Below are 144179 nucleotides of genomic sequence, written 5' to 3' on the forward strand. Positions count from 1 at the left end.
AATGTAAAAGGTTCGAAGACCTTACATATTTTCTGTGTCATTTTTTCAACCCTAAGGCCTAATTGGTCGTGCCGTGCCTTTCGTCTGTGGAATGTGCGGAGGGATATCGCTGTGGTTCTCTGGGACAGCGTCAGTCGGCTGCATGTGTGTTTTTCGCGAGTGCAACAGTGTAACTGTTTTTTCTTTTCTTCCCTCGCTGAAACTGCCTCTCACTGCTTCATAGTTACCAAGTGGCATAAATTCCGGTGACAACTAATCTGCTGTCGTATGGTTACTGTATTCAACCCCACCGAGGCACTTAAAAGACCCAGTGCTGTTCTTTTGTTTAAAACCTCGTTTTTCCCCCTTCTCCGGTGCTCATCTGTAGCTTCTCCTGCGGTTTTTGGGAGCGCGCACTGGCGAGTGGGAACTTGTCCGGGAGCGCACGCGGGAATGTTTCAGCGCTTACTCAGCACTGCTCGAGCCCTTGCATTCATCGGAGGAGTGAAAGACAATTTATTATTGAAGCGGAAGGTGTTTAAGGGCCGGTCTCCAGAGGCGTGTGTCGTGTTTTTACACAAGGCTTTCTCTGAACGCTGCAAAATGCACGAGGCCATTTAAGTCCGCGTTTAAATAAATGAAACAAACGTTCCATTAGAACGACCATTTAAAATTCTATTTTAAACACCACAGGGGCACATTTGTATATATAAAAGCACCACTGGAAGCCACAATAATTCCCAGTTACACGTTGTAACACGTTTGTTTTATTTTGTCTGTTATCCTGAGATCAAGCTGTGATTAGTACAGTTGAGAATAAACTTAAAGCGTAGTTTACTCAACAGGTGAATCAGGTCAGTCTGTGTTGTATTTAATGTGACTATAGCATCATCTACTGGTAGAAATAAGTCGCCGGTCTCCAATGCAGAGTCTCTATTTTGAACCTTTTGCTTGCCGTAGTTGTGAGAATCCAGAAGAAAAAATGGATTAAATCAGAGTGTTTGCATACATTAGATTCTAATAACAATGGTTAATATTGATGCCAGTTTTTTGAGTTCTTATATGCTCCATTGTCATGCTCCAGTTTTGTCTACAGAAATGGTTTAGCACGTGGTGGATCAGAATATGGACCATTAACAGATTTACCTGACTGGTCATATGCGGGTGACATTTAATTTCTATTCTTCATATACATAAAAGCCAAAGGCAACAATGGGGTGTTACACAGACATATTTTGCTTCTCAATTCTTTTGTATGCATCAGTTCTATAGTATTTGTAAAAGCATACTGTCAACAATGAATCTGTGAATGCAAATATTAGCGCTGACAAGGATTTCATTTTTTATGTGATTTTCAGATGGAAGGTCTGCTCCTCCACTGAAAGGACAGATCCGCAGACAAATGCAAAGAGAGCAGGTTGCTATAAGACTCTTACGGTTTGGGATTTTTTTTTTCCTGTTTATATTTAAATTGAGAAAAACTTGAATTGTTTCAAATGTTAATATTTGTGTCCACATTTAGAGAAGAGCAGTGTATCTCAGTACAGAGGTGGATGAAGGGATGAAGAGATGGCAAGAGAAGGAAGAGGAGAAACAGAAAGAAGAGCATGTGACATCTTTATTGCTAAAACCTAAAGGATATTTATTATTAAAGAACAAAAAATGATACGTGTGGACAAAAAAAGAAAACAAAATCTTGTGCATGATTTCTGTTTTTATTGCTTGAACAAGAGGAGTGGCTAGCCGCACACTGATCCACTCAAGACTGGAAGTCTACAAAAAAATATTTTATTTTTCAAATTGCATCGTGCAAAAAGGTGCAAAGTGCATGTGGGTTAAAAACAGAATGGACACCAGCAAACGTTTCAGCGCATTGCTAGCTTCAGTGCTGTTTTTATTGCTTAACATACAGACATTCAAACTTCTGACAGACTATACAGCTATATATATATACACATTTAAAGTGCAATTGCTGGGGTTATATCGATTATGTAAATGTATTCTTGTTTGATTTTAGCTGAAAGTTCTTGTGGTTGGTTGTGAAATTTATAAAAGATGTCAGTTTTAATACATGTTGTGGAAATACATAAGAATTTCCAGCAACCATTACTTCAGTCTTCAGTGTCACATGACTGTTGTGAAATCATTCTGACATGCTAATTTGGTGCTTAAGAATCATTACTTATGTTGAAAACAGTTGTGTGCCTGATACTGTTTTGTGAAAATCTGATATATTTTTCATGATTCTTCGGTGAATAGCAAGTTCAAAAGAACAGCATATACATTTTTTGTAACATTATACATTTACTGTCACTATTGTTCAATTTAATTTAATTTTTGAATTAAATTATTAATTTCTTTCAACTAACTAAAAAATAATAATAATATTAAAAAAAATCTTACTGACCTCAAAACTGTGAAGGGTAGTTTCCTTAATTTTTTATGTATTTACTTCAGGGAAAAAAAGATTTGACATTGTAATAAAACCAAATCTGCTTCTATTACATAAATTAAAAAGGGCAAAGGGGAAATAATTGATCATTACCTCTTACAATTATAAACAAATTCTTAAGACTATGTCATAAAATATGCGATGTAGACTTAGTCTATGAGTCCACTAGGCTACAGTGTGTCTCCATCTGTGCTGATGATCTTCTGGCAGCTGTTTGTTTCTGACCTTGTCTCTGCCACCGTGGGATAAAAAGTTCCTGCACACTGACAATGTTCTCCTTTTTCAGCTTCCACATGGTTATATTTTGCTTGTCTTTTTTTTTTTTTTTGTGACCATCCTGTCATTAAATGGATTCCAAGGTACAGACTCTTGCCATACCATCTCCTGCCTAAGAAATAAATTGCTAGTGATTCTATTTCATATTAGCCGCAAAATGCCATTTCTCTTTTCTTTTCTTTTCTTTTCTTTTCTTTTCTTTTTAACCAGAGAACCACTGAATATTGAAATTCATTCAGTATAGCCTTTAAATATAGGGATTTTTAATGTTAATCATTGTGTAAACAGAAGCCTTTAGAAATTTATTTCTGTATTCCTTTTTTATTTTTTAGTCCTGGGGTTCAGTCTGAGAGGAGATCACACATGATTGTTTGTCACTGTATGACTTGATTTCTCTCCGCGTTTGCATTTGTGGTGTGTGTGTGTGTGTGTTTGTAGGCACATCACTGATTTGTTGACTTCTCCCTCTTTTTGTGACAGGCATCAGTGTATCTTGCTGCCAGTAAGAAACAATCTTGTTTTTCACCTAACAAATATTGAAGTTCACTGTACTCAGATATTCTGCAGTTGTGTAGTCTCTATTTACGGCCAAATAACATCCAAGTTTACCTAGTTTTTCTGTTGTTTGAATCCAGTAAGTTAGATGATTTTCTTTTTGTGCTTTTATAATTTGGTTGGGCCAAATTTAGTGGATGGATATTTCAGATTCCTGATGCTGGCTGTTGTTAGTCATGTTAGTTTGTTTCTGCAGCTTCAGGACCATCTGAATTAGGGGACTTTTTTCAGGGTTCACTTCATTGTTTTTAAGCCCAGTGGGCTGGATACAGCAATAAACTTCCTGCTTCAAATGTATCTATCTAGTGAGATAGAAAGATTTGGACGAAATTACAATTTTATTTTAAATGACACAAAATTAAAAATATTCTTCTCACAAGTGATACTTACCTTGATTTCTCTTTATTTTCTTCACACCTAATGTCTAGTTTTATTTATATTTTTACTTTTATGCCCCAATATTCTTAAATATATATATATTATTGTCTTTTATAAGGGGAAAATAGTTAACAATTATTCAATTATTTTAATTGTCATAGTTTTTAAAATAAATTAAATCAATAATTCCATTATGATTTTCCACATTTTAAATTGAAAGTCTGGGTCTGGGAAAATAGTAAAACAATCAAATGTATATGTAAAAGGCATGGTAAAGAACCTGAAAAATCAGTTGTTCTTGAAGAACCTGAAAAAGCAGTTGTAAAGCAGCACAAATAAATGATGAAAGTATGTTACAAAAAAAAAAACATTTCTAAAGTAGTTTTAATGTGTCCTTCATGTAACAAAAAAAAGCAACAAAAAAAAAAAAAAAAGATTTTCCATTTTATTAAATTAAAGTGCTCAGAGCAGAAGAAATTGCAAATGTACTGTCTTTTTATTTAAAGAATCTTTATGAAATGACCTAAAATATTTAATAAACAAACATGAAAGAGGTTGGAGTTTATACCAAACCATTCTGCATAATTCTGTGGCTGCTGACTCAGGCCTATTTATTAAGACCTACTAATCTAATAGTGTTATATATAGGCCTACAGTACATAGGAAAATTGGTAACCTAAAAATGGTAAATATAAATTAATTTAAATTGAACTTATTTTAAATCAAATGTAGTGTTTAATTATTCATTGCTTTCCCAGTATACACAATTTCGAACTCGCAATGGGCTTCTGTAACCCATCTGCTTTCCTCTTTGCTCTCCTCTCCTCCTCTCTTGACTTCTGTTCACCTCTCAGTCAGCAGTGTGTGGTAAAAAAGTGAGTAATGCAGGTTATAACAAACATACACAGTCTAAATTGCAAGCAACTCTCCAGGCCACGTCCTGTTCACCAGCTCAGGGTGTATGTGGGCTTTTGTGTACTTTCCCTAGCCACCCCACGAGACAAGAACCAAGCTCACGAAACATGACTGCCAGAGCGCTCTCACACCACCATGACCAGAGCCAGACATCCTGTCCTGTCCTTAGTTCATCTGTCCATCCCATAAACAGATCAATTTCTGAAATGACAGTTTCAGTATGAAAAAAAAATTAAGAAGGATTTTTTTTCAGGCAGAGAAATTGCAGGCATTTTTGTCAAGTGGAAACAGAAAGAAAGAAAGAAAGAAAGAAAGAAAGAAAAAAGGAAAGAAAGACATTTAAGAGTAAACATTAGTAATTTGACAATCCCTTCATGTCTTCATTATCATGCTGAACTGCCATTTTTTCATCTAAGACATGCTCGCCACTGTACCTAATCAAAAAAGTCATGCAAAGAGCAACATAGAAGTGAACGGTGATTCAAAGATGGGGAAAAAGAAAAAGAGACTGGAAAGGAATGGGACAGGAAAAACGGCTCAGATATGTTTGTGGTGGGCTGTTCATTTAAAAGAGAACAGTTTTGTTGTGTGGAGAAATGAGGAGGGGGAAAGGATGGGAGTAATACGATCATTGTGACTCTGTCAGCTGGAACAGTTTTAGGACACTTCGAAGAGAAGAGGATGCTCCTTCTTCAATACAAAGCACAGTTAAATGTCTCTCTAGACATTTGCTCTCTCATATATATAATACATTTACATATATATTATTATTAATATACACATATGTTAGGAATTAAAAAGGAAAAAAAGGAAATGTTCAGGAATGAAACACCATGTGAGTGTGTGTGTAAAAAAAATATTTGCATTGGGTGCCCTGCAACAAAATCAAAGAATCTAACTGGCAGTATTGTGTCTCAAATGTAAGTTACTAAATATATTGCGTAAAAGCCCCTTGCTATTCCAGTAACTTCTCAGAAAAGGCCCAGGCCACCATTGCTTGAACTTTGGCAGATCCATGGTGTAAGAAGGTCTAAGAAAATAGTTTCACAGACATATGTTCTTTGGGACACTGCATAATTTTTTCTTATTTACATATTTGTCCATTGAGCTATGGTATATAAGTAATATCTTTATCATGAATGTTGATTGTTATTATGTTGATATTAAAATTGTAACTTTATCACAAAATAAATAAAAACTGAACTTTCTCAAAATAGCTTTGATGTAGAAAGTTAAGCAGTAAAGCAGTAAAAGACAAAAGGAAAACTCATGTGAGAAATAATTTCTTTATGGTCCAGGAAAGAGAGAATAATGTTAAAAAAGGAACTTTATTTCATTTTCATTTTACAAGTACAAAAAGTATGAAACAGGCAAAAATGTCATTCCTTTACATTTACACTATATCATTAGCATTATAAATATCCTTCTCATTATCATTGTTAAAACAACTTCAGAAATGTCTAATACTGATGTATGAAGTAAGAAAACCCATAGCACCATTACTGTTCATAAATAATTCTATATTTGTTCCTGCATAGAAAACTGATTTTTTCTGCCCTTAAACCTGACATTAAACGATCGGAAGCTAATTTGAAATAAGTCACATTCTGCCTGTGTCCAGCAGGACTTGAAATGACTGTTTTAAATAGACAAAATTACACATAGAGAACAATAATTACAATAACCATAGTTATAATTACAGTGCCAATCATTAATGACATAATTAAACATAGTAAAATGTACCAAACACATTACAATAACAATGGTCTTTTGAGTCGAAACAGTCAGCTCTGCTCTATAGGTGCAGTTAAAACTGGCCTACTACAGAAGCTGCTCTGCTTCTCTCTCCCTGAACTTTGACCTGTAACCTTTGACTTTTCACGTACAGCAGGTCTCTATAGTCGAGCCATACTTTGTGCAAATATCTTCAGTTATCTTCAATCATAAGTTAAATTATGATAGTCCTTCCATACTATTAATGCAATGGCGAAGGCATGTAATGGGGTGCAGGAGGTTTTCATTGGATCAGAAATGTAAAAAGCAAAATCTGAATTGATTAAATACATCAAAGTGGGATCAATTAGAATATAGAACATGTCAATCAAACAGCCGCCTGGATGGAGTCAAGTTCGGTTCTGGGGAGGGAGATTATAAGAGAGGATAAAGGAGGGATTATAAACTGAAAAGAAGACTGAAGGAACAAAAGTGCATTTCAGTGATAAACCGCAAACATTTAAGAGATGAGGGGGGCTTTCGTCCGTCTCTCTTATATCCTACTCCATTTTGGATTTTTTTATTAATGCCAAGGAAGTACATGTTAATAGAAAAAAAAAACACAATACACATCCTTCACTTTTTCATCTCTCCCTGCTTGCAGACCTGTAAACCAATCTTTACTGTCTGACATTCATATTCACTCCATCCATTCCAATACTTGTATCCCTCTTTCTTGTCTCTTCCCGTGTCTTTCTTGTTCATCTCTAAACCTTATCAAGCAGAGAGCGTTGACAGTAGAGGAGGCGTTGAGGAGTGCCATAGCGCCGGAAGAACAGCAGAGCCCCCAAAGTGACAAACACACAGGCCAAAAGAAAGAGAGGGACGACAATGGCTACGATTTTTCCCATGTCTCCGCCCTCTGATTCAATGATGATCACTTCCTCATCTGTGCCAGTCCTTCTCTTGGGCTCCTCTTCTTCACAGCCCATCCAGTCAGTCAGGACTGATTTGGGGTAGCCTGGCTCCACCTTCAGCTGCTGATTGTTAAACTTCCAGTACTTATTGGCTTTGTAGAAGTAAGTGTGGGCTGAAAAAAGTGTGGAAAGAATTGATTCAGAATAAGTGTTTCTACATTTCTAAATCAAACAGATAATTTGGGCCCTGATTGGTAAATACAGTACTCCAGCCGTATATTTACAGCTCAAAAGTTTGAGGTTAGAATGATTTTTATTATTTTTTTTTTTAAAGAAATTAACACTTTTATTTAGCAAGGATGCATTTAAAATGCTCAAAAGCAAGATTACAGACATTTAAAATGTTATAAAAAAATTAATATTTCAAATAAATGCTGTTCTTGTCAAGTTTATGGAATTATATTTGCTTAAAAAAAATTACGTAACTTTATAAAACTGAATGTAACTTTTTCAGAAACTAAAAATATTACGCCATTACAAAAGAAGAAAAGCACAATGAAATTGAAAAAAACTAATTCGCACAAATTTAACAGGCTCTTCGAATATGCTTCATTCTTTGTTAATGTTTTTCAAAGATTCGTTTTCGCTAATCGTGGATTCTGAATGCATTGCCACAGATTTCGCATACGGTTCGCAGTTTTTCGTTTGGTGTTTTGACACAAACCTCTTGTGGGGGCGGGCTTAACAGTTATCTACTCTGATTGGATAGTGAGCTTTTGATGGACAGGTGCTCTCTGACTGGGAAGTACAGACGTCACTCAGTGGCACGCATATTGGAAAGCTCTCGCGGTGGTTTGTATGCAATATGTCGTGCTTTGTATAACTACATATATAAATAATATTTGACCTTCTCAGTCTGTAAAGATGAGCTCTCAGGAGACACGGAGCGGCATCATATTCCTCCTCCACTTGTCCTTCAAGGCAGCTTGATGTAAGCTTGTGTTACTGAAGTAACCAATAACATTGATGCAAGTTTTATTCATGTTACAGTGGGCAACAGTTCATTGCGGGGTTATTATTGTCATTCAGTAACACAAGCTTACTTCAAGCTGCCTTGTAGGACAAGAGCCCATCTTTCTTTACAGACTGAGACGATCGAAGGTCAAATATTATTTACATATTAAGTAATACAGAACACGACTTATTGCATACAAATCCCCTCAAAGTATTCTTATCTGGTATAATGCCAACATTTTGTATAGAAATAAGTCTAAACAATTGGTTTAGTAATGGGTTGTTATTAGTGAGTCAGTTATTTAATAATGATGGGACTTTGTTTACATTACAGACTTTATCTCAAGATACAAAATACCTATTACATTAAAAGAATTCAAGGTGCTTACTAGGGCCATTCCTGCAGGTGTACATATGTTGTTCAAAAGCAGTGTACAAACATCCACACTTTCTGTCTGTCCTCCTAGACCTGAACCTTTGTCAGCTCTGTTTCTCGGGTTTAAAGCCTAACAACTATAAAATTAGATCCTTGCTTTTACAAGAGAATATTTCTACACCTTAAGTTATTTTCTACTGGAACAATATCTTTAATAATGTAAGTTGGACTAAAGTTTGGTCATTACCTTAAAAATTCTTCCTTACAAATAAGATTAAGGAAATATCATATAAATTAATTCACAGTTTATCCAACCAAAGAATTCCTACAGAACATTTAAAATTGATACTGATTTAAAATGCTCTTTTTGTGGAAGATTCCACTGAAACAATTTCTCATTTGTTTTGGTCATGTCAATATACCCAGCGTTTTTGGGATAATGTGGAGGTTTTTATTGCTGATAATATCTTAAAAAATTTTTCATTATCTTATAAACGTGATTTTGGGTTATTATATCAAGGCTCACTCTTTAAAGGATGTTGGTTTTATTACAAAATTTATTTTATTTTTATGTAAATTTCACATTCATAAATGCAAGTTTACAAAAGGCAAACCTCTTTTTATGGTGCTCGAAAAAGAGATTAAAATGTATGTAGATGTGTTATCAAATTCTAAAAATAGTAAAGCAATTAAAACAATTAATATATGCTCCTCCTTTAACATTTTTACATAATAATAAAACAATAATAATAATAATAAATAATGGTGCTGACCTGCAAAGTATATTTTTCTGCATTAAAACTGATTAGTAATATCCTATGGAAACTGAATTGTATGTATAACACACATTTGTCTGTAAAAATATGCTTATGTACCCTCTCTTGTTTTTTTTTTTTTACTGTTCCTTTTTTTGTTGAGGCATGTGAAATGTGTTGTTATATAGTGAGATATGGCACTGTACATGCTACTTGTTGACAATAAAGCATTAAAAAAAAACAAAGAAAAAAATAACTATTGCATACAAACCACCGTGAAAGCTTTCCAATATGCGCGCCACTGAGTTACGTCTATACTTCCCAGTCAGAGAGCACCTGTCCATCCAAAGCTCACTATCCAATCAGAGTAGATCACTGTTAAGGACGCCCCCGTGAGAATGTTGTGTCAAAACACCAAACAAAAAACTGCGAAGCCTACGCAAAATCTGTGGCAATGCATTCAGAATCCACGATTAGCGAAAACGAATCTTTGAAAAACATTAACAAAGAATGAAGCATATTCGAAGATCCTGTTAAATTTGTGCGACCGAGTTTATTTTTTTTTCATTTTCATTGTGTTTTTCTTCTTTTGACATATTTTTGATAGTTTCTGAAAAAGTTACGTTCAGTTTTATAGTTACGTTCATTTTTTTTGGAGCAAATATAATTCCATACAAGTTTATATTCATCAAAGAATTCTGAAAAAATCTATCAGTTTCCTCAAAAATATTAAGCAGCACAAGTGTTTTCAACATGATTCCTGAGTGCCACATCAACATATTAGAATGATTTCTGAGGAATCACGTTAATCAGTCAAAATTTGTGACACTGAAGACTGGAGTAATGATTGCTGAAAAATCAGTTTCAGTATTAAAAATGACTATTCACTGATGTTTTTTTGGTGTTAAACAGGACAGTGAACCCAAAGGAAAAAACAAAAAACATGTGCTCCTGTACCTCTATCTTCACTCATGAAGGTCCCTTTGATATAATCTGGTACTCCTTGCCATAAACTGATTGGTTTGGGGTAATCTGGATCCACAGATCTGCTTTTCTCATTGAACCGGTAATATCTGAGAAAACAAAAAATACCATGAATGACAAATGATGACAATAACCGAAAGGGAGAAGTTAACAAGAAAAAAAAAGAGAAGAAGAAGCATTTTTCACCATATGACACAAAACCACTGGATTAACCAGACGCTAATAAGACATGATGAGTAACAGTGGAAACATACTTGGTTCCTCTGAAGATGTAGGTGTTGCCGGTGGCTGTGTAGAAAACAGCGGCGTCCAGCTTGTCTCTTGGTAGGCCTGTGCCAAGCTCCTTAAATGTTTTTGGATAACCTTCCTCCATGTTGGTGTCTTTGAAAACCCAGTACTTATCCCCTAGAGAGACGACAGACAAACAAGCATTATTACACAATTCACATATTAAAACCAGAGATGCAATGTGAGGTCTAAACTATAGTAGATTGGACGCACCTTTGAAAAAAACAAACTTTCCATCAGATCGTTCGTAAGCTGCGTTGATAGAGTGAGGCAGCCCCCTCCAGAAGTCTTCAATGGGCGTGGGATAGCCCTGCAGAAGTTTACCATCACGTATTCTCCAGAGCCACTTTCCCTGTGGAGTAGAGAGGGTTTAAATATTAAAAACACACTAAATATATGCATACACACACAACTGCTTTGCATGCAGTTGTACCTTGAAGACTAACATCTCTCCCCTGAAAAAAGTGATGGTGTCGAAGTGTCCCTCACATATGTCAGGGCCAAACGAAGGCCGGTCTGGTCTGCGAGTCGGGGGCCGGGGTGCTGGGGGTTGGGGCACCTCACTGGAGCCAGTACCTGTCAGAAAACACACAGGTGAGCATCAGGGTTATTAGAGTTAACTAAAACTAAAATCACAAAGAAATAATTACTGATAGATCTTTAAAAACAGATATCAACACATATTTTTATTTTATGCATTTGTAATATCACTGTTTAAATGTCTTCACAAAAAACTTTACTGTAAATGCTTCAGATCTGTAATTTCTTTCTTAATAATATGTTTTCAATCATTTTTTCAATTTGAATTTATCTTATCTTATATATAATTTTTTTATGATAGCTAGTCTTTTGAATTAATTTATACACATTTTTCCAAAATGACTTGGCTTATAAAATGAACATAATAATAAATGAATGAAACTAAATGCATTAATGTAATTGCAAACTGATTACCATATATTTGCTGGATCCCCTGTCTGTCATCTTCAGGCAGCACAAAGTTGTCAGTGTCCATCCACTGGTAAAACGGAGCCATGATAGCAGAGGGATCGTTTGAGTGCTCCAAACCAAGAGCATGACCTAATTCATGTACTGTCACCAAGAAGACATCATTACCTGAAATAGAGGCAGATGATGACACACTAATAATATAAATATCACAGAAATTGCATTCTGAATTTATACGTCACATCTGTAGTTTCCTCAGTGGCACATTTCCACATTCTCTTATTCTCTGCTCACCTCCCTGGTCAACGTTGCCTGTTGTCCAAGGCTCTGCTGCATCAAAATGGGTGTCACCTCCGATACCGGGACCAGGGAAATATGCGTGGGCCAGGAAACCTCCCTCGCCATCAAATGGGGAGCTGTCTGCGTGATAGCCTTCCGCGAAGAAAAGCATGATATCTGCAAACTTATCCACTTTGCCACTGATTCGACTGTATGAGATTTCTCTGAACTTGAGTGGCGTCACGGCTTCCCAGACCTTAAAGGCCTTCCTGATGGCCTCATGTGTGGCATGTTCGCCCACTTTAGGAGTGTAGTTCTGGATACTGACAAAAGAACACATTTGTGCGGATTTGCTAGATGTGAATCTTTTAGGAAGGAAATTAAGAAACTGTTTTTTTTAAATATGTTGTTGCTTGGTAACTTGTTCCATTCCATCTGTACTTCTCTTCTAAAGAAGTTCATCATTATTTACGTGTTCTGAGTCTTTAAATTTGGATTGGAATGCAATGTGTAAATTGTGGCAATCCAGCTAAAATGTATCCGGATAAAAAGTGTTAATGACAGATGTATAGAGGGCCCCAGTTTATATACACAAATGATTGTTAATGTTAGTTTGTCAATTAGAGTTCCATACCTGAAAGTGATTTCTCTTTTGTCCCATTTTAGGCCCTGGATGGCATAGCGCTTCTTTCGTAGGTTGCTCTTCATTTCAGAGCCAAACTGATCTGGAACTCCGCATCTTGGCCGCTTCATGGCTCTGACAACATCATGTTTATGCAAGACATGAAGTCATTCAATAGCATGTGTCTGAGTCACATAAGAAAACTGTTGCAAATCAGATGTTTCTGTGTTAGTCCACCCCAAAAATGAAACTTCTGTCAATTTTTATTTACATCTAAACAGTGATAAACACACATACATACACATTTGGTAAACCTGGAAACTTAGTGAGGAACAGTGAGGTCAGTTCTAGTGTGTGACGCACACACAGGCTTCTGCATTTTACCAAATGGGATGTATGTGGTTTTTATTGGAACAAAATCCTAAATTAAATCTGTTCATCATAACAAGCTATCATATAGACCTTAGATTAAACCTTTTGATTCATATAGATTCATTTTACGATGCCTTTATAACCTTTTTGGATCTTTTAAGTTTTGTTTACCTGGATTTTCAATTGAGGGTCAGAAACCCCTCAGGTTTCATAAAAAATATCTTAATTCAGAAAATTATTAAGGTAGTTAGTGCACATAACCTTAAAATGATTACAATTAACAAATCAGAGGTGTACGAGACTGGGCTAGACTTACGAGAGAGTAGCTGGATCCATAGTCCCGGTGACAGTGAGGCCATAAAACTTCTGCATGGCAGATATAGCAGTGGTCATGGATTCAGGAGAGCGGATTGCTTGAGCGTGAACATCCCCAGTAGGAAGATACCCGTACTGCTGGAGCCATGCCTAAGAGAGAATGAATGTCACATTAGCACACATGCATATTGACATGCAGCTGTCCTACAACACCTCTTCATCATATTAATAAACCATACTCAACAAAGAAATGGTATAGTGAACAGACACACAAAAAAGGTTCTCTGGAAAGCATCACTTGTGTTAAAGCATGAAATAGCATGTTTTTGAAGTGTACTCACTATTCCAGATGTCTCAGTGCAGCACCTCATCCACATGACATGCTGTCTGAATTTATAAAATTTAATTATACATAAACCTGCCAAAGTCCACAAACATCAGTGACGAACCACAGTGCAAACACAAAGATGTGTGTTAGTGTTAGTGTGTGTGTGTGCGCGTGCGTGTGCGCTTATGACCTGGTTAAACTTTTGTTGGTAAAAAAGTGTGTGGAAGCTTGAGCATCTTAAAGGCTTTAACTGTGGCATGTGTGTTGTAACTGTAAGTAACTGTGTGTTTGAGAATTTCACTAAATCTGAGAAAGCCTTTCTTGGTTTAAAGTAAATTATTTGTGACCTGCATAGTTTTTGATATACTGTATGTATAATATTCACAATTCACAAATGTATATAGGAATGCTTTTTTATTTTAAAAAATGCTAAATGTTTTTTAAGGGCCAGATTAGGACTATCCACAATGGGCAAAGACAGAACAGACTCACTTTGAATTGAAACAGTTCCTCTGTTCTCACACTTTCTGACTTACAGAAAAAAAAAAACGAAAAACATGAAAGGATAGAAAAAGGAACACTAACAAAGAATGAAACAAATACAACATAAATATATATCATAATGTACAATTATACAAATGTCAATGGTAATGTAACTGTGTAGCTTCAAAAAACTTAACCTTCAAGTGTTTCATGTGTTGTTGTTTTCTAAGCTCTGCTTATAAATTTTGAACTCAAAGAAACATATTTGGTTTGTAGTTTTTCTTTAATAGAATGTTCACTGTTAAGAAACAATTTGATTAAATCTTTAAAAAAATTAAATCAGTTACTGAAAAACCCACAAGCTAGTAATATTCTGAATACTGGAGAGACATATCCCACTCGCGTCTATGGTGGTTATGGCCCTGATTGTAACTGTATAGGTAGTTGTAACCTAATGGGATTATTTGGGCTGTTAACACAAAGGTTACATGTTTAGAAGTTTTGTGGCCATTTTCAATTTCAATTAAAGGTATGAAACAAAAGTCCTTTGAATATTTATTTTCTCAACAGTCATACAGTCATCCAAGTTGACGAAGAGGAAACACCCACACTCAACATTTATACCTTCATCTAATGAGGATGCTATGATCTCATCTAATCATAATGCATATTCAACTTCTATGTCTATTTAAGGTGTCCAACTATGTCCTCCAGATGCGTTGCGAAGAAGCCATGATGCCTAAGAAGCTAAAATAACACTTCCTGTCTCACACTTGTCATACACATTAAAATAGATTTCTTCTTAACTCTCAGATCATCGGAAACGAGACAGTCTAAAGAACAAGCTTTAGTAGAGTGAAGCAAATAATACTAATAATATTAATATTCCACAAGTCTAGGCAGTAAATGTCTAATTTTAAGGATCAGACAGCCAGTATCTCCATTACAACCACAAAGAGTGTCAGCAAAAATTACAAGCAGTTTTTCAGTAACCTTACAGTGACCTCAGACTGCCTTGCTTTATTTCTTTCTTTCTTCTGAACAGATTTAAGATTTAAGTTTTGTCAACAATTGCTTTTTACAGTGTACAAGGCTCAATTATATGCTTTCTCCTATAATAAACACCCTATAATCTTCAAAATGGGCAAAACACAATGAACCTGTATGTTAACATACAAGTACTGTAGTGATTAAGAAACATTCAGAGAACAACTTCCCTAAATCAGTGAGTGTTATCACACTGATTCATTCATGTTGTAGATTTTCTAATGGGGTTTGTCAACACAGGCCATATCGGTCGAGGAAGTAAAGATCTGGTTAACACTATAGTGTAGTGTTAAACTGGTCAACCCTTTCCTCCATTTTTCTTTCTCCCCGTCCATCATTTAATTATTTTTTTCTGAGTACTTTCTGTGTGTGGTGACTCCGCTGTGGTGACGCACCCCATTTTTGTAAAAACATTCTAACTGTGAGGCCATGCGTCAGCTATTACCATGCAGACTGGTAGCCTTTATTGAGTTTACGGAGTCTCAGGCAGTCTGGGAAAGCTTTATGTAATAATCAAGCCAGACACTGCCATCATATACCATCTTCACCAGTAATCATTCACTCACACATGATAATGACTGGCAGGTTCAGAATGATGTGAGTTTAAGTGTAATCACAAGCTATGACGTCACCGCCACACATGCCAGCAAGGCTAACACATGCTACATGAAAAATATAAAGCAGCTCTCCTTTAAAACTAATGGAGTAAGTATGATTGGGTGCTTCCTGAGAAGGCTGTTTCTGAAAAACTATTTCAGCATTTTATGGTGTCGCAACATGGAAAACATGTTGGTTGGATGAGTGCAGTTTTAAATAAAATATTGATGTGAAACTTTCCGCTTAGGGGGAAAAGCTGCATTTATGATTTTAACAGCTTATCAGCTGCTCCAAAGGTATTAGAGAGGGAAAGAAAAGAGCATATAAAGAACTATAACTAAAGAGAAAAAGAAGTTGAAGGGACAAAACAAAACCTATGTGAGATTCTAGAGATTAAAAGAAAAATAGGAATCTAAAAACAAAGGGTACAAGAAAAGGTAGAAGAATGGGTCTGAATGCATGACAGAAAGACTGAGTCAGTTGTTCCTCCTTGTCAGAGCCAATGGAAAAAAACTGAAAATTTTGGACATTAGTTACCACGTCTCACTCTGCATCTTCAGATCACTGACCCCTTTTAAATTAGCAAATAAACTAATATTAATACAGAATATTTCTCACCTCTCGTGACTCTCAATTGCTATTGAACTGCTGAAGTTAATTCCAGCACTGTATTGCATGACATTATTCATTATCCATATTTAATTCACATTCTCTTTATATACTAAACATAAAACATTAAAAAAAGAGATTTTGGTGTTTAAGATTTTTTTAACTTATAAAAAACTGCATAAAACATGAAATATTTCATCTAAGCTTCAACCAATGTAGCCCTGAAAGGTTTCAGCAGATGCTTTGCTTCTGTAATACTACTTAAACAAATACATCATCTCTTGTCTATGGTTGGAGAGGGGGGCAATATCCAGATGTTTTTTATAAGGATTTATTTTTTATTAGTACAGTATTCAAAACAACTGCACCTGTAACAACAGCAAAAGTGCAGGGCTGTTGTCTGAGGAATTGTTAAAACCTGACAAATCCTGAAAAAGATATAATAAACCTAATGTAATGCATTTAGTTTATTAGTTCAGAATTCCTGGAAAAATGATTGGGAAAAGATGTTTGTACAACTTAAAAAAAAAAAAAAAAAAACCTTCTGTATATTTTTAAAGCATATTAATAAATATTATAATAAAGACAAACTGAACGCCTGAAGAGTAACAGCAGTTTCACATGGCATCTGTGATTTAACCTTTTGTGTGACATTAGTCTTTGATCATGCATGATCATTGATCATGTTTTGTTTTAACCTGATATTTAGGGGTCTGAAAAAACAGCTCTTCACAACTTCTCATCTGTATTTAACAGTGAATTATGAGGTACATGAATACACTTCATAAAGGAAATCCTTACATGCGGAAACATCTAAGTGCATCATCTGTGTCCAACAATGCAGGATTGACAGACAGACAGTAGAAACACACACACACACACACAATACCATAAGAACAGGTGATGCTCTGTTACCTCTGGTGTGACTTCTTTGTCACTGGTCCCGCTTTGCACCAGGAATACACTTGCGAGGGCGAGCGGCAGCAGACGCGGTAATGACTGGAGTTTCATTTCTCGAAGCGCGAGACTTCTCAACACGGGACACAAAACGCTCTAGACTCGTTCTTAGATTTTTCCCAGCAGATTGTCCTGAATCAGACCACTCAAACAAGTCCTTTCCTTAAAACTATAACTGTTAATAGCTACAAAAATAATAAAATCTTTCTTATGCCTAATCTATTAAGTATGTATACTCATTATTAATTAAACGTTTTCTCAAAGTAAACTTGACGCCAAAAAGAGAAAACTATCTTCATATGTGAAATATATTTATCTTAGGTTTGCGCTATATTCTCATCTTGCGTTTTCTTTCGTCTCTCTCTCTCTCGTCAGGCGGCTTCAGTGTCAGATTGGAGACGTGTTGCCTGCTCTATAGCATCTCAGTGGGAGGAGTTAAATATTAACTTAAAATGCTTTCATAAACACACATAGATCATAATTTCGATCTTACTGGCAAACCTTATCTTAAATAAAATAATAAAATTTTACAAACCTGATTCCCAAAAAGTTGGGACACTACAAATTGTGAATAAAAACAGAATGCAGTGATGTGGAAGTTTAAAATTTCAATATTTTATTCAGAATACAACATGGATGACATATCAAATGTTTAAACTGAGGAAAATGTATAATTTTAAGGGAAAAATAAGTTTGATTTTAAAATTTCATGGCATCAACACATCTCAAAAAAGTTGGGACAAGGCCATGTTTACCACTGTGTGGCATCCCCTCTTCTTTTTATAACAGCCTGCAAACGACTGGGGACTGAGGAGACAAGTTGCTCAAGTTTACGAATAGGAATGTTGTCCCATTCTTGTCTAATACAGGCTTCTAGTCGCTCAACTGTCTTTGGTCTTCTTTGTCAGCTTCCTCTTTATGATGTGCCAAATGTTTTCTATGGGTGAAAGATCTGGACTGCAAGCTGGCCATTTCAGTACCCGGATCCGTCTTCTACACATGATGTTGTAATTGATGCAGTATGTGGTCTTGCATTGTCATGTTGGAAAATGCAAGGTCTTCCCTGAAAGAGACAACGTCTGGATGGGAGCATAAGTTGTTCTAGAAGTTGGATATATCTTTCAGCATTGATGGTCCCTTTCCAGATGTGTAAGCTGCCCATGTCACACACACTCATGCAACCCCATACCATCAGAGATGCAGGCTTCTGAACTGAGTGCTGATAACAACTTGGGTTGTCCTTGTCCTCTTTAGTCCGGATGACATGGCATCCCAGTTTTCCAAAAAGAACTTCAAATTTTAATTGGTCTCTCCACAGAACAGTTTTCCACTTTGCCAAAATCCATTTTAAATGAGCCTTGGCCCAGAGAGTTTAAACTATAGAGTTTTAGTCAGCAACGGTTAATGGCACGGTGGATTGTGTTCTCTGACAATGTTTTCTGGAAGTATTCCTGAGCCCATGTTGTAATTTCCATTACAGTAGCATTCCTGTATGTGATGCAGTGCCGTCTAAGGGTCCGAAGATCACGGGCATCCAGTATGGTTTTCCGGCCTTGACCCTTATGCACAGATTGTTCCAGATTCTCTGAATCTTTGGATGATATTATGAACTGTAGATGATGATAACTTCAAACTCTTTGCAATTTTTCTCTCAGAAACTCCTTTCTGATATTGCTCCACTATTTTTCGCCGCAGCATTGGGGGAATTGGTGATCCGCTGGCCAACTTGACTTCTGAGAGACACTGCCACTTTGAGAGGCTCTTTTTATACCCAATCATGTTGACAATTGACCTAATAAGTTGCAAATTGGTCCTCCAGCTGTTCCTTACGTACATTTAACTTTTCCGGCCTCTTATTGCTGTCTTCCACTTTTTTGGAATGTGTAGCTCTCATGAAATCCAAAAGGAGCCAATATTTGACATGACATTTCAAAATGTCTCAACATTTGATATGTTATCTATATTCTATTGTGAATAAAATATAAGTTTATAAGATTTGTGAATTATTCCATTCCCTTTTTATTCACAATTTATACAGTGTCCCAACTTTTTTGGAGCTGTTTTCTTTCTTACTGTATAGCGGCCCTTCAGCTTCATAGAAAAGAAACAGAGAGTTTTCGACGGGTGCCTTCGATTTATTTTAAGATGCAATAAACTTCATTGCTGAAGTGATCCTTGTCTCAATTATTTGTTGCAAATGTTCTCCATGCATCACAACACTGTGTTTACACATTATCTTCATAGAACCATGACAATTGTATCACAGCATGGTGGCACCATAAAACTACAAAGAAAACAAAAAAACAATACATAAATATCAAAGCAAAATAAACTCAAACAAAAACAAGCAAACAAACATTCAATACACATTTAACATTGTTCAAATTAAACAACAAATGATACCAAAGAAATACATAGAAAACAAACTAACATACCTCGCTATGCTTGCCAAAGGGATACTAAAGCTTAAAGCTTAAAGCATTTTCTCAAGCTTGCTAGCTCAAGAACAAACGTGAAAATACTCTTGCTTTGTTTCCTCTCCCTTATATGCAATAAATGTATTTCGCCATCTATTGGTGACGCCAAGCAAAACAAATTAAAGGGGAAGGCCATTACACTCCCACCAATCATGTTATGATAAACAAAAACAAAACAAACCCATACATGGCTTTCTCGGCGACGTCATCACTGCTTGCACACGCAACCAAGAGGCAAAAGACCCGCGCTCTTCGTACCAGAGTAAATGGTTTAGGTGGTGGTGTTGTCGCTAGTCAAAATGCCAAGGAGTTGTTGCGTTGTCAATTGTACCAACCGAGCCAGTGCTGGGTGTCAGATGTTCAACGTGCCTAGGGGGAAGCATGTTTTTTTTTTACAGTTGGTCATTTTACATAATGTTATATTAATAATATATTAATATGAAACACAAACAAACAGATCCAACTCTGAAATTGCAATTTATTATTGAGTCAACAAGAAATTACAAACAATGCAAAATCTACGTTAATTACAATGTCCTTTTACTGAACTCGGCATAACAGATAGCGGTTTTCTGCCTCCTGGATGCGCATGCATTTGGTATTGTTTGTATACAAGAAACCCGTGTATACAAATATCATACATGATTTCAACCTTTATGACCCTTTTCCAACATAACACACTCAACAACAAAAAAAACATCTTAACCTTGTGTTTAACCCAATTGTCTAATGCACGAGTCCCCATCAATGAATCATTCGCTTTCAAGTAGAACCACTAATTTTTGAATTGGTCGCTCAATGATTGAAGGTTTAGGGTGATGCCCTAACTTAGTCTTTAGTTTTCGTTCTCCTGTTTGAACTTTAAAAACAAACTCACACTGATTTTCCGCAAGAAATGCCTCCAGTGTCTTTGCGTCACATTCTTTAAGAGCTTCTCGAAGTTCATTTCTAACTCCCACAAAATTTGTACCAATCACAATAAAGTTGACATACAGCTCCACGGAGGCTTAGGAAACATCTTAGAGCATTAATGAACATGTCTGTTGACAAATCTTCCAACATCTCGATATGGACAGCTCAAGAAGAAAGGCAAGTAAACAGAAGACCATATCTTTTATACTCCTTTATGATAAACGGGCCAAAACAGTCCATACCAGTGTAACAGAAAGGGGCAGAGACTTCAATCTGTTCTTTAGGAAGCTCAGCCATTTGCTGCTCCTCTACTGGCCGTTGTGACGAGTGGGGCGGAGCCGAGGGACGTGGGAACAGGAGCGAGGCCGGTGGAGTGATTGGAGATGAGCTGCTGAAGATCCCTCGCTGCTGTGGTGAATCCACGGTGCCATCGAGCTGGCGAGGAGGTGTGCCGCCATGGACGCTCGAGGCGGTGGGCTGGAGTGAGTTGCCGGGGACGGGCGAGCTCGCTGCCGGCCGCCCGTGATGTGGAGGGGCGGCTGCAGTCTGTGAGGGAGCGGAGGAGTCGGCGCCGTTCGCCAGGGGGCTGGAGCCTGCTGCCCCTGTGAAGGTATCCGGAGGGGCAGGGAACAGGGGACTCCTGCGAGTACCCCCCGGACTGCGAGGGTCGATGGGGGTATGTGACGAGTGGGGCGGGGCCGAGGGACGTGGGAACAGGAGCGAGGCCAGTGGAGTGATTGGAGATGAGCGACACCTGCGACACTCGCCGGTCTCGAGTCCCACGGAGGAGATGGAGGGATATAAAACCGGAGCGACGACAGTGACGGACGAGAGAGGACCAGGCCTGGACTTTATGTTGTGTTTTGATTTTTATTTGTGCGCGTCAGTCATCCGTGAGGGGCTGATGCGCTGTTTTGTCTTTATTTTGATCATTAAAGTTTCTGTTGATTGTCCGCCGGTTCCCGCCTCCTTCTTCCCGATGATTACGAAGGTTTTATCGTGACAGCCGTCTTAGCTTCCTACATTGTACACATTTGTAAATCAATTTAGATACTGATCTACTGCCACCGATAACCCAAAACCCATTTGCTCTGAGTTCCATGAGTGTTTGATACCTCCCTTGATGACAAATTTTGGCATGGTAATGTGTCAAAATGAGTTTGGTGATGTGGCTGTCTTTCGGCAAGATCACTGGATGCTTGAACTCTTCACTAAGAGATGACTGTTTCAATCTTCCTCCAACTCAAAAAACACCACTTTTCAAAATAGGATCGAGATGAAAAAGTACACTTGATTTCTGAAGAACCTTCCCTCCTTGAATTGCTTCTTATCTCTTGGGAAAAAGCCTGTTGTTGAAAGAGCTTGATAACAACCTCAGATGCCTTTTCTTGTTCTTCCACAGTCACAATGTCGTTAAGATATTTCTGATTTGAGGCCAGCCTTTTTATTCTAGCAATCACATTAATGAGAGTTCTCCAGGAAGAAAGGTGATTAAATTGTTCAAGAAAGTCAGAACTAACACCACCCTTCATCACTAATGCTTGAACTAGTCTGACTTCAGTATCTCCCACGAGTAGATTATCTGAGGAATTAGGAGGTGGACACACTTCTTGTTCCCATAAAAATTTGGGTGCTGACATCCAATTTGTTGAAGATATGTCTGAGACAAGAAGACCTCTCGAAACATGATCAGCAGGATTTTCAGATGTATTGACATAATACCACTGATGTGTACTTGTGTTTTCCCGGATTAGCTGCACACAATTTGCAACAAACACATGAAACCTTCTGGCTTCATTGTTGACATATGCTAAAATAACCTGCAAATCAGTCCAAAAGAACTATTGATCAATCTTCAGTGCCAGTTCAGCCTTTAACATAACACTCATTCTGGCTGAAACTACAGCTGCAGACAATTCCAGTCTCGGAATGCTTTTGATCTTTGTGGGTGCAACTCGAGCTTTGGCCATTACGAGACTACAGTGTACTTCATCTTTGTGTAGCAGTACTGTTTACTGTCTGTTGGGGTTACTCCATATGAAGGGGGAGTGCCCTTTAATTACGTTCTCTGTGTATATAGGGGTGTCGCTATGTGCATGCGTTCTCTCTCTCTCTGCGTCATCAGAGTGAGACACCGTGTTTCCGGCGGGACTCGTGAATGCTGTAGGGTTGGACGGAGGAACTCCGTGTGATGTCGCCATTTTAATGAGTGCTTAATACCAAGCTGGTTGGGTGCCGTGTGAATCTCACTACCAGGTGCGGGCCAACGTGCGCAAGACGTTACAGTGGGTTTCCTCTGGGTTCATCTAAAACGCCGGGTGGATGTTTCCCTTCTGCGGTTTGCATTGTGTTTGCTACTTTTTCTGACTCCCGTCAGACTCTTCACCGTGATAATCACACTGATTATTACGTGAGGCGGGGCTGTTCCGAGTGTGTCTCGCTCATTGAACTGGCGAGCGCGCTTCATTGACTGGTTTCAGCTCGTGTGTGACGCGCTGCTGCTTAACCCCGCGTCTCGTCCTTTGTTTACGTTCAGCGCGCGCTCCATCAGCTGGGCCGTGGACTGCCTGTGGGCCGTTGGCACGGTACATTATTGACGGTGTGTGAGTAAATAAATTGAGCCATAAACCTCCAGTGGCGCCCAAGTACTAGAACCGCCACTTAACTGTCACCAGCTCCTTTACATTTTGTTGTCTTTAGTTTGTGTTTTTTTGTGAGTTCACTGTTTGTGGGCTATATATCCTTTCCCTTTGATTTGTGTTTGCTGAATGTGTTATTCATATATTCATTTGGTGTGACATATTCACTGTAACCACGCTTATTTATGAGTATGTTTCTTGTGTGGATAATCTGAGGGCAGGTGCTCATTATACCAGTGTTTGCTGTTTTGCCCATTTCTGTCCGCCCAATATTGTAGGGTGGCCGGACGCGACACCTTAATCTGATGCGCCAAACTGATTGTGGTGAACTCTTTTAAAATTGTGCCTTAAACGGCCAGCTGCTTTGTTTAATGTTTTAAATATTGTGTGTGTGTTTCGTGTTATTTTCCTTTTTTTTTCTCTCTTCAGAAATGGGGCAGCCAGTGGCAGAGAAATAAGCGTCTCTTCCTGATTGTGGTGGTGGGTTCTTTGGCCTGAATGCTGTGGTCACCGTGAGGGGTGCAGTGAGTGTGCAGTGAGTGTGCAGTGAGTGGGCACGTATGATCGCTATATCCGTTCTGCTAAAGCGAGCCAGTGCCCCATTCTGAAGTGAGCGTCCGTATCATTTTGTGTTTAGATTATGTTTATTGGTGTTGTATTGAATAAAATTTAATATGGTTTTATGGAGAAAATAAAGCTTTGTATTATTTTTCTACACATCCATGTCTGATATCTGACTCTGATCAACGAACCTCTGAGCCTTAGTTAACCAAAGGGCATTTTTCCCGGAAAGAGGCCCCCGGGTGGCGTAGTCGGTGACTTTTTTAGTATACCTCTAGTCAAAGCTGCCACATTTGGCGTAGTCGGCAGGGTTGATTCAGTTGTTCAGATTCAGACTTGGAAGTGTGTTTTTGTTTGTTTTTGTTATTTTACAGAACGTTGGTGACAGTGCAGTGAGGTTTTGATTGGGTGAGTATCCTTTTCAGCACACATGGAAAACGAATTGCAAGAGATGAGGGATTTAGTAGCCCAATTAAGGGCAGATAATGAGAGACTGCAGCAGGAGAGGGCGACTGCTGAGCAGCCCGATCCTGGTGCAGCTTCTACTAGCACGGCGCGGCCTTCTACACCTCGGTCAGCTGATGCGGGTGCTGGCATGGTTGAACGATTTGTGTTCATTCCGAGAGACAGACGCTGTGCAAATTTTAATGGCAGGTCTGGTATTTGTATTGACGAGTGGGTTGAGGAAGCCAGAGCGTGCATGCGCATTCGTAACATGACATCCGTCGAGCAGGCCTTTTTCCTGTACGATCATCTTGAAGGGGAAGCCCGAGACGAAATTAAATATCGGTCAAGTACTGATAGAGGCGATCCAGAGAAAATTATTTCTGCGTTGCGTGAAGTATACGGTTGTGCAGAGTCATACATCACACTGCAAGAAACATTCTTTTCACGGCGGCAGCATGAGGGAGAAACGTTGTTAGAGTTCTCCCTGGCTTTGTTGAGTCTTTTTGAGAAAGTGAAAAGCCAGTCGCCAAACGCTATTTCTAACGCCGATATTGTTGTGAGAGATCAATTTGTCGAGTGTGTGTCTGATAATGCACTTCGTCGAGAACTGAAACAATTGATTAGACGGCAGCCCACTGTAACGTTGTTAGAGGTTCGGGGGGAAGCAATCCGTTGGGAAAGGGAGGGAATGCCAGGTGGTGCCAGGGGTCGAACTCAGTCGGTCCCCTTACTAGGTGGGTTTCAGTTTGAGGTTCAAGGAGGTCCGGTTCGGGGAGGTCCTAATCCGGTTCGGGGAGGTTATTCGTCCGAACTAGGTGAGCTGCGAGATATGCTGCGTCAGCAGCAACAGCAGATAAATCTCCTCACCCAAACTATGACCCGTAACCAAAATTCCTTTTCGCGTGGTCGTGCGTCAAATTCAACCCAATTGATCTGTAGAAGGTGTCAACAACCAGGTCATTTTGCACGAGAGTGCGACAGGGAACGTTTTCCCCCTCGCCCCCCGTTGCGCCCGCTGGTTGCTCCTTTGTCCAGTCAACCAGGGCCATTGCCCGGCCCTAACTCTTCGGAAAACTAGTTCCTACCGGGCTTCAGAGCCATAGTTCGGTAGGTAGCGCACGTGGCTCTAATGTTTTTAATGGCAACGAGTCGACATCCCACTTAGTTTCCTCTTGTCCATACCTTATTGTTAATATGGGGGGTGTTCAGGTATCCTGTTTGATAGATACTGGTTCCATGGTGTCAACCATCACGGAGACTTGTTTCCGGTTGAGGTTTGAGCCATGGGGCCAGGATCGCTTGCGGTCGTGTCACTGGCTGCAGCTCCGTGCAGCTAACGGGCTTGAAATTCCATATATCGGGTACCTCGAATTAGACATCGAATTGTGTGGTAGTGCAGTCCCTGATTGTGGTGTGCTGGTGGTTCGGGATCCCCCCGGTGGTGGCACTGACACTCCGGGCATTTTGGGAATGAATGTGCTCGGTCGCTGCTACCGGGAGCTTTTCGGCCGGCATGGATCCACTTTATTTGAGTTACCGTTTGTGGCTCAGGATTCAAAAATTACGCGGGCCTTTCAGGATTGTCAACAAGTTACTCGAGCTTCCGATCGCAGTAGTAACGCTAAGGTGAGAGGGCGTAGTGTGTGTCGCATTCCAGGCGGCACTTTGAAGTTTGTGACTGCAACATGTTCACCCTCCCTTGCGGGCAAAGCCGTGCTGTTCGAGCCTTTAGAGACCGGTTTGCCTGCGGGATTGTTGGCCTCACCCTCTCTAGTGCAGGTAAATGGTGGCACTGTCTTGGTCCCCATTGTTAATGTCGGCACCATCGATGTAGTGCTTTATCCTACTACCGTTATAGGAAAGTTAGGGGAGGTACATTTGGTGGGTCTACCCAGTGGTCTGACAGAGGTCTCATCGGTGACGGCTCGGGTGGCTTCTTGCGACGCCTCCGTAATATTAGAATCATTAGATTCGGTTGATTTGGGGGGGTTATCGGTCGAGGAACAGGAGCAGGTTAGGGTTCTCCTTCATGAGTACCAAAATGTGTTCTCAATACATGAAGGGGACTTGGGTTGTACTAATCTTCTCTCCCACGAAATCCCCTTGACTGATGATGTTCCGGTCCGACAGCGTTATAGACGTATCCCGCCTTCAGAATACGAGGTGGTAAAGACCCACATTAGCCAGTTGCTCAATTCCCAGGTAATTCGGGAGAGTTGCAGCCCATATGCCTCTCCAGTTGTTTTGGTGAGGAAGAAGGACGGTAGCCTGCGCATGTGCGTAGACTACCGTCAGCTCAATTCCAAAACGCGTAAGGATGCGTTTCCGTTGCCTCGTATTGAGGAAACCCTGGATTCATTGGCAGGGGCCCACTGGTTTTCCACTTTAGATCTGGCCAGTGGGTATAACCAGGTCCCTGTCTCTGAATCCGATCGTCCAAAGACCGCCTTTTGCACGCCCTTTGGGCTATTCGAATGGAATCGGATGGCCTTTGGGTTGTGCAACGCACCCAGCACGTTCCAACGCTTAATGGAGCGGCTCTTTGGCGACCAGCGGCATCAATCTGTCATGTTATACCTTGACGATATCATCGTGTTTTCTTCGTCTGTGCAACAACATCTGCAAAGACTAAGGATGGTGCTGGATCGCTTAAGAGCCGAAGGCCTTAAAGTAAAGCTTGAGAAATGCGCGTTTTTCCGTGAGAAGGTAAGATATTTGGGGCATGTAATTTCGGCCCAGGGAGTGGCGACAGACCCAAGTAAGGTTGAGGCCGTAGCTCAGTGGCCTTGTCCTAGCACAGTTTCAGAGTTGCGAACTTTCCTGGGTTTTGTCGGCTACTATAGGCGTTTTGTAGAGGGGTTCGCTAAATTAGCGGCCCCATTACACAAAATCGTGGCCGAATTAACTCGAGGTAAGTCAGGTAAGCATAGTCAGGACTTGGCAGTCGCGTGGTCTTCACAGTGCGAGGAGGCATTTCAGACCTTGAAACGCAAACTTACGACAGCACCAGTCTTGGCGTATGCGGATTTTACGCAGCCATTCATACTGGAAGTTGACGCCAGCTATGCAGGGCTCGGAGCGGTGTTGTCGCAGGAGGTCAATGGGAGGGTTAGACCAGTTGCCTATGCTAGCCGTGGCCTTCGGCCGGCTGAGCGAAACACCGCCACATATAGCTCCATGAGGCTTGAGTTTCTGGCCCTTAAGTGGGCCATGGCCGAAAAATACAGAGAATACCTGTTAGGGCATAAGTGCGTTGTTCGTACCGATAATAACCCGTTGAGTCATTTGGCTACAGCTAAGCTGGGTGCTACGGAGCAGAGGTGGGCAGCTGAATTGGCCGCATTTGACTTTGAAATTCAGTACCGGGCCGGCAGAACAAACCAGAATGCTGATGCACTGTCCCGGCTGCCTTCGGCGGGTCAGATGATTGGCAGTGGTGATTCATTGGGGTCGGTTGTGCCGGAGCTGTTGAGGCGAGCCGTGAGTTTGGAACCAGTGCAGGCTACCACGCTGAGTGCAATTCAGGTTTTGCCGAGTCGTTCAGCACTTGACCTTATGGCCTTACAGGAGACAGACCCTGTTATAGGGGAAGCCTTAAGGTTCTGGAAGCAAGGGCAATGCCCAGGGCCACAAGAGCGGAGATCTTTCCCTAAGCCTTTGACCTTGCTCCTTCGCCAATGGGATCGGTTAGTACAGCATGAGGGCCTATTGTATCGTAAGGCTTTTCGCCCTGATGGAGGGGAAGTGGTGCTTCAGTTAGTAGTTCCCGAGACTTTGCAGTCAGAGGTTCTAATGTCATTACACCAGCATCATGGACATCAGGGCGTTGAGCGCACCCTTGAACTGGCACGGCAGCGGTGCTACTGGCCGGGTATGTCCACTGATGTAGCCCGCTGGATTCAGCGGTGCGAACGGTGTCAGCAAGCCAAAGATGTGGCACCAGTCGCCCGAAGCTACATGGGTCACTTATTGGCCTCCCGCCCAAATGAAATAGTTGCCATTGATTTTACAATGTTGGAGCCATCTCAAGCCGGGCAGGAGAATGTATTAATAATGACCGATGTTTTCAGCAAATTTACCGTGGCGATTCCTACTTGGGATCAGCAGGCCACGACTGTGGCCCGGGTCCTGGTGGAGGAGTGGTTTTTTAAGTTTGGGGTCCCTGGCCGGATTCATTCCGACCAGGGCCGCAATTTTGAGTCCCACTTGATCCAGCAGTTGTGCAGCCTCTACAACGTGGGTCGGTCTCGCACTAGTCCCTACCATCCAGCCGGTAACGGCCAGTGTGAGAGGTTTAATCGGACCCTGCACAATCTGCTGCGAACCTTGCCTACCGGGAGGAAAAGGGACTGGGCATCATGCCTGGCGCAAGTGTTGTTTTGTTATAATACCACTCCCCACCAGGCCACTGGTGAATCCCCTCATTTTTTAATGTTTGGGCAAGAACCAAGGCTGCCTATTGATTTCTTGCTCGGCCAGATACAAGAACCTGTGGCAGGCCGAGTACACAAGTGGATGGAGGAGCACCAGGCACGGCTAAATGTTGCCATGGAGGGGGCTCGAGAACGGCTGCAGGTTGTGGCAGGCCGCCGTAAGGCAGGACATGATCAACGGGTGAAGGAACTACTATTGAGCGAGGGCCAGTTGGTCTACCTGCGGGATTATGGGGTCAGGGGTCGCCACAAGATCCATGATCTGTGGAGTTCCACTGTGTACCAGGTAGTCAGAGCCCCTCAGGCTGGCGGTTCGGTGTATACAGTGGCCCCGGTAAGCGATCTGAGTCTGGTTCGAAATGTCCATCGTTCCGCATTGAAACCTCAAGTCCAGAGCGAGACCCCATTGGTCGATCTTCCCGAGAGCCCAGTTGAGTCATCGGTGTCCTTGGAGGCCCAAGTAGAACTGGAAGATGGAGATATGGCCTATGTTGCATCTAGGGCACCTTCGATGGTTTGTGAAAGGACCACCGTAAGTATGCTTCCAGCAGAAGAACTTGACACCGCTTCTCATCCGACTGATTTAGAGGTAGTGCCTATAGCGGAGGCCAGCATAGGTCCAGTGCCTGTGCTAAGGCCCTTTTCCACAGGACCATCTGATCTTTCTGTGATGGCTCCACGCCGTACAAGACGAGTAGGGGCGGGGCAACATTCCAATGTCCATCACTTACCGCGAACGGTAGGGCCCGGAGGGGTGGGAATTCCGGACCCTCCGGTGTGTGGTGTTAATACCGTCGCTGTCTTGTTTAGGCCTTGGAATTAGGATCTTGTGGGGTAATATCCTTTAGATGTTTCACCGTCGGGACGACGATGACAAAGGGGGGGATAGACTGTAGCAGTACTGTTTACTGTCTGTTGGGGTTACTCCATATGAAGGGGGAGTGCCCTTTAATTACGTTCTCTGTGTATATAGGGGTGTCGCTATGTGCATGCGTTCTCTCTCTCTCTGCGTCATCAGAGTGAGACACCGTGTTTCCGGCGGGACTCGTGAATGCTGTAGGGTTGGACGGAGGAACTCCGTGTGATGTCGCCATTTTAATGAGTGCTTAATACCAAGCTGGTTGGGTGCCGTGTGAATCTCACTACCAGGTGCGGGCCAACGTGCGCAAGACGTTACAGTGGGTTTCCTCTGGGTTCATCTAAAACGCCGGGTGGATGTTTCCCTTCTGCGGTTTGCATTGTGTTTGCTACTTTTTCTGACTCCCGTCAGACTCTTCACCGTGATAATCACACTGATTATTACGTGAGGCGGGGCTGTTCCGAGTGTGTCTCGCTCATTGAACTGGCGAGCGCGCTTCATTGACTGGTTTCAGCTCGTGTGTGACGCGCTGCTGCTTAACCCCGCGTCTCGTCCTTTGTTTACGTTCAGCGCGCGCTCCATCAGCTGGGCCGTGGACTGCCTGTGGGCCGTTGGCACGGTACATTATTGACGGTGTGTGAGTAAATAAATTGAGCCATAAACCTCCAGTGGCGCCCAAGTACTAGAACCGCCACTTAACTGTCACCAGCTCCTTTACATTTTGTTGTCTTTAGTTTGTGTTTTTTTGTGAGTTCACTGTTTGTGGGCTATATATCCTTTCCCTTTGATTTGTGTTTGCTGAATGTGTTATTCATATATTCATTTGGTGTGACATATTCACTGTAACCACGCTTATTTATGAGTATGTTTCTTGTGTGGATAATCTGAGGGCAGGTGCTCATTATACCAGTGTTTGCTGTTTTGCCCATTTCTGTCCGCCCAATATTGTAGGGTGGCCGGACGCGACACCTTAATCTGATGCGCCAAACTGATTGTGGTGAACTCTTTTAAAATTGTGCCTTAAACGGCCAGCTGCTTTGTTTAATGTTTTAAATATTGTGTGTGTGTTTCGTGTTATTTTCCTTTTTTTTTCTCTCTTCAGAAATGGGGCAGCCAGTGGCAGAGAAATAAGCGTCTCTTCCTGATTGTGGTGGTGGGTTCTTTGGCCTGAATGCTGTGGTCACCGTGAGGGGTGCAGTGAGTGTGCAGTGAGTGTGCAGTGAGTGGGCACGTATGATCGCTATATCCGTTCTGCTAAAGCGAGCCAGTGCCCCATTCTGAAGTGAGCGTCCGTATCATTTTGTGTTTAGATTATGTTTATTGGTGTTGTATTGAATAAAATTTAATATGGTTTTATGGAGAAAATAAAGCTTTGTATTATTTTTCTACACATCCATGTCTGATATCTGACTCTGATCAACGAACCTCTGAGCCTTAGTTAACCAAAGGGCATTTTTCCCGGAAAGAGGCCCCCGGGTGGCGTAGTCGGTGACTTTTTTAGTATACCTCTAGTCAAAGCTGCCACATTTGGCGTAGTCGGCAGGGTTGATTCAGTTGTTCAGATTCAGACTTGGAAGTGTGTTTTTGTTTGTTTTTGTTATTTTACAGAACGTTGGTGACAGTGCAGTGAGGTTTTGATTGGGTGAGTATCCTTTTCAGCACACATGGAAAACGAATTGCAAGAGATGAGGGATTTAGTAGCCCAATTAAGGGCAGATAATGAGAGACTGCAGCAGGAGAGGGCGACTGCTGAGCAGCCCGATCCTGGTGCAGCTTCTACTAGCACGGCGCGGCCTTCTACACCTCGGTCAGCTGATGCGGGTGCTGGCATGGTTGAACGATTTGTGTTCATTCCGAGAGACAGACGCTGTGCAAATTTTAATGGCAGGTCTGGTATTTGTATTGACGAGTGGGTTGAGGAAGCCAGAGCGTGCATGCGCATTCGTAACATGACATCCGTCGAGCAGGCCTTTTTCCTGTACGATCATCTTGAAGGGGAAGCCCGAGACGAAATTAAATATCGGTCAAGTACTGATAGAGGCGATCCAGAGAAAATTATTTCTGCGTTGCGTGAAGTATACGGTTGTGCAGAGTCATACATCACACTGCAAGAAACATTCTTTTCACGGCGGCAGCATGAGGGAGAAACGTTGTTAGAGTTCTCCCTGGCTTTGTTGAGTCTTTTTGAGAAAGTGAAAAGCCAGTCGCCAAACGCTATTTCTAACGCCGATATTGTTGTGAGAGATCAATTTGTCGAGTGTGTGTCTGATAATGCACTTCGTCGAGAACTGAAACAATTGATTAGACGGCAGCCCACTGTAACGTTGTTAGAGGTTCGGGGGGAAGCAATCCGTTGGGAAAGGGAGGGAATGCCAGGTGGTGCCAGGGGTCGAACTCAGTCGGTCCCCTTACTAGGTGGGTTTCAGTTTGAGGTTCAAGGAGGTCCGGTTCGGGGAGGTCCTAATCCGGTTCGGGGAGGTTATTCGTCCGAACTAGGTGAGCTGCGAGATATGCTGCGTCAGCAGCAACAGCAGATAAATCTCCTCACCCAAACTATGACCCGTAACCAAAATTCCTTTTCGCGTGGTCGTGCGTCAAATTCAACCCAATTGATCTGTAGAAGGTGTCAACAACCAGGTCATTTTGCACGAGAGTGCGACAGGGAACGTTTTCCCCCTCGCCCCCCGTTGCGCCCGCTGGTTGCTCCTTTGTCCAGTCAACCAGGGCCATTGCCCGGCCCTAACTCTTCGGAAAACTAGTTCCTACCGGGCTTCAGAGCCATAGTTCGGTAGGTAGCGCACGTGGCTCTAATGTTTTTAATGGCAACGAGTCGACATCCCACTTAGTTTCCTCTTGTCCATACCTTATTGTTAATATGGGGGGTGTTCAGGTATCCTGTTTGATAGATACTGGTTCCATGGTGTCAACCATCACGGAGACTTGTTTCCGGTTGAGGTTTGAGCCATGGGGCCAGGATCGCTTGCGGTCGTGTCACTGGCTGCAGCTCCGTGCAGCTAACGGGCTTGAAATTCCATATATCGGGTACCTCGAATTAGACATCGAATTGTGTGGTAGTGCAGTCCCTGATTGTGGTGTGCTGGTGGTTCGGGATCCCCCCGGTGGTGGCACTGACACTCCGGGCATTTTGGGAATGAATGTGCTCGGTCGCTGCTACCGGGAGCTTTTCGGCCGGCATGGATCCACTTTATTTGAGTTACCGTTTGTGGCTCAGGATTCAAAAATTACGCGGGCCTTTCAGGATTGTCAACAAGTTACTCGAGCTTCCGATCGCAGTAGTAACGCTAAGGTGAGAGGGCGTAGTGTGTGTCGCATTCCAGGCGGCACTTTGAAGTTTGTGACTGCAACATGTTCACCCTCCCTTGCGGGCAAAGCCGTGCTGTTCGAGCCTTTAGAGACCGGTTTGCCTGCGGGATTGTTGGCCTCACCCTCTCTAGTGCAGGTAAATGGTGGCACTGTCTTGGTCCCCATTGTTAATGTCGGCACCATCGATGTAGTGCTTTATCCTACTACCGTTATAGGAAAGTTAGGGGAGGTACATTTGGTGGGTCTACCCAGTGGTCTGACAGAGGTCTCATCGGTGACGGCTCGGGTGGCTTCTTGCGACGCCTCCGTAATATTAGAATCATTTGATTCGGTTGATTTGGGGGGGTTATCGGTCGAGGAACAGGAGCAGGTTAGGGTTCTCCTTCATGAGTACCAAAATGTGTTCTCAATACATGAAGGGGACTTGGGTTGTACTAATCTTCTCTCCCACGAAATCCCCTTGACTGATGATGTTCCGGTCCGACAGCGTTATAGACGTATCCCGCCTTCAGAATACGAGGTGGTAAAGACCCACATTAGCCAGTTGCTCAATTCCCAGGTAATTCGGGAGAGTTGCAGCCCATATGCCTCTCCAGTTGTTTTGGTGAGGAAGAAGGACGGTAGCCTGCGCATGTGCGTAGACTACCGTCAGCTCAATTCCAAAACGCGTAAGGATGCGTTTCCGTTGCCTCGTATTGAGGAAACCCTGGATTCATTGGCAGGGGCCCACTGGTTTTCCACTTTAGATCTGGCCAGTGGGTATAACCAGGTCCCTGTCTCTGAATCCGATCGTCCAAAGACCGCCTTTTGCACGCCCTTTGGGCTATTCGAATGGAATCGGATGCCCTTTGGGTTGTGCAACGCACCCAGCACGTTCCAACGCTTAATGGAGCGGCTCTTTGGCGACCAGCGGCATCAATCTGTCATGTTATACCTTGACGATATCATCGTGTTTTCTTCGTCTGTGCAACAACATCTGCAAAGACTAAGGATGGTGCTGGATCGCTTAAGAGCCGAAGGCCTTAAAGTAAAGCTTGAGAAATGCGCGTTTTTCCGTGAGAAGGTAAGATATTTGGGGCATGTAATTTCGGCCCAGGGAGTGGCGACAGACCCAAGTAAGGTTGAGGCCGTAGCTCAGTGGCCTTGTCCTAGCACAGTTTCAGAGTTGCGAACTTTCCTGGGTTTTGTCGGCTACTATAGGCGTTTTGTAGAGGGGTTCGCTAAATTAGCGGCCCCATTACACAAAATCGTGGCCGAATTAACTCGAGGTAAGTCAGGTAAGCATAGTCAGGACTTGGCAGTCGCGTGGTCTTCACAGTGCGAGGAGGCATTTCAGACCTTGAAACGCAAACTTACGACAGCACCAGTCTTGGCGTATGCGGATTTTACGCAGCCATTCATACTGGAAGTTGACGCCAGCTATGCAGGGCTCGGAGCGGTGTTGTCGCAGGAGGTCAATGGGAGGGTTAGACCAGTTGCCTATGCTAGCCGTGGCCTTCGGCCGGCTGAGCGAAACACCGCCACATATAGCTCCATGAGGCTTGAGTTTCTGGCCCTTAAGTGGGCCATGGCCGAAAAATACAGAGAATACCTGTTAGGGCATAAGTGCGTTGTTCGTACCGATAATAACCCGTTGAGTCATTTGGCTACAGCTAAGCTGGGTGCTACGGAGCAGAGGTGGGCAGCTGAATTGGCCGCATTTGACTTTGAAATTCAGTACCGGGCCGGCAGAACAAACCAGAATGCTGATGCACTGTCCCGGCTGCCTTCGGCGGGTCAGATGATTGGCAGTGGTGATTCATTGGGGTCGGTTGTGCCGGAGCTGTTGAGGCGAGCCGTGAGTTTGGAACCAGTGCAGGCTACCACGCTGAGTGCAATTCAGGTTTTGCCGAGTCGTTCAGCACTTGACCTTATGGCCTTACAGGAGACAGACCCTGTTATAGGGGAAGCCTTAAGGTTCTGGAAGCAAGGGCAATGCCCAGGGCCACAAGAGCGGAGATCTTTCCCTAAGCCTTTGACCTTGCTCCTTCGCCAATGGGATCGGTTAGTACAGCATGAGGGCCTATTGTATCGTAAGGCTTTTCGCCCTGATGGAGGGGAAGTGGTGCTTCAGTTAGTAGTTCCCGAGACTTTGCAGTCAGAGGTTCTAATGTCATTACACCAGCATCATGGACATCAGGGCGTTGAGCGCACCCTTGAACTGGCACGGCAGCGGTGCTACTGGCCGGGTATGTCCACTGATGTAGCCCGCTGGATTCAGCGGTGCGAACGGTGTCAGCAAGCCAAAGATGTGGCACCAGTCGCCCGAAGCTACATGGGTCACTTATTGGCCTCCCGCCCAAATGAAATAGTTGCCATTGATTTTACAATGTTGGAGCCATCTCAAGCCGGGCAGGAGAATGTATTAATAATGACCGATGTTTTTAGCAAATTTACCGTGGCGATTCCTACTTGGGATCAGCAGGCCACGACTGTGGCCCGGGTCCTGGTGGAGGAGTGGTTTTTTAAGTTTGGGGTCCCTGGCCGGATTCATTCCGACCAGGGCCGCAATTTTGAGTCCCACTTGATCCAGCAGTTGTGCAGCCTCTACAACGTGGGTCGGTCTCGCACTAGTCCCTACCATCCAGCCGGTAACGGCCAGTGTGAGAGGTTTAATCGGACCCTGCACAATCTGCTGCGAACCTTGCCTACCGGGAGGAAAAGGGACTGGGCATCATGCCTGGCGCAAGTGTTGTTTTGTTATAATACCACTCCCCACCAGGCCACTGGTGAATCCCCTCATTTTTTAATGTTTGGGCAAGAACCAAGGCTGCCTATTGATTTCTTGCTCGGCCAGATACAAGAACCTGTGGCAGGCCGAGTACACAAGTGGATGGAGGAGCACCAGGCACGGCTAAATGTTGCCATGGAGGGGGCTCGAGAACGGCTGCAGGTTGTGGCAGGCCGCCGTAAGGCAGGACATGATCAACGGGTGAAGGAACTACTATTGAGCGAGGGCCAGTTGGTCTACCTGCGGGATTATGGGGTCAGGGGTCGCCACAAGATCCATGATCTGTGGAGTTCCACTGTGTACCAGGTAGTCAGAGCCCCTCAGGCTGGCGGTTCGGTGTATACAGTGGCCCCGGTAAGCGATCTGAGTCTGGTTCGAAATGTCCATCGTTCCGCATTGAAACCTCGAGTCCAGAGCGAGACCCCATTGGTCGATCTTCCCGAGAGCCCAGTTGAGTCATCGGTGTCCTTGGAGGCCCAAGTAGAACTGGAAGATGGAGATATGGCCTATGTTGCATCTAGGGCACCTTCGATGGTTTGTGAAAGGACCACCGTAAGTATGCTTCCAGCAGAAGAACTTGACACCGCTTCTCATCCGACTGATTTAGAGGTAGTGCCTATAGCGGAGGCCAGCATAGGTCCAGTGCCTGTGCTAAGGCCCTTTTCCACAGGACCATCTGATCTTTCTGTGATGGCTCCACGCCGTACAAGACGAGTAGGGGCGGGGCAACATTCCAATGTCCATCACTTACCGCGAACGGTAGGGCCCGGAGGGGTGGGAATTCCGGACCCTCCGGTGTGTGGTGTTAATACCGTCGCTGTCTTGTTTAGGCCTTGGAATTAGGATCTTGTGGGGTAATATCCTTTAGATGTTTCACCGTCGGGACGACGATGACAAAGGGGGGGATAGACTGTAGCAGTACTGTTTACTGTCTGTTGGGGTTACTCCATATGAAGGGGGAGTGCCCTTTAATTACGTTCTCTGTGTATATAGGGGTGTCGCTATGTGCATGCGTTCTCTCTCTCTCTGCGTCATCAGAGTGAGACACCGTGTTTCCGGCGGGACTCGTGAATGCTGTAGGGTTGGACGGAGGAACTCCGTGTGATGTCGCCATTTTAATGAGTGCTTAATACCAAGCTGGTTGGGTGCCGTGTGAATCTCACTACCAGGTGCGGGCCAACGTGCGCAAGACGTTACAGTGGGTTTCCTCTGGGTTCATCTAAAACGCCGGGTGGATGTTTCCCTTCTGCGGTTTGCATTGTGTTTGCTACTTTTTCTGACTCCCGTCAGACTCTTCACCGTGATAATCACACTGATTATTACGTGAGGCGGGGCTGTTCCGAGTGTGTCTCGCTCATTGAACTGGCGAGCGCGCTTCATTGACTGGTTTCAGCTCGTGTGTGACGCGCTGCTGCTTAACCCCGCGTCTCGTCCTTTGTTTACGTTCAGCGCGCGCTCCATCAGCTGGGCCGTGGACTGCCTGTGGGCCGTTGGCACGGTACATTATTGACGGTGTGTGAGTAAATAAATTGAGCCATAAACCTCCAGTGGCGCCCAAGTACTAGAACCGCCACTTAACTGTCACCAGCTCCTTTACATTTTGTTGTCTTTAGTTTGTGTTTTTTTGTGAGTTCACTGTTTGTGGGCTATATATCCTTTCCCTTTGATTTGTGTTTGCTGAATGTGTTATTCATATATTCATTTGGTGTGACATATTCACTGTAACCACGCTTATTTATGAGTATGTTTCTTGTGTGGATAATCTGAGGGCAGGTGCTCATTATACCAGTGTTTGCTGTTTTGCCCATTTCTGTCCGCCCAATATTGTAGGGTGGCCGGACGCGACACCTTAATCTGATGCGCCAAACTGATTGTGGTGAACTCTTTTAAAATTGTGCCTTAAACGGCCAGCTGCTTTGTTTAATGTTTTAAATATTGTGTGTGTGTTTCGTGTTATTTTCCTTTTTTTTTCTCTCTTCAGAAATGGGGCAGCCAGTGGCAGAGAAATAAGCATCTCTTCCTGATTGTGGTGGTGGGTTCTTTGGCCTGAATGCTGTGGTCACCGTGAGGGGTGCAGTGAGTGTGCAGTGAGTGTGCAGTGAGTGGGCACGTATGATCGCTATATCCGTTCTGCTAAAGCGAGCCAGTGCCCCATTCTGAAGTGAGCGTCCGTATCATTTTGTGTTTAGATTATGTTTATTGGTGTTGTATTGAATAAAATTTAATATGGTTTTATGGAGAAAATAAAGCTTTGTATTATTTTTCTACACATCCATGTCTGATATCTGACTCTGATCAACGAACCTCTGAGCCTTAGTTAACCAAAGGGCATTTTTCCCGGAAAGAGGCCCCCGGGTGGCGTAGTCGGTGACTTTTTTAGTATACCTCTAGTCAAAGCTGCCACATTTGTCATTCTTGAACCTAAGATAGGAACATGCCCCATACCCCAGGTTACTTGCATCAGAGAAATGGTGCAGTTCTGTCCAGACAATTTTACTAAAGGATGGCGGATGATAGCATCTTTGAATGCTGAAATCTTTCAAGTCCTGAAAACTACTTTTCCACTCCTCCCACCGTAGGAATAAGTCATCAGGAAGAGATATTCTTATATATCAATATTTCTACGGCACAACTCCTGTAAAATGCACTTTCCTTTCAACAGGAAAGGAGCAACTAACCCAATAGGGTCAAACAAGGAAGCAACAATTGACAAAATACCCCGACGTGTTCCAGGCTGGTCTTTCAGTTTGATGTCAAAACTGAAAGTGTCATCTTTCGTAGACCACTGAATGCCAAGAGCGTATCCAGTTATTTCAGGAGTCAGGTTAAGAGGTTTAGTAGTTATTGCCCACTCTGTGGAATTCACACTCTGAAGAACTTCATTCTCATTTGAATTAAATTTATGGAGGCGTAACACTCCATGCTTACACAGAGTTTGAGTTTTGACAATCAATTCCTTCGCTTCCTCTATCAATGGAACAGAAGTCAAGCCGTCATCAACATAAAAGTTTTTCTTCACGAATGACGAAGCTGTGGGATACTCAGACTTATACTGCTCTGCAAGGTATTTAAGGCCAAAGTTGGCACATCCAGGAGATGAAGCGGCGCCGAAAAGGTGTACAGTCATTCTATATTCTTTGGGTTCTCTTTCCAAATCTCTGTTTTCCCACCATAAGAATCTCAAGTAGTTTCTATTATCGGGAGGAACATGAAATTGATGGAACATCTTTTCGATATCACATTTCACGGCAACAGCTTCCTTCCTGAACAGGCAAAGTACTCCCACCAGAGAATTTATCAAATCTGGACCAGTGAGAAGAGTGTCATTAAGAGAAATTCCACAAAATTTTGCAGAGCAATCAAATACCACCCTCAACTTCTCTGGCTTGTGAGGGTGGTAAACGCCATGATGGGGTATATACCACACTGTTCCTTCATCAGATGTAACAGGAGCTATCTCTGCATCTCCCTTGCTGAACATTTCTTCCATGAAGGCCTTATAATGATCACGATACTGTTGATTTGACTTCAGCTTCTTCTTTAAGTGCTGCAAACGTACCATAGCAAGCTTCTTGTTATTAGGTAGTGAAGGAGGACTGATGCTCTTGAAAGGAAGGGGCAGTTGAAAATGTCCATCTTCTTTATGTTTGATGTTGTCACTAAGAAGACGTATAAAGCGGATGTTTTCCTGTTACACATATTTATCCTCATAACCCTTCTCATTGAAATCTGACTCTAATACCTTTAAAACATCATTAGCTGATGGAACTGACAATTCTTTCACTGAAACTCGATGAATGAAACTTGACTTCCTTGTCTGTCCAGGTGGGGATTACAAAGGCCAATGATACTCCAACCCAGCTCTGTTTTCCAGCTCTTTAAAAGTAATTTAAAAACATATACCAATTTCATCATCATCATCATCATCATCATCATCATCGTGCTATTATATTATATTGTTATATAGGCCTATTCAACTGACAGTTCCACTGATTTGACCTCTTCTGTTGCTGCTGGCCCTGACCTACTCTTACTTTTATTTATTTATTTATTTAGCTATTTTTCCTGCTAGTGGATGCAGAAATAAGTTATTTATTATAATGATTATTATTGCGAATAATATTTTTTGAATATTACAATATGTTCGTATAACGTGTGAGTAGCTGCGTTGAAAATTTTTTATATGTTAGTGTTTTTAAAAAACAATACCAATGTTGAGAATAGCGGTATACTAACAACAACCTATGGCAGTGCTGAAAATAAAAGCGCTAAACGTTGACATCTACACGCAGAATGCGGCCGGCGCCGTCGACGCGCATGACGTCACACACTGAGACGTAGATGGGTGGCGCAAAGTCTCGCACACGAAACAGAACTTGCGGAAGTGTCGGTCTGAGTACGAATGTCAACAAGAGAGGAGAAAAGGTATAGTCAAAATAAAGTCATATTTACGCGTAAAAGGAAACAATCTATTTTCGAATAGTTTGTACTATAGCACCATGTCCTAATAGTGCCCTATTATGAAGTAAAGTGAGTAGCAGGAAGCCAGTTAGCGTTAGTTAAATTCAGGCGAGTGTGAAAGGCTGGGTAGAAGTCGTTAACGAAACTTTCGGATCAATGTGTCAGTTTAGACGCTGGTCGCACGGCCTATTACTGTGTTACCGTCGAAACGTCAGGAAATGTTCTTAAATATATTTCTTGACTGCATGTATGAAATGTAACTGATTAGTAATACAGTTTCATATCTAAACATTACAGCGCTACTCTGCCTGACACCAAGTTGCGTCACTGTCGAGAAAAGAGCGAGACAGGAAGTCATCCTGCTTTCTGAGGACGTTTTACGCGTTTTTATTTGTCAATCACCGACTATTTTTTATATCGAATTCAATAGTTTCACATTTGTCGAGGTAACGCCGATAAGTTTCAAATTGTTAAAATTTTTGGAAACCAAAGGCAAGCCGCGCTATGAGCTGCAGTTAGTGTTTTCATTGTCTAAACGGTGGTAGTTTATCAGGTGTTTATTTCTGTCTTCACAGCTAAACACTTCCAACAAGACACATTGCTGACGATGGCGCCTGTAACTGTGGCGAGCTGATGGATCTACCGACCATATTTCTTTCCATAAATTGTATTTTAATTTGTGTTTTATGAGACAACGACAGTCATTGGCTTGTTATAATGTCTGCCTCCCTCAGCCTTTGCGTTTTAGCTGTTTTGTTTTTATCAGGTAAGATCTCATGATTTGTCCTTGAGTGTGTATCAAGCAAATATGGAACAACATTTGTATATATTGTAAATAGTATATATTTTATTATTTTTATATCTTATTATATATATCTGAGACAGACTTTTCATGTAGTTCAAAATATGGACCTTACCTTAACCAAAGGTTTCCTGTGGTGACTTTAGGGTCAAGCTAGGTAGACAAAAGGTTGACTGTATTTACATTGTGATAACTGTCAATAAACAACATTTAGCGATCCTTATCTTTTCTTTTTAATTCAAATTTTTTGTTTTTGCTCCGACAGTTCCTTGCACTTTGGAGCTGGTCTACAGTGCCGGTAAGTAAGAGCTTGACATCTCTATGTTTATGTTTAAGGGGACCCTTGACCCCAAACTGCTCCCCGGGTGCCGCAGCAAAAAATGTCTCACCACTGCTCCGGGTGTGTGTTCACTACTCACTGCTGTGTGTGTGCACTTGGATGGGTTAAATGCCGAGCACAAATTCTGAGAATGGGACGCCATACTTGGCCACACGTCACTCCACTTTCACTTATATTTCAGTCTGAATACTCATTTTAATTCACACCCTATGACCCAGTTAAAAATACAACATTCCTGACCAGAATAGTCATCGAGAGGAGCGCAGCCCAAAACTAGAGCCTTAGAAATTAAACGTCACCTTCTTGCAGTGTGTTTTATTGGTATGTCTACATGCAAAGTCCAATATATGGTTTTTTTTTTTTTTTATCTCTTGACTGTCATTCTTACGTTGTTGTACACGCATTAATGGTTTGGTCACAATTACTGTTGGAACGCAAATACTGGAGGAGAAATATTTTCCCTTGCAAATATTGCATAAAGTTTTTCATGCAAATTTGTTATGTTGACCAACAGAATGCTGCTTGACTATACAATTGACGGTAGACAATAGGCGTTTCTCAATGTCAAGGATCCTTCCTTGGCAGGACGCGTCCTTCCAAGTCACGTCCTTCAGAGGCTAGGCGAGACTCCTCTTAAGCATTCGGAGAACACGTAAATGGAACAGGCTAGCAAGTGCACGTAATTGCGTCATTACGTCAGTGAAAAGGTCCGTTTGAATAACGCTGTGAATGGTATCGTTAAATTACTTTGGACAACTTAACTAGTTATTTATAAAAGAAATGCCGATGACGCAACCAATTGTTAAATGACAGGTCCGGTTCAGTTAACCATTTGTATTTATATAATTTACAATATCAATATGGTAGTAATTTGTACTGGCATTTAAACGTTAAACTTAACTTATATTTACTACAGTTATAACAAATGTTTGGTAACGTAAATAAAAATCGTTAACGCTCCGACTCCGCTAACGTTCGACATTTTTGAATTTTTGAACAAGATAGCAAAGCTGCACGCATAGGATTGTGGGTGATTTGAGAGCGCGAAGGATACACATATGCATCCTTTCCTGTGTATGGGATATTCTTCGAACGAAGGACTCAGTCCTTGGTTGAAATTCCGAGGATCCTCGACATTGGAACAGTCCTTCGACGGATGTCGATGACATAGCATCCTCGAAATACTGGCTTCCGAGGATCCTTCCTTGACATTGAGAAACACCTAGGGTTCCTTTTTTTTTCCCCAACGTGACTTGTCTTTACTTCCTGCTTGACAGCTTAGGATTTCTTTCCAATACTGTCTTTGGATGTTTTAGTATATTTAAATGCTCAGTATTTTGTTATACGTTTTAAAATGCCTTTATGTCTACTTTTCATGTTCTCAAAGGACTCCAGTAAATCAAATATTTTGTTTATTGTAATCATTTCACATAGAAATTTAGGTTCTGAACACAATTTTTAAAGATACCTTTGCTTTAACTGTCTGTTTCAGGTCATTGTGATCATTCAACCAAAATACTACAGTCCAGACAAGGAGAGATTCGTAACTCTGCCCACCATGGCTGGCCTTCCCGTCCATTTAACTGCAGTTGGTTGATTACCTCAAAAGTTGGGGAGCGTGTCATTATCAGGTACCAGCAGAATTTAATCAGCCATTTTTTGTGATCTTGAAACACCCGAAATCAAAGCACTAACACTTTTTTTTTCTTGTTAAGCGTTACATTTACTTATGTACAGTAATAACAATAAATTACTCAGAATTGCAAGCAACTAACAACCCTAAACCAAACTTTTATCCTAACCTTGACACAATAGTGACACAATAGTAAGTGCATGTTGTTTATATTTAAATGTATAATTACACTGTAACAAGGACACCTTAAAAGAACAAAATTTTTGTATTTTGGGATACTGTACAGATATGAATGTAAAAAGGGAAAGTCAGCCCAATGATGAGTGTATCTCAGTTTGAAAATAGGTTAACAGATGGCTTTTGCTGTTAACAAGGTGAGAGATTGCTTTGTTGCTTACACAGTAAATTTCATTTTCTGTGTGTCCATCTCTTTTGAAGTTTTTCCCAGTTCAATATGAAATGTGGGCAGGAATGGGTGTCCGTGGTTCCTCTCACTGGCTCTCCATCCAAATTCTGCGGTTCCCAGCTTCCAGCACCATTTGAGATGTCAGGGGGAAACGTTACAGTGACACACCACTTCTTCCCTCATTTCTACCCAGTAACAGGGTTCCATCTTTCATATATTAAAGGTAGAGTGCAACACGTTGATGAAAATTGTTAATTTTTCCTGCCCTCTTACTGACTTTATCCAGAAAAACTGTGAAAGCTTCTTTTTTTGAAGAATTAACTTTTTGGTATGTTTTTAACAGGATTCTTTAATCTTTTCACCCATCTCTCCAGACTCGGGTCCCTGTTTTCCAGGCGAGTTTGAATGTTACAGTGAGCGCTGTCTCCCGGCATCATGGCGCTGTAACGGAAGGGTTGAATGCCTTGGCGTGGGTGATGAGCTTGGCTCTGACGAGGACGGATGTGATGACATTAGCTCTAAATCACCCATAGATGTATGTGGGGGATACTTGGATGCGTTTTATGGTTCATTTACTCCCCCTGTACAAACTGGACAACCGGTGGAGTGTGTGTGGACGGTTGACCCCCAGGATTCGCGACCACTCAAATTAGAGCTTCAGCAACTGGAGCTGGGTCCTCGAGACAAGATCATAATCAAAGACCAGTCCCACGGGACAGGCAACATCATTAAAACAGTGAGTTTTACTCTGTGTGCCAGATGATGTAGCATGATCAGTGCAGAGTAATCTATTCCAGTCTTGTTGTTTATTTAAATGTTCACACCACTTCAGCTTTTGATAATATGGATACTATATCATACACTCTTGTTGGCTATTACAGATCAACTTTGTGTCCAATAACAAAGCAGTGGAGGTGGAGTCCCACACCGGCTTGCTTTCCCTGATTTACCATATGGAGCCTTCATTGGAAGGGCGGGGCTTTAATGCGACCTATCGCATTAAGGATTACTGCTTTCCATGGGAGGAGCTTTGTGGAGGATCAATGGGTGGCTGTTACAGCACAAAGCAGCGTTGTGACGGACACTGGGACTGTCCTGAAACGGGCTTGGATGAAGAAGGATGCTGGGGCTGTCAGGCTGGGCACTTCCTCTGTGGGAAGGGAGGAATTCAAACAGGACAACCAATCTGCTTCTCGATTCATGAGCGTTGCAACTACCAGCTGAATTGTGCTGATGGGACTGATGAAAGAGAATGTACCATCTGTCAACCTGGGACATTTCACTGTGACAGTGACAGGTTTGTTTATGTGCATAAACAAGTGTACACTTCTGTAAAAAAAAAAAAAAAAAAAAAAGTTTTTGATGTTTTTTTAATAAGAATGCATTTATTTGATAAAATATACAGAAAAACAGTAATAGTGTACATTTTTATTACAATTTTAAAAAATCACTTTTCTAGTATTTTAATATATTAGTTATAGTATATATTAGTTATAGTATTTTAAAATGTAATTTTCAGCATTATTCCTCCATTCCATTTTTTCAAATACATTTTTTTGAAAACCATGATTAATTTTAAGTAGAAAGTACAAAAAAAAAAGTAAAAATTATTTTGTCACTAATTAAATGTCTTTTACTGTCAATTTTGTCTTTGCTAAATAAAAGTTGTATTATTTTTTTACTGACCCAAAGCTTTTTTATTGGTAGTTTATATTTTTTCAAATGATATGACGGCTTCTGTGTTTAAAATCTGCCATTGTTTAATAATTGAAACAGGTGTGTGTTTGAGAGCTGGCGCTGTGATGGACAGGTGGACTGTAAGGATGGCACAGATGAGCTTAACTGCACTGTGACCCTGCCCCGAAAAGTTATAACCGCAGCTACAGTTGGAAGCCTAGTTTGTGGACTTCTTCTAGTCATTGCAATGGGCTGCACCTGCAAGCTGTACTCCCTACGCACTCGAGAGTACAGGTAAAACAATCTAAACCAGATAATAACTATATAACATTTGAAGAATTTTCTAAATATATTTATTCTACAACAATGTCAATGATTATGTTTGTTTTTGAGTACGATAAGAATGTAATTATGTGGTGTATTATGGTATAATAGTAGCTTTTATTGACAGTATTTCTGTGTACTGTTCTCTTGTTTTCTCAGCATGTTCGCACCAATCACTCGTCAAGAGGCTGAACTGATCCAGCAGCAGGCCCCGCCTTCTTATGGTCAGCTGATTGCTCAGGGAATCATTCCACCAGTGGAAGACTTCCCTACTGAAAACCCCAACGAGGTAGGAGCTCTCGTAACTGATTTATTACAGCAACATGAGGTTCATCACATTTTAATGCAATAATTTATTATAAATGATACATGATAATAGAATTTTAATACAATCCTTTAATGGTATTTATTTTTAAAGAACACTTTTAAGCAAGGTTGCATTAAATTGATCAAACCTGAGAGTAAATACATTTATAATGTTACAAATGATATATTTCAGTTAAATACTGAACTTTTGATCTTTCTTTCCATCAAAAAGTCCTGGAAAAAAATTTATCATGGTTTCCACAAATATTTTAAGCAGCGCGACTGATTTCAACATCAATGACAAAAAAAAAAAAGTTACTTTAGCACCAGATCAGCTTATTATAATGATTTCTAAAGGATCATGTGACACTGCAGACTGGAGTAATGGCTGTTGGAAATAAAGCTTTGCCAACACATTACGGTCACATTACAATTTAAATATTTTTTAAAATCAAACAGTAATTTTAAATTGTAATACTATTTTACAGTATACTGTATTTTTGATCAAATAAATGCGGCCTGAGTGAACAGTAATGTTTATAGTCTGTTTTATTTTTTGTGGATTTTTGTGTTTGATTTTGTTTTTGTTTACAACAGTTCTCTTTTTCTCTTTTTCCCAGTCTGCCTCACTCTCCCTGAGAGGAATACTGCAGCTCCTCAGTCAAGACAATGCTTCCTCTCTACGGCGAAGACGCAGGCCACGGTTTGTCCGGAGAGCTATGCGGCGTCTGCGAAGATGGGGCTTAATTCCTCGGTCTGCCCCCAGGCCGACACAGACCACCACCTCTTCCTCCCAGCAGACAGAAGCGGCTAATTCTAGCGCTGAGCCCAGTCAGTCAAGTCCTGGAGTCTCCTCAGTGGCTACAGAGGCAGCCAGTCAGTCCTTGCCTCAAAAACTGGCTTTATCCCTACAGACAGAAACACAGCAGCAAGCGGAGGCTCCTCTTTTTTCTCCCCCAGCTCCTGTTCCTGTCCAGTTAATCGAAGTCACAGAAACACAACAGACCCCACCCGTCGCTGTCCCCCCAAGTAGCCCTTCCCTGGCATCTCTCTTCCAGAGTCTTGGGCGGAGCATTTCCCGTTTCCGACCCTCCCCCTCCCCATCCCTTACTTCTCTTCCTCTCTCAGCATCCCCCTCTTTTTCCTCTTCCTCCTCTGATGATGAAGTGTTGCTGATTCCTCTCTCTGATGACACAACCTCTGAAGATGATGTGCCCATGCTAACATGAGGGACTCGTTCTCTATTCCTTTTTTGGTTCTGTCTCTACACCTTGCTCTTGCTGTCCTGCCTTCCTCTTTTCAGCACGTGAGCGTCACCATGTTTGCTTCTTGTGCTGGCTTGGTGCCTTAACTTGTATTAGAGCATCTGTTTCTTGACTTAAGAGAAGAAGTATTGAATTAATGTGCTTCAAATATTTGACAAGCGACTGTGTGTGTATGGATGTGTGGGTTGTGCACTTATCTAAAGTGTTCATTGAAGAACATTTGCACAATGAATCTCCCCCAGCTGGCTTACGAAATGTCCCTCTGTGTGATCCTGTGCCACGATGTTGGTTAAAAAGATTGATTTTAGTTAGAATAGCTTTATTTTTTAATCTGCAGACATGGTTGTGTGATGTGCATACATGTGAGTTTACATCATTATGCTACAGGCCACATATTTTATTGTGTTTGTTCCTCAGAAGTGCCTTTGACTGAGCTTCCTGTACATCACTAGACAGTATGTGATTGCATATATTGATTGCGTATATTGGGCCAAACACACTTGCACAAAGGTTTACATATAAATGTAGAACTCACCCTCGCTATGTATATGGTAGTGCATGGCAACTGTGGCAATAACTTAAGTCTTGTGTGTTGTGGGTGAGTGATTGTTTGTGTGTGTATGTATGAGAGAGAGTTAACTAGCTAAAGGTGGCAAGCCACTCAGATGAGACAATCCTTCCTGGAGGCTTCACTTGCACCTCCATATGCACCACCAACCTGAATGGCATCACTATATCACAAACTTGAATATGTTTTACAAAATGAAAAAAAAAATCTGATTCTAATACTTTTCTGGCTCAGTTGACAATAAACAGGCAACCAGTTGTAATGCCATAGCTATAGTCACTTGGTTTCAGCTGCTGGTATGATCTGTCATTTCACTCCTTTTACCCTGTCAATGTTGTTTTTAATCTATGTTTTCTTCAGTGCAGAAGTGTTGAACTCTTATCTGCTGAATGGTGATTGCATTAGAAAGACATGGGTGGGAATTATCTTAATAGAAGGATGCATTTCACTGTATATATTTGCTAAACCAGCTGGTAAATCCACAAAGATTAAAATGATTTGCACTTTTATTCTTCCTTGATTTAATGTGTCCGTTTGAATGTTATTGTTAATTTCTCGTGAGTTCATGAAAATGAAAAGTGATTTTTTTTTTTTTAATACAAATCTTCTGATTTTCAGAAAAGTGTTATAGGTGGAGAATGACTTAATTCTATGAGGTGGAACAATGAAAGGGGATTGTCTTATTTGCACATCAAAACCAGTGTTGTTAGTCATTGGCTCCATTTCATTGCGTGAATCGGAGGTAAAAAAAAAAATGATATAAATACTGTTCAGTTTCTTGCACAGACAGATGGTTTTGTGTCTTTACAAATCACTGTATTGTCACGAGTCACAGGGTCGAATTTGGTTATCAGTGTTCATCTTCAGTTCTCTCTTCACAGCAGTTCAGTCAGTGTACTGTTTGAGTAAATGAATTACTCCGGGATATTGGTTTGTTTGAATTCAGAAGGAGTGTCAGCCACATTAAAAAAGTGAACAGCTTAAGTCATTTGTGGATTAATGCGTATTGGAGATGCGAACCGTTTAAAACGATTCAGTTCGATTTGGTGAACTGAATGATTCGTTCGCGAACCGGATATCCAGACTGCTTTGTTTTGAACTCTCTCACACAACAGACACAGAAGAGAAGACAATGCTGAATAAAGTCGTCGTTTTTTTGCTATTTTTGGACCAAAATGTATTTTCGATGCTTCAAAAAATGTCACATGGGACTACTTTGAAGATGTTTGTATTGCCTTTCTGGACATGGACAGTAGACCGTACACACAGCTTCAATGGAGGGACTGAGAGCTCTCGGACTAAATCTAAAATATCTTAAACTGTGTTCCAAAGATGAACGGAGGTCTTACGGGTTTGGAACAACTTGAGGGTAAGTTATTAATGACATAATTTAGCAAACTGGGCGAACTAACCCTTTAAGCAGATAAACATCACATTTTCATTTTTGGGTGAACTATCCCTTTAATATTATAATTGATAATTATTATTTCATACAATAATTGACACTTTTGACTAAAATTGGTTTAAAGGCATAAATGTGAATCATTTTTATACATTTTTTTAACTGTTTTTGTGAAGACATCTGAACTGTAAATTATGCTTTTTACAGTCATTTTACAGTTTAATATGGTACCATAGACATTGCTCTACCCCGCTCATATAGTATACATTTTATTTGTGCAGGTCTTAAAAAAAGGTTTAAAAAGTTATATATAGATATATAAATGACACCTTTCAATTTTATATTTTAATTTAATATTTGTCAAGTCACTGAGTGCATCAAATTATTATTAATGCAGGTTGTCTTTCCCTTTTGATCATGACAATTTTTGTCCTTGTTTTACACAGGCAGGTAATAAAGTCGAGCTTCCTTTCTGGAAAAATTGGTCTTCACAAGGGGAAGAATAGGGAGTTCATTTAAGATCAGTGCAGGTTGTCTCACAATATCTAACATTTCTACACCTTTGTCTCTTCAGTCTATATTGGCTTATGCTAGTCACTGTCAGACAAATTCATAGGAGCGTTCTCTGGCTGGAAATGTGATCATCTGTTTAGAGACAAGCAGCATGGAAAGATACACACATAAGTATTTTGTGTAGGTGACAGTTGCGTGAACTGTTGTAAAAAGAAAAACAGAAACCTTGAGATGCATTTGCTCTTTGTTACTTTGTTTTGGTAACACGGTGATCTATGAGCTGTTCCATGAGTTGGGTTTCAGTAAGGAGCTCTTCAGCTGATGAAAGGATTGTTCTTTCTCCTCTCAGGGTAGGTAAAACTGCTTTAGTTTTCCTAAATGTTCTTTATGTAATTGAATAAATATCTATTAGTGTTATGATGTTTATTATAGCCCTGTTATGTTGTGCATTTGCAGGTAAGTTTTGTCATTGTGTGTTATAAAGCTGGCATTGACTGCTGGTCTCATGGTCAGGTGACCAGCTAGGATGAGATGGGTCTGGTTAGACTGTATTCTCCTACTGTGATCAAAGAAATGCAGAAAGACTTTAGCTCTACCCACATTGACCTTGGTGCTCCATTAGAGAACAAGATACCCACTGAATGCATACAAAACACTGTGCCAGTGACAGTAACCTCGTGAAAAAAAAAACAGTTTAAATTGTAATATAATAGTTTACAATATTACAGGTATTTTTTTGTTAAAATGCAGCCCTTGTAAATGTAAAAATCTTCTTTCAGAAGCATAAAATTTTTTTACAGACTCGAAACCTTTGAATGGCAGTTTAAATCATGGCATTAACATGGTACTAGGTACAAACCAGATTCCCAAAAAGTTGGGACACTGTACAAATTGTGAATAAAAACAGAATGCAATGATGTGGAAGTTTCAAATTTCAATATTTTATTCAGAATACAGCATAAATGTCATCTCAAATGTTTAAACTGAGAAAATGTATAATTTTAAGGGAACAATAAGTTAATTTTAAATTTCATGGCATCAACACATCTCAAAAAATTGGGACAAGGCCATGTTTACCACTGTGTGGCATCCCCTCTTCTTTTTATAACAGTCTGCAAACGACTGGGGACTGAGGAGACAAGTTGCTCAAGTTTAGGAATAGGAATGTTGTCGCTTTCTTGTCTAATACAGGCTTCTAGTCGCTCAACTGTCTTAGATTATCTTTGTCGCATCTTCCTCTTTATGATGTGCAAAATGTTTTCTATGGGTGAAAGATCTGGACTGCAAGCTGGCCATTTCAGTACCCGGATCCGTCTTCTACACATGATGTTGTAATTGATGCAGTATGTGGTCTTGCATTGTCATGTTGGAAAATGCAAGGTCTTCCCTAAAAGAGACAACGTCTGGATGGGAGCATAAGTTGTTCTAGAAGTTGGATATATCTTTCAGCATTGATTGTGCCTTTCCAGATGTGTAAGCTGCCTATGCCACACACACTCATGCAACCCCATACCATCAGAGATGCAGGCTTCTGAACTGAGTGCTGATAACAACTTTGATTGTCATCAGGACTAAAGAGGACAAGGACATGGTGACCCAGTTTTACAAAAAGAACTTCAAAATTTAATTAGTCTGACCACAGAACAGTTTTCCACTTTGCCAAATCCATTTAAAACGAGCCTTGGCCCAGAGAAAACGCCTGCACTTCCGGATCATGTTTAGATATGGCTTTTTTGAACTATAGAGTTTTGGCCGGCAATGGTGATTGGCACGGTGGATTGTGTTCTCTGACAATGTTTTCTGGAAGTATTCCTGAGCCCATGTTGTGATTTCCATTACAGTAGCATTCCTGTATGTGATGCAGTGCCGTCTAAGGGCCTGAAGTTCACGGGCATCCAGTATGGTTTTCCAGCCTTGACCCTTATGCACAGATTGTTCCAGATTCTCTGAATCTTTGGATTATATTATGCACTGTAGATGATGATAACTTCAAAATCGTTGCAATTTTTCTGTGAGAAACTCCTTTCTGATATTGCTCCACTGTTTTTCGCCGCAACATTGGGGGAATTGGTGATCCTCTGCCCATCTTGACTTCTGAGAGACACTGCCACTCTGACAGGCAATGTTAACAATTGACCTAATAAGTTGCAAATTGGTCCTCCAGCTGTTCCTTATGTACATTTAACTTTTCCAGCCTCTTATTGCTACCTATCCCCACTTTTTTGGAATGTGTAGCTCTCATGAAATCCAAAATGAGCCAATATTTGGCATGACATTTCAAAATGTCTCACTTTCAACATTTGATATGTTATCTATATTCTATTGTGAATAAAATATGTTTATGAGATTTGTGAATTATTCCATTGCTTTTTTACTCACAATTTGTATATTGAGTCCCAACTTCTTTGGAATCGAGTTTGTATTTAAGTGAAAACGTTACTACGATAACATGTAAATACCCAAACTTTGTTGGCAAAAGCTTTTTTCACTAATTCTGCTCACTATTGCATTGATTTTGTACATTTAATCCATATTATATATCACTGTTTGCAATGTCTATCACTCTGTGTAAATATAACATCTAAATTTCTTAATGTAAATAGCCGCTGCCTAATGTAAAACACAGATGATATACTCAAAGACATCCCCTGCCCGTCTTCCTTCCTCTCAGGATGCTGGTTCAGTGACACAGAGGCTCGTGTGCTTCACGGTTCCATCATGGCAGCTTTACTGTTACTGATTCAGATCAATCCCTTCACACTTGCTCCCTCCAGGACACGGGCTGCTATTCAGTGAACCTCAGTCGAGCTCAGAGCCTGGTGTGGGAAGAAGGAAAGATGTCCATTGATGAGTCCATTCTGCTGGTTGATATGCAATAAAATTAAATATTATGTTCTTGTTGAGTCTGGAGTCAAACCTCGGACTTCCATGTTCTCTGATTTTCCATTCCTGGTGTGTTTCTGTGTGTTTTAGGGGAAGGCTATCAGTTTGTAGTCTGTTTCTAACAGATTTCTTACGTAATCAAACAAATGCTGCTCTTTTGAAAAATCACAGGGAGCTATATTTTGCAGGTTTGAAAAGTAGGCTTTTGTGAAATTTGTACAAATATTTTAGAAAATAGAGTAGAGTAAATGTGACATAAACGGTCCACTTTTTTCTTCCCAGTGGATTGGGTTGTCATACCTTCATTCCTTAAGAGGGAGTGTCTCATTGATTTTCATTTTCATTTTTAATCCTTTGTAATGCTTTGACTCTGCTGTGCTCAGTTTTGAGTTCTATTTCTTTTTCACAAGTCTCTCACTTTGTTGGCATAATAACAAAACTTCCCTCATGATTTTCAAGTGTAATGTCACTTTTCTTCACCAGAGTGATCGCTGGAAAGAGGAGAAGGAGAGGAGTGGAATGAATGGAGTGGAGAGATATATGGCTTCAGACAGCCGTTGTTTCATATCCAAACTCACTAAATTTTATCTCCATAAGTAAAGCCTGGGCTGAAATATAGATAGAGTTTCTCAGTGAAAGACTGACCAGTGAAAGAGTAGATATGAGACCTGGACTCATGAAAGGAGACCAAACCCTGCTCATAATCTACATAGACACCCACTTTCTGGGGCTTGACTTTCAGACAGAGAGAGACAGACAGGCAGTCACAGGCCTTATACTCACTTCCATTCCTCAACCAGAGTCCAGAGTCCATTCCTTGGAATCAGAGTCATTTTTTCCTTTCCTGTTAACAGACTCCCTCGCCACACCTAAATTCCACTCAGTTTTCCCTTTCACCTGCACTTCAAAATACGATTTACCAGAGGAGAATACTTCCTTCCCCAGGACGCTGTGACATGTATCAAACCTCCATGGACTTTCTGGGACAATCTGTCATGTCTCTGCATATCTAGCTTGTTTGTCATCCTCAGACAAGACGTTTTTCAGATGAGCTGTTTCAGGAGCCATAGTCACATTCCCTGAGAGAGAGATAATTAGCAGACTCTTTAAACATATGTGTAGTATGGAATAAACAGTACAATGAAAGGTTTTTTGGAAATGGAATTTTTTTTCCTTGTGTTTATCTCCTACTTTTCAAATGTTCTTTATGTATGTATGTACTCTTTTACACTCATTTTAATATTAAAATATGTATATCAATTTACATATTAAAAACTTTGATGTTCTCTATCATTGTTCTATTCATTTTTAATTTATACTATTAATTTTTTTTTTTATTGTTTACATTTTTTTAAGTGTCATTGAGTAGCTTGAGATAAAATATATGAGAAAACACATCAAGGAAAAATATTTATTTTGAGCAGAATTTGTGTGTGTAATATCCAGTCACTCTTTAATGTTGACAAATGATTTAAAAAGTATAAGTATTATTAAATTGTATGCATTTATTAAGAATAAAATGCTAACTATGAATTAAGCTATGATACACTATGATAGAGATTTTCTGAAAAAAATGAACCAAATTTTCTATGTATGTATATCTACTGTTGGACATTGTTTGACAAATTAACTAGCAAGAAAAGTGAGTTTTAAGAGTTTAAAAACTTCATAAGACTAAAAGTGCCCACACTATATTCATAAATGCGAAAATGTTTGTGTATAAATGTAGGAAAATTGCATATCCGTAATGCACAATTACAAGTGTAATACAGGTTAGCTAGACTATAGGAAGCATTTCAATATGGGATTCTGACCACATTAAATAAATCTTTGTGATGAACTTATAAGTCTAACCTTGGCGAGCTGTACTGAGCATTTGTTTTCTTCATTCTGCTCTAAATTGCAAATTAAACTTGTCTCTGGCTTGTCTTCTCGCAAACTGGGACTGTGGACAGAAATGAAACTTTCATTAAGGCAAAGTTTGCCTTCCTTTCTTCACTCTCCTCCTCTACAGGAACATTGTTGTGGCTTTTGTGGTCTTTTGTCGTACACGACAGACACACACACTTCTGATCATCTCTGCAGAACAGCACCAGTGGCTTCTCGTGCTTCAGGCATATATAATCTTTCAGATTCTCCACAGGGTTGATAAGTTTGTGTTTCTTCAGTCTTGCTACAGTGTTATGAGGCTCTAGGTCTATTTTACAGAAAGATCCTTCACAGTACAAGCAAGACTTCAAAGCCCCTCTCTTTATTTCCACCCTCTTAAGTCCTTCAACAAGCTCTCTAAATTCTCTATTGATGCCAAGATCGTGTCTCAAGTGAAAGTTCTTCTTGCAAAGCGGGCAATGATTCCTCATACTGCTGTCCCAGTGTGATGATTCATGCCATGCAGAAGTTGTGTCTGCACTGAATGGTTACTGGATGAAATCCTGACATACTGAACACAGGCACCGTTCAGCCTGGGAACTGATGGAAGAAGCCAACGCTGGTGAAAGATGAAAACACAATGATTGTACAAAGCACACACACACACACACACATCTCTACATGCCCCTCCTTTTTAATCAAATTGAACGTCAAACCAGTTTTGACACAGCATTTAAATTCAACATATACTTTAATTGATATTACAATAAAGATTTGCATGAAGTTACAAATTACGTTTAAAAGTGTCTTTCGAATGGCTTTTAAAATAATAGCCTACAATTATTCATACATGCAGAAATGCAAGGTGAAGCAGAAGCACCAATCAGAAAGGAATACAATTCATTAACAAATTAGATTTTTTTTTTTCACCTCTAGGTGCGTGTGGCCTCTTGTGTGTCTTTAGTGCAGCTGTGATGCAATGCAGGAGGAAGGAAAGTATATATTGTCACATGTTCCTCATTGTCATGTCACCTTTTTTTTTTTTACAGTATGACATCATAACTCATCCCATGCAATTATGTTGTAACTGACTGCATTGTGATATATCGTGTGGTAACATGCATTCATTTCCAGATCCAGTGTTCTCAATAAGAAGCGTATGTGAGAGAAAATCCCAGGGAAATCTTTGGAATTTTCTGCATTTGATGTTTTGTGGATAAATTACTCCTCATCAGTCTTAAATGTAATAAAAGAAGGACACCAGTATGTTTACATGGACCTTGACAAACCGATCAAAGGCTTTATTGCCACAAACACACTTACTTGAATTCAAATTGTAAATGACTATGTTAATAAAAAATATGAAATGTTATGTATCTACAAAGCAAACAAGTCATTCTTCAGTGATCATCCAAATTATTTATTTTCACTGTAGAATACAATAGAGATGAACTGCGGTGAAATATAAGGAACACAATTTGAAACAGCATGTTAAAAATAGATTAATATCAATACTGATCAAATTAAACTGTCCATTTATCAGCCAACAGGGATCTTCTGGTTTTCAGCAAAATATGTAAGATGGGGAAAATGTATTTCTTAAAAATTCACTAATATCTGCTCCAGCAGCAACTTTAAATCACAATCAATGAGAACTGTAATGGAATGCCAAAAGTATGCAATGAATAACAAAAAATACAATTAAATCATTAAGGTTAATTAAGAGTTGACTATTAAAGTTTAAAGTATGCAGTATGTCTAATGATCAAACCAAGCTCAAATGCATAAAATAATGCCAATGCTTATACAGGAACCGAGTATGACTTCAAAAGATTGTGTAATATCACTGCAAATGTTAAATACAAACACAGGAGAAACCATTAAAAGGGTAAAAAATACCATTGCTTGGTCTTCAAATATATTCTATTTAATATAATGGTTGTTTATAACAGAGGTTTTTAGCATATTGTATAATAGATCACTAATACTTTAATAATCCTTACAAAGATCTGCATTGGTCCAGTGAACAGAATGATGAATCAGAATGTTATCAGAAAATCCCAGAAATATATATAAATATAAGAAATTAGGCATAGACATTCAGCTAAAATCTACAAGGTCTAAAATAGTACCTGATAGTATTTCTGGATAAAATATAAGGCTCTAATAGAGTTTTTTTTAGCCAAATGAACAGAGAACAAACTCAAGATTTTAAAGGTATGACCTAAAACACAGACTACACTTCCAGTATGGTGTAATAAACCAAAAATATGTTCTCATTGTACTACAGTGTAGTATAAGACTAAAACAGACAGAATGTAAGAAGCTGGTATCACAGTGTCCTTGAAAACTCAGAAATTAGAAGATTTCAAATAGTGATTATTCAAAAATAAAAAGGCCATGTAGTTGCTTTAGGCCTTAATACAACATCTGGGGAAATCCTTTGAATTCAAAAGCTTATATGCAAGCCCAAAAACAATAAATGATGATGTGAGGTGTGTGTGTGTGTATGCGCATGTGGCAATATGCATATGTGTGCATCTATCTCCAGACAGAATAAAATGACCTTTGGTTAGACCATAATACTTGCTTAATTATCATTCCCAAACACTGTGTTGAGTTGTTGGGTCACCCTAATGAAGGTGGTACGACGACTCAGCTCTTTCAGCTTGCCAGCACCGACGTATGTGCAGCTGGAACGAACTCCACCCAGCACATCTTTCACGGTCACCTCCACAGGCCCTTTGTAAGGCATTTCAACTGTTTTACCCTCTGATGCCCTGAAAACACAAAAATTACAATCAATATATTAATCAACTCAGAGATGTGATAACGGGCAAAAAATCTAATATTTTTTTTATTTATCAGAATGCACAGGTGTAAATCAAACTCATTAGTAGGGATGTAATGAAGCACCCGAGGTGGTTGAAATTGATTAAATCTTCAAATTAATATAGAAACAACAAAGACAACTTATTTTTAATAATTGTTTATTGACATCTTTTTTCATGACCTACTTCAGGTCTTGAAGTGTCTACAATGCGTGCATAATTATTATGCAAGTTGATTTTTTTTTTAAGTTTATAAATTGCTTGTTTTATTTTTTTAATTATTTTTCTTCATGATTTTTACTTTCTTTTATGTAAAGCACTTTGAATTACCATTGTGTACGAAATGTGCTATATAAATAAAGTTGCCTTGCCTATGAAGGATGGAAGTGAAAAATGCCTTACATTCAGGTATGCATAATTATTAAGCAGGCTTTCTTTTGCAGATAAAATGAGCCAAAAAAGATTGAAATCAAACTGAAAAGAATTTTTAATTGCCTTTAGAAGGATGCAATACTAGAAATACATGACCATTGGAGAGCGAAATGCTGACTGGGAGGAGAAGAAAAGACACATTAACAGCAAAAGAATTAGGAATTAAGGTGAAGAATTAGATGTGTAACCATCAGGAACCCTTTAGTCAAAAGCTCCACCATTGTTCAGAACTGAAATCTACCTGGAGTCCCCAGAAGTACAAGGTGTCAGGTTCTCAGGGACTTAGGTTCGGTAAAGAATCCTAAAATATGACCCCTGCTTAATAACATGCTGAAGACTTTAGACAGACAGGTTGAGAATGACTCTTGAAGGACCATCACCACATCCATCACCACATCCTCTCGTACCAATGTTTCAGAAAAAAAGGAAAAGATTCTGAATGGAACTTAAATAGAGAGAGAAGCCCCTCATATTTGCGTGCTTGAAGCCATTGGCCAGTGCTCTGGTGTGATTCAATAAGGCTTCAGTAGTATTTGGAGGAAGGGGTTTCACCATAAGCATTAGCAAATGCAATGTCAAAAGTGAACAAACTGAAAGGAAATGCTGAATTGGTGCTGTTTCATAAGCGCCACCTGCTGGCAGAGAGTGAATTTGTGTTTCATGCAGCCCATATGCTATTTCTGTTTAGTTCAGATGTTCTTTGAAGTATAGTTTCACATTTCAAAATGATATAATATAAATTAGATTAAAAACTGCTTTGTGATTGTGATTAAAACACAGTGGTTAACTCTAATTTTAAATGGACAGGCAAAGCATTATTTTGTTTATTATTATTTTGAAGGTCATTATTTTTATTTGCATTATTCATTTATTTAATTTGCTTTTTGATTTGTTTTAAAATTTCTAATTAGTTTTGTTATTTTTCAGTTTCACAAAGAAATTTGCACCATATTGTCCAAGCAATAATAAAAGTACACCTTTTTTAATCTCATTTTGTAAAAGAAAAAAGAACATTTGTAAGTAAATCGCCTCGTGAATTGTATCGCATCATGAGTTGAGTGAATTGTTACATCCCCAGCCATTAGATTTAAAATTTAGGCCTGGCTTCTGACACTTTTGGATGAGAACAAGAATAAAAAAACTGCCTTCTGTAGAGCTGCATTGTAGCTCAATCCAATTCAATTCATAACTGATGGATTGAATAACAGTTATGAACTGTTATTTTGGTTATTAAAATGAACTGAATCAAGACGGAACTGACTAATGATGCTATTGTCCTTCTAAAGCTGCTTTACAGCAGAATTTGAGTTTGTATCATATTTGGAGAAGTCTGTAGATTTGATTCTTTTATTGTCTGTTTATTTCTGTCAAGCTGCTTTGAAACAATCTCTATTTTATAATGTGCTATATAAATAAAGATGACTTGATTGCTTATTTATCAAATAAGATTTGTGTAATTGTGTAACAAACCACTTGATAAAATAATCCACAAGCTTCAGCATGATTGTGTCTCTCATGAGCTTACCTGTACTCTGCTACGCCTCCTGTATGCTTCTTCATGGCCGTGTCTGAGCTCATGCCATAGAACAGTTTGTACTTCTTGCCGTTTTTCTCTATGATTTCGCCCCCACTCTCAGAATGGCCAGCAAGCATTCCTCCCAGCATTACAAAGTCAGCTCCCGCACCTGCCACACAGTTTAGCCACGATCACAGCCTTTAACAAAAACTCAAGATCTTCACAATTCAACTCTATAAAGGCCCTTATATTAGACTGTCCAAATATAAGATTGTGTCATTAAATCTTTAGGAGTTAATTACAGCGTAAAACATGCCATTTCCTGCTGGCAGCAGGTGGCACTAAGACTGCAACTGAATATGGGCATGGACATGTGTTCAGGACAGGACTCTTATTAAATATGTGGAGTTGGGGCAGATCAGACATCTGTATGCCTGAGTTATAGCAACTTCCTTTTTCATGGTGAAACATCAAAATTAGTCAGGCCACCACGGACACGTCCTTCGACGAAAACTCAAGATTTTCACAGTTCATCATTGCATAGGCCTTATGATTACAGTCTCCAAATTTGAAGATGATCCAATTAAATCTGTAGTAGTTAAGTAGAAGGCCAAAAACTGACTTTTTTGTAGGTATTGGTACATTATATGCATGTACCAAATTTCATTCAAGTACATGAAACAGTGCAACTTCTCAAAAGTTTAGCTGAGAAATTTTATAGGTGGCGCTATCAAGCCATTTTGCAAAGCCCAATTCTGAAAGCCATATCTGATGTAAATTTTCTCCAGTTCTGACGCCTGTGCAGTTTTCTGAGTTTTCAAGCCAATGTGATTCACTTTGGAGAAGAAGAAACAGATCAATTCCAAGAGGGTCTATAGCCCTATTTGGACGGGAATAGTTTTACAGGGGGTCATTAAAGAAATCTGTGTTTCACAGACGTACTTGGTGATTTTAATCCCGTCCGAATCTGTGTTTTTCTCACACAACCTCTGTGATAATTCCAGAGCAAATTACCTACTGTTTTCAGCAAACTCCGTGATCCTCTGAGAAAACTAATCCTGTCCGAATGCGAATGTCTGTGATTGCCGGTGATATTTTATTTCACAACGCGTTTCCTTGTATGTTTTGGCCAACATAAATTACCGTAGATGCTTTTACCGCGAGTATTTTTGATACATTTGCTTCCCGGCAAAGAAATAATAATAAAAAATAATAAAATCAAGAGCCAGATCACGTACACTGTTAAAACTGGCTATTGTAATATCAGCATCAGGTAAGATTACTCACGTTAATTTATGCACTCAGTTACATAATGTTTTAATTACAGATGCACATTTATGAACATTTAAACATGGGATTAGCCTACTACTGCAAAAAAAAAAGGAAACCAAGTTAAACTAAAGAAACCACACATTAACATGGTTTTGCTATACTAGCCATTTAGTATTTATTGTGTAATAATACTAATGGTAATTAATCTGAAGGACTATGCAATGCAGGCATACAGAGCGCTTGATCTCTGTGATGCCCAGATGCACAAAACAGACCCTCCCACCTCTGTAACAAACATGGAGATCTTAGTCCCTTCCGAATTGGAACATGAAAATCGCAGACGTCAGGTGGTAAGAATCGAAACTCAAACGTAGTTTAGAAAACTAGTCCCGTCCGAATAGGGCTTATCACATAAAAATCTAACCTGCACATCTAGTAAGGAAATATCATAATCCAACATTTGTGTCCACTAAGATGATAGCTTTCTTGTTTTATGTTATTACTATAATGCAGTGCTTCTGCTACCAAAACTCACCAAATGCTTTGGAGACGTCGCCTGGGCAGGTGCATCCCCCATCCTACAGCAAGACGAAAAACAGATGAGTCCCAGAAATACATGATCAAAGATTCTGTGTCTACAAAGCATGCAAGCAGCAGGGTGGGTCTGTTACTTTTCATTGTTATCGCTAAAAAGCCTGGCATAATGTCAGAAAAACAATTTGTTTAAGACAGAGAAATCTAATTTCCATTGATCTTTTGACATATAAGAGGTCAATGTACTATAAACCTGAAAACTTTCTCCTTAGTCTAAAAACTGCTTTTATTAAAACCATGCTTAGAAAAAAATACTTATTTTGGAAAGTGCCATTTTATGATGTAATAGTGCAGCAAAAGCCCACCTCTGCAAGATCAATGCCTACTTCTACATCACTGCCTATTTAACCCCGCCCACTGCACTCGTAATAGGAGGAGAGTAAACACTAGAGACGCAAACACAGAATTACTCAGTCAACAGAACTGGGGTTGGGCAAAATATAAAGCAAAGCAATACAATGATGATTAAGAGATAAATAAAATAATAAATTCCTGAAAAGACACCTAGATTTTGACATGATTTTTCAAAAACATGATGTATGATTAACCAAGTAAACCTAAGCTCCTTCAGTCCAATAAATGTTCCTCTTAAAATATTAATAACAATATTATCCTTAAACTTATGTTTACTTGACCTGAGGTTGGTCGTTTTAGAATTATAATAAAAGGCCTTCAATCAGAGGACAGGAGGCATGTAGTAGACTATGTGTAACAGGTTTTTCAAGCTGATACTTTAGAAGCTGTAGAAATTCACAGGGTTAATGTAATGTAAGGCTTTATCGGGTCAATGTAAGAACTTGGCTCTGAAACAGGAGAGTCTCACAGATATGATGTGTCCACCCAGGCCGTGTGCAGCGTCAGCACACTCAATGACTGCACTCAGCTGAGGATAACCCACACCAGTCTTCTTACGAGTGGTGCACACAGAACCTACACACATGAACATATGTGTGAAACTGGTGTAATATGAACCTGAACACCATCTGAAACTGTGACAATAGACGACTGATGACATCACCTGGTCCAATGCCCACTTTGATGATGTCAGCACCAGCAAGAATCAGCTCCTCAACCATCTCTCCAGTGACCACATTGCCAGCCTACAAAATATTTCAAAATATTAAGATGCCTGTTAACGAGATAATGTCAATAAAATGTTTTTTCTGTTGTTGTTGACAGGTAACTGACCATGATAGTGTGCGTGGGGAACTTCTGCCTCACGTCTTTGACGAAGTTGACAAAGTGTTCAGAGTAGCCATTGGCCACATCCACACATATGTACTGAATCTGAGGTACAGCAGACACGATGGCCCCCAGTTTCTTAAAGTCCCCATCACTCGTCCCCGTGCTGACTGCTAAACTCTGGAGAAACAAAGAAAGCATGTCATCATTTAAATATCAATAATCTTGAGATCTGCCAACTAGATTTAAAATCTAGCAAAGGTGTTGTTCACCTGTAAGCATTCTGGGTGCTTGGCTGCAAACTCCTTCCAGTCATCCACATCATAATGCTTATGGATGGCTGTAAATAGACTAAACTACAAAAAAACAAAACAATAATTAATAACATGCAGTCTGTTAAGAGGACAAAAAGGGCACACAAAAACATTTATGAAGTTAATGCTGTGCATGTTCTGTCTGTAGGGATGAACCTATTTTACTTTTATTGTTCTCGTCAACTTCTTGAACGTCACTGAACTGTGTGAAAACACTCTAGTGTCGACATCATTGATCATTCCAAACTCCTAAAGAGACCTGTGTTTTTTATATCTTATCAATGTAACAAACACATGACTTCAACTAAACATCAGATTATAAGTCTAACTAAACCTTTTCATCTTTAGACCCTGAGAAGTCATAAGCCAAAGTGCCAAGTCAGAACTCAATTCTGGCTGTTAATACCAAAAATAATGAATTTTAAACTCTGTTTATATACTATATGCATCGGTTTTTCATGCATTTTTAATTTAAGAAATTTTAGAAAACTTTTTTGACAGCACAACTCTTCATCAGGTCATGCTGACATAAAATACAGAGTCTTTGATCATGTACTCTTTTTTTCTGTTCCTAAACATTTTATTGATATCATGGAGATGTTTGTTCAGGTTTCTTTTGAGACTGATGTGATCAGCTGTATGGAAATTAGAAAAGAGTTCATTCATACCTGATGTAAGGCTAAGGCCATTTCAAAAGTCCCCACGGTGTCCATGTTGGCAGCTATGATGGGAATCCCACTGTAGCTGCCCTTTGAGTTTCTGAATGTAAAACTGCGCATGAGATCCACCTGAAACAGATGAGAAACAAAATAAGTGTGAAAAGTAAATTAAAATGCATTGCACCGCTTGTGACTGCAGTGGAGTTTTAATTAAACTGAGACCAGACCAAACTAATACTCTATATGTCATCTATAATGCAAATAAAAACACATTAAGAGAGACTAACCTCACTGCGAGATTTGAGAGTGCTTCTTTTGGGTCGAAGCAGCACGTCCTTGAAGTCGAGCTTGATATCATTTTCAATGCGTGGCATGGCTGCTGAAGAGGACGGCCTTGGGACTGCTCTAACCTTATCTCACTGTCTGCAAAAACACAAAACAAGGGAAAGAAAAACATTCCCAGTGCTTCAGTTATGGGAGCTGCAAATTTATTTCAAAACTTTAAAGCAATGCACCATAAACATATCAAATAAAATGACCCTTAAATGTCTCACATATCAGATGGTTCTGTGTTCTGCACATGTCTTAGCTGTCAGATAATCTAGGCCACGAGAGCATAAATGATGATTTTCTGTTATCTTGACACTTCATGTTTGTACTGTCCATTACAAATAATTATACGTGTGTCCTTATATACAGACGATACAAAATAAATATTGTCCTACCTGTAATTGCAGACGAGCACCTCCTTGAAAGGCTGTATGAGAGAGAATGACACTGCTTTCCGGGTTGGAGGCGGTCGTTTTAGGAGGGAGGATGTTGACGGCTGTCAGCGCGTGTACACTGTAGTCTTTAAGTTGACGGCTTGCGCGTGAATTCAAGTTCAATCGTTCGGCGAAAAACTACAGACAACAACTGCTTCGCAGCGTACTGTCGCAATAAATGTCGCACATTTTATTTTCTCCTGTCAGTTTCAACTAAAATATGTTGATACTTAGAGTAAGTTTATTAAGTTATGTGTATTTAAATTTAAAAAATATAAAGCATTTAGTTAATTGTACGAAATTCTAAATCGTCGTCTGTCATCAAATTCCGTTATTTTCCAAGCGGACCGTCGGAACGTTTCCTACAGACTCTAGAATGGTTGGAATTATTTTTTAGTAACGCAGGAACTTCGGTGGGGAATTGTGGAAATAATTTAACTAGAGGTGCCTGAACTTCTAACATCACTTAATTGAATTCGCATTAAAATTTCCTGCATGTATTTCTAGAACAGAAGAAGCTACAATGCTGATTAAAGTCAAGGTAAGAAATGAACGAAAAACAGCTTTCATTCAGCACAGTTCTTATGAAGTATGGTTCTAGTCTGAGGTATTAAATATAGCAAGGCACTGCGAATCAGACAAACGGCATTTTATTACAATATGACGTACATAGATTATATTATAGCGAACTGTCGTATAAACGATAAAAGACTCATTCAGAGGGAAATCTAAATGAATTAATCGTCGTTCTTGTTTTTTTAAAGACACTCACTGGCAAAGAAATCGAGATCGACATCGAGCCTACAGACAAGGTACAATATAAAATGCTTAATGATTTACTGCAAATATTAAAAGATGATCCAGCAGTCGTTTATATTTTACACAGTTGACAGCAAACAGCATTTGATTAGATGTGCATTGATGCGTCCACCCTATTCAGGTGGAGAGAATAAAAGAGAGAGTGGAGGAGAAAGAGGGAATCCCACCCCAGCAACAGAGACTCATCTACAGTGGAAAACAGATGTAATGTATATAACGTGCACATTTATCGTGCTCCTGTACATTTCTGTATTTTCATTCTAAACCTCCATCTTCTCCACCTCAGGAATGATGAGAAAACGGCAGCTGATTATAAGATCCAGGGTGGCTCTGTGCTGCATCTGGTTCTTGCACTGAGAGGTGGGCGGGTCCAGCAGCATCCCAGCAGCCTCCTCACATCTATGTAAACACCTTAGTTATCCAATATATTTACACATGTCGTCAGAAACCATTTGAACCATCTGGACTGATGAGTGGTAGCCACTGCATTCTTTGTTGGAATATTCATCTTTTTTTTTTTCCTGCTAATGAATCCACCCACCAACACCCTAATGTTATTTGTGCTCTTTTTGTTAGGTTTACAAGACATGTTAAAAATCAAGGTAAAACTGATGTATCAGTTTGTCAATAAAAACTGATGCAACCATTTAAGCATGTAACATTGTTTATTGTTTCATCACCCAAAGGGGTGATGTTTCAGGGTTTCCTCAATTGCTTTGGCTCAATTCAAAACATATTCCATATATGTCTATGATAACTGTAATTGTTTTTTTTGTTTGTTTTTGTTTACATGCCCCACACTGATGCATTTTTTTACTGTATACATACAAATGTGATACCCTGCACCATTCAGCTAGACATAACTGACAGCCAATGTCATCAAAAAAGAACGAAAAGTACCTTAATATATAACAAAGATTTCCAGGGTTGTCTGCCAAAAAACATATTAGCATTTTGACCAGAATGGCTCTCACAATGACGAAATGTTTTTTTTTTATTTTGGTGACGTTGGCCAATTTACCATCAAAATAACTGGGTTTTGAAGCACAAGTTATGTTTTGGATATGTTACTAAATTTTGCAGACATGCAATTTATCAGTAATGAAGTCCCATAAAACAATTGCACTTGTATTTTAGAGAACAAAATTATTTCAAAACGAGCCAAAGCGACCCATGGTTTATAAATACCCCAAATGAGTTGTGACAGCTGTGAACTCTTGAACAAGGCGACCACAGTCTCCATTCTCCTGATTTGCAGTAGGTGGCAGTTTAGCAGATATTTTTTATGTCAGTCTAAAAATAAACAAGTCTTCCCTGTTTCAGCATATAGATTTATTTGTCATTTAATATATACTGTTCAAACAAATACAAAACATATAGTAAACAAGAAGACTCTGGTACAAACCGTTCACCCCCAGTTATTTGTAAGTGGTTATTTGAACTTTACGTTTTTATCATTTTAGACTGTACATTTCTTAATATAATCTATAAAAATCATTCTCTTATGGATTTTTATATAATTGTGAGGACATTCAAAATATTAACATCAATCATTTCTTACTAATGTGACTCAAATATGTGACAGAATTCATTCTGCATGGATTTTGGTATCTCCTGTATGATATTGTGTGTGGATAGGAAAGCCTAATACTGCAGCACAATCAGAGTCACAGCTTTCATATAAATACACATAGTGTTTGTGTTTAGCACATATTAGGCAGTGCTGGATACTGAGGCACAGCTCAGGAGTAGTATTACTACAACCGAAGATGCTCTGCATCTTTGACGATACATACAAAGTTTACACAGTCAGTTGAATAATGGATGATAACGGGCCTCGTCGCTGCCTGACTAAGACAGAGGAACCAAAAAGCAGTGATTATTTTGTAAGTGAGAAGATTATAGATTTGATATCATAGTCTCTAAGGAATGCGAGGGACTAAGCTCACTTAAAATGTTTGTGCAAATAAATTACACTGACATATGTTGCTTTTTATACACCTACACATTACATATCTGCAATAATACTAAAAAAAACAAAGAACAACTGACACTTTTCCATAGTCTTCACAAGTGGGTAGAGGTGTGACATAAACACAGAGGCACAATGAAAAGACCCTGTTTGCACTAAAAAGCCTTACACGCTTGAATGGACAAGTGACATACATACTGAGCACTTTAAACATGTTATTCTCGAACTGAGCATATATTATGTACTTACACAAATATATTTTTAAGTAATTTTTTTTAGAAAATTAATTATCTTTATGGCTCTCCATTTTGGTGTTTAATTCAGTTATTCAGTATATTAATGTAATCATCCGGACTGTTTGTTAGATTGATTGACTGATTCTAGTCCCTTGTATTGCACCTAAATTCACATCTACACAATTATAATATATTGTGCTTAAAACTGATTTAGCGAGCTCTTCTGACATAACTGATTTCAAGTTTTTGAATATTCTCATAAAAAAAAAATATACAGGACCAAAATTAATGCATTCTCACAGGCTTTCAGCCACATCACAGACACTAGCTTTGCACCACTATTGTTTTTATTTTTTCCGTTTATGACCAAATGCTCTGTAATTTTTTTATATTTTTGTCTATATACTTCTGAAATAATTAAACTGCGTGAAAGTGACCTTGCTGGTTATGACTGTGGCTGTAAAGCTGATGGCATCAGTAGTCATATTCTCTGCTTAAAGTCCACACAGAATGAAGATACCATTGCAACACTTAATTTCACAATGGAATCTATAAGTTTTCCTTAAACACTTTTTATCCTCAAAAATATCGGAACGAAAAATTCTCTTTAACAGTGATAATAACTCAAAGAGCTTAAAGAGCTTTCATCAGGAAAGAGCAAAGAGAAAATAAAATGTACAAGAGCAAAAAAACTATTTCACAATGACAAAGGAATATGATTAGAATAGGATGATCACATATCAAAATATATAAATGTTTTGGTGTGATGAAATACACTTGAAATGAGAAAATGTCAAATTAAAATACAACTTTGGCTTGTAAAAAAAAAAAAAATTACTCTTAGGACTGTTGGGACAGAAATAAAAAAATAAAGAGGGGGTAAGAATTAGAACATTAGAATGTACTCAATAATAAATAAATAAATAAAATGAACCCTGCCATCTCTGGTGATGTCATGATGTATTTTGGAATTTTTAGCATAAACTAAACGGAAATCTAATTCTGTTTCTCATAGAAAAGAGTGTTTCAGAAATGTAATTGTAAAAATTCCAGGCCCTTCCAAACCAGTATTTATAAGTAATACATTCTATAGCTTTATGTAATCCTAATGTTGTAATTCTGTTGAACAGCCAATTGAGATAACTAGAGATAACTAGATAATGGAGGCAACTAGAGATAACGGAGAACGTTGTGTTCTAAAGCAGAACCGCATGAACTGTGAAGCAGCTAGTCTCTGTTCATTACTCTGTGCAACCCCCTCTTTATGAAAAAGCTAAATATAGAGGTATGTGAAAAATCTGAGTTTGATTTCCAGTGTCTAACTGAAAAAGTCTGTCTGCCCGTATGTGAGTGAATGAGTGTGTCTCCACATGTGTTCAGCAGTCAGCTGATTTGGGTGTCTGCTCATCCTCTGCTGACAGTGGAACCGACTGCTCCTTCAGTTCGATCTCTTCTCCAGACTCCTCGTTCTTCTTCTCATCCTCCATCGGGTAGACCACTACACAAAACTTCTGACCCAGGTATGTCATCTTGTCTGAAAACACAAATAATTCAGATGTAATATAGTGATGTTATCGTTAAAATTAACACATCTTCGAACATCATTGTGTTCAACTTACCAACAAATGTATTGAAGCACTGGGGTTTTTTGTCCCAGTACACGGCCAAGAAATAGACAGGGACTCCAGTAAGCATGATGGCCAAGCCAATGCCACACACCACAGGCTCCGAGTACAGAGAGAAGATCAGCAGGAAGGCCCAGAACAGCAGGTAGATGACAGGCCACACCAGACTGATCTGTGAGTAGCAGAAGTAACATTATCTTAATTTATCATAAGTTTGCAGCTTATATGGGAAGTATAGACAGAGTACCTGGAAACTGGACAATCACATTAAGATCACTGAGCTAAAACTGATATCGATTTTTGGTTTGGGTTTCAGTAATTCACTGCACTTACTTTAATTGGCCGGTGCATATCTGGTTGTTTTACACGCAGCACAATCTGCCCCGCAACCGTGACACCATAGAAGAGGTAGTTGATGAAACCCACATAGTTGATGAGTGTGTACATGTCACTGGTGCATAGCATCAGAAGTGTTGAGATGCACTGCAAGAGAGAGTGTTTGATGTCACATCGTGAAGTCAACATAATCAAGAGTGAAGTATAAAGAAGAGTGAGAGGGGAGTATATATAATACTCACAGTGAAGAGTAGAGCTGGAATTGGGGTGCAGCGCTTCACATGAATCATAGCCAATAAGCTAGGAAGGTGACCTTCACGTGCACCCGCGAAGAACAACCTGAACAATGTGAGGATGACCCAAACATACTGTTATTTAGGATGCCAATATATTCACTAGAAGGGAGTATGTACAGACAGACAGACTGACTGACAAACAGACAGGCAGGAAGACAGACAGACAAACAGGCAGACTGAATGGCTGACAGACAGGCAGGAAGACAGACAGACAGACTGACTGACAGACAGACAGGAAGACAGACAGACAGGCAGACAGACAGACAGACAGACAGGCAGACAGACAGACTGACTGACAGACAGGCAGGAAGACAGACAGACAGGCAGGAAGACAGACAGACAGGCAGACTGACTGACAGACAGAGAGATAGACAGACAGACAAGACAGACAGACAGGCAGGAAGACAGACAGACAGGCAGACAGACAGAGAGACAGACAGACAGACAGACAGACAGACAGGCAGACTGACTGACTGACTGACAGACAGGCAGACAGACAGACAGGCAGACTGACTGACAGACAAGACAGACAGGCAGGAAGACAGACAGACAGACAGACGGACAGACAGATAGACAGACAGATAGATGTGTCTTGTCTATGAATGATGCATGGATGGATGGATGAATGAATGGATGGAGGGACTGACCGAGAGGAGGTGAAAAGGGAGCCGTTGACCCCCCCAAATGTGGACAAGGCCACAGATATGGGCATGATCCATGACATCACTCCCAACAGCTTCTCACCAAATGTCTGGGAGAGAGCAACAGAGTGGTGAAGGAGAGAAAAGAGAGACAAGCAGAGGAAAAGAGGATGTTGGTTGAATACATGCATTATCATGTCCATATATCCCATATATCTGTGCTGTTTCATTCAGAAAGTCATTAGAATAGAATGCAGTAGATTCTGGAGTCTGATATATCTGTTTGAATGGTATATTGGCAGGCATCAAGAGCTCATTCCAAGTATCAATCATAGAACTTTAAATATTGATACTTGGGTAGATATGTCAAAGAATCTCCTGCATGAAGCAAAACAATGTTCAGTTTGCAGTCTGGTAGTGTCTGAGTGCTAAGAATGGACATTGGTCACTCACCACAGCTACAGCATTAGAAGCCAGTAGCTCCTGAGGGCTCATGGCAGTGACGTAAGCAATGTTAGCAAAAACGTACACAAAAGTCACGAGGGGAATGGAGATGAAGATAGCACGGGGAAGGTTCCTGTTTTTGGAAAATAAAAATCAAGAGTTCAGTTAGAGGAAGTATGATGCATAAGATTCCAGCTGCCACTTCAGAGCATTGTGCAGTGATGCAGACCATTTGGCTCTTTCTACATTTTAAAATACTGCAGAACATTATAACAATTGATCCAATATGTGGTTCTCTGATGGATATTACAAACTTGTATCTTGTTAATACTAATTAAATATTGAGATGAGAATTGGCTTACACGTATGGGTCGACGAGTTCCTCTGTAACATAATTGAGGAAATTCCAGCCACCGTAGGCGAAGGACCCCTGTAGAAATGCTAAAGCAATCAGACCGACATCATAGTCTTGAAAAGGCTCGAAAGCATTGGCAGGCTCCAACCAGTAATACTCGCCTGGAGAAAAAAGAAAGGGAACAACAATTAACAAATATTAAAAGGGAAATTCCTTATAAAATGCCTTTTGTTCATTTGCTAGTTAGTTAATTTTTAGAAAAAGCTTTCACCCGAATCAGCTTAAAGTAATAACAAAAACAGCAAATGAAGGTCAAGTTCCCTTATCAAGGACCAAAATGTCATCGTTATTGTAGTAACATAGTTACTAAGTTTGTGCAAATCAAGGAAAAAATCAGCAAGATCAAGCTGGTATCATGATGTGAATTTTTCCAGCAAGGGGCCTTTGATCAATACGGTCTACCATCTTTGACAGCTAATAATCCACCCAAAAGCAGCTTGACCCAGTAGAAACAAGCTACCATGTTCCAAAATACAACTACAACTTTTAACTGGTTTGGGCTAGATTTTTTTGAGCCTACTTTTTTGTTCCCTAAGCCATAGTATTAATACCACATTTCTAGGGTCAGGTTTTTGGGTCACATGTACTCTCTGAACTCTCTCCGAAAGCATATGTGACCCTGAAGACCCCACATTAAAGAGTAGCCAGTGACAACTAACCCAAATCCAGTTTTTTTAGAGATTCTGCGTGGAATCACATCTGTCACTCTAATTTTATCAGGTCAGCATCTGAGCTAACAGGCTGTCAGCAGTGTGATCATTATTGCATCCTTTCTGACACACCAGCTGTGAAAGCTGCATTATCAGTGTTATTCCTTATTAGAGGTTTCAACCCAGTGAGTTCTGCTGAGACAATGAAGTGCTGTGCTTTTAGTTTTTCTGGAGATTTTACAGAGCTGCTAGAGATGAAGCAACATGCCCTAGAGAACAGGGAGTCACGCATTCACACACTTCTACAAATGCACACACACACACTCTCTGTTATTTAGCACATACCTTCTTCAATAGCCAGTAATATATTACAAGCACACACACATACATAGACATATGGTGCCTACCCTTGCAGATTTGTACGATGCCCATGATGATGATAAGAATGAGGGCCAGAAGTTTCCCTGCAGTGAAGACATCCTGCACTCGTGTTGCCCAGCGCACACTAGAGCAATTCACCCAAGTCAGCAGCACTGAAACACAAAGACATTGAGGTTACAAGGCTGGTTACACACACACATTATGAGCCTTTGGTGAGATTAATGGCGCCATGCAGTTTGAGCAGTCTAGAATGCCAAAGGATTATAAAATAATGCTTTCAGCTCTGAGGAATTAATCAGACACTAAATAGACATTTTTATTATATATAAACATTGGAATGCACTGCAACATCTGAGACCGATAGATGGGTGAAATAAGGTTAAAGTCAGTGCACAATAATTATAATAAGAAATTTTGACTACATTTATTGATTTGGCAGATGTTTTTATTTGAAGCAACTCAGTATGTGTATTCATTTTTCAAATCTACAATTAAGGCATTGCTAACATCATTCTACTGGAAAGTGTTAAGCAGTGATTTTTAACCTCATGATTATAAAGAGATAAAATTTAATATTTGTACTTTTTTATTTATTTTTTATTAAAAGGTGATTCAAAATCAGGACAAAAAAGTAACCATTTAGATCATATAAAAGTATTATACTTTTTCCCCCTTATAGATTCATATACAATTTTACTAATTTAAACTTTTAGTGATAAAGTTAATGTGCTAAATGACATGGTCACATGCACAGTCTTCTGATAAAATGTGACAAACATATTTGGTTATAAAAAACAGAGGGATGCAAGAAACCTGAGTGTGCAAGTAAACTTTGAGTCTTGCACTTTTGAGAACTTGCAAGACAAGCAAAAATGCTTCTTCATGATTTGCACATCAGAGTTCAGCTTTGTCCTTTTTCTTTCACATGCTATTCATGTACTTGTAGACAATAAATAATTTGAATCACCCACTGCAACAGGTAGTTAATCAGGCTGATACTGCTTTGTATATTATATTAATCTATTAATGGAGCAATTAGGTACAAAACTAGTGTGACCTGGGCATGAATTGAGATTGTTTGTGTACAGTGGCCAAACACAGTTAGAATTCTTGGCTCTCATTCAGTGTCAAACTGCTTACATCTGTAAAAGCATCTAGTCATGACAGAAGCAGACATTACAATGCCAGTCAACTGCAATAAGGAGGGGTGTATTTTGTTACACAAACTCCTTCATAATTATTGTTTGTGGCTAATCGGGCACAAACAGTTTGACAGTGCAAAGCGACAGCCTGCCACTTGCAAAGGGGACACAGTCAAACCAAACACTACAAAGCTTTGGGTGAGGAGGTGTAATCCTTATGTCTTATCTCTGTGTAAAATAAACACTGCCTTGCTGTACAGAGCAATGACGTGCCTTTAACTGGTGTCTTAAGATAAGAGCAGTGCATTCTGGGAAAAGGACGTCTTAGAAGGTGGTGTTTTTGAAACTCCTGGTAAAAGAAAAATAAGCAGAGACAGGATGAAGAGAGTTATAGAGTGTTTCCTTACAAAATGAAGGTAGTGAAATCTGCAGTACATAGTATACAATGCCAATGTTGAGATCAGAAGGAAGGCAATGCAAAGACTGTGTTTTCCACAACTTGGCACTGAACAGCTTATTGTTTTCTTCTGACCCATCTTTATCGTTTATCGAGGATGTTTTTATAGTACAATGATCTCTTATATGTCAAAGGATCAAGGAAATTTAGATTTCTCAGTTCATGACCCCTTTGATAATCAACATTTCTCTCATCACATCTTAGATTGTTTTTTTTTTCACTGAGTCTGTCAGAATAGTTGTGTCCCATTTTGCAGACAGTGGATATAGAAAATAATCACTCCCCTTTAAAATAATCACATTTTGTTGCTTTACAGTCAGTCAGTTTTTGTTTTACCCAGCTGTATTTACTCAGTGCAACTTATCACATCAAAGTGAAAAATATAACACCAACATGTCAGAAAAAATAAATGAATAAATAAAAAAAATAAATCACTGAGTTGGAAAAAGGATCACCCCTCTCCTAAATATGACTCTCCTAATCACCTTCTCAATGGCACACAATGGCATTTGACACAGACCCTCTTTGGATCAGGATGTCGCTCCAAACTGGACGAAAGAGCCAGAAGGAATCTGGTTAAGGAGGCTACAAAGAGGTCTACAGCAACTTTCCAGGAGCAAAAGAGTGGTCATTGTGTGCATGTGACAAAAATATCCTAAAAATATCCTGTCCACAAATGTGGCTGAGACTAAAATTGTATTATTTGGTTTCAACATCAAGGTGGTAATATCCTGTCATGAGGTGTTTCTCTGCATCAGGGACTGGAGCACTTGTCAGGATAGAAGGAAAAATGGATGGTGCAAAATACCATCAAATTCTTGAGAAGGTTGTCAATGGGAACAAGGTTTACCTTCCAACATGACAATGATCCAATGCACACAGCAACACTGAGCACAACAATGACTAGTAAGTGCATGGACTAGTAAGATCCAGACTTAAACACCATTGAAAATCTTTGGAAGGACTTAAAAACTGCAGTCCACAAACGGACACCATCAAGTTTAAATGAACTTGAGCAGTTCTGCAAAGAAGAGTGGGCAAATTATGCAAAGTCTCGATGTGCAAAGTTAATAGAGACATATCCCAAAAGACTAAAGGCTGTAATTAAAGCAAAAGGTGGTTCAACAAAATACTGACAAAAGGGGGGGATTGTTTTTCCAATTCGACAGTAATCCTTTTTTTTCTTTAATGGCATGTTGGTGTTATATCTTTCACTTGGATGTTTTAAGATGCATTGAGTAAATACAGCTAAATAAAACAAAAATTGTGTCTATCTTCATTTCAAACTGGAAAGCAACAAAATGTGATTATTTTAAAGGGGGGTGATTCATTTCTATACCCACTGTATTAATGCACTATGTTATGCCATTTTGTATAAATAGTGTGTTTATGCTAAAAATTCTAAAAGGAAAAAGTGTCTTGATGATACAAAATACTTTGATGATGCACTTAATAAACAAAAAATGAAGTGTGAAATGTTGGACACTTTATAGACTAAATTTCCACAGCTTTCCCGTAGCAAAAGGAGTAGCATAGTATGCCATTTGGGACACAACAATTGCATTTTTGGATTGTCTTCTCTGAAAAAATATAAATGCAATGCTGCTGGTTTTTGGCCAAAATATGGTGTCTTAAATGGTAGCTTAAAATGTAGTAGGCTACATTTTAAAATAGTTTTTATGTCAGGAGTGTGCCTATGTTCCCTTAAGATGCTGCCTATTTGGCAGCGTTTGAAAGACAGCCATGCATAGACTTGCAGACATAGTTTTCTAAGAATTGCTGTATTGGTTCTAGAATTAAAAGGCATAAAGGAAGTAAAGAGGTATAAAGCACAAGAGCAGGGACATCCTCTAAAACTGTGCCATAGTATCCACTTTTGCCCTTTCACCCACTTCCTGCCATTCTCTAAACAAACCAAAGGCAAAACTAAATAAGAAGAAAAATGCTTTAAGAGTTGCTTGAGAACATCTGGTTAATTACAAAAAAAACTTTTAACTTCATCCAATCAGAACACTTTGATTGTGATATGGTCCCTCTTCATTGAAAGCCTTAAAAGCACACAGAATGCTGGATCAGCTCTGTTACCCTACAAACTGGACAAACAGCTTGTACTGGTTTACAAGCCAAATGTTAAATAGATCATTCTGACTCAGATTCATAAAAGGACAAAAGTTATGAACAGTTTTTAAATCTATTTAATAACTAAACCAACTAAACAGCTGTTAAGGCTATAGTTAAATTGAAACTTAACACACTTATTTTAAAGACGAGGTGAAATCTCACCTTATATCTTCTCTTGACCTCTTTCTTTTTCCTAGGGTCTCTGTTGTTTGTCTGTCTACATACACCATGCAGTATTTGTAACTCCAGCGTGAAATTTGCAGAAAGCCCATGCTTCAAGGCTTCTTGACGCCTTGAAAAACATCATTCCATTCATCCTCACACATCCTTCTCTCTTTCACTCTCATCCCTCTCTATTCCCCGCACTTTTTCCCACAACCTTTCTGTCCACTCTCCCAGGATAAGACCCCTCAGCTTTCTTCAGTCACACATTAATCCATCTCTCTCTTTCTGTCAGTCCCAAAACTCTGTTTCTCTAGCCCTGGCTTAAAATGTTTTTTTCGCTTGAGCGTGATTTGGCCTTATGGTCAAACACAAGAGGCTTTGATGAAGTTCCTGGCAACCTCGTGTGCATGCGCTATCAGAGAAAAATGTCTAAAATATACAAGTGTAAGCATGTGAATCACAAGCAGATGTGGAAATTGTGATTGGGTAAGTTGTTGTTGCATCTGTGAGGAAAACAACATAAAACTATGTTTTCAAAATATACAGAATTTATGCAAAGTTTTTCATCTTATGAGTTTTCAAAATATTCAGATAACCTTAATATATTTTCAAGTCCAAGCCACATTGTCCATTCAATTTTATTTTCTAAAATTCACTTATTGCAATTTTTAAATGATTAATTAATTTAAAATTCTTTATTTTTTATTACACAAACTAGAATAGAATTATAATATTGGCCATAACATGAAAACAGCAATATCAATAGCCATCTCAATATGCATGTCAAAATCCTTAAAATCCCTAAATACTGGACAATGTTTCCCCTTCTGGTACTCACACAAGCAGATGGCAGCGAGCAGACGCAGACCGTTCTCTGGGGGGAAGCAGGTGGGGAACAGAGGCTGCAGGACGTAGTTGGAGAAGGTGAGAGCAATAACCGCCTGGTTAGTGGGGTAGATCACCAACACAGCAATCCACAACCGCAAAAACCTGTAGCATAAAAACACATACAGATGTTATAATATGTCCCTCAAAAAATTACTCGACTATGTTTCATCTCCAAAAACACAAAATAAATATGATTCTTTTCATCTACTGATAGGCATTGTGTTGTTTGCACATAGCAATGTATTTATTCTTAGGATAAACTCTCTTTATCGCCATCATTTGTTGGTGATGAGTGAAATCAAGTCACGACTGAGTGAACAGCTAATGGCTGTCCCCTGGCAGTATCATAGCGAACTCACCGTGCTAAACAAAGGTTGTTGGCATCATGTGAGCAAAGCCAGGGCTGTAAGGTTTGATTGACCACTTACACAACTACTTCACAAGAAAGCAAGTCACATATCTTTTCTGCCTTCCACTATAAGTGATTTTTTTTTCACTCTGTTGCTTGCAGCATCAATACTTCACTTTTTGGAATATTTATTGTACATGTATAACAATAACAAAAATCCACATCTCAAAAAATTGTTTGTCCTTGATGGATGCAAAAAAAAAAAAAAAAAATTTATATATATATTTTAAGTTTGTTGAATCTCTGACATAAATGAACACTAAGATATGATCATGTTAAAATTCCCTTTACACTAAGGTTTGCATTACTAATAGTATGTCACCTACTTACCCTGCCAGCCCTCCAAAGATGTCCTTGACGTAAGAGTAGTCACCTCCAGATTTGGGGATAGTAACACCCAGCTCAGCGTAGCAGAGTGCTCCGATCGCTGTTATAATGCCTGTGATGATCCATACAATGAGGGCCAGGCCCACTGAACTGGCATTTTCCAACACTCCCTTTGGACTGACAAAGATTCCAGAGCCAATAATATTTCCTGTAAAAGAGAAAAACGACAGCTTAGGTATTAGAAATGGGAGTTAATGTAGGACAGCAGGACAAAATGAGAGAAGTGGATTCAAGTGTGAAAAAGGTGGAGCTGCTATGTCACCATATAATCTTTCAATCCTCACCATGACCTCTAAAAATGGATGTCTGGATGAATCTAATAAAGTGCTCCAATTTAAAAGCCATTTGAATGGAACAGACTTTATTTGAAATAAGGATTTAAGAAGATTTTAGATTTGTAGGAATGCATTAGGGATACATATTTTGAAAAGTTGATACTTATTTTTGTGTTATGAATGATCCATATTATAAATCTATACTACTTTGTATTTAAAAAATATATATATATGAAAACACAACAGTACACAAAACTATAATAACTATCACTCCAACGTGCTCTTAAAGATAAAACATTCTTTAAGAGATAAATGGTTTGATTTTTGTCCTATCCTATCACTAACTTTTTAAATTGGTGCTAGTCAGATGAGGATCTGAAACTTAAAATAGAGAGAAACATATAGATTCCCTATTTTGGCTGATAAATATACCATTATGCTGCTTCCCTAATTCTATGCATCCCTAAATTACTTTCCTACATGTATGCACCCTAAAATGAATAGGAAGGCATGATAAGATGACAGTGTGACACACTTCAGGAAATGTAGAGAAAAGTGAGACCTAACAATGACAAAGAAAAAAAAGGCGATATATTGAAGAAAAGCAGAACAGCGTATAAATCAATAGGAAATGAAATTGTTAGTGAGGCTGAAAAAAAGAGAGAAGGAAGGAGGATGGAGAACAGAGAGAAAGCATGTGGTGAGAACAATTCACAGACAGCAGATTGTAATTTGCTGAGTTCGTATTCAGTGTGACTAATGGAGTGAGTACACACAGCAAATATATGGGGGCTTGTGTATTTGTCTAGCTGTATAACAGTGTGTGCACTTACTATGTGATCTATGGCTGTTTGTGATAAATATATTGGCCCAAGAAAGTATTTAGATACTTAAGTCACACATATAAATATGGAAATTCAGGTTTGCGTGAACTGGAGAGTTTCTGCCCTATTACCTATGATAGTGATAGTGAAGTGACATTCAGCCAAGTATGGTGACCCATACTCAGAATTTGTGCTCTGCATTTAACCCATCCAAAATGCACACACACAGAGCAGTGAACACACACACACACACTGTGAGCACACACCCGGAGCAGTGGGCAGCCATTTTATGCTACGGCGCCCGGGAAGCAGTTGGGGGTTCGATGCCTTGCTCAAGGGCACCTAAGTCGTGGTATTGAGGGTGGAGAGAGAACTGTACATGCACTCCTCCCACCCACAATTCCTGCCGGCCTGGGACTCGAACTCACAACCTTTCGATTGGGAGTCCAACTCTCTAACCATTAGGCCACGACTTCCCCTAATTTTCCTGTGGGATTGTCATAAATATGATAAAGTAGATTGGATACAAGTGTCTGCTAAACACAGACACTGTAAATAAGTAATCAGATGACTTCTTCTCTGCAGTCATGCCATCACGATTCATATGCAGAATAATCTGATCTAAAATAATATCCATAAACCTTCATGACTAGACGTGATCATTCAGCTTCTGTCTTTGGTTTTTCTCCCTCTTCAGTTCTCTCTTTTAAGCTCTGGTATGAAAAAGCTCTGACACAAACTTCAGCATATCCCATGACCTCAAAGTACAAGTTACACAACTTTACAATCAGAGATATCTTTTACTATTGCCAAAGCTTGTAGAGATTGATTCTGGTTTCATGATCAGCCAGCTGGAGTATTGTTCGACTATTTGGAAAATAGCTGTGAAATGTGGACATCAACTTGTTTTAGGCTGTTTTATCCTTAAAGGGGCTGACAGATCAATGTGCACACTTGTAGACTGAGAACTCTTGCTGACTCAAGTGGGAAAAAAATGCAGATGGATTTCCTGTTCATATTGCATCCTTTTGCTTCCCTAGTGAGTGTTCACCACACAACATCGCAGGCCAAACAGCAGCAATCCCTGATTTAAAATTCTAGTTTGCCAATCTTCTCACACTGATCTAATAATACTGTGCTAAGTCTAGTCAAACTCTACACTGAAGTCACGCCTTTCAGATCAAAGCCCTTTTATATAATGGCATCATCTGGCTTTTAACTGTACAACATGCATGCAAATTAGCTGTACCAGATTTAAAAATACTGTTTTGTATTGATTTGAGATAGTGACATTGATTTGGTTAGTGACTTTTTGTTAGCTGTGCTTCATATATCACTAACAATGACAATAGACTATAAAAAATTTAGCTAACAACATTGCAGCTTTATTCAGGATTTAGGTAATTGATTGCCTACATCAGGCAAGGGTGCATGGCCAAAGTCGGTCCTGGAGAGCCACAGTCTTGTGGAGTTTTGCTCCAACCTTCATAAAACTTGTAGTAGCCCTTAGACCTTGAGGAGTGTTTGATAAGGTTGGAGCTTAACTCTGCAGGACTGTGACCTTCCAAAAACAAAATTGGCCACCCCTGGCCTACGTATAGCTACATAGTGTGGTGCCAAACTGTCCGCAGTGAACTGACTTACCTTAAAGTGAGTTCACTCTTTGCTATCAGCTTATCATATTTATATGTCAATCACTGTGCAGAGACATTGCTCGTTTATTGTACAGTGATGTACAGTACTGGTACTTTGGCATTTATTAGGCCTACTCTTGCAAACATGCTAGCTGAGATGAATCCTTCTCAACTGTCCTATTGCTTTTCTTTTATTTTCTTTCATTTCATTTTAATCAGCATACCAACCTTTAATTGTGACTGTATCAGATCAAGAACTTGAGAAATTAAAAATAATGGAATTGAGTTGCTGACTGCTTACATCTAGTTTGGCACACATAAAACTTTGCAAGCTTGTCACCAGCTTGATGTATGATGTTCTCCAATTCATCCAACATAATTTCTTTGTATAACATTTGAGGCAAGCTTGCATTTTAATCTGAATCATTTCACAATCTCTTTCTCTTTCATTCACCTACAGAAGATCTGCCAACCTTTCCTCTTCTAAAACTTGTTTCCAAATGTAATAATCCAGCAAAATCAACATAAAAAATGGGGCTGAGCAAGTCAAAATCCACAAAATGTTCACTTTCAGGTCCGTGCTCCTTTGCCAGGTAAATGAGGGTTCAGTATCACATTGAAGGGGTTGATAAGGATAAAAATGGCAGCAGTTATAAAGTATTCTGATAAATTTAATGAAGCACACAGACAACAAAGGCTTGATGAAAGCTTTGAGTGATCCGAAATGACAATCACCTGATAATGATGTTCACGTGGGGCGACAGAGCATGTTAATGTGTGACCTGACCTGATCGAGATTGCTGAAGAGGATTATCATATAGCTGCAAATAAAATGTGGGTTGGGATTATCTTGGATGGGTTTTACTTTTCATTACATCAAATATATTTGTATAGCTTAATGCTGCCTAAAGAAATACATGTGAATTGCTCTGCAACATACTCAGCAATAACCAACATGACAATTTAACAAAAATTCAGTCACATTTCCTGTCTTCGCTTCCACCTCACGTCACACTTTCTCTACCACTGACCTGATTTCTTTACCGCTGACAAGAGAAAGTAAAGAAAACCAAACCAAATTGACATAGGCATGGCAGATGCATTTTATTTAAAAGTCTTGTTCCGTTTATGTTTTTTAAACCACAATGTTCTATCCTGAAAAGAAAAAGACGAAGAAGCACATGCATATCTTGCAGATGTCTTTATTAGTGACAGTAGTAGAGATTCTGCCAATTGTAAGTTCCCAAATCTGCTGGCAACCTTTTTAATGCATAGTGCACATTTTATATTTTGAGTAAATAAAATTCTTCTTTTAAATGCATTTGTAACATGTTATTTGTTATCATTGCATCTTGTAAAATATTTAACTACAAGAGATAGTGATCTATAGCTAGTTTTTGTTTGACCAATACTGATTATTTTACTGATCATCACAATGATGAATAAAAAGAATTAGTCCGCAGCAGCTAAACATAATGGCCATTAATATTTTAGAATAACAACAACATTATTGTGTACAAACTAAGATTAATATTTAAAATATTAAAATTGACATTCTTTATGAGATGATATTAAATAAGCTGCCATAAAAAAAATAGGCCCACTATTCATTAGTTTTTGATGTAATGACCTATTTTCTATTTCATAGTTCTGATTAGTATGTATGTAAAAGAGAAGATAGAAGATATCAGTTCTATTCAGCCTTATCCCATCAAGAGCATGCTTGACCATACATCCGTTTAAAACCCCCTTTGAAAAATATATTTAAAGGAACAAACTGAACACTCACCGACAATAATGCCACAAGCACTGACGAGACCAATCTCCTTCTTCAACCCCACTGATGACTGTCCAGAGGCTTTCCCCGTGTCTGCGGCTCCCTCCTCGCTGCTGCTCGGGGCCGCGCTGCCTCTTTGTCTCGGTCCATCCGTCATGTCGGTAATTGAGACGTTCAGTCCTCGATATTGAGCGCTGATGCAAGAGCCGCGTTTGACCTGTGCCGCTGCTACCCAACAATTGTTGCAGTCAGATCTCAGATAGCGACTGTAATGTAACTGTTATACATAAACAACCCGAATACTATCTCGAACAAAATATGTGCACTTTATCTTTCCCCTCTTATCAACGTGAGGCTCTCTGAAGCATGTGTCTGTATATATCGTGTGTAGGCTTCGTTAGTGGCAGAGTAAGATGGGCGACTGCCGTGAAAGGCTAAAATATGATTAAAATAAGGGACTGTCTGTCAGTGTCATTGAATGTTCCATTTCCGTGCGTTTAAAATCCATATACAACAGCACTAATATCGAGCGTAACAAAAACTACGCTAATACTCCATTCGCAGTTTTTTATGTGTCAGTTTGTTGCAGTCTGTTAAGGTTATCCAGGTTTTAATCTGCCGTTTAAGTTAAATCAAAACGCCGATTTAGAAAGGCCGAAAATCTATTCACAAATTTCTCCTTCTCCCTGTAACTTACCTAGGCTATTAAATATCAGAAGCTTCCTCGTTCTTAAGGCAAGGTGTGCATCGTTTTGGCAAGGACTCTGACTAAAAGCCTTTGGCTAGTTCAGTGCATGCGCTGTCTCCCAGTGAGTGGTCCAAGCGCCTCCACAGTGTACTATCACTCCTAATTTTAGCCCCCTCCTTACCCGTCTCCTCCCATTCTCCCACGTCACTGCTTCAGGTTTTTTGTATTTTTTTAAACGTTTTTTTAAGGCGTTGAACAGCACAGTACGGAACGTGACCTACCTGAACCCAACAATATACAATTAGATTGTTCTATCGTTTTTTTTAAAAAACGTGTTGGTACAAATATTAAACAATAATACTGTCTCGCAAGGAAGAGTGAGGCCCTTCTACTTATGTAAACGTTTTAGTTATTACAAAAATTAGTAAGAACCAGTTTTTTGACCTGCCAACAAGTTACATTTGCTTGAGGAAGTAACCATAGCATTGGCTTGAGCGCTTTCTATTGCAGTTCATCTGAAACAAGTCTACACCCACACACACACCCACACACACACACACAGACACACACACACACACACACACACACACACATACACACACACACACACACACACACACACACAAAACAGAGATATATACACAGAGCAAAAGTGATATATGAAATTATGTTTGGCTAAATATAAAAGTTTTTGTGCCTATTTGTGCCTAAAAAAATTAAAACATTTAGACCCTTGGGCTAGACTAAGATGACTTTATCCCAGAACTGGCACAGAAGGTTGTTACTAGTGTTATTATTTGTATGTTTGTTTATTTTAAATATTTAAAATAATTATTAATTTACACTATATATATATAAATATATATATATATATAAATTAATATATGTCTAAATTAATATATGTCTGACAGTCAATTTGATTGCACTTAAACATATATGCACAATTCAGAAACCCTTGTTATTGGCAACACTGACAGCAACTGAACTTTTTTTAGGTTGAGGTGGGTGGAAATATTTTTACAGTGGACCTGTATCCAGTTTTTAGACAGGCCTCAGACACTTTAATAGACTGGATGTGTCTTGTTGCCTATAAAGGCAGCTTGTTTCAGCTTTCAAACCTTCCAATTTTAACAGCATCAATTAAAACACACACATGCATGTAGACACACACACACACACACACACACACACACAATTTTAGACCAGCATAGTAATTGTCTTAGTTGGGCAAAGTGCATTTCTTTGGAAGAGATACAGAGTGTTTCAGTGGTCATACATTTACTTAATTCTCATGATCTCTTGAACCAATCAAGAGATAATATAGACATAAAAAAGAGAGTAGGAGAGCAGTTGAGATAAATGTAATATTTTTGCAACTGCATCATATCATTCATTATTACATGAATCGAAGACTCCAGAACTGTGCTGTCATTGATAAATGGGCTATCTTATGAGCTATAAATGAGCTATATCTTAGGCTCTCATAGGCACAAACACGCAAAAACTCCACACACACATGTACACATAGCCACACGCGGCCATCATGATGGTCTTCTTTCTCATTAATTTGCTCAGAGAGCAGAAGCAGGGCATTGGGTCAAACTTTACCGGTTAAATAGCATCTTACAAACAACAGTGAGCCGTGTATCCGAGTAAACACATGGTACAAGGGAGTAGACCTTAGAGCAGCCTGTAGAGGTCAATATGACATTCTTTATGAGATTAAATTAATTTGATATCAATATTCATGCTCTAAGTTTGATACATACCATTTACTCATATCTATTCATCTCTTACTCATGGAGCTCAATGAGTGTGATTTCAAAACAATATTTCAGACGTTATATTTTTACAACATCACGTCAGAGTAGTTTCTAACTTGTTTTGCTCTGCACAATCCATTTTTTTCCTTCAAGTTTTAAGCAAAAACCTGTTTTAAACAAAAAAAAAATTGTAAGGGGTAACAAAAAATGTTGAAGTCAAAACAAATAGCGAATATAATATAATATAATATATTAGTTAAATTATATATTTTTGCATTGCAGTATTTTAAATATATTTAATAAAATAAATTCAAATATGCAAAAAGAATTGTATGCTTTTGTTGCCTTTGTCCCTACAACCTATGCCTGCCATCAGAGACATTAACATTTTATTAATCATCTAAAATAGTACATGTTGTTCTATTCAACCTTCAACCTTCACTGAGTGTAAATGTATAAACTGTCTTATAAACTAATCTTGGGACTGACCCAATCTCCTCTTTTTAATCAGCAAGACAGTGGACAGATAAACATGTCAAATCCACATGAGCGAGTGGCATGTTAAGCTGAAGGCCTGAGGAAGTACACAGAAAACAAACTGCTGTTTTGATGGAGACTTTCCTGTCTGATCTGATTGATAGCCTATACCTGTGGAGAGTGCTCTGTAAAGGACACAGCTATAATGTTATAATGTGTGAAGGAAGAAAAGGGCTGAGAAATGGAAGAGATGCAGCCAGTTATGAAAGAAAAGACTGTGAATGACATTTCATAGACTGTTACACACTTTCAGAAAAATGATCATGGCTGGTGAGAAAGGCAGAGCATTGAGATTAAACTCCAGTTGATTGTCAATTGTCGGCAACATTTAGCCTTCAACATACTGATAAATGGTTGCTTACATTGATATGGCCATTATTACCCTATGTCTTCTCAAATGTACTCCTCTTTCTCAGTGATAAGAGCACACTAGAAACCATTGAGATTCACAGAGATATGAGGTTAATTAATACCCAAAGCTTTTACTTCCGTTTACTGCCCAATAAGTGGAAAAAATCTAAGCAATGACAAAATAAATGCAAAAGCAGAGCACAGCAAGAAAAATAAGCCCATCTTAACCTCAGAGAAAACTGAACTATAACCAGATTACATTTATGGACAGTACAGATACTTAATCAGCACCGGGATATAGAGAGCTATTGCCTAAGCAGCACCCCTTTCATCTTATTTATGGCCCGTTTTCAGCTTGACACAGTAATATTTTTTTGATCAATGGATATGGGCCGTGACATTTCATTTTCCCTGGCTTATATCACACTGGCGAATCATTAAAATTTCACATACTTCTAATACAAATAGTTGCATACTATTTCACCATAGTAATGTGAGTAAACAAATATAATACGAATAAATGATCATAATATGAATTTTAGACATGCAACTTAGTATTAGATCCACTGTACAAAGGAGGTCACATGCACAATGTTAAACAATTACTTGATTACTTTCATTAGTGTCTGCCGAATCACACACACACATTTCTATATACATATATTTCTCTCTCTCTCTCTGTCTCTCTCTCTCTCTTTCTCTCTCTCTCTATATATATATATATATATATATATTCTCTCTCTCTCTCTCTCTCTCTCTATATATATATATATACTCTCTCTCTCTCTCTCTCTCTCTCTCTCTCTATATATATATATATATATATATATATATACTGTATATATATATATATATATATATATTGACACCACTGAATAGATAAGATAAATGCTGTTCTTCTTTAACAACTATTATTTTAGAAATTATACTAAGTTGTGATTGACAGCAATTGCTACTCTGCTCCATCAATGTATTGTTTCTGAACCTTAAAAAAATCAGAACAGCTTTTGAGCTGTTGACCTCAGGGCTAATAAATATAGCCAAATAAGATCTTTAGTGTGTATTTTTTGTCCATACAGTCAGGTCAGTGGAGTCCAATGTTGTTTGGAGCCCAACTTTCTGCAAAATATCTTCTTTCGTGTTACTTAAAAGAAAGAAACGCATGCAGGTTTGGGATGACATGAGGATGAGTAAATGATGACAGATTGTTTATTTTTGAGTGGACTATACTTTTAATATTAACCGGCACACATGTACAGTTGGATATTTTTGTGCATCCCACTGTGTTTCTTTGTGAGTGACAGTGTGTTTACATTTATTCTGGAGTGAGAAGCTGTCTTTTGTTTTTAATCAAAGGTGGGAGTTTCAGTGATCAATCAAAGTTGTATGGGACAAGTGTTTTCATCAGCAGCACAGTAGCAGAGTGTTACTACATTTAACCATCATTGGTGAAATAATCACCCTCTTTCATCATCTGATAACAATATTACCAAAGCAATGCCTGTCACATCTTAATTTTGAGTTAAGTTTAATACAACTTTGGTCCATTGTATTTAATCAAATCATGGGATAAAGGGATAGTCCACCCAGATTATGAATATTCTGTCATCATTTACTTCCACAGAACAAGGAAAGTCTCACCGTTTTGGAACAGTGTAAATAATAAGAGAATTATCATTTTGGATGAAGTATCCCTTTAAATGATGTATTCCTGCATATGTTTCCTTTTCTGGAATCCAGATTTTCTCTTTCTCCCTATGTGCCTGTTTGGTCTCTTCCCCTCTTCCCCTTCTGTTCTGTTTTCACTCGTCTCTGCACGCTCAACTTTGCATGATCATGTTTTTTTTTTTGCAGTATGTAAATTAACAAAGTCTCTTACTCTGTCATCAAGCGTGGAACAAGATTGAAATGTGTTATTTTAACTGGATAAATAAGTTAAACGTTAAATAAATACAGCATTTTTCTTTTGCAAATGGTATATCCTCACGTCACTGATATGTTGTGATGTCACAGCATATGCTCCATAATTCGGCTGCAGAGCTCATGAATTATTCATGTATATGTCAAGGATTGCGCCAAAAATATCCTTGAGAAGCTGCACCATCTGTTATGATCGGAGACCCAGTGAAACGCAGGAGACGAGAGAACCAATCGCAGTATGGGTTTTAATGGGTAATCCAAAGAGAAATCAACAAGCCGGGGTCAAAACCATAAATCCATCAAACAAATAAACAAACAGGAAAGGAACAGGAACGGGAACAGGAACTCGGAAGACGAGGAACTCGGAAGGCGAGGAAACTGGGTGACGGAAAGAAAGGACTCCATCAAAACAAATGGAAACAGACCGGATTATATAGGCAGGGTAATGATTATCAAGTGAAGACACCTGAGTGCAATTAACAGGAGTGAAATTACTGTGATGAAGGGACAAAGCTTTGTGGGAAATCTAGTGCCTGCGGTGAGGTGCCTATGGGGAAGTGAGACCACTAGTGGACACCCAGGGAGACAGAGACCAGACAGCGTGACATTACCCCCTCCTCCATGGAGCAATTACCAGATGCTCCACCCGAACCCAAGAAGAGACCAAGGAACACAGAGACCAGGAGGGAGGTGGAGCGGCGGAGGACCAGGGGGAGGGACGGAGGGCCAGGTAAAATGGGGAAACAGAGACAAGAAGTGCAAAAAACAAAAACAAGGAGCCCAGGAGGGAGGTGGACCAGTGGAGGATCAGGGGGAGGGACGGAGGGCCAGGTCCATAGAGGGAACAAGAGAGAAAAACAAAAACAAGGAACCCAGGAGGGAGGTTGACCGGCGGAGGATCAGGGGGAGCGACGGAGGGCCAGGTCCATAGATGGAAACAGAGAGAAGAAGAGCACAAAACAAAAACAAAACAACAACAAAACACAAGTCCAGGAAGGACATAACGTTAAGTGGCCCAGGGTCGAACCGACAGGGCAGGAATCCAGAGAGGAGCAAGGTGGAATTGGAGCCATGCGGTCGAGACACAAGCCCACCAGGGCGGTGCAGAAGACCACCACATCCGTGTGGTCGAGACAGAAGCCCACCCGGGCGGCGCAGAAGACCACCACATCCGTGCGGTCGGGACAGAAGCCCACCAGGGCGGCGCAGGAGACCACCATATCCATTAGGTCGAGGCAGAGGGCCACCCGGACGGTGCAGAAGACCACCACAGTGGGATCAATGACACAGGAGAGCAAGTCTGGTTAGGCAAGTCTGAAACAGAGAACATGAGCAAGTTACGGGTGGCCTCCGTGGCCACTACAGGATCAGTCGAGTGCTCAGAGAGTTCGGCTGAGACGTGACGAAGCTCTGGAAGTTCCGCAGAGAAGAGAAGAGGCTCTGGTAATTCCGTGGTGTTTAGACTGGATTCAGGAAGATCAATGGTGACTTGTCTCTGCCCATGAAGATCATTGGGGACTTGCATTTGTTCATGAAGATCAATGGTGACTTGCCTTTGCCCATGAAGATCATTGGTGACTTGCCCTTGCCCATGAAGATCATTGGTGACTTGCCCTTGCCCATGAAGATCAATGGTGACTTGCCTTTGCCCATGAATATCAATGGTGACTAGCCCTGACTCTGGAGTGTCAACGGTGACCACTGTTGGGAACGTTACTTTTAAAAAGTAATTAGTTATTGTTACTCACTACTTGTTCCAGAAAGTAACTGGGTTAGTAACTGAATTACTCTATAATAAAAGTAACTCGTTACCAGGGAAAGTAACTATTTGCGTTACTGTAAAAAAAAAAATTGCTATATGTCAAAGAATTTTTCACAAGTCAGTTGAAATGAGTAGAACAGACAGGTGTTCGTACATAACTTTCGATATTTATTGCACGTCTACAGACAGCAAGAGTTTTATTTCAAGTATTATCTTTGTAAGAAAAGTGTTTTTGGCCACTAGCTTTGTAGATGCGTGTGTCACACATTACATGTACACATTACATGGACGTTCTTGCCTTTGACCACAATGAATTTGAAGTAGTGCTTATATCTCCACCTTGAAAATGCCAAATTTTCATCGGATTGCTCGTGACTCGCCATTTCTGCTGCTGCTGCAAATCTTCGTGTGACTGTTGCATGTGTGTGTTTGTGTGTGTGTTTGTGTGTGTTTTGCGCCGCTGGCGCATGTGCTTGCATGTGTGCTGTCATATGTGTAAAAACACTGGCTCTGATTGGCTACCATGAAACACATGACTCTGCCTTGGCCAATAATAATCGCTTATCTCGTTATTAACCCACCTGCTCACTCGCTGTGAGTCAGAGGTGTGTTCGGATTGCATAGTTTATTAAATCAATGCATAGTAACGCACCGCATTTAACGTTCAGTAATGTTAACTGCGTTGTAACGACGGGAAAAGTAATTAGTTAAATTACCCCGTTACTGAAAAAATAACGTCGTTACCTAACGCCGTTTTTTTAAACGCCGTTATTCCAAACACTGACGGTGACTAGCCCTAACTCTGGAGTGTCAACGGTGACTTGACCTGACTCTGGAGTGTCAACGGTGACTTGACCTGACTCTGGAGTGTCAAAGGTGACTTGACCTGACTCTGGAGTGTCAACGGTGACTTGACCTGACTCTGGAGGGTCAACGGTGGCTTGACCTGACTCTGGAGTGTCAACGGTGACTTGACCTGACTCTGGAGGGTCAACGGTGACTTGACCTGACTCTGGAGTGTCAACGGTGACTTGACCTGACTCTGGAGGGTCAATGGGAGCCTGACTCGACTCTGGAGGGTCAACGGGAACCTGACTCGACTCTGGAGGGTCAACGGGAACCTGTTTCGACTCTGGAGGGTCAACGGGAGCCTGACTTGACTCTGGAGGGTCAACGGGAGCCTGACTCGACTCTGGAGGGTCAACGGGAGCCTGACTCGACATCTTGGGCAGTGGCGCTGGGCCGGTGGCCATGGCGCTGGGCTTGCGGCCATCTTGTGCTGTGGCGCTGGGCTGGCGGCCATCTTGGGCAGTGGTGCTGGGCTGGCGGGCACCTTGTGCTGTGGTGCTGGGCTGGCGGCCATCTTGTGCCGTGACGCTGGACTGGCGACCACCTTGTGCTGTGGCGCTGGGCTGGCGGCCATCTTGCATCGTGGCGCTGGGCTGGCGACCACCTTGTGCTGTGGCGCTGGGCTGGCGGCCATCTTGTGCAGTGGCGCTGGGCTGGTGGTCCTCCTGTTTGTAGACCCCGGTCTAGAATCGGCCATCCCACCGGGAGAGACAGGTGTGGCTGGGGTATTCCACGGAGACCGATGTTGTAAATAGAATACAAACTCCCAGAAATTATAAGCGTCCAACTGCTCCATTTCATTTCGGGGAACTGGGTCATCCAGCCCGGTGTTAAAAGTGTCCTTTAGGGCCGCATCATTATATCCCATACCCTCAGCTAGGGTCCAGAACACTTGTGCCATAGCACCCACCTCAATCACCTCTTGGCGGAGGGTGGTCAATTTGACGAAGCGTGACGTAGTAATTTGTGGATTAATGCTTATTGGAGACGTGAACCGTTTCAAACGATTCAGTTCGATTTGGTGAACTGGTTCAACTGGTTCACTAAGAAGAACCGGTTAAATTGAACGATTTGTTCACGAATCGGACATCACTAGAGCGTAATCCAGCGTCGCCGCCATATTGGTTGGGTCTCTCCACTTTACGGTAGCACCAGAGTCAATCGGAGTCAATCGTATTTTGTTCAGTATATTATGTCTATGGGTCGGCCCACCACGCACGCAGTCATCACCTCATTCAGACTATAAGTCGCACCTTAGTATAAGTCACATCAGTCCAAAAATACGTCATGACGAGGAAAAAAACATGAATCGCACTGGATTGTAAGTCGCATTTATTTAGAACCAAGAACCAAGAGAAAACATTACCGTCTACAGCCGCGAGAGGGCGCTCTATTTTTTCAGTGGTAGACTACAGGAACACTGAGCAGCATAGAGCGCCCTCTCGCTGCTGTAGACGGTAATGTTTTCTCTTGGTTCATTTCTCTCGGTTCATGTCAAATTAATTTTGATAAATAAGTCGCACCTGACTATAAGTCGCAGGACCAGCCAAACTGTCGCAGGACCAGTCGCAGGACCAGCCAAACTGAACTGACTTGAAAAAAAGTGCGACTTATAGTCCGGAAAATACAGTAAGTATGGAACATGAGAGGAGAAAGAGTTACTTGCTAGGGATGATGTTAGGAAGTGATATTCAGGTTGCTACATTTTTAATGATTACAGTAGTTAAAACAGCTAAACTTCAACATTTTAGCTGTAAAATGCCACATGCAGTAGCTAATATTAAGAAATATTTTGTGCTTTTACTTTTAAAAATCTTGGTAACGTTACAGTTAATGCTTACAAACTTTGAAGATTTTGAATACAGAAGTTACATTTGTAATGGTGTATTTTCATTTAGATGTGGTATTATTATTTGTGCAGTAAGATTAATTACTGCATAAATTAATTAAGATTCTTAAGTAATAAATTAATTTTAAGACAGCATGGAATAGATTGTATAATATGCTGTTATAACAGCATATTATATAATCTATTCCATGCTATCTTGGAATAAAACCTTTTTTTTTTTTTATCCATTTCATAATTTGTTTATTCGGGTTGAGCTTAGACCAAGAGCAGAGAAAGACACTCACTCCAGCTCAACTTCAAATTACTTTTAAGCGCCCCAAGTCAGATAGTCACATCCTAGAGGTTTTTTTGTTGTTGTTGTCAAACCACCCTCAGAAGAAGACAAAATACCTGACAGTACAGAGAGTGTTTAAGTTGAGTGTTTAAATCAACAGTACACAAAGATGGCGCAGACAGACTGTTGTCAAGTTTCCGCGTGCCGATTCCTCCTTTGGTGCGGTTCATTTGGGCAGGTGTGAAAGCAGCAATCGCACTCGGGTGCGCACCAAAAGCGGACCAAACAAGCGTACCAAGACCTGCTTAAAGAGGTGGTCTCGGTACGCTTTCAAACGAATTCTGGAGCGGTTCGTTTGTGGTGAGAATGTGATCCGACCTCGAACAGATCCAACTGCAAAAAGTACTGATCATTTTTGGACTAAACCAGCTGCCATAGTCAGCTGCGTTGTGCATTATGGGATGAGGATGTGTTTGTTGACAGTTTGCACTTTAGCATGGCAGCTCGTGGGCAAACTTGGAGTAGTGAGGAGGCGCGGAGCCTCATAGAAATTTGGTCAGATGACCATGAGCATGTCAGAGTTAAGAAGAATTAATGCACGCCTCCGCTTGAAGTTACGAGCGATGTCCGCTCGCTGTTTGCAGTGCATTAGAACGTTGTTTTCATGCCGCATCCACGCTTCATTATAGAAATTTATTTTTTGCATATTGTGGTGTATACAAACAATGTAATAGATTATGGCCAGGGACAAAACCAGCACGCGCAGTCGTGTTGTCTCCGTGTTGTTTGTTGGCTTTTCCTCTTATGTTGGAATTTTCCCGCACGTAAATTCTGACCAATCAAAAAGCAGTTTAGGAAATACGTCATGGCCAATGAGTGATGTAGATGTTGTCATGTGACTGCATTTTGGTTCGTTTCAACTGGTTCGGACCATAGCAATCAGTGTGGTGTGAAAAGGAACCAAAAAAGCTGAAAAATGCTACAAAGTATAATTGTTTGCCCTTGGTTCGGACCAAATGAATCGAACTACAGATGTGAAAGCACCCAAAGTCCAGGGCCGTTTTTTATTCCCAGTCCGTCCCTGTGTGTCATATAACAGAGTATCAAATAATGGCTCATGCAGGGCACACATGCATCTCTTCACCAATAGATGGAGCCAGCTGAATAAATACCAGCTCTTCTTCATGAATTTGCACTCTTGACCTAAATCCAAATATAGAGAGAGAAATTAAAATAGCATCTATCTCTTTAAGTTGTGGTCATTCTCTCTCTCTTTAATATTATATTTACAATTTTTAGAATTGAAAGTAAAATAAATCTCAAGATGAAACAAATATAATTTGTAAAGTTACAAAAAGTTAATTTTAAGAAGTAATGCATTACAATATTGTGCTACTCCCTTAAAAAGTAACTAATTGTGTTACTTAGTTACTTTAAAATAATGCATTACTTTTTTTATTTTCTGGGCTAGGCTTGCTTGTTGGTTTTTGAGTTCTGTCTTTGGCAAATGTAAAAGCCCTTTCACAGTAAACGTGAAATGAATAAGCCTTAGACAGAAGGAAATGTAAATTCACATGTGTGTGTGTGTATACAATATTAAAATAATAATAAAAATGGCCATTGAGTTTATAACACTTAATCACACTTAAAATAGGCTACCTAATTATTTTTCTACATTTTCCAAGATTGTGGGAAGCATATCCTTTTTAGTTGTTTTAGGTTGTTTTGTATTATTTTAAATAATTTTAAATCATCATGAGGCTCTCAGACACAAAGTTCACAGTTAATTTTACAGATAACACTTAACACTTAGCATGTTGTTTTAGTTAATAATTAGTAGCTCTTTGAGCTATAATCTCATAATACTGCAAATCTTTGTCGGTTTTGTCCTGTCAAAGCCATAACAGCTGGGATTAACACATGGTTCAGTTGTATAAATTTAAGTTTCGGCCTGGCTTAAACTGTGGTCGGCCCACCGAAAAATGTGTTAAGTGAGACTTTGTTTTGGTTACAGATAAAATTCACAAAAGAAAGGAGGAACAAATAAAAGAGATAAAGAGGGGGGTCAGATCCTACTTGAAATTTCTCTCCCCACAGACCCCAAGAGAAAACAAGAGGAAGTAATAAAGACTTGAAGCTCTGCTTACAAAACTCACATGACATGTGGACTTCTAATATAACCAAGCTTCGATTTAAAACCTGTTAACAGCTTTTCTGCTTGTCAGATGCTTGTTTTGTCTACAGCTCCTTGCGATTATTCCCATTAGCAGATGGCTCTCTTTGCATCTACCTGGTAGTTGGGTGAGAGTGTTCGTCCGAGAGCAGACGATTGCCAGACATATGGATTTGATCAACAGGCACCGTGCTGATGTTTTTTTTGGGCATGTTGACAGGCTGTTGACAAAAGTCTCTCTCTCTCATTCTCCTTCACACACACACACACACACATACACACACACACACACACACACATTCTCTCACAAAGCCACTGGCTGACAGACAGTCTGGAGTGCTCAACTGACACAGAACCTCATTAAAGCACTCTAGGACAAGCAGAGGAAAAAGAAAAAGAGAAGAGCAGAACAAGTAGGGAATAAGGGAGAGAACGGGATGAGAAGAAAAAGAGAGAGACACTCACGCCTCTTACTGCCCCTTTTTTTTCCTCCTCTGCCGCTGCTCTCTCTCACTCTTCTTTCTCACTCCTTCTCTTAGTCTCGTACCAGCACACACACCCTCTCTCATTCTCATCAAACATTTTTCACCATCTCGCTTTTAAATGATTTTCAGAGAGATGGGAGACGCATTTGGAGGGTGTCTGAAATTCAGGAGCTCCACAGATGCCTGAGACCAGCGGAGAGATAGGATCCTCACCCTGCTTGGAAAAGATAGAGAAAACAAAAGAAGAGAAGGACTGCAACAAACTTATACACCTCAGTATTCCCTCATAACCACTACTGGACGCTGGTGTTTGTGGGGTTATCATGGTGACATTAAGAGTTACATTGACTTTAAGGTTCACTTTGTTGCTCCTGTACTGTTTAGGCTGTACTGGTTGGCCGAGCCAGGCTCAGCAGTTGTCCCTGCGGGCTTTGCGTCAAGCGGCCCAAACCCGGCAAAACCTCTCTGAGAGTGCAGAGAACAAAGTAGAACGACTTGGCCAGGTCTTCCGAAAGAACGTGCGTCTTCTTCGGGAACAGGGAGGCTGTCTGGATCTGGTCTTTCTCGTGGACGAGTCGTCCAGTGTGGGATCTTCCAACTTTGGGAGCGAGCTGCGATTTGTGCGAAAGCTGCTGTCAGATTTTCCGGTGGCGCCGGAGGCAACACGTGTAGCACTGGTGACATTTAGTTCCAAGAGCCATGTGGTTACAAGAGTGGACTATGTGTCTGCACCCAAAGCCCACCAACACAAGTGTTCGCTCTTCAGCAAAGAGATCCCCTCCATCACTTACAGAGGAGGTGGCACCTACACCAGGGGGGCCTTCCAGCGTGCAGCGGTAAGAGCAGCTGTGTAATCACAATGCCAAATCTGTGAATGTGAATAAGAATTTAAGCATTAAATTAAATGTAATAGATAATAGAGGAAATAATAATTATAATAAATGACAGACATTAAGATTGACAGTCTATCCACCTAATCTAGACTGAGTTGATTGAGAGGAACTTTGATTTATGCTGAATGAATTCGATATTTCTCCACTGCTCTTTAATGTTCTTTAACTAATAAATGAATAGATAGCTATTGAATCTAAATCACTGAAGCACATTGAGCAGAAACAGGACAGCAAAGTCAAAATGATGGATGAACAACACATAAAAGTCTCCATTCCTGGCAAGGTACCTCCAAATGTCATCTTTAAGCTAACACCACATGGTTTTCCGTGTGCTCTGATCTGGGAAAGATAACCACAGGAACTGTCTATCTATGTAGGACTATACAGAACTGTGGCCATAATTAAAAAAGTGCACAGTAGGGCCATGTAGATTGATGTGTCCCTTGTAAATGTGCACTAAAGACTTTGGGATATAGGGAAAGACAGGTTGGATGGTTTTAAGTTGGAACAACTTGAGAACTTCAAGATGCAAACAAAAGGAAAAGAAAGCAGTGGTAAATCATATATATAAAAAATTATTTTAACTAACACAGTCTCACTTAACAGTAATGCTATGAATTGCAACAAAATGATTTACTGCCTCATCTTGCAGCTTACTGCAGCTTTTATTCCCTTTTTCCATTACAAATGATAATGACGTCTGTGTTTTCAGACATTTTTCTGGTCCTGAATGACATTTGTGGTTTGAAAAATGCTTTCGCTAACCAAGATCTGCAAATGTATTAAGTTGTTATGGAAGCATAGTAGTAAAGTCCTTTTGTTCATATGCAATTATTTGGCAGTCAAACTGTAATATTTCATAGTTTTTGGCTACTTCTGTTCAGTCTAAATGGCATGGAGGTCTGGAAGCTTTTACCAGACACATTTTCAATCTTTCAGAGCTGCAGAGGTCGAAGGCCTTATCCACAGTTCTACTGCCCAGCCGAAGTGCACAGAGAGGCCAAACCTCTCTGATCAGATTTGCTGTAAAACAAGAACATCCTCAATTAAGAAGCCTCTGATTCATTTACTCCACTTAATTTGGAGAATGAAATGTTGGATTGGCTCTAAATGCATTTTATTTGGCTGAGGCTGATGATGGATAAAGGCTGCGTTATGTGGCCTCACAAACCCAGCATGCTAATAAACAGCAGGATGGTGAACCATTCAGAATTGACTTGAGAATCTGCCATTTTAACTACAATGCTTATTTCAACTATAAAGAAATCTCTGTCTAGACACTTTAAATAGACAGACAGGCAGATAGAGATCTACGGATCTTAGTTCTTATGTAATCTCTCTTCGGTTCGCCGGGCACTCCTGCTGATTCTTGCTGTAACTACAGTGTTTTTCTGCACTGAGTGGGCATCCTGAGTTGCCAGATCCTCAACTACTCTTCCATTTGCCAAACCAGAGTAGAACTAGCTCTCCATAAAATTTATTTTTCCCTCTCTGCTGTCCTTTTAAAAGTTAGCGAATACTTTTAGTGCTTTCCAAATTCTTTGCCTGCTTTTCTGATCAGCCACCATAGGGAGTCATTATACTGAAGTCCTAAACAAAATGGATTTGAAATTACCTATTTCTTTTCCTTTCCCCCAGCAGGGATTCTATTAAGAATGGGAAGTCAATGTTAATTCTATATAAGCACATTTGAAAACACAAACACCCACCCATACACATACTGTACATCAAGAGTCATTCTTCCTCAAAAATGACTGTTTATTTTTCACATGCAAGTAGTGTGGAGGGTGAAAAGGGCTGTTATATTTTTTGTGTTATTGTTAGCATACATCCATCCCATTTCATCCCTACAATCCCCCATCAGAAATTCCAGAGAATGTTTTCCTAAAGTGCCATTGAACCCTCTGACCTGTTTTTTGAAGCACAAGGCAGCAGGATTGTTAATGTCATCGAGTCTAGGCAGATCAACATGTCCAAATATCTCATATTGTGTCTGCAAAAACATCTGTCAGCAAGCCTCAGAATGTGCTGTGCAAAATTAAAGCAAAGGGACATAAAAGCAAAAAAAATCACTATGAATGCTTTACAGGTACAGTATTATATATATTAATGTAAGGTTAGTGTCTACTTGATATATATAATATATACATACATATGTATGTATCAGGTCAAGTCACCTTTATTTATATAGCACTTTATACAATACTGATTGTGTCAGATTGCTTTACAGTGTGTAACGAGGTTCTGACTAATGTAGAGGAAGGAGACCAGGCTGGCTTACGGGGCTCGTGAGAGACTTTATTTAAACACTAATCAAACAAAACAAACAAACGCGGCAGGTGCGCGCACTTCACAAAACTCTTCTCTGCTTCGGTACTGCAGTCTTCCGTCTTTGACAGCTCACCAGCGTCACACACTCACAAGTCCCCGTCTCTCTCGTCCTTCGCCGGCTGTCGCGCTGCTTATATACTGGTTCCCCACGCCAATCACTGCAACGAGATCCAGGTGTTAATTGTCTCTCACCTGAACCACTTACCGCCGCTCGTCTCTTCATTCGCTCTCCCGTTGCAGACTTCGCTAAACCACGCCTCCCCCGCCACACAGTGTCAAACAGGAAAATGGTTTGTCAATAATGCAAGAGGACCATAACAGAGTAATTTTTCCATCTAAAGTCATTTCATTGATGATTCAGTGATGTTATCATCCCTATTCAGCTCACTTCCGAAAGTGCAATCAGTCAGGTGTCCTAAGCAAGCCAAAGGCAACAGTGGCCAAATTACACCCAGCTGCAGCCTGCAGATCGAGGCGGGGCTGCACCTAGTGGCGCCCCCAGAAAATGTTAACAGGGGTGGCCAAATGAGGCCACAGTAAATTTTGGGGGTAACACATTAAAATAAAGAAAAAAAAAATTAAGGGTTTGCAATATAGACAAAAAGTTATATCTCTGTGAGTTCTAGGATTTTATCGATAACGATAATTACACTATTTTGCTGAGTGTTATTGTGCTGATATCTTGTTTTTAATTGTGCTGACACCTGATTATTTTTTTTAACCTTTACACCATTGTTTCTAAAAGTGTGCACCATATTTTAGGTCAAATACTTTTATTTGGGCTGTTACCAAGCAAATGCAATCAGTATCAACAAAATTGATCTTTGCAATGCAGATAAAACAGAAGCTGCATCTGAAGTGCCATTTAGATGTTTTTACACACTGTTTAATGCAGTTCCGTGGAACATGGAATACTTTAACCTGCAGTTACAAATGAATAAATAATGTTTTGATATTTTAAAGATAAAACATTGAAAACTGATGTTTGAAATTATGAAAAAAATGAAAAGGTTCCATTAAATGTGAAATTAAAACCGCCAATAGGTGGCAGCGAGTCACTGTTAATAAGTGAGTCATTGCGATTGAACCGAATCATTTAAACGGTTGATTCATTCAGGAACGAAACACTTTAATGTTGCTCAGAGACGCAAAACTGTGGCTGCAGCAGCTGCTGCACTTTTTTTTCACTTCTTAAACTATTGTGAATTTACATTCTGCATTTAAATTAATAGTACCCACTGCAAATCTTCCTAGGGGTGGCCGCAGGGGTGGCCAGAGTTGGGGGCGCCCCTGGCTGCACCTGGGGCGGGGTTGCACGTGCAGCCCCGCCCCACACCTACTCTGATTGGTTAGATCGTCTTTCATTGACTTACATGATAGGAAATGTGTGCAAAGTTGGTGTAGGACAGATAATGCTGTTTAATAAGCTAAAAACGCTGTACAGTTTTACAAAGCCTTTACTATGATGCAGTTTATTGTTAACTTCTGGTGAATCACTATGCCTGATTTATTGAATCAAGAGATGTTAGCTGCTGCAAGTTTACTCTTCTTTACCAGATTAATTCACAAATGAATAATTGGGACACTCTAAAAGCACGCTTAACGTGAAAGTACGTGGCTTTATGCATTAAAACGGTGTTTTAAAAAGACCAAACTCAGTAAACAAATTATTAATAAAGCATTCTATTCACAGACAAGCAGATATGAGCACAGAACACGAACACAAAGTGTTTAATTTCCACCCATAACCTGCTTGTCTGTAAATAAAATGTGTTATTTAAAATGTTTACTGAGTTTGGTCTTTTAAAAACGCTGTTTTAATGCATTAAGCCACATTAAACATAGAATGTCCCTAATTATTCCAGCTGATTGAAAAGAATCGGCTCAATGGTCACAAAATGGATATCGGAGAAGATACCAATTTAATATCAATAGATGATACTTTATAAAGTTTATCTCAATAGTTTATCTCAATATTTGACAGTGGCTGTGAGACTGCACTAAAATAAGAGCACAATTATCAATAAATTGTGTTCGTTACTATAGCAACGGTTTACAGGTATGTCCTTTCTGAATCATCACTGGCAGATAGAAATAAAAGTTTATCGATTTCTTCACTTTCAAATAACGAGGAGCAGCATATTTTCCTGAAATAAAGGGGAGAAAAAGTCTATGTTTTGCAATGTAGTAAAGAAAATTTAAAGTTTCATAAAAATTGAATTGGCAGACACATTAGAATATTGCAGTGTCATTTATCAACTGCATGACGGATAATTATATGTAACAATAATTGTCTTGTCATGCTATATAATTTAAAACAGTAATGATACACCCCTTTCATTTTCCTTTCTCATACTCTGATGATATGAAATAATCATATTTTCTAAAATTATTTAATTCATAATTCATTCTTCTATCTGAAGACCTGATCGTCTTACTGTGGATAATCAACCCAATTAACTTACTATATTCGTATGTTAGCCTAAAGATCAGCTTAATTTAACAAAACAACCATTTCAGGGACATGGCGAGTTACAGGCTAATGTTTTTTCTTCTTCTTTTGTGCAATATGAAGGTTTTATGAACTGTACAGCGTTTTTAGCTTTTTTAAACCGCATTCCGTCCTACACCAACTTCGCACACATTTCCTATCATGTAAGTCAATGAAAGACGATTGAACCAATCAGAGTAGGTGTGGGGGTGCCCCGCCTCGATCTGCAGGCTGCAGCCGGGTGCTTCTCACAGTGGCAGGGAACCAAAACTCCATCGGTGACAGAAATGGAGAAAAAAAATCTTGGGAGAAACCAGGCTCAGTCAGGGGGCCAATTCTCCTCTGGCCAGACGAAACCAGCATGACATGGTTTAATTCCAGGCTGCAACAAATGTCAGATTGTGCAGAGGGTTCCCCCAATGTTCAAGACATGGTTACTGCCTTGACTTACAGTGCATTAATTTTTTTACTATTATGTGGATTCCCTGTATGAATCAAAACTATGACCTTGGTGTTGCACCATGCACCAGTTGAACTATACAAACACTTGCATATACAGGTTTACTGTAAATAATAAGTCCTGAAGGAGTAAAAAAGAAAAGTACATCTTCTGAGAGAATAAATTAATCAATATGAGGTTTATAATTTGACCATTTAAAGTAAGATATAATCTGATGAGCCAACTCAAATTAAAGCAACATAATTCTTAAAGCATTTAGTAAATGCAAAAAAAAAAACAATACGGAGGCAGCCATGGCCTAATATTTAGAGAGTCAAGACTTGTAACCCCAAGATTGTGGGTTTGAGTCTCAGGTTCAGAAGGGATTGTAAGTGGGGGGAGTGAATGTTGTCCTTGGTGTGTGTGCACTTGAATGGGTTAAATGCTTGGCCACACATCAGTTCACTTTCATCTTATTCATTGAACTGTTATTTCACCGCCGTGTCTCCCCTTTAAACTGACTTACATAAATAAGGTTAAATTAATTATTTCTTTAAACAATTAATGAATTTTTGTCCTAATTGTTTTCCTTCACAGTGTTTTGGTCTCCTTCATAGACATCTATTTGATGGCTTGTGGCTTTTACGTTATTTACCTCTTGTTATTTAGCAAGCCAAGAATCTGGTTATACTGATGAGGGTTGTTTGGTTTCACAAGCATTTACTCCTATTATTTAAATTTGCTTTCAATTACTGGGAATGTCACAATACATTTAATAAAAAGCAGTGCAAGATTTTCGGTCTCTTTTAGTTCTGGCATGAAGATCCAAAATAAGAGAAATTTTTTTTAACAGTCCAAATCCAGACTCTTTTTGCACTTGCATAACTTTGTTCTTGAATTGAGTTCCTAGTACATGGCTGGCAGCACCAAAGGACCAGAGAGACCAAATATGGACAAATATATAGATGAAATATTGTCAAGGCCTTCTCTCTTTTAAAAATGATTTCCTCTGCCGTCTCACTGTCCTCGCCTTGATAAATGGTGTTTTGACAGGAATCAACTAACCATACTCCACAAACCCCCGTCCCAGTGATTTTTCCCGACCAATTACACTCCCTTTATTCAAACTCCATCCATCCATACACACTTGCGCATCCTCTTCAATTCGCTTCACAGACAGAACTGTAACAAGGATCTAGGGACTTCCAGCAGTTGGTAGATGTATAGGCCTACCCCATCCATTAGCCCAACGCTCTCTGCTACTGTCCCTCTAAATGAGGTGTAGCTTGTCAAGTGTCTCTGACATTTTGAAGACATTAAATCAATTGTAATCACTCAAGGAAAACTAAAGGAGAACATACTAATGCACAGTGGGAGGCATATAAACTTCAGGCATGCTACGGGAGTCTTCCTTGTACAAAAATCAAACTGTGGTCTAGAGTTTCAACAGCTCAGCTTTGCAGAGCAAAATGTTTACCCTTAAATGTTTTTTTTCCTGGAATTATTGCATACTTGTGGAAAAATATCTAGTAATTGCACAGCGAGCTCTGTGCAATTTTCTCCCGCCCAGGTCTATTGCTTGAAATGGTTTGGTCCATCTAGTGGGGTTGTTTTCATGTTGCTGGTATTCTTTGCCACTGAAACCATAACATGTCGAAAAAGCTCAGACCTCCAACCAAGCAAATGAATGCACTCTGGTCAGAATGTTTACTCTATTCTGGAATGCTTCAGCTGGGGACAGGTCCACACCAACTTGATTAGAAGCAAAAAATAATAATTTTATTTTGGTTTTCTTTTCTGCTGCATTCTGTTGACCTCAGAAATCTGTAACACAACACAGAAACATCAGGTTTTAGTTAACTGGTTTTGTTAAGATATTACTGACCTTAGATAGGATTTATAACATGATAAGGTGTCTAAGAACTTTTGAAATAAAATAGCATGTGATGACCCAATACAAGAACTGAACAGAGGATCATGTCTAAATTAGGAGTTGTAAAGAACTTGCTGATCAAAGAATGTGAGATACTTTGTAGACATGTCAACCACAACATGGAGACTGCTAGTGCTAGACGGTATCAGATTATTTGCTCATATTCAAGTCAAAACTCAAATGTAAAAAGTAACTTAAATTTTTTTCAGACCCATTTAAATGCTTAAATGAATCCTACTGATATCTCATCTACCAACAGCAGTTTCACATCTGTGTCACTCACTGTCACTCACCATCACTCACTGTTCCCTGTATAGGGGATGTCATGTAGTTCACTATAAATGGGAAAGGAGTGAATGAAAACAAGGCAAATAGTGTGTGACACAGAGGGCTGTAGAGCCTAATACATTGTGGATGCTCTCTAATCTCTACCTGTCTCTAACTCTCTACAAAGGTTGTACACTTCTTGTTGCAATTATGGGTTGGAATGAGCACACCAGATAATCTCCACTATGGTTTCGGCACCACAATTGGTCCTTCAAAAATCAATATGCTAATGATAACATTTATGAGAAATTGATTTTTTTTTATTTGTTTCACAGTAATTACTATCACTTTTGATCAATTACTGAACATATTCATCCTTGCTGAATAAATGTAATAATTTCTTTCAAATCATCTTACTGACCCAAAACTGTTTAACAGTTCTGTCAAAAGCAGAGACACATTTTCACAGAAAGCCTCTGGACTTTCTCTTTTCACTGACAGCAGAGACTCAAAAACATACACTGTACACATGTAGTGTTTAGATCATGCTAAGCCAGACTGCAAACATTACAGTGTGTCTGTATGACAAAGCAGGATTAACTGCCGCTGTACTGTATTAATCATACTTGCGCAAAAACATACCCACAAATTTAGACATACATAAAAACACACAGCTAATCTCAACTTGATAGCATGTGGTCTGGTCCCCACTGCAGGTTATTCTGCCTGTGAATTGCTTGTCTAGACAGCCAACGCTGTCTGACTGACATGTAAAGTCTGTTGAATTTTTATATGCTACAATCTTAAAAATAAAAGTTCTTTATTTGGCATTAATGGATCCATGAAAAACCTTTAACATCCATGTAAACTTTCGATTGCATAAAAGGTTCTTCCCTGTGCAAAGGGGTTCTTTTAAGACCTTTCTGCAGAAAGGCTCTTTGGGGAAACCCAAAAATGTTTCTTCACATTGCTACAGAAACCTTCACGAGTTTATTTAGGGTATTTAAAAATAGCTGAAAATGTGTACACTTTGATTCTGCTGGTTCAAAGTGCTTGTTATATCAGCCTGGTACCTTGTAAAATCATCTTGATGGTTCTTAAATAGTGTGTGTGTTCTTACTCTCAGAAGTTGTGTAAAGTCATTCATCACATCAAAGCTTTGTAGACCGAGGAAAATACTTTCCAAAAACATGCATCAGAGGGTCAGCGAACCGAGGCTGAGCATAAGACTGCTTTACAGGTGACCCTTAGTTGTTACAAATGGTTTTAGGCTGCCAAAGAGCCTAAAATCAACTGACTATTGCATATGAACACTAATAAAAAAATGAACAATGCAGATTGAGTTGAGAAAATTTGTCGCAAAGAGTGTAACAAACAGGCATTTATCTACCCATAATGTTGCAATTGACTTTGTTTTGTCACAAACTATCTTTTAACTAAACTAATTAGATTAGCCACTAATTTGAGCGATTAACCACTGCTGCTTTGATGGGGGACAAGATATGTGTGTTTGTGTAAAAAAAAAAATATGTGGGTTTATATTGTGTAGGAGTGATTAAAGTAGTGTGTAATTCTGTGCATGCACACATAGTATATGTGGTTGCTTTTTATTTGCTCCTACATCTGTGATCTCCGATGGTTGTCTACCCTACACTAATAATGTGCAGTCATGTTTGTGTACCATGACCACCTCTGACTCACATCTAAAAACCCTTACGCCTTCAGTGTCTTTGAGCTGACGTCCCATAAATGCCCACAATCACACCCTGTTTTAGCCCATTGGCCAACTCCTATATAGGGCCCAACCACAGTGACATCACTGTGGTGACAACCAGTAGCATCTGTATATTTGTGTCTGGGTCTGTGTGTGTTAGAGAGAGAAGAAGATGGTGAAAAGCACCAGTGCATTGGAGATTCTAGATTTGAGGTGTGTGCTTGTAATTGGAAGTCAGGCTTCAGGCTTTGTAATTGTTGTTCCTGTCTGCGATGCTTGAACTGCAGCCAATTAGACAATAAAGAGAAAAGCTGCTGTTTTCTACCAGTCCATGAGTTGGCCTTGTCCATTGACTATTACAACCCCCTCCTCTCTTTCTGTCTGAAGCAATAAGACAGTAAATTGTGCTCCACTTAGATCGCCCTTAGAGAGAATGAAGGCTGTTCCTCAGCCAATCCTCTTAATTACATATGTTTAGACATAAAAAGTCCTGTAAACAAATTTTGATGTGTTGATGATGCACAATATGATGCGATTTAAATTTTTCCTTTCTCTTTGGAGTGTTACAAGCTTTTGGTGCATAAAGAAGATCTGTAAAGTTACAAAGACTAAAGTCTCAAATCCAAAGAGATATTATTTAAGTTAAGACTCGTCCACACCCCTCTAAAACAGCTATGCAATCACAACGCACTGGATAGCTGGCCAATCAGAACACATCTTGCTTTTCAGACCGATGAGCCTTCAGAAGGAGGGGCATAGAGGAGAAACCATGTTTTTTTTTTTCCTAATAAACCACACAAACACACTTCATTACACCAAATATTGTTTTTAGAAACATCCATCCAGTCAAGTTCTCCTTGGGCTATTCATGAGTATGAACGAATCTTTCGTTTGGATCGGATCTTTTTAAATAAATCTGTTGATCAAAATCACATACCAGTCTTCATGATTCGTTCACACATCGGACTGACACAGTCCTGAAGTTCAAATTACTTAGTCAACGAGAAATTTTGGTGTGTTCACATATAGAAATCCTTAAATAGCCTATTTTTAAACATTTTACTTGCTCATGAAATTATGAAAATAAACGAAGTGTAAGCTATATTACCCACACTGAAGTGGAAAAACATAAATCATATAGGTAATATTGCAGGCAACACTTCTTCGATCTTGATGTGTTTTACTTGATTGGTGAATGAAATGACCATCCCTGCCTGTAATTTAGGGTTTCTCAAAATAAATTTAGTCACACTAGGTTTCAATGTTAAGTTTACTATTTTTTAACTCACAGCAAATTCTGAGGCACTCGCGTGAGAACGCCACGAAGGTGATCTTCCTCATCACTGACGGGTACTCAAACGGCGGAGACCCGCGGCCGGTGGCAGCGGCGCTGAGGGAGAGAGGTGTGGAGATTTTCACGCTGGGCATCTGGCAGGGAAACATCCGCGAGCTACACGACATGGCCTCGCACCCCAGGGATCAGCACTGCTACCTAGTGCACAACTTTGCTGAGTTTGAAGCACTTGCTCGACGCGCCCTTCACGAAGGTGAGAATTCAGAGTAGAGCTTTAGTCTTTGTCAAACTAATTCTGGGTTATCCTATTTCATGATTCACATTATTGACATTTCCCTCTTGGTTCATAGTTAGTCCCTCCTGAGTAGACCAATTTCAAATCAAAGCTTTATTAAAATTTAGTATGGTAACAGCATAACAAACTTTATTTTGATGTCAGTGGTAACTAATACCAAGCTCTTTTACTGTAATAATTGCAGTTGCATGCTGTGATATTTTAACAGAAACTGTGGTTACCATGGTGAATGTTTGTAAAGGGATATCAAAGGCCAATCCAGCTCATTTGTCCTGAGCCTGAAAAATATGAGCCCCCTGTTAATCACAGTGTAGAAGAAAACTGGTACCAAAAATATTTCAGTGTTATTATTTCCTTTGGCTCTCTGGCTACAGCAGATTCTTCTTATCTGAGGTCTGAACTCAATCAGCTACATGAACTCAAAAGACCCCATTCTTCATGATGACATCACCAACCTACACTAAACCCAGAGAGATATAAAACAAAGAAACCCTCTGGATAGCAACAGATCAGTTATTGGCTATGGGCAAAGGTTAAAGCTGTGGCATCGTTTGCTCTCACCTCCCGCTGTGATATCATGTCTGTCATATCCTTTGTCCAAGATAGTGCAGACTCCTTCAGCTTGTGTAATCTGTCTGTGTATGCCAACATCTGGAGCCATGCATTTGTTTGTATTTAGGCAGACAAAATGGTCTTGCCAAAAGTGAAGGTTTTTATAGTTAGTTATGCATAAGACGCCAATATCGAAACACACACATGCTCATTTTTCCAGAACCGCTTGGAGTTCAGTTAGACAGGTAGGAATAGATTAATTATGAAGGCAAAATGATTGTCGTTTGCATCAGAGAAAAGTGCAGAATCTGATATTCATTGCCATTTTCTCTTCCAGATCTTCCAGCTGGAAGTTATATTCAGGAGGACCTGGCCCAGTGTTCTTCGTTGTGCGAAGAGGGAAAGGACTGTTGCGACATGATGGCCAGCTGTAAATGCGGTACACGCACAGGACAGTACGACTGTGTGTGTGAGAAAGGATACTATGGAAAAGGACTTCAGCATGAGTGCACAGGTAAGGGTCAGGGTCTGTATGCAAAGTTTGGATTTTCCATTTCAGTTCAAAAGCTTTGAAGAAATGGATGGAGTTCCTAGAGACAGGTCCAGTGTATTACTCAAGTAATTTGCTCGGGGATGTTTGAGGCTGACATGTGAATTGAAAGCCAATTCCTCTCTTGAAATGAAGTAAAAGAAACACTTCCATCAAATATCCATAGTGACAGAGAAAACAGCATACAAATAGATGGGACATTGAAGCGTGATGCCAAAGTGGTGCTTTAGCTCTCATTTTGCTTTTATAACAAACTCATAAACATGATTTATAACATTCACAATCATCTCTTTTTGCACTGCAGAATATTATACATACATATACTGTCAACACTTTTTTGCAGTTTACTTAACTTAATTTTTGTCCACCTCATAAAACTGCTTGAAAAAAGCAATGCTTCATTAGAATTAAAATCTATTTGTGTTTACGTTCTGGAATTGGAGTCCTATTAAAGCAATCTTTCATGCCGTGTTTAAAATGAGCTCATATTGAGACAGTTCTGAAATAATCAGACTGACTAATTAAACTGAGAAATGAGGTGGTAGGAATATGTTAGATGTTCAAACACGGTGTGAACTGTAGAGTTCATAAGAGCTAACCTCCGACAGATGTTGTTATTGCTTACTTGCTGTCACACTTTGTGGCTTTGTAGCAATAGTTCTTTCTTTTTCTAAGCAGAGACACTTAATCATGAGAAGTCATGTGTAAATGCCTTGAAGTCTATTATAAATCTTATTTGTAAGTCTTTGTATTAAACAGACATAACTCAGGAAATGAATGTGGTATTTTGAGAAATAGATATGGAATAGTGAAAACTTTTACTCACAAATGTCTTGACTTAAAAGAGTTTTAACTCCAAGGGCCCTATTATACACCCGGTGCAATGCAATGCAAGGCATTTTCCCATCCAGCGCCATGTCATTTAATTAGCAAATGCATTTTCGCTCATTTTTGCGCCCGTGGGCATGCTGGTCTAAAGAAGAGGTGTGTTCAGGTGCATTGCTGGCGCAATGCTATTTTAAGGAGCTGAAAATAGACTGCGCCATAGACCAACTCAAACCTGGTCTAAAGTCTGGTGCAATGTTTTTTCTTTATTATTTAAAGAGTGTACTGTACACACTGCTTATTAAACACAGGGACGCACAACAGCACAAAAACATGCCAAATATAAAAAATTTAAGGATTGCAATGCATACGATGTTACGGCCAAAAAACACCCATTACTCAATTACTCAAGAGAATAGGGACAGCCAGTTTAGACCATGCGCCCAGGCGCGTTAACTGTTTTTCCATTGTTAAAATAGCAAAAGTGGATTTGGACACGCCCTGAGTGCACCTGCGCCGTACGCTTTACACTTTGCGTTTAGATCGTTAAAATAGGGCCCTAAATGGTTAGATTTTTTTCTAAAGCTATCAGCTTAAGCAACCCATCTGACCACAAATGTTGTCAATGTTGCAATGTTAATAATACATAAAAAAAAAGAAGCCAAATCTTTAATCTGAGGCACTGAGGAACTGGGGCAAGATTAAAGAAACATTCTTAGTAATAAAATTCTTCTTAACTACTGTTTTCTTATTATATTCTTGCTTAATAAAAAAGAATGTTCTTAAGACAAAACTTAAGATGAATTTAAATTCTTGAAAAGGATCTTCTTAAAAATCTAATTTAGGACAATCTCCAACTTTTCTGGCTGTAAATTTCCAAAGGTAAGTTGTTTTATTAGAACAAATGTTAACCATATAATTATAGCATAATTGTCAACAATATTCAGCACATTTGAGAGCGCTAATACACAGGACATGTTCACTCTAAAGAGAGGGCAAAAAGCAGAAGTGCAAATTAATGGAATAGACCAGTCTTATCTATATAGAATGCTATATGACTGTTTAAAATACACAGCAAATAAAAAAAACAAGACACTGAATCTCATCTAGCCAGTCACAATGGAAAGAGTGTGCATGCTTATTATGATTATTACTGTAATCTTAAGGCAGTGCAAAAACATGGCCTTTATAGTGTTTTTCATTGAGTTCATCTGCGAATCTTTGGTAAGAACCTCCATTACAGTCAGGTACCAAAAGCCTTTCTTCTTATAAGAATAAGAAATATGTTCTTTAGAAAATATTTGAGAACTTTTTGAGAATCTTTCAAAAATCGCTGTGGCTGTAAGTAGTTGGCATGATCGACATGATGCATAATAGCCATAATTTACAAGTCAGTGTCTGATTTGGAGTAAGTTACAGTTTGAAAAGGCAGAAGAGACTGAGCAGATTTTGTTATCTGTTTTATTGTGTTTCAACAGTGTCCTGTTTATTTTGGTTGTGATAATGAAGGCCATGAACTCAATTGCGAATTGCAATCAGATGTCGTCAGGGCAATAGCATTCCTCACAAAGAATTTCTGTCTAACTGTAAATTAGCAGCAGAATGCTGTAATTAATGACAGAATACAAACTCATAGCAAGCCAGAGGCAGTTGGCTCACTCTTTGGAGGCTCCCAGAAAAGCAAAATAAAGGCAAGGGTTTCTTGTGTCGGATCTGGGGACTGTTTTAATAATAATAATGCAATAAATCACATAAAAGCAAAAGGACAAAAAAGCTGACACTGGTAGGGTAATGCTTTTCAGTCATAGATAATAGCAGTATTTTTCAAGACGTGTTGTTTTGCTTCTGTGCACAGGAAAGTTATAGCTTGGATAAAGTTTGTTCCCATAGGTCAAGTTTTAATCTTTTGTTGATCTGTAGAGATTTTAAAAAGAAAGTTGCCCTGAGTTTCATTGGAATTTATTGAGAGCCTGCTAATGTGCATTTTCCTTATGTCTAAACAGTGTTTAATAACAAGACTAAAGGCCATTTAATCTAAACTAACCTCTTGTCATTATTTCTTGAAAGTAAAACATGGATGAACGAGTACTGAGAAAAGAGGAATGTCAGCATTTGTGAAGATCTTTGTTGGATTTTGTTTGTCTATAGCATCCCAGTGGTGCTATAATGACCTGACATTTTATCTAGTGTCACATTCTGGGTTAACCTAACTAGTTTAATACATCACCATAGATGCAGACACAATAATACATCTCAGCTGGTGTGCGACAGGGACCGGTTGTCAGATGTCAGAGGTCAAGGATAGTTGAGGAAGAGACACTGTTTTATTTCCTCAAATTGGGGCTCGTAAATATTTACCTTCTGCAGAACGCCTCAGATTCCACATGTGAGCCCCTAGACAAACATAATTCTATCCATGAAAGAAAAAAAATACAGAAAAGAAGGAATCTGGGAAATGTTGGCTAGGTATTGAGTGAGGAAATGTTGCAATCATGTTTTTTTGTGTTTGACCTCCTTCTGCTCCCTCTGTGTCTGTCTCTTTCCCCCTCCTTTTCACCCCCCTGCAACCCTGTGACCAAAAACACCCCCATATGGTCTCTAGGAGTCAATAAAAATGTACTCTCGCTTCATTTAGTTCCTGTAAAGCAGTTCCTTTTTTGTCTATGCAAATGTATGCACATAATTGTGTATGCTTTTGTGTATGTGTGTCTTGCTTGCAATAACATGCATTTGGTTTTAAACAAAAGAGACGCATCAGTAGATATCATATATTAGATGGGAATATTGAAGGGCCACAGTGAGAGTGAAGATGTTCATCAGACATAGTGACAAACAGGCTTCCAGTAATCTAATACCTCTCCATCTGAAACCGAATATGTCTCCACTCTCCAACTCTTGATTCTATTTCCCAACCACAATCCAGTAACAGTTGTGCTGCTTAATAGTTTTGTGGAAACTAGATTTTTTTAGGACCCTTTAGTGAATAGAAAATGTTCAAAAGAACAGTATTTATTTGAAATATACCTTTTTTGTACATCTCTTATAAAAGTCTTTACTGTCACTTTTGATCAATTTAATGCATCCTTACTGAATAAAAGTATTAATGCTAGTGTATATGTTCAAAAAAGTAATGATTTAGTTGTAAGCACATCCTTTCAAAATATTGCACAAGTAAATGGATTGTGCATAGATATTCTGCTCCGTTTCATCCCTCCTTTGTAAAACTTTTCAATTGGTTTAAAGTGCTAATGTGACCATTAAGCTGTGGTGCTTATGATGCAGGTTGAAGTCTAGTCTGCCTTGTGTAATCTTACTACTTCTTCCTCTTTTTTGATCCTCCACATTGTATCTCCTCCTTTCTTTCCTCTCCATTTGTAGGCTATCTCTGAGGCCATCCTTAAAAATATTTTGGTTTACAGTAACAGTAATTAAAAAAAAAAAAAAAAGGGTCGGTAGGTCGGTCTATATTTTTTTTTTCAAGTTTCAATGTAAAAAAAAAAGTAAATTTTTGTGATGGTGATGACGTCGGTATGAATTTAAACAAATTAGCATATCGTGACGTCACTGACTGGGTCTTCAACCCGCACCTTCGGTCGCATCATTGCAAACCTCATTTTGATGCAGGCTATATAGACCACAAACAAATTTAAATCTTTGTCAAAAACATGTTTATTGCATGAATTTCAGGTGAGAAGAAAAAAAATGAGGTACTGTTATACTGTTTTACTTGCATCCACCGCTACGTATCAGTGCAACCTACAAATGAGAGACCGTTTACTTGGCTTTCTTGGGTTGTCACTTTTGTGAAAAAAAATCAATGTTTGATTTGAGTGACGAGTGTTCATTGAATCGATTGTAAAATGGATCTTGCATGTCTAAAGTTTTATACGGCAAATAACACCAAATATAGGTAAATCCACGGACAACAGGCAGGACGAATGTAAAGATTCAATATATTGGTAAATACCAATATTTCTGATGATTTATTGGCGTGAAGTTACGTGCACAATGACAAACAGGAGTGCAACATTCTCGAAAAACAATAAGCAGAGTGGACTGCCATAATGCAAAACATTTACTGCAGGCTTCAACATGGCTGTGTTTACGATTAAATTTCAACAACAACAAAAAATCGTATAGGCGATTTTCTTGGGCTGTAAAAAAAATCTTTTTTTTTCGAATATTCGTCGAATTTTAAATACAAATCCACATTCGAATGCGCATTCGAATTTTAGGTGTGCATTAAGGAAGCTGCCTTATGAGTCCCGGTACTTCACAGTCCGTGTTTCATTCCATCTCGCCGCGCGCAGTATCTGCTGTCTCATCTTTCACCTCGTGTACGCGCACCGTCCGAAGTATAGGCCTACGAGATGCGATGACGATGTATGTGCCATTGCATTATAAGGTTATGTTAGCCTATCCAGTTGAAGCCACTTAAAAAAAAAAAAAAAAAAAAAAAAAAAAAGAGAACATCAATGTTGAGAAGACATGTTTACATCAAAACTGAAACCAAGCAGTTCACACAGAACGCATATTTCCGTTGGACTCGCGTCTCGCACAAGAGAGCCGCATGTTTAGAAAGACACGTAAAATTAATGTATTAATTTAATTTTCTAAAATATCTCGAGACTTTATGTTGGGTTTTTGTTCCCCATCCCACTGCATCTCATGTTTTTAAATGAAAAAATGTATCCTGTGTGACTGGTTTTCCGCCCTTTTTATTTATTTAACAATGCATGCATACATGATGCTGTTTTGTTTATAGTTCTTTAAGCAACTTAATTAATAATAATTGGTTCATAAACATTATTTTAAATATTATGATTTTTCACAGTCATGTAGCTATTCTAATGCTTTGAATAAACATGCAGTAATATTTTGCTCGATGCGCTATTTAGAGGCCTCAGAAGAGAAGCAAAAAGATTTTCTTCACGCTAACTGAAATTATGCATTTTAAATTCAAATTCGAATACAATCATATTTAAGTAAAAAATTCGAATTTAATTTTTCAGCTATTTTGACAGCCCTAGGCGATTCAAACAATCTGGAACAAGGTTTTAGGCTGATGATACATGGAGAAACTTTCTGAGCAATGTTTCTTGGGCACTTTCCACTTAAGAAAGGGTAACAAAATTCTATATGGATACTTTAGATCAGTCGTCAGCCCTGGGTCTCACCTGATTGTTCACCTGAACATTAGCCAAAGTTGCCCTGTGTATCATCAGCCTTAGTGTAGTTTCGTCATTCCAAGTACTCTGTGTTCTATGAAGTGTGAAACTAATGACTTTGTGTTCTTGAGTGTTTGTTCCTTAGGTTTATAAAGTATATTATATTTGTTACAGTATATTGGTTATCTGGTTATATGATGTTTTGCTTATATTAGTAACGCTTGCCCATGTAAAACTCACTGCCATGATGCTAGCATAGCAGACCTTGATGAAACTGTCCATCATACATGTCCATAGCACAGACGGTTTGGTACAAGTTATGTACCAAAGTTGAATATTAAGATATAGGGGATTGTTCAAGTCAAATTTGATTACTGTATGAAAAATTATATTTGCTTTTAGACTTAACACCAGCAAGACCATTAGGACAAGTCTAATGTGATTATGAAAATTACTGTCTGTACTTTACTGTACATGCAAGATTAGTCTTCTAATGTGTTTATAATGGTGGTACTCAAAAAAAAAAAGAAAAGAAAATCATTCGAACTCAGCTACTTTGAATTTCTTTTCCCAGATAAAGGCGGATGGTTGCTCAACTCCTAGTGTGCTCTGCTCCAGGGTGTGTTGGCCAAAAAGAGTAGATGCCTCTGGATCTCAAGGGACATAAAGGTTCAGAGTCAACTGGGTCCACCAAAAGTTTTTTAAACTAGATCAGATTAAAGTGAAGATTTTAGTTCCAGGAAGACTGGCATGTGAAGGTTTCTAAATGAGATCACTTGGTTATTGTGACATTGCTATTGTTATGCTGACCTCGTATCCATTTTTCACTTTTAAGTGGCAGTGAGTAATAGTTAAATATTGGAAGTGACTGCCAGTCTGAGGTCAGTGGATGCTATGTGGAACAGCTTAATGCCTCAGTGACGAATTAAGAATTCCTCAGACTGCCACTGTGTGGTAAACTGTGTTGATTAATGCTTTTGGAAAAAGGAGGCAGGTTTATAGGTTGTAGAACTGTGATCTTGTAAAGTTACTGTTACTTTGGGCCATAAATAGACACTAGTGCACACAAGAGGTGTGTGCATGACAGTAAATTTGCTTGTTAGGAATCGTGTGTGTGTGTGTGTGTGTGTGTGTGTGTGTGTGTGCGGGTTGACTGTAAACTGGCAGCAATTAGGGCCGCCAGCAGGTGGGGGTGACAAATGGGATCTTGTGGCTGAACCTTACGAACCTAGCAAGTGTTTTTCCCCAAACTTTCTTTCTTTCTTTCTCCTTTTCCCTTGCAAATTATAGAGTAGCTCACTGTGTCATGTGTATCCAGTTATAAAAACTGATTTACAATATGTGTCATGTAAAATGGTTATGCTGGCCGAGCAGTCCTATTTAACTGCTCTGATTCCATTCTTGAGAATGACCTACGAGTGTCACACCGGATTGGGATGCTGTAATGGTTATTCTGACCCCCCTTCTCCTTCAATGTCATTAAAAATCCCATTGGAAATGTTTATGATTGCTCTTGCTCTGGCTTTAAAGGCTTACTATGAAAGAACAACCCTATTTCTTCACTCTGTATGTCCTGTTACATTGTTTTCTGTCAGCTTCACTCTGGTTTTTCCTCCTCCTCTTTCCTAACATCTGTCATTTCATTATTTCCTATCTTTTTCATATCAGTTACCTTTAGTGTGAATTTATCAGTTGTGCTTACAGGTTGAGTGTAAGTGTTGCATCCTGTCCCCCTTCATGTCTGTCCATCAGAGCATGTGCTTTTAAAAGCCTCCCCTCTGAACTTTCTGTTAAGACTGGGAATCTTGGTAAAGACTGGGAATCTGTTTAAGATTGTGGGTTCGAGTCTCAGGTCCGGCAGGAATTGTTGCTATTATATTTGGGATTTGGAATGATAGAGTGTATAAATTATGATAGAAGTTTCATTTTTGTGTCATTGAAAGTTGGCAAAAGAGTTTAGACATTTAGGCCAAGTTTCATAGACCGGGCTTAGCCTAAGCCAGGATTAGGCCATAGTTCAATTGGGACATTTAAGTAATTTTTATAAACATGCCTTGGAAAAAATCATTACTGGTGTGCATCTTAAGACAACACAAAGGCACTGACATGTTTAAATATCAGTCAGTGCAAGTTTCTTTCAGTTGAAACCATTCAGATGAATATTTTAGTAGGCTTAAGGCTTGTCTGTGAAATCGGGGGCTTGAGTTTTAAAATGGATCATCAAAGAACACGATTTATATTCCTTTCCTAGAATCCAGATCTGAACAGCAAAATAAACAGGATTCTCACAATGACACAAAGCATAACAATTGCATTTGAGGTTGACCTCATGTTGAAAACCCAGAACCAAGGGGAAAGGATGAAATCCATATAAACATGCAGAGTGACATTTTTGTGGCTGAAAACAGGAGAACGGTAGCATGAATGGTGATCTCATTTAGAAAGGTTTTTTACAATAGTTTAAAATGTGCATCTTTTACATCCTGTGGTTTGCAGATGTGGATTACTGTTTATTACCAAAATCGTCTGTAATACGTACACAATCAGGTTAAGATACACTCATTTCCTCTAATATTTTTAAAAGCTGTAGTAAGCATTTGTAAATTCTGTATTGCTTTTGCATCTAAATTGCATCTACAAACAGTTATCCCATAGTGATAAAACTGATGAAACTTTAGTTGGTCATATCTGTATGTGATGTGCACCTCTTTCGCAAGCACTTATCCACTACACAACCTTAAACTAAGACACCAAGAAACACAAAAATTCAGCATTTCACCTTTGTGCTAGCTTCCTAATGTTTCCTAATCTAGCTTTTCTAATAAACCTGGCATTGTACATTGTATTGTGGTTATGTCTCTCTATTTTTGTGCGAGACATCTGTTTCATTAGCTGCTGTTGGGAAATAACAAGAAAAATAACAAAGTGCAGTAAATTGTAAAACTGTTTGCACTACAAAACAGTGTGCTCCTAATTAAGATTACATTTTAAAAATATGGTACAACACACCAGTCTGCAATATCAAGCAGCAAAACAAGCTGTTTTGTACAACTAAAATTAGCTGGAAGCGATTGACTCCCGAAGCCAGTCCCATAAGATTTACAAATTGGCCACTCTTTTCCACTCTCACAGGAAAAATAAAGTGGACTGTAAGTCATTTTAGATAAAAGCCAAATGGATTCATGTAATTAAATTATGTTTTAGTAACAAGATTCGGGAGAAGCGAGTCAGATACTTAGCCTAATCAACACCGGTGGACCACAATCAAGTAATCAACACCATAGTATAATTATTGCTGACTTACCTCTATTCATTGACGGTTTATCAGCATCCCTCCTCCACCCCATCTCCTCACTTCGAGTTCACTTTATAAATAGACGGGGAAGAGGGGGTACTCTAGGTTCAGGCCATTCCCGAGCTCGGAGCCCTTCCCCGGACAGCACGCCAAATACGCATACCATACCTCAGCTAATTATATGTAAGCGTGAACTCGGGAAATGAAATGTGTACCGTAAATACTAGTATGACATTCTCTAATGTCTATTTAAAAGTTCTTCAAAATAAAATATTCCAAAGTCAACATCTAACATAAGAACAGTAGCATTTGTTTAATGGTGAATGTGTCGCTCTGTTGTATATCAGGTTCTGTCAGGATAAGCTAGTCTTTGATAACCATTCTTAAAATGAGAACTTAGAAGTCCAGTATTGGTGTTAATTTAGATTGCTGTTTGCCGGCTGCATCTCTCATAACTTTGAGTCAAAGAGTTCAAACTGTCATCCTCCTGGAAACCCACAATAAAGAAAGAGAGAAAGAGGAATAAAATGGCTTCAACCCAACAGACAAAAACTTACAGTCCAAAGGATATGAGTAAGAAGCGAGAGTAAACTAGGGAGGGGAATGAGGAGTGTATTAAATGTGACAAAATACAGCATAGGTTAGCTATTTAAGCATAATGTCTGTGAACACTTTCATTAAACCAGGTCAGTGCAAAATGTCTGGTAGAATGTATTCGCAAGCAATTCAACTTTCCAATGAAGATGTTTCACCACCCATCTCAATGACTTCATCATCTGTTTGATGCTGGGGAATTCCAGCCATCAGACAGCTCCTAAAAGCCATTTGGATGAGTGACAGTCTTCAATAGACACATTAAAACATAATAGCATGTTTCTAAAGGTGTGGAAATTTAATAACCAGTTGATTTAAAAAAAAAATCCCAGCACTTTTTTTGAGAAAGGAAACCCACCATCTTTCCAGCTCTCTGATTTTTCCTGTTTATTCCATCCGTCCATCTGTATGTCTGTTTTATTACTTAAGCACAGATGCACTTTTTTTTCATTGGTTTTGGTTGTATTCCTGCCTTACATTCTTTTTCGCCATCTGTCTGTTTAGTTCTCTCTTCCTGTCTCAAAACTCACTGTCAATCGCTCTTTGTTTATTTAAGTTCTTCTTACATAAATTCCACCATCTGAATGTCAGTTTGTGTATTGGTGTTTGTTAGCTTTTCATTCTTTCAGCCTTTTTGCTCTGTACCAACTGCCTGTCTTTTTGGGCCTAGTGTTTCAGAGCGGATGGCCACCCATCACCAATTTATAGAAACTGACTCCCCCCATCAAAACTCAGAATGGCACAGTATTGCTACTGTTTCAAAAGCAGCTGGGTGTTATTTGCATGAAAAATGACCAAATAAAATATCAGAAATGATGCCAAGGTTACTGGGAGGAAGGCTCAGATGAAAACTTTTTACTCTTGTGTATTACTTGTTATGTAACTAGTGAAACAAAACGGTGGTTGTCAGACTAGCCACTTGAGCTGTCACCTTAATGATGGTCGGGAGTCCGTCATATATATAAACAACACCTGCAAATGGAAATTTGTTGTGGTTTGATGTGGGTTTTTTTTATTTTATTGACCAGATAGTCTGTCAAGATGACTTCTGACAGTAGGTACCTTTGAAGAAATGAATGCGAGATGAGAGATTAAGAATCTAAGAGATGAGAAAGTAGGTGACTGCTTTTGATGATGGAAGAAGTGTCCTTTTACGTTAATTTAATCTCAAACTGAGGTCCTAACCAAGTGGGTTTTTTGATAAAGTTAAGATTTCTGGCTGGCTTGTACAGAGTAGTTATCGATAAAGAGTGTCTGGGCTGTTCCTCCTTCCACAAGTGAATTGTCTTTGATATTTTACATGAGCGTATGTGGGGAGGTTTTAAAGTATTTCAGCCATAATTGTTCTAGTGAAAAACACATCAGTTACTTCCCAAAATAGCCTGAGAAATACTCTAGGAATTTAATGTATCCTGTCTTAACCTCCAAAACATACTGTATTTAAGCAATGGAAAGTGACTGTTGGGGAGTCTTTCAGTTAAGTAACATGTTGACCGACACAGTGAGTGTGATTTCACCAAGTGCAACATGTTCCTGGATCAACATCCTTGTTGATCTTGGAACAACATTCCAATCAACCAATCAGAATTGAGATATAACTTTTAAGAATATATCTGTTTTAGGCTTATTGTTAATCAGCTATCATTTCCCACTGATTTTAGGAATAAATTATGGGTAGGGTTAGGTTTAGGGGTAGGGATTGGGATTGGGTTAAATCTATATTTTTGGACAATAATGTTGATCCAGGATCATCAGAAGATGTTTGTAATGAATTAAAACATCCTAGTCATCGGCAAGAAGGAGGCGGGAACCGGCGGACAATCAAACAACATTTAATAATTCAAAAATAAACACAAAACAGCGCACCAGCCCCTCACGGACGACTGGTGCGCTCAAATAAAAACCAAAACACAACTAAAATCCCAGGCCTGGTCCTCTCTCGTCCTTCACTGTCGTCGCTCCAGTTTTATATCCTTGCATCTCCTACGTGGGACTCGAGACCGGCGGTGGGTCGCAGGTGTCCCTGATTTGCCCAATCATTGCCGGCCTCCCTCCTTGTTCCCACGTCCCTCGGCCCCGCCCAACTCGCCACATACCCCCATCGCCCCTCGCAGGCTGGGGGGTACCCACGAGACTGCGCTCTACTCCCCCCCCCCCCCCCTCCCTCCGGGGGGGACCGCTCACGGGAACCTGCGGGAACCTGGGGGTAGGACAGATGAGGCGAGAGAAAAGGAGATGGAAGGAGGAGCGACAAAGACGAGAGAGGGGAGAGAGAAAAAAAAAAAAATTCCGGTTCCCAGACTCACTGCTGCTCGGCCCTCCACCGGCTGGGCGATCTCCTCCGCGGTGCCTGGCGGTGGCACTCGACGGCCCTCGGCGGACGGCACGACACCCCTCCGCCGCCCGGTGGACGGCGACGGCTCCTCCGGTTTATGGCAGCCGGCAGGAGTCCCCCGTTCCCTGCCCCTCCGGATACCTTCACGGAGGCAGCAGGCTCCGGCCCCCTGGCGAACGGCGCCGACTCCTCTGCTCCCTCACGGACGGCAGCCGCCCCTCCATATCGTGGGCGGTCGGCAGCGAGCTCGCCCGTCCCCGGCATCTCGCTCCAGTCCACCGCCTTGAGCGTCCATGGCGGCATCCTCCTCGCCTGCTCCGTGGCACCGCGGATTCACCACAGCGGCGAGAGATCTTCAGCAGCGGGTCCCTCCTTCTCCCGGGCTTCGGCACCACTGTAATGAATTAAAACATCCTAGTCATCGGCAAGAAGGAGGCGGGAACCGGCGGACATTCAAACAACATTTAAAAATTCAAAAATAAACACAAAACAGCGCACCAGCCCCTCACGGACGACTGGTGCGCTTAAATAAAAACCAAAACACAACTAAAATCCCAGGCCTGGTCCTCTCTCGTCCTTCACTGTCGTCGCTCCAGTTTTATATCCTTCCATCTCCTACGTGGGACTCGAGACCGGCGGTGGGTCGCAGGTGTCCCTGATTTGCCCAATCATTGCTGGCCTCCCTCCTTGTTCCCACGTCCCTCGGCCCCGCCCCACTCGCCACAATGTTGATCCAGGAACATGTCTTACTTGGCAAATCACAGCGACCTATCTGACACAGCATCTTGTCACAAGGATTTGTGTCTAGTGTTTGACAAATCCATTTGGCCAATTTAATTGTGGCATATGTACCACAAAAAGGTCAATTTAATGTGCCAATGTGAATTTCCAAATGAATCGCGGTCATGAGAAACGCTTATTGCATCATTAAACATTTTAGACTTTTTTTAGTTTGAAATGAACTGAACTACTAAAACAAACATTTAAATGTATGAATCACTACTAATTATCACTAAGGATTGAAAGTTCTGAAAGAAGCTGAAAGTTCTTTCAAATAAATGTTGAGAAAACAATATGCAATCTGATTAGCATGACAACGGCAAAGTTAAAGGTGGATCTAATGTTGCATTTCATTTTGATATCTTTATATCTTTGCATCTTTACACACAATTTGAAGGTCGCAAATAAATTGTCTCAAAGTTGTTGTAGCTGTCGGAAATCTGGTTGTGATGAAATAAAGAAATTCAAATTCACAATGTAATGGAAGTAGCATCAGATCAGGGACTTGTTTTCAGTTGTTGAAGGATCGAGGCAGATCTGAATGCAAGTTTGTAAGAAAATGGCAGGGTTTAAATGGACTAAATCATTTGTGAAATTTGTCATTAGCGAGAAGTCTGTTGTTTAAATGGAAGATTGAGTTAATTTTCTATAAGGTGAATTTCCATTTCTATCATTGCTATCAAGCTTCTTTTTTACCTTTTTCTTCCACTTTTTTTCTCTTTCTCAGCTTGTCCATCTGGCACATATAAACCTGAAGCAGTTTCTGGAGGTGTGAGCACCTGCCTTCCCTGCCCCGACCCTCATCACACATCCAGACCTGGGAGTACAGATGTATCAGACTGTATGTGTACAGAAGGCTACAGACCACACAACAGCACATGCCAAGGTGCTGATCCTCTCTGCTCTTTTTCTGTAAACATACATCTGCTAACATTTATGTTTATAGATATGTGTCTGCATGTGTGCTCTTTTCAAACACTAAATATAATGCTTTCTCTTGTTCTCCCTACTGCAGCGGTGGTCTGTCCAGTTCTCTCTCCCCAAGAGAATGGTTTCTTCATCCAGAATGTGTGTAATAATCAGTTTAACTCTGCATGTGGGATGCGCTGTCTCCCAGGCTTTGACCTGCAGGGTGATGGAATCAGACTCTGTCAGCCAGACGGGACCTGGTCAGGAGTTCAGCCCAGCTGCAGAGGTGATGCACACCTGGATTTTATGACATCACTGGTCATGGAAAGAGGACACAGATTATTGATTTATTCATTATTTTTTTATGTTCCTTTTCTTTCACTCTTTCTTTGATTAGCTTGCCCCCTCCCTGCTCTTGTGTGTTATTTTTTGCCTCTAATTCAATCTAAGCAGAAAATGACAGTTTGTGTTACACAATTGGAAGCTCAAAGGGCCTTTAGTCACCCCATATGTTTCATCACCCCCAGAAATGCTTAAATACTGAAGCCTTTGAGTATGTCTGCATGCGTGCAGAGGGGCTCATAAAGCCATTTCTCTGCCTGTCGGCCTACCTGTTTAGATTGCTGGAAAGTAAACTTTTTTTGCCAACTGTTTGAGTGCTTACGCACTTGAACAAATGAATACAATAGGTATATGCACCTATCACACTCAGACAGATGCATGTATGAAAGTTTACCTGTTAAGAGTTCCTTCTCTTGTGACCTCAGGTCTGAAATAATTTTTTTTTGGTTTTTCTTCGTTTGTAAATAAATTACAGGTCTCAAAGTCCTAACCACAGACCTCTTGAGCTTTTTCTTTTTTTTCCTCTCATTTGCTCTTAAAATCTCTTTTCATCTCTAGTATGACCATCTTTTCTGTTTTTGTTTCTCACAGCTGTCCATTTTAGCTCAGTGTCATTCCATGGAATCATTAAAGTTTGTCCAATTCAGCAAAGTTTTAATTACATAGGACCAAACCTTCTATGCGATGCTCTAACCCCTGTCTGGTGTGTGTGGTATTTTCCCATAGTTCGCTCTTGCCCAGATCTCTCTCCTCCGCGTCATGGGGTACTGAACTGCAGTGAGCAGACTGCCCCCCACAGGCTGGAGTGTTTGGTGCGCTGTAAACTGGGCTATAGACTACAGGGCAGAGCCAGACTCACCTGTCTGGCCACCTCACAGTGGAGTGGACCACAGCCCCGGTGTGTCGGTAAGATCGCAGCTCTATTTGTGTGCATGTGTATATCACAAAGAGTTTTATGATTTGTTACTTCTGAAACATTTAAATCATGTACATTTGATCACAATGTTCAAACAATAAACGCTGTTTTGACACTCTTTTAAATGTGGTACGACAGATTGGTGTAGCAGCTTCAGTTTAACTGGAGCGCTACTTTAATACAAGTAATACCACAAAACAAACAAATGAACATAAGAACGTATGTTAAAAGAAAAAGTACAGTTTGCCAGAATGTATCATGTCTTGTGATTGCTCAATAAGCATTTTAACCGAAAGAAAGAAGAACAGCTTGTGAACAATGTCACTTAACGTTGCATTTATTTTGTAAAGTTATCCAGTGTTTACAGCTCATTATTTAACTATTAAAACTCTAAAGGGAGCTTAATTATGGTTTATTATATATGCATGTTTAAATAAACCGTCAAGACATGTTTTTATGAAAACTACCTTATGTGTAGCTGAGTTGTATACAAAGGTTTTTATTTGAGTGTGATTATTAAGTATGAAAATAAAAACTTTGCTTAATGGATAATTATGCAGAATCAGTGCACAGCAAGACTAATCGTCCTGCCGAATTCAAATGTAGTCAAATATATTTTTGTGTAGTTTTAGAAACTGTAGAAATGATCGGGAAAAAACGTCTTATGCGTTGAGACCATGTAATCCCACAAGAAGGCATAAGCTTTGTTTTTATAACTATGTCTCTGATCTCCACAAGACAGTCAATCAGTCTGATGTATCTAAATACATAATTGTAATATATTTGTGGGTTGTTTTTTCATTATCAGAGTCTCAGTGCTTCATCTCACACACACACACACAGCTGGGGCAGCCACTCTTTACCCACAAACCTACTAGTTTTTACCCACAAAACTACAGACACCTTACGCTTGGCTTCCTAGAGGTATACAAAAGCAAAAAGGAATCTGTGAACATGGCCAGTCAAAATACTGTTTTATATCTTTTATCAACTTCCATCTTGAGTAACTATATGATTTTTTTGATCTGTCCATCCCTCTACTGACTTTCAGTCAGCATTGCTTTGCTCTTCTCGATTTCTTCGATCTTTGTAGTTGTATTGTTTGGACTGATTTTCCAGGAATACCTTTGGCTCATTTAAGTATGACATGTTTTCTTGTCTTCACTGTAATTCGTTTATTTTATTTCTCTCTGTGCTCATCATTTTCTTTCACTTTGGCAGTACAGGGTGATCCAGATGTCACACTGATTTATGTGTGTGTTGAGGTTGTTTCCAAGAATTTCAAGCAGTGTGGTCAACAAGCGCTGTCACATTTCCCTTTCTTGAGATATTTGTGCATGCTCTCTCTCTCTCTCTCTCTCTCTCTCTCTCTCTTTTTCTGTCTCATTCCTTTTCTTTCCTCACTTTCTAAGAGGTACGCTGTCGTCCAATTGATACTTTGAAGCATATCCGTCTGTCTCCTCCTACCTGTGAGAAGAATGAGGTCAGTACCGGAGCATCGTGTCAGTTAACCTGTCCCAATGGTTATGGTCTCATCGGTAACTCTGAAGTCAGATGTCTGCCTTCTGGAAACTGGAGCGACAATCTACATAAAGCCACCTGTACAGGTGATTTGTTTTCTGTTTGTGTTTATAATGACATGTGAGAGTATGTTTTGTGTGTCCCTGTGCAAATACATCTACACGTGGCTGAAACATCCCTCTTTGTTCTGCTGTAATATGATGCGCTGCAATGGGACAGATGTCCTGCCAGTAAAACAGGTGCATTAAATTTGTTGCTGCAAAACTTTTAAGATGATGAACAACAGAATAAGTGGAAGATCATCAAACAAAGTTACACTATTGTGTAAAACCTAAGGATTCCAAGATCTAAAGATTTACTGGTGAGAGTAGAGAATGGTGTTTTCTGAGTTTGTGGCTCATCAGTGTCTATAGAGATTATCCAGATCCAGATTCTTTCTAGGACCTGTTAGTCTAATGATGAAGTATTTGTTTAGCTTGGAGGTGAGCAGAGGCTGTGTGATTAATAAGCTCTACTCCAAGTTGGATGTAATAATTATAGTCAGTCAGTGTTCCTCTATGCAGATGCACCAGCAAATGACTTAACAGGGAATCTAGAGTCATATCATTAAAGAAATAGACATATGGGTTTGGAACGATGTGAGGAAATCATGACCGAACGTTCGTTTCTGTATTCTCTGTTCTCAAGTATTTGTTTGGTTTGGAAGGAGAGTGCAGATTGTGTGATTAGCATGTTATACTCTGAGCTGCATGTGATAATGATACACCTCTGTAAATAAAGGTCATATTACTGCAACAACAGCTACTTCTCAACATGAATCTAGGAATGTAGATTTTACCCAGAATTCATTTATTTGGATGTATGTTTCAAACCTGTTTGACTTTATCTGTTCCAAGGAACAAATGATGTTTAGCAGCAAGTTCACACTGGTCTTTTCTATACACTGAACCAAAAATCCCATCAGCATTTTTGTCTTTATGGTCAAAGTAAATCTATCTACATACCCTTAAACTTTTGTCACTGACAAGATGGATTTTAATCAAAACGTGCATGTCTGTGCAGTAGAAACTTAAAGGGTTTCATGTCTGTGGTTGTTAATCCAAAAAGGCTGAGGTTTGACCTGTAGAACTTATACTTTCAGAAGCAATTTTGTTTCAATTAAAAAACTTCCCCCAAAAAAGATAATTTTCATCATTAACTCACCTTATGTCATTACCAAATCTTCATGGCATTCCCTCTTCTGCTGAGCACAAAAGAAGATATTTAGAACAGTTACCAATGAATATATATTATATACAATAAATATATACTGTGTATGTGTATATATAGATAGAAAGATATATATATATTATTTTGACATCAAGCTCCAACAGGGATGAAATCTTTTAACATCATAAATGTTTTACATAGAGCAAAAGATGAAAGATGAGATAGCTAGAGGTAATGAGTGACATCGTTATGGCATGTTTACATCAGTAATTGAATCAGTAATTGGTAATAGGGTTGACATTATGGAGACTTTTAAACCCTGAACTGATTTTCTCCTCTGTAGATATAGAGCCTCCCTGGATTCAGTGTCCTGGTGATGTCATCACTGAGACTGATGAACATCAGAGGTCAGCTAACGTCAGTTTGAGTGCACCCATGCTTGGGGACAATTCTGGAGATGAGGTGAGTTTTACATCAGCTCTTTAATTTTTCTTTTCTTTTTTTCCCCCCTTTTGAATCAAATACTCAGGTTTTGTGTATTTGTTTTAAAATGAGGTTTTGCCTTTCTTCCTCAGGTTGTGGTGCAGGTGACTCCTGTTCTAAACCCCATGCAGCCTTTCCCTATAGGAACTGAGTTCATAACATACACAGCAACCGACCGCACAGGAAACAAGGCCAACTGCTCTTTCACTGTTACTGTAGTTGGTGAGGTTGGATTCCATCTACAACTGTATGAGTATTGTCATTTACATGGTCATATTCAGAGCCGAGTATTAACTGATTCCATGTAATCTGGAATACGTAATCAGATTCACAAAATTAAGTACTTGTAGTTCGATTAAATTAAATTTTAAAATCCTCGGAATCACTCTTATATTGATTACATGATTATGTATTATTTACATGATTGCATATTATTTACACAATGGCAGTAAATTATTAATAATTTATTGATTCTTTCTAATTCCTCTTTTTCATTTTTTAAAAAGTACTTTCTAAAATAGCCTGCCACTTATACAGTATACACTCAGAAAATCTTCCAGTTTTGTGGACATTCACACAAAGACCAGTCAATAGTCAGGTGGCCACACAGCATTTGACCACTGATTTACAAAAATAATATCAGGTTTGAGAAGTGTTTTAACATTATATCAGCTACTGATGAACACATTATTTTTTTTTTAATTATCAATCAGTTGGTTATTTAAACATGTATTACTATGTCATTTGGGAGGCTTTTGTCTTTCAAACACATTAAAATGCACAAATTCATGTTATTTCATTTTTACATGTAATGCAGGAATTCCCAAACTTTTTTGTCATCTGAACCTCTTTCCCTTTAATAGATTTACTTGAAGTACCCCTGAGATTTTAAAATAAATATTTTAATAATTAAGTATCACAGTATTTTCATTTCAATATTATACCATGTTCAACCTTTTGCAATATTATTCTGTTCTGTACTCTGTTTCATTAGATACGGAACCCCCTTTGATTGACAGATGCAGATCTCCACCCACCGTTAAGGCCACTGGGGAAAAAACTGCAGTATACTGGGAAGACCCTCAGTTTTCAGACAATTCTGGTAAATATATGTTTACTTTATAAGAGAGTGAAAAAGTCAAAGAAGTGTTTAAAGGTGCACTAAGCAGAATTAAAAAAATGCATTAATTATGATCCATTAGAATTTTGTGGCGGTATTTGTGAGACACTGCACTGTGCCTCTCCTGTTTTGACATAAAAGCTATTTGATAATGTTGCTATTGCCTTACTGACTGCTATCTGTAACTCAACAAATTATTAGGCATTGTTGTGATGTCATATACTGTAATTATTGTTTACTAGCAACCAAGACTGAAGATGACTAAACTTGCTCACTGATTACAGCCAGTCATCTATTAGTGTATCTATTAGTTCATATACACAAAAATACATCATCTTCCCACAGGGAGTCTTCTGCTGCAATTTAACATGATTTTTAGCTGTTTTAATAAATATATACATCAAAAAGAGTAACAATGTCAATTGTTGGGCTATGTTTATCATGTTTATACTTTATTTTATGTTCAGATAAAATATAATACAGGTCCAGGAAACTGTAGGCCTTACTTGAATGAATGAGAAATGAGAAAATTAATCTTCAGGAATTGACGTTTGGTAGAACCATCACAGAGAGGCTTTGACTCAGGACACCTGAGGTTGAATGTGGTTGAATGAACTTTTAGTAGCTGCAGGGAATGGAAATGGTTTGATTTATGAACATTTTCAGAACTCTGTGAAGGAAATGTTTTCCTACAAAAAATATGTTTTGTTTTGTATTTAAGATAATTCATTTTGTTCTTAACCAGTTCGGACGTGAATACACAGACGCACACACACACTTTTCCAGAGAGAAGTTCCAGGGCTATTCCAAACTGTCTGACATATGTCTGGGTCTGCCGGGTTTTGGAGGGAGTTTTGTCTGTGCTAAAAATAAACCTGTGTCAGGGTGTGGGCATGGAAAAACAAAACATGCTGATGTTGGGGCAGTGTGGTGTGACGTCGACAAGAAGCCTTAGTGTGGTCCAAAAAAACATATTTTAGTGGATATTTGTATGAGGGTTGTGGGTACTGATATGTGCATGCATGTGTGTGTGTGTCTTTGAGTTTGTGAAGTGTATATGATCCTTGAAAGACTGTTGTCTGACCAAAGTGTAGCACCCTTAGTTCTGTGCCATTAAACAATCTAGCAATTACTTTCCTCTGGCACCAAGGCCTGTTATTCCCAGGCCTCATGAGGAGTAGTACAGTAGCATATCATGCTTTGTAGGACTGTGTGGTTGACCAGAGCAAGTCCTTGTGGCGCTCCACATTGCTCCCTGTGGTAATGCCTGTGAAAGTACCTGTTACATCGTTGGCTAATGCCAGATTGCACAACTTAAGTGATCTGCAATAGGGCTGTGCGATATGGACAAAAAAAACCTATCACGATTTTTTGATCAATTTTGCGATTTCGATATTAATCACGATTTTGACACACACAGGCATGCTTTACAGTCATAAATGCATTCAGTATAAATTTGAAACATTTCCAAAATCAAAAACCAATGAGAGCTTTATCAAAAAGTTGTAACATGTCTCTAGAACAGACTTAAGTCAAAATAATCACTAAGTAAAGATGTCAAACAAAATCTAGACATTTGGCAAAAGATTATAATAAAACAATAAAATAAATCCCGTGTTCAGGGTTCATGTTTTCGTGTTCATGTTTTTTTTGCCATGCATTGGTCATAAAGCTCACTGTAGTGGTGCCTCAGGTGTTATATGTTTTGCCCAATATATTTATTGCCAATATATTTATATATTTATTTCTGCATTGCTTCTTATGATTTTCTAAAAAAGTGTTGGATTGTGCTCCGTTCTCGCCGACACACACGGAATTATCATGAATCCATTTTCTGCAACAAAACAGCAGCGCAGATTACAGTTCACTGGATTGAGCACGTTTTTATGGACACTACATATTTTAACGTCTGTAAACAAACATTTTTACTTAAATATTAGTAGTGCCATTTTTCAGGTGTACTCTAAAATAAAAGGGTTATTTTTCTTAAATACTTAATTTCTGTCATCAAACTTTTAAGTAAGATTAGGCTTAAAGTAATGTCAACCGTTTTTTTTTTTTTCTCAAATATTTTGGTGGGTCGTGAAATAGATTAAAATTGTCTAGGTGGGTCGTGGAATGGAAAAGTTTGGGAACCACTGTTCTAGGGAATTGTGTGCTTCTAAATTTGTTGCAACATTTTGAGGAAGGCACTTTTCTGCTCAAGCATGATGATACCCCATCGCACAAAGCAGAGAGACTGAAAAGTCTGGTGTGTAAGAATTCTCTAGCCTGCACCAATGTTCCAACATCAAGTAGAAAAACTTTACAGAACTGTGTAAGCTGTTGTAGCTGTAAAAAGACAGATTAATACAGATGTTTTTTCTTTTTTTTTTTACAAATTAGCTATACATGCACAAATTGACGTCCTCATACTTTTATATAACATTACATGTAGTGTACACTAGTGTACCAAAGTTTGGGGTCCGTATGATATTTTAATGTTTTTGAAAGTCTCTTATGCTCACCAAGGCTGCATTTATTTGATCAAAATACAGTAGAAGTTATATTGTTAAATTTAAATACAATTAAAAAAAGATTCTTATTTGATATATTTTACCATTTTAAATTCCTTTGATGGCAAAGCAGAATTTTCAACAGCCATTTCACTAGTCTAGTGTCACATGATCCTTCAGATATCATTCTGATATGCTGTTCTGGTGTGTAAGAGAAATGTCTTATTATTAACATATTTTCTTTTGGTCAATTTAATGCATCTGTGATAAAGTATAATTTTTATATATAATTTTATTAATATATATATATATATATATATATATCCACACACACACATACACATATATAATCTTACTGGCCACAAACTTTTGAACAGTAGTCTATGTAATAGTTTTGCTGTTTCCTAGCCTGTATTAAGTCATTTATTTATTTATTTATTTTTCTCAGGAGCCTATTTGAATATCTCTAGTACTCACTCATCTGGAGGTGTATTTCCTGTTGGAGAAACTTCAGTGTATTACACAGCCACAGATCCTTCTGGAAACAACCGTAGCTGTGAACTCATCATTACTGTACAAGGTACTGTATGTCAGCGTGGACGTCTTATTGTTGTCATTCCGCAAAGCATGCTATAGTCAATTATTTTAGTTTTTCTTATGAAATAAAGTGTATCTGTGTGAATCTGTCTAGCAAGTTAAGATTAATGCTGTTCCTATTTAAATAAAGTTAATTCTATGGTGCTGTTTCTATCCTCAGGTTCAACCTGTGAGAAGCCATTTATTCCAGTGAATGGGGATTTCTCATGTGCCAAGACAGAGGAGGGAATAAACTGTTCTCTAATATGCAGACAAGGTTACAGTCTTACCCAGGATGCCGTGCACAGCTACTTTTGCGCCAATAATGGAATCTGGGAGCCGCCCCGTTCACCAGACAGACCTGATTGCTCCCGTGAGTATTCGCAACATTTGTCTTTCTTTTTTGCTGTACCGTTAGTAATTTCCACTTACGACTCAGACACTACACAGAAAAATCTCATTTTTATTATTTTCTTTATGAATGTGTCTCCTATGTATCTCCCATTTACAGTGAACAGAATTGCAAACAATGGCTTTAAGCCCTTTGAGATGTTGTTTAAAGCATCCCGCTGTGATGATCTTGACTTGCTAAAGTCCTTCACAGGGGAGTTTTCAACTGTTCTTAAAGATATGGTGAGATCTGACACACAAGTATAAAGACATGTACATATACTATGGCCGCATGACTTGAATTATATCTTTTTTTTTCTTTTTCTTCTTTTTTTTTTATAATCATAATTCCATAGGTCCCTAAAATCTGCAGTGGAGATGATGTCACCTGCCGACTGGAAATGACTTTACCCGGACAGTGCCTGGAGTATAACTATGATTATCCAAACGCATTTGCTATTGGTAAAAAATAACTAAAATAATTAAAACTAACTAAAAATAAAACTATTAAAAATTGTTTTTGGTAATTAAAATAAATTTGAAAACATTAAATGTACATTGAAGATTACTAAATTAATAAATAACTGAAATTAAAATAAATAAAATAAACAAAAATCTGCATTGATAAGATGGTTTGAATTTTTTTTTCCCACATATGAGCACTTTTTTCAAACAATTAAACTATCTAGTTTTTTCTTACATTTATTTGTAATTTTTTTTATAGATTAAATTAGTCATAAACTGTAAATAATTTTTTCTTCTCCTCAGGTCCTGGAGGATGGGGCAGTAATTGGGGCTCTCAGAATGGCCAGGACTATGCATATTTTGACACTGGCTTTGCTCCAGAGCACCACTTGCAGCAAGATGGTTCATCACAACATGGCTATTCCATGAGGACCAAACGCCATCGCAAAATCACTGGCCCTACCAGAGAGCAAAAGATACAAATCCATTTCAACATCACAGGTAAAATAGTGATGAAAAAATAGTTTTGCATTCAAAGCTAGTTGAATCTTCTTCCAACGCCATTCCTTCTTCCCAGCAAGCATCCCAATGCCCTTGTCGAGGAACGACTCGGCGGAAATAGTCAATCAAAGACGTTTGCTGAGGGCACTTGAGCATCTGACCAATCGGATTAAGCGGACAATGAGCAAGCAACCGTTCTCTTCCTTCCGTGTGTCGTCAGAGATGATCGTTGCAGACCCCAAATCCTTGGAGAGTAAAAGGGCTACACTGTACTGCCAGCCAGGGTCTGTTCTCAAAGGCAGGGTGTGTGGTGAGTTTGAAAATGAAATGCATGTTAAAATGCACATTCAAAAGGGCACATCTTATATATTCAGGAGTAAAAATGTGCTAATATAGATTCCGGAGTAATAAGCATTTATGGATTAGAAAACATTCTGGAAAACATTTGCAGCAAACTATTTAGCCACAAATGAACTGCAAATATACCACAAAAAGTGCCAGCCAGTTGCATATGAATTGGGAACAAACACCTTTTTGACATTCCTGTTGGTATTTGACCCATAGTGCAATGCCCAGTAGGGACGTATTTCTCCCTGGAGTATGGCGAGTGTGAGAGCTGTTGGAGAGGGTCATATCAGGATGAGGAGGGTCAGATGGAGTGTAAGTCATGCCCAGATGGCTTCTCCACTCCATACCTCCATTCCCGCAGCCTGGAAGAGTGCAAAGGTAATAAGTCAGCTTGATTCATTGATCTAAAATGATCGCTCTGTATGTTAGTTCACTAAATTCCATTCCAGTAGAAAACTGCTTATACTATAGATGGGATGTCCAAGTGTGTCTCTGTGAGTGTGTGTGTGTGTGTGTGCATGTTTCCAGCGCAGTGCCAGCCTGGCAGCTCATCATTAACTGGGTTGGAGACCTGTGAGTCCTGTCCTTTAGGGGAATACCAGCCAGATTTCGGCTCTCGGGTCTGTCTGCCCTGCCCTTCCACCACGACCACTGTCAATAGAGGGGCTCTGGATGTCAATGAGTGCGGTGGTGAGAATTATTGAATTACTGAAGAGTTATTACTAAAACACACCTAAGAATTACTTAAAACATATAAGATAAACATAAGAGATAGAAAATTACCATTTAGTTTTTAAAAACATTTGGTTTCTCTTTCTCTCCCTCTTTCCAGTACCATGTTCCGCTGGTCATTTCTCCCGGACAGGTCTAGTTCCGTGTTACCCATGTCCCAGAGATTATTACCAGCCTGAAGAGGGCCGTTCCTACTGTCTCTCTTGCCCCTTTTATGGTACCACCTCAATTGCAGGGGCCAAAGCCATCCAACAGTGCTCCAGTATGTTTCTCTACATTTATTCTTGTCATTTTATTTCCCTTTGTTTTCCTGCTGTTCAGTACACTGCTGTCCATGTTTGTCTCTTGTGCTCACAAAAAGCTTTTTTTTGTGGAGGGTGGGGAGGGGGTGGGATACAGTTCAGAAATTTAGACTGTAGATATTGCTATTTTAACTATGCAACTTATTGCAGTGTTGTTGATATATGTATATATAGTATAAATATGCTATATAGTAACAAACTCAACTTTCATCGCACAAGCTCTTATTTCAGTGTTGTTGTTTTTAACATTGTGGTTTAGCAGGCAGTTTGTTTCTTACATTCAATTTAACAGCATTAACAGTAAGTCGAAATGGGTAAGTTTTCAACTGAACTGTATACATGTATTTTAAAATGCTTATACTTAGTTTTTGCCCCGTCCATGCAGTAAATGCACGTTATTGAATAAGCAAGGTTTTCTAGAAAAATAATTCAACTGCTCAGGTAATTTCAGTGGTAGGCTAAGGCACTTATTCATGTAGATACATATTAAACTCCCACAATTCACACACTAATAGCCCGCAAATATCTTACTGACCCCAAACTTTTGAATGGTAGTGTATATGTCCAGATCTGATGCTGGATATTAATAGTTTATGCTTCTAATTTCTGCATCACTAGTGGGGCAAGTAACCAGAATTTAAAAAATAATGATTGTTTCCACTTGTCAATTCTCTGCTAAACAGCTTATTATAGGAAGGCTTGGTAAGAGGAAGTATTCTAACATAAATAAATGTTCCACTTAACCTTTAATGCGATATAAAATTATGCTTGTCCAAGACCATGGTGTGTAAAGGTTTTCTTCATTCACCACCGGAATATAAAGGTCATTTTCAGTCTTTGGGTAGGTGTGTGAACGATTTGCAATGAGAATCCAATGCACATATTGGAATTTGATTCTCTGTACACACAGGAAAAAAAGTGCCTCAGTGTGGAAAAGATGAGGATGATGAATGCCTCTGGAAAATGTTTTCCAGTTTTGACAGCAGAAATTCCCCTCTTTCACATCTTTTTTATGTGTTGTGCTTATTCTGTCTGTTTCATTTTCAAATATCTTTCTCATCATAGCTTTTTCTCTCTTTTCTCTTGGTCTGACTCAGGCTTTGGCTCTAGTTTCCTGCCTAAAGAGGAAAGTGAAACTGCAGCGCCAGAAGTTGTTTTGAGAAAGGATTATCAAGCCAGTAGCCAGGTGAGTCGTCACTCCCAGTAGTTGGTAGTCAAAACTGGAAATGAATCTTTGAATTGTGTTCTTAGTGTGTTTGGAACACATGTTGTGTCCTTTAAAGAATTTGGAACCTATAAATTTATGAATGCCTGTGCATTAAATACTAAATACCAAATATCTGATTTTAAGGCAAGATGGCACAAATTACATTTCGCAAAAGTATTGGATCATGCTGCTAATCTATGTTATAGTTCACTTGTGTGAACTTGAGAAAAATGACATCATACAGCCACTAAACAGTTATTACTATAGTTTAAATTGTACTAAAGAAAGTTTTTGTATCATTTTGTTTGAAGATGTCAACTGATTCGCTATTTTACTCTTTATGAAATGACATTCAGATATGTTTTTGGTTAATGGTTATCCTTACTTTTTGTTGGAGTCACAGCACCCCCTTCGGGCTCTTTTCTCTCCTGCAGATGTTCCATGAATGTCTCCTGAATCCATGTCAAAACCAAGGAACTTGTGAGGAAGTCGGCGTCGGATATGTTTGCACCTGTGTTCCAGGATTCACAGGTTATCATGTTCTGTAGATTTAACTCACAAGTAATATCGAAAAACCAGCTGTATTGTTCGGTCTGCTTTTGGAAAACAACGTTGTAAACCTTTATTATGGAATGATAATGCGGACATTATTCAAAAGGTATTGCAAATTGTATTTGCAATTGCATTTTCAATTTGTGGACGCATAAAATGTGACATAATCCAAACGCAAATGCAAATCGCGCATTACCGTTTTCATTTTCGATTAAGTGAACGCACAGTGTCTGCCAAATTTAAAATGGAAATGCAAAGTCCGTTTGCAATTGTGTTTTCCATATCTTACGAGCTATGAGCCTGTCATATTTAAATAGCAATATTAATTACCACATTTGCCTTTTCACTCTCTCTGTACTGTGCATGTAAACTGCCAAAACTCAAATGGAATCGCACTACCTTTTGCATTTGAATTTCCAACGTCTACACGGAAACCTGTCAATCAAGTGACAGGGGTGGGGCCATTTTATTGGGCGTGTTTGCATTGGGAAGTGAAGATCGTACTAAAATGTACCATGTTTTTACTAGGGTAAATATAAGTTAACGATAGTGTTTATAATTAAGCCACAGTAGCCACAAATGTACAGTTGTCTGAGACGTTATGAAATGTTGTTTAATATCATGAACCATAAAATATAGTCAGTGTTCTGCTATTGTTTATTTTCATAATAGGTATACACAGGCCACAAGTTAAAATGGTCACAGATCTGGTGCTCATTCAGTGTAGCTTGGTAGCTCAGTGGTTTGTGACTGTCATCTCTAATAACATACCGTCTTTTAGCGCGTGTTCGAAACCCGGGCCAACACAGGCGTTCTTTATTTTTTTGTTTACTAACTTCAGCCGCCAAACGGGCGATCATACAGTGAGGAAAATTGCAGTAGTCAAGGCTAGCTGACATGTTATCAAGTACGCTGCTGTTTGCAGAATTACCGGACCTGCGTCCTCGCAGACATCACACTCCCGAGTCGAATGCACAAAGTCTGAACTACTGAGGATGCAAGTCCGAAATCAGCGGCTGAAGTTAGTAGGATAAACAAAAAAATAAAGAACGTCTGTGTTGGCCCGGGTTTCGAACTCGGCTAAAAGATGGTATGCCATTAGAGATGACAGTCACTAACCACACTGAATCAGCACCAGATCTGTGACCGTCTTAACTTGTGGCCTGTGTATACCTATTATGAAAATAAACAATAGCAAAACACTGACTAAGTTTTTATGGTTCATGATATTAAAGAACATTTTATAACGTCTCAGACAACTGTACATTTGTGGCAACTGTGGCTTAATTATAAACACTATCGTTAACTCATATTTACCCTAGTAAAAACATGGTACATTTTAGTACGATCTTAACTTCCCAATGCAAACACGCCCAATAAAATGGCCCCACCCCGTCACTTGATTGACAGGTTTCCGTGTAGACGTTGGAAATTCAAATGCAAAAGGTAGTGCGATTCCATTTGAGTTTTGGCAGTTTACATGCACAGTGCAGAGAGAGTGAAAAGGCAAATGTGGTAATTAATATTGCTATTTAAATATGACAGGCTCATAGCTCGTAAGATATGGAAAACACAATTGCAAACGGACTTTGCATTTCCATTTTAAATTTAGCAGACACTGTGCGTTCACTTAATCGAAAATGAAAACGGTAATGCGCGATTTGCATTTGCGTTTGGATTATGTCACATTTTATGCGTCCACAAATTGAAAACGCAATTGCAAATACAATTTGCAATGCCTTTTGAATAATGTCCGCAATATCATTCCATACTTTATAGTTGCCCTATGTATTGTTATCTAATACTTTCTGTAGTTCTAAGTATTGAAATGTGTTTCAAGTTATACTTAAGACAGCTCACTTGATCCAACTAAATTTGGTTTAATAATGCAGTTAGTCTGGTATTACATTATATCATTCTGATAGATTAGCCTCTGTGGTTGAGATGAAACACTGTCCACTTTTTGCACATTTTCCTCATTCATTGCCTTACAGGAGCAAAGTGTGAGAGCGACATTGATGAATGTGATTCTGCTCCTTGTCAAAATGGTGGCTTGTGCAGAGATGGCATGGGAGATTTCCGGTGTCAATGTCAGCCTGGGTTTGTAGGTAAGAAAAAAGTGAAAATGATGTAACATACAGCCAAGTATGGTGACCCATACTTAGAATTCGTGCTCTTCATTTAACCCATCCAAAGTGCACACACACATCAGTGAACACACACCCGGAGCAGTGGGCAGCCATTTATGCTACAGTGCCCAGGGAGCAGTTGGGGGTTCGATGCCTTGCTCAAGGGCACCTCAGTCATGGTATTGCCGGCCCGAGACTTGAACCCACAACCTTAGAGTTAGGAGTCAAACTCTCCAACCATTAAGTCCACTCACATAATCTGACATCATTTTAACTTCACACTGGGGAATCCCAATGTAAATGCCGAGTCCTATGATTAACATTTTTGAGGCAATTAAACCCCAGATTCCTAACTGTTGAGGGAATTTGTCTAACCATTGTGATGGACTGAGCTGTCTCTAAATCTCTTGGGTCTGGCAGTGGAACTACACAAGCTCTCATGCTCAGAACCTTACAACACTTTTTCCATTCAGGCCATTGTTTCGCCTCTTTAAAACGTGGCCATGATTAAGCAGGTGTCTGAGGTGTTTTGTTCAAGGCGGCAAATTGAAATTGAAAAGAATATAATTGAAAGTACGAGGATAATTCAAAACAAATCAAAACAAATAAAATGAAATATGATCTCACACAGTTTGTAAACTGCTTACTTTAATCAAAAGTAACAATATTAAACATTAGCCACTTTCCACTTTTTGTGCTGTTCTATTATTGATGAAATGGAAATGCATAAAAAATATATTTTTCCTTTATACTGATAAAATGTTTTTAGTAACATCATCATTAAAATAATGTTTTTTTGCATCGTAAAAGAAGATGTGATGTGACTTAAGGTTTAATAGATAGTATGGCAATACAAATTATGATAGGAATATTGAATTGTTTGCTTGTCACAAGTGTGAGGTAAAATTATGTTTCATATGTTTTTGAGTGCACTTGTATTTTGTGTTGTGTTTTGTCTCTGGAAGGCTTGATGTGTGAGGCAGAGGTGAATGAGTGCAACTCTTCTCCATGTTTGAACGAAGGACTCTGTGTGGATGAAGTGAACCACTTTACATGTAGCTGTCCAGATGGATTCACAGGTTCACTTGCATATAATATCATTTATATTATTTATAATACATTAAAGTGGAAGTTCTTAAATTGTAGCACACCAATCAATTTACAAGGAATATCTTTGTCATTTACATCCAGGTTCCCGTTGTGAGTTGGAAATAAATGAGTGTGCTTCCAATCCATGTCAAAAGGGAGGTGTTTGTAAAGATTTGGAGGGTGGATATTTCTGTACATGTTCTCAGGGCTTCACTGGCGACAATTGTGAGGTTGAAGTTGATGAGTGCTACAGCGACCCCTGTCTGAATGGAGGAACATGTGTGGATGCTATCAATGATTTCAGGTTAGTGAGGAAGCCTTTGTAGAAACTGTTAATGGATATGCATTAGGAGGATGGTTATAATGTATTGTATTTGTTACAACTGATATATGATAGATAACAGACTTTGTCTCACATTTGTGTCCAGGTGTGAATGTGTGAATGGATACAGAGGAAGACTGTGCCAGGAGGACGTAGATGACTGCGCTCCAAATTTGTGTTTGAATGGTGCGACCTGCATGGATGGAGTGGCAACTTTCACCTGCCGATGCCCTCCTGGGTTCAACGGAACCAGGTGTGAGACAGGTATAGAGGGAAAGAGATGAAAAAATAATGGAAAGTCATCATCAAAGAGAGAAGTTTTACAAAGGCTTGTTAGAGATAGTCTTTGTATTTTCCTATTTTACTCTGTAAAGCTGCTTTGACACAACCAGTATTGTATAAAGGGCCATACAAATAAAGGTGACTTGACTTTGTGTCACTTTAATTGAGATTTAATTGAGATGTGTTCCCAGAAAATTGTGGAAAATTCCTAGAAGCACTTAAAAAGATTCAGTAGACTGTTAACTTTCACACGCTGTTATACAGTCTATTTTTCAGATAAAGTTTGATGTACTGATTGATAACAAACTGTGGCTTATGTAAATGTAAAAACTTCCTCCCCAGTCAAAAAAGATGATTTCTTAGAATTAATCTACAAAAACATGTTTTAGACTTCTGCTTCTTTCTGATGTCTGACAGATGAATGTTAATAATAAAATTATTAAGGATTTATTTATTAAAAACTATATAATTTACACACACACACACACACACACACACACATATATATATATATATATATATATATATATATATATATATATATATACACAGAGGTGGGTAGAGTACCCAAAAACTGTACTCAAGTAAAAGTACTTCTAGAAATATTTACTCAAGTAAAAGTAAAAGTACTAGTCTTGAATAGTTACTTGAGTAAGAGTAAAAGAGTATCGGATAAAAAATCTACTCAAGTAGTTAGTTACTAGTTACTTTGGGTCATATATACTGAGCCTATTTTTATTTAGATATATAGATAAAATGTAGGTAATGTATGTGTGTGTGTATAAATGTATATATTTCATCAGCCTTTACTCCAATTTATGTAATTTATTATAAAACCCTGTCTGTTTACTTAAGTAACAGATATAGGTGTCATGCCATAACATATTTTTAATACGACTGACTTTATATTAAATGTGAATTTAACATTGAAAGTTAATGTGATATAAATATTGCTACTAATCTTTCATTGTTCAGAAAGAGAGCAAATAACATTTACATTATTAAAGATAATTTTCACTGACAGTCTAGATTTCAATCACTCTCAGAAACTCCCATTAAAATCACTGAAACTGTTAACACTGTGAAATCAATATCTTAATTATAGATTCGTACACACATCTGCACTTTGTTGTTTCTGACGAGAGAATTCGCCAGAAAGAGGTATTCAGTCAGTGAGTGAGTGAAGGAAGCACCGGCATTTTAGCGATGACTCATCTGAACGCCTCTGATTGGCCAATGTTTTAATAAGCTCAAAGGAATCATGTGTGATTGGTTATAATGCGCAGCGCTGTATAAACGCATCTATCTCTGGCTCAGCGCCAGCAAGCAATCACAGATCTGAATTTAGCAGCTGATAATATGACTCGCTGAACGTACTTGCACCAGTGTGATTGTATTAAAAGGAATAAAATCTTAATCGGCTATTTTTTGTCTTTTGGAAGCTGCATTCAACTTGACTCCCCTCTGTTATAAGCCACACACGTACAACAAACTAATGTCACAGTGGTATCGTGTACTGTAATCGAATGTAGCCCAAGTTATTACCTGTTAAACAGTAGACAGCACACGCGGTGTTCATCTAATAAGGATTTCCATCGCTAGCAAATAATAGCCTTTGCAGATTTCAATTCAGTGCAGTTCCAGCCACGTTTTCAATGCTCTTTCTGTTCTTAAACGTTACAACTCCGAGTGAACCACTTCAGACGCTCAGCGCGTGCGGCAGGGAACAGAACGACTCATTCAAACTGATTCATGAACCTATTCACTCGTTTGCCAATTGGTTTGATCAAGCCTTTGAACAGAATTGACTCAAAAGAATGAATCATTCGCGAATGGGCATCGCTCATTGCCCAGAGAAAATCTATAAACTGAATAAACTGAAGCATTTATAACATTTATTGCATTAAGATAAAGTAACGAGAGGAGCGTCGCCCACAGTAACGAAGTAAAAGTACAGATTTTTCCCCAAAAATTTACTCAAGTAAGAGTATAAAGTACCCATCTTTAAATATACTCCGAAAAGTATTTGTTACCCCAAAAAATTACCCAAGTAAATGTAACGAAGTAAATGTAACTCGTTACTACCCACCTCTGTATGTATATATATATATATATATATATATATATATATATATATATATATATACACATACATACATACATACATACATACACATTATTGTATTTTGTGTTAAAACATAAATAACATTGCAAATTAACATCAGGGCCCAAAAATATACTGATAAAATATCATGTATAACATGACTCCTTGATAATTACATATCATCTGTGGTCTTTTCCCGTTTTTTCAAACAGAAATGTCCTCCTCCTTTGATCTGGAGTTTGAAGTTTCTGGTATCCATGGTTACGTGTTGATGGACAGTCACATGCCATCACTTACACAGATCACATGTACATTTTGGATGAGATCATCAGACACTGTTAATTATGGAACTCCCATCTCTTACGCTGTGGAGGGAAGTGACAATGCCTTCCTCCTTATTGACTACAATGGGTGAGAGCTTTGTTTAAAAGTTGCAAAATTTGCATTTATGCAAATAAATTCAATACATGCTATGACCTGTTTAACATTTTTACATTATGTAAGTTCACTTTACCTACACCTTACTCTTGTTTAAGGGTCCTTCTTTGTTTTTCTTTGTTTTTTTTACATTCTCCTCTTTTCCTCTCCTCTTTTGTTTCTCTTACTTTCAGGTGGGTCTTGTATGTTAATGGCAAGGACCGGATCACCGACTGCCCAGCAGTAAATGATGGCCTCTGGCACCATATAGGTGTATCATGGCGCAGCAAGGATGGTGATTGGAGAGTTTATATTGATGGGAGCCCTTCAGACGGAGGGAAAGGACTATCAGCTGGCACTACCATACCAGGTTGACCTTTTTACCTAATAATGAATTCAAACACACTGTCAGTTCAAGACCCTTTCATTGCTTTATGGTGCTTTAAAGAGAATGTGTGTCCAGAAACTGAAATGTTTGCTCTATACTTACGTTAAACAGGAGGGGGTGCTCTGGTACTTGGACAGGATCAGGACCAGAGGGGAGATGGCTTCAACCCAGTAGAGTCCTTTGTGGGCACTCTTAGCCAGCTTAATATATGGAACTATGTTTTAACACCACAGCAGGTAACAGTTTACACACATTCCTTATTCTTACTCTTAAGTTAAAAGAGAACAGAGATAAAAAATCTGCACTGCTCTGAGATCGGAAAATAATCATATTTCTACTATTCTCAGATCAAGTCTCTGGCCTGTAGCTGTCCACATGATCTGCAGAAAGGGAACGTGTTTGCATGGCCTGACTTCTTAGGAGGGGTCACAGGCCGAGTAAAGACCAGCAGCAAGAGCATTTTCTGTGCTGGTAAGAATCAAGTCAAGTCATATATTATTATCATTCAATCATGTGTGTGCATGGGAGAACAAAACACTGCAGGCCTTGTAGTGAATTTTCCTGAATATTTCTACCACACAGTAACAACAGTACTCATTTATCCTTATATGTAACTACCTAACTCACATAAATAATTATAAACTTTGAGAATAATATATATATATATATATATATAAATAAAATAAAAACAGTGCCATAAATATATAGTGGTGAAAAAGTGTAACATTTGTTGTCCACTGTTTTGGTCTTTTAGACTGTCCCCTGGTGGAGGCTTCTGTGCCTCAACTGCGCTCATCCAGTAAAGCTGTGAGTCCGGGCTCTAAGGTGCAGTTCTCATGCAGTCCTGGGTTCTATCTGGTGGGGGAGCCAGTGCAGCAGTGCTTAAACAGAGGCCAATGGAGCCACGCAGAGCCAATATGTGAACGTGAGTGATGGGAATGCACAGATATACAACAGAGGACACACAAATGTATACACTGGCTGTTTAAACCACCAGATGTTCAAATGACTATTACAGCCAATATATATTTATGCTGTACTGATGTACAATCGTACAACTTAAATGTAACATTTTCAAACACAGACAAACACATACCGTAACACAAATAGATACATGTACTTCATATACACACAATGTAGTATTAACATTACTCATTACCTAGTACCAGGACCGACATTAATCTGTACCAGGACCTTTATCTGTAGGTGTGGAATGTGGTCCTCCGCCTGACCTGGAGCACGGACAGTATCATGGAGAGGACTTCTATGCTGGGAGCACAGTGCTTTATCAATGTAAACCAGGGTTCTACCTGCTAGGGGAAAGTAAGATGTTATGTACCATCAATGGTAAATGGATTGGCATCCCACCTGCATGTCTGGGTAAGAGATACACAACAAATCAGGGAAAGAACCTGAAAGAGGCATTGAATAGACAATAGGTCTATACCGGAATGATCAAATATCACTGTACACAGGTGCACCTGGAATATCATTTTACATATTGTTTGTCCTTTGTTTTTGTGTTGGTTCGTGCTCATATTACAGATGTGGATGAATGTTCTCTGGGCTCTGAATGTGATGAACATGCTAGTTGCCAAAACACTGATGGCTCTCATATGTGCACCTGCATACCCCCTTACAGTGGAGATGGAAGAAACTGCACAGGTAATGCTTAAATATCCTCATAAATTGGATATTTAAAGTTTCAACAGATACAACAGATGACTGCGCTTCAAGCCCACACGGTTACATGTTTATTATTAACTGAAGATAATTATTTTTGTTTTTCTTTATTCTAATTAGAGCCAGTAAAATGTAAAGATCCAGGTGTTCCTGAGTTTGGGCACCGTGAGGGCAGTAATTTCATCATGGGCAGTGAGGTGGTCTTTTCTTGTGAGGAAGGCTATGAGTTGATTGGCTCACCTCATCTATCCTGCACAGAAGAAGGAATTTGGAAGGGATATTTCCCATACTGCAAAGGCAAGGCTATAATTGTTTACATATGGTGCTTTTCCACTGCATGGTACGGCTCACTTTTGTGGGGTTTTAATGAAAAGAAATGTTTCATGAGCACCAAATCAGCACATTGGAATGATTTCTGAAGGATCATGTGACACTGAAGACTGGAGTAATGGCTGCTGAAAGTTCAGAAAATAAGTTGCATTGTAAAATGTATTAAATAAGAAAACAGTTCTTTTAAATTGCAATAATATTTCACAACATGACTGTTTTAATGCATTTTTTATCAAATAAATGGAGCCTTGCTGAGCAGAATAAAACATTAACATAAAACATATAAAATCGTACTGATCACAAACGTTTGAACAGTAGAATAGCAAATAACAAAACAGTGCGAGCACACATGACAATTGCTTAAACATAATTCTTGTTTTATTCTTCACTAAAATTAAAAGAGCCAAGCTAATTCTAATGGAAATATAATGGAAATATGCTGAATGTTATTGGTAATCGTAACAAACTAATTAGAGCTTGTCTTGGGATCCAAATGGTTCTATGTAAATGTAAATGTAATCAACTCATACACAACACGCATACATTGTTTTTCAATTTCAGTGGGAAACTGACCTGTTACTAGAGATTCCTGACTGTTTATATATAGGTACCTCATAAACAATTGTTCAGCTTTTTTGAGTCCATGTTAATGGAGCAATTTAGTATTTTATATTACCAGCAAACTGAACATTATCCTGAACATCAGCCAGCAGCTTTTATTGGGCTTTTATATCTTGTCAACTCATCTCACATTACTGTATGTCAGTCAAAGTTACATGTATTTTGTTTTGAAGGAGTCCCACACTACAAATGCATTGTTTGTATCTAACATAAGATAATTTAAAGGGGTCATGAACTGAGAAAAATATATTGCTTTGTTATTACAGATCAATAGATATATACTGAGTATTTATGCACTTGTAACCTAATAATAGGAGCGTTCATCTGTGAAGGATGTAGGCTGTCAAACATACACAACTGTTAGCCAATCATAGCAGTGGCCATTTACTTCAGAGTCTACAATCAACCACACCTATTCAAACAGAGGGGAGGGGAGGGGAGTCAAAACAGGACAGAAAATAGCCTATTACTTTTATATTACGATGTTTTTGATGTAAAAAATCTTGACAACATTATTAGTGGACCTAAAAGAGAACATTACAAAATAATAAAAAGGTGGTTCATGACCCCTTTTAATGCAGTAATGACAACAATTACTTTCTGAAGTCTGCATTTTACTGAAAACACTGAACATTAGCTGTTTCTAATGATTACCCCCAACAGCCCTGTCCTGTGCACATCCAACTCTCCCTGAATATGGAATCATGAAAGGGTCAAACTTCACATACGGAAGCAAGGTGACTTTCAGGTATCACTGTCACTGTTAGATGTAGAGTCATTTTCTAGAGGTAGTGTATAGCTAACTTTAATAGATCAATTTTAATATGGGAGAGACTATTTCTGTTTAATAG

At 39.2% G+C, this 144179-nt stretch overlaps 7 protein-coding genes and 1 pseudogene across 10 annotated transcripts in view; 4 read left to right on the top strand and 4 right to left on the bottom strand.

The window, feature by feature from the left end:
- Positions 1–5888: 5888 nt before the first annotated feature.
- On the bottom strand, positions 5889–17552 carry LOC132103625 (matrix metalloproteinase-14-like). Its single transcript, XM_059508722.1, has 10 exons — positions 17118–17552; positions 13140–13288; positions 12464–12586; positions 11845–12152; positions 11557–11718; positions 11036–11178; positions 10816–10954; positions 10569–10719; positions 10288–10403; positions 5889–7358 (listed from the first exon to the last, which is right to left on the bottom strand). Exons 1-10 carry the CDS (start codon positions 17211–17213, stop codon positions 7036–7038), a joined length of 1710 nt encoding a protein of 569 aa, XP_059364705.1. The 5' UTR covers positions 17214–17552; the 3' UTR covers positions 5889–7035.
- Positions 17553–24233: 6681 nt separating this feature from the next.
- LOC132098573 (uncharacterized) lies at positions 24234–37591 on the top strand. The gene is made up of 6 exons (XM_059504642.1): positions 24234–24335; positions 25405–29367; positions 30590–30640; positions 32378–34504; positions 35354–36284; positions 37563–37591. The coding sequence occupies exons 1-6, from the start codon at positions 24234–24236 to the stop codon at positions 37589–37591; spliced, it is 7203 nt and encodes a 2400-aa protein (XP_059360625.1).
- A 2277-nt stretch (positions 37592–39868) lies between these two features.
- LOC132103636 (low-density lipoprotein receptor-related protein 10-like) lies at positions 39869–47872 on the top strand. The gene is made up of 10 exons (XM_059508730.1): positions 39869–40006; positions 40618–40808; positions 41110–41142; positions 42677–42815; positions 43256–43446; positions 43598–43959; positions 44105–44520; positions 45000–45194; positions 45384–45513; positions 46151–47872. The coding sequence occupies exons 2-10, from the start codon at positions 40760–40762 to the stop codon at positions 46757–46759; spliced, it is 2124 nt and encodes a 707-aa protein (XP_059364713.1). The 5' UTR covers positions 39869–40006; positions 40618–40759; the 3' UTR covers positions 46760–47872.
- A 4866-nt stretch (positions 47873–52738) lies between these two features.
- LOC132098583 (zinc-binding protein A33-like) lies at positions 52739–54521 on the bottom strand (annotated as a pseudogene).
- A 2084-nt stretch (positions 54522–56605) lies between these two features.
- On the bottom strand, positions 56606–63698 carry LOC132103644 (GMP reductase 2-like). 2 transcript variants are annotated; one of them, XM_059508746.1, is made up of 10 exons: positions 63556–63698; positions 63118–63249; positions 62840–62959; positions 62130–62213; positions 61864–62037; positions 61694–61775; positions 61499–61605; positions 60617–60659; positions 58819–58978; positions 56606–56810 (listed from the first exon to the last, which is right to left on the bottom strand). In XM_059508746.1, the coding sequence occupies exons 2-10, from the start codon at positions 63202–63204 to the stop codon at positions 56621–56623; spliced, it is 1047 nt and encodes a 348-aa protein (XP_059364729.1). In that variant the 5' UTR covers positions 63205–63249; positions 63556–63698; the 3' UTR covers positions 56606–56620. The 2 variants fall into 2 exon arrangements, with proteins under 2 accessions (XP_059364729.1, XP_059364724.1); XM_059508741.1 differs by having other exon boundaries at positions 63118–63253; positions 63556–63675.
- Positions 63699–63873: 175 nt separating this feature from the next.
- LOC132103659 (NEDD8-like) lies at positions 63874–65064 on the top strand. Its single transcript, XM_059508759.1, has 4 exons — positions 63874–64135; positions 64359–64406; positions 64535–64617; positions 64700–65064. The coding sequence occupies exons 1-4, from the start codon at positions 64118–64120 to the stop codon at positions 64818–64820; spliced, it is 270 nt and encodes an 89-aa protein (XP_059364742.1). The 5' UTR covers positions 63874–64117; the 3' UTR covers positions 64821–65064.
- Positions 65065–67316: 2252 nt separating this feature from the next.
- On the bottom strand, positions 67317–82343 carry LOC132103668 (large neutral amino acids transporter small subunit 2-like). Of its 2 annotated transcripts, none has more exons than XM_059508775.1 (12): positions 82186–82343; positions 81501–81713; positions 76922–77126; positions 76133–76284; positions 71436–71561; positions 70326–70479; positions 69973–70096; positions 69526–69629; positions 68825–68921; positions 68580–68729; positions 68241–68418; positions 67317–68155 (listed from the first exon to the last, which is right to left on the bottom strand). In XM_059508775.1, the coding sequence occupies exons 2-12, from the start codon at positions 81643–81645 to the stop codon at positions 67998–68000; spliced, it is 1593 nt and encodes a 530-aa protein (XP_059364758.1). In that variant the 5' UTR covers positions 81646–81713; positions 82186–82343; the 3' UTR covers positions 67317–67997. The 2 variants fall into 2 exon arrangements, with proteins under 2 accessions (XP_059364758.1, XP_059364750.1); XM_059508767.1 differs by having other exon boundaries at positions 81501–81716.
- Positions 82344–93950: 11607 nt separating this feature from the next.
- Positions 93951–144179, top strand: part of LOC132103686 (sushi, von Willebrand factor type A, EGF and pentraxin domain-containing protein 1-like) — a 61285-nt gene continuing 11056 nt past the window's right edge. Inside the window, exons 1-33 of one of the 2 annotated variants that reach the window (XM_059508784.1) lie at positions 93951–94975; positions 105499–105754; positions 106686–106862; positions 120623–120781; positions 120911–121090; positions 121873–122052; positions 123475–123669; positions 125136–125254; positions 125368–125497; positions 126270–126377; positions 129339–129470; positions 129648–129839; positions 129978–130099; positions 130213–130318; positions 130634–130822; positions 130899–131132; positions 131387–131548; positions 131699–131860; positions 132003–132164; positions 133302–133390; positions 133846–133942; positions 135958–136071; positions 137058–137171; positions 137284–137485; positions 137610–137767; positions 140102–140300; positions 140501–140676; positions 140806–140930; positions 141042–141165; positions 141449–141619; positions 141901–142074; positions 142240–142359; positions 143992–144076. In XM_059508784.1, coding sequence (XP_059364767.1) covers positions 94463–94975; positions 105499–105754; positions 106686–106862; positions 120623–120781; positions 120911–121090; positions 121873–122052; positions 123475–123669; positions 125136–125254; positions 125368–125497; positions 126270–126377; positions 129339–129470; positions 129648–129839; positions 129978–130099; positions 130213–130318; positions 130634–130822; positions 130899–131132; positions 131387–131548; positions 131699–131860; positions 132003–132164; positions 133302–133390; positions 133846–133942; positions 135958–136071; positions 137058–137171; positions 137284–137485; positions 137610–137767; positions 140102–140300; positions 140501–140676; positions 140806–140930; positions 141042–141165; positions 141449–141619; positions 141901–142074; positions 142240–142359; positions 143992–144076 — 5426 coding nt within the window. In that variant the 5' untranslated portion in view covers positions 93951–94462. The remainder of the gene's footprint in view (positions 94976–105498; positions 105755–106685; positions 106863–120622; positions 120782–120910; positions 121091–121872; positions 122053–123474; positions 123670–125135; positions 125255–125367; positions 125498–126269; positions 126378–129338; positions 129471–129647; positions 129840–129977; positions 130100–130212; positions 130319–130633; positions 130823–130898; positions 131133–131386; positions 131549–131698; positions 131861–132002; positions 132165–133301; positions 133391–133845; positions 133943–135957; positions 136072–137057; positions 137172–137283; positions 137486–137609; positions 137768–140101; positions 140301–140500; positions 140677–140805; positions 140931–141041; positions 141166–141448; positions 141620–141900; positions 142075–142239; positions 142360–143991; positions 144077–144179) is intronic. The other variant, XM_059508790.1, reaches the window with a different exon arrangement.

The sequence above is a fragment of the Carassius carassius genome, chromosome 2 (genome assembly GCF_963082965.1).
Source record: "Carassius carassius chromosome 2, fCarCar2.1, whole genome shotgun sequence".
In the NCBI taxonomy this organism is placed as follows: domain Eukaryota; kingdom Metazoa; phylum Chordata; class Actinopteri; order Cypriniformes; family Cyprinidae; genus Carassius; species Carassius carassius.

Excerpts from the sequence above, each read along its gene's own strand:
- LOC132103625 (XM_059508722.1), bottom strand. The coding sequence starts at position 17,213 with ATGAAACTCCAGTCATTACCGCGTCTGCTGCCGCTCGCCCTCGCAAGT. Across the intron at positions 12,153-12,463 it reads AAAAGAGAAATCACTTTCAG|TATCCAGAACTACACTCCTA; the intron begins GTATGGAACTCT and ends TTCTTTTGTCAG. Across the intron at positions 10,404-10,568 it reads TACATCTTCAGAGGAACCAA|ATATTACCGGTTCAATGAGA; the intron begins GTATGTTTCCAC and ends TTGTTTTCTCAG.
- LOC132098573 (XM_059504642.1), top strand. The coding sequence starts at position 24,234 with ATGAGAGACTGCAGCAGGAGAGGGCGACTGCTGAGCAGCCCGATCCTG. Across the intron at positions 29,368-30,589 it reads TCCATCACTTACCGCGAACG|AAATGGGGCAGCCAGTGGCA; the intron begins GTAGGGCCCGGA and ends TTCTCTCTTCAG. Across the intron at positions 30,641-32,377 it reads GTCTCTTCCTGATTGTGGTG|GTATCCTGTTTGATAGATAC; the intron begins GTGGGTTCTTTG and ends GGGGGTGTTCAG.
- LOC132103636 (XM_059508730.1), top strand. The coding sequence starts at position 40,760 with ATGTCTGCCTCCCTCAGCCTTTGCGTTTTAGCTGTTTTGTTTTTATCA. Across the intron at positions 45,195-45,383 it reads CTACGCACTCGAGAGTACAG|CATGTTCGCACCAATCACTC; the intron begins GTAAAACAATCT and ends TTGTTTTCTCAG. Across the intron at positions 45,514-46,150 it reads CTACTGAAAACCCCAACGAG|TCTGCCTCACTCTCCCTGAG; the intron begins GTAGGAGCTCTC and ends TCTTTTTCCCAG.
- LOC132103644 (XM_059508746.1), bottom strand. The coding sequence starts at position 63,204 with ATGCCACGCATTGAAAATGATATCAAGCTCGACTTCAAGGACGTGCTG. Across the intron at positions 62,038-62,129 it reads AGCACCCAGAATGCTTACAG|AGTTTAGCAGTCAGCACGGG; the intron begins GTGAACAACACC and ends TTGTTTCTCCAG. Across the intron at positions 60,660-61,498 it reads TGGGTGGACACATCATATCT|GATGGGGGATGCACCTGCCC; the intron begins GTGAGACTCTCC and ends GTCTTGCTGTAG.
- LOC132103659 (XM_059508759.1), top strand. Across the intron at positions 64,407-64,534 it reads ACATCGAGCCTACAGACAAG|GTGGAGAGAATAAAAGAGAG; the intron begins GTACAATATAAA and ends CACCCTATTCAG. Across the intron at positions 64,618-64,699 it reads ATCTACAGTGGAAAACAGAT|GAATGATGAGAAAACGGCAG; the intron begins GTAATGTATATA and ends TCTCCACCTCAG.
- LOC132103668 (XM_059508775.1), bottom strand. The coding sequence starts at position 81,645 with ATGACGGATGGACCGAGACAAAGAGGCAGCGCGGCCCCGAGCAGCAGC. Across the intron at positions 70,480-71,435 it reads CATCGTACAAATCTGCAAGG|GCGAGTATTACTGGTTGGAG; the intron begins GTAGGCACCATA and ends TTTTTTCTCCAG. Across the intron at positions 68,922-69,525 it reads TCCCTTTTCACCTCCTCTCG|GTTGTTCTTCGCGGGTGCAC; the intron begins GTCAGTCCCTCC and ends CACATTGTTCAG.